General features: G+C 33.0%; 3 protein-coding genes across 3 annotated transcripts in view; 2 read left to right on the plus strand and 1 right to left on the minus strand.

Moving 5' to 3' along the window:
• LOC148951785 (UDP-N-acetylglucosamine/UDP-N-acetylgalactosamine transporter nstp-4-like) overlaps positions 1-10,765 on the minus strand; it is a 152,483-nt gene extending 141,718 nt beyond the window's left edge. Inside the window, exon 1 of the mRNA XM_089089066.1 lies at positions 10,725-10,765. The gene's annotated coding sequence lies outside the window, so the exon portion shown is untranslated. The remainder of the gene's footprint in view (positions 1-10,724) is intronic.
• Positions 10,766-65,769: 55,004 nt separating this feature from the next.
• Positions 65,770-99,379, plus strand: LOC148951786 (lactosylceramide 4-alpha-galactosyltransferase-like). Its single transcript, XM_089088716.1, has 2 exons — positions 65,770-65,812; positions 98,322-99,379. The coding sequence occupies exons 1-2, from the start codon at positions 65,804-65,806 to the stop codon at positions 99,333-99,335; spliced, it is 1,023 nt and encodes a 340-aa protein (XP_088944842.1). The 5' UTR covers positions 65,770-65,803; the 3' UTR covers positions 99,336-99,379.
• A 21,190-nt stretch (positions 99,380-120,569) lies between these two features.
• LOC148951787 (uncharacterized) lies at positions 120,570-121,779 on the plus strand. The gene has a single exon (XM_089089325.1). It carries the CDS (start codon positions 120,857-120,859, stop codon positions 121,718-121,720), a length of 864 nt encoding a protein of 287 aa, XP_088945451.1. The 5' UTR covers positions 120,570-120,856; the 3' UTR covers positions 121,721-121,779.
• Positions 121,780-140,286: the final 18,507 nt, after the last annotated feature.

Below are 140,286 nucleotides of genomic sequence, written 5' to 3' on the forward strand. Positions count from 1 at the left end.
TTTTTTTAGTAAAGTGCAAAATAGTACAAGGGCCTAAACACCAACAACAACAAAAAAATAATACATTATACCCACATCGATCTTTACTATAAAAATGTCACGCCTTCCAATCACTTTCAACTAATAAAAAGGGCACTAGGCCTTTCGATTTCCAATCGAATGAGCCCTTTTTGATCTTTTGCAACAACACTTCCTATAAACACCTTATATGCCCCCAGGGCATAAATTAAAACCCTTACCCTAAGGGCTGTGAGGGTGGGTTTCATCTTCTAAGACCTAATTTTCAGAGCTTTCAACTACGTTAAACAAAATGGCTATCTCAAAATTTTGGTTGGATGTGTCTGGGAAAATGGTGGGTGTGAGAGGGGCGTTATTCTTTCTCCAATCACGTTCAACTATTAAAAAGGCACTAGCCCTTTCAATTTCCATTCAAATCAGCCCTTTTGAAGTTTCTACGACAACGCTTTAAATAAAACCTTATATGCCCCCAGGGGATAACCTACAACCCTCGCCCTGAGGGCTGGGGGAGGGGGTTATCATCCTCAAAGACCTAATTTCCAGAACTTTCTGCTACGTTGAACCAAATGGCTATCTGAAAATTTTAAGTGGATGTGTTAGGGGGAATGGTGGGCATGAGAGGGGAGTTATTTACCCTCCAACCACTTTCAACTATCAAAAAGGGCACTAGCCCTCTCAATTTCCAATTGAATGAGCCCCTTTTGAAGTTTTTACGACAGTAAGTTCTATCATTAAAAACCTTATTTGGGTTTAACCGTGTTTGGGGAAATGGTGGGCGTGAGAGGGGGGCTAATTACTCTCCACTCACTTTCGACTATTAAAAAGGGCAATTTCAATTTCCAATCAACTGAGCCCTTTTTGAAATTTCTACAACAACTTTATATATTAACCTTATATGCCCCCAGGGCGTAACTTAAAACCCTTGCACTGAGGGCTCTGATGGTATTATCATCCTAAAAGACAGAATTTCAAGAAGTTTAGACTACGTTGAACAAAATGGATATCTTGAAATTTAAATTGGATATAATTGGGGAAATGGTGGGCTTGAGAGGGGGGTTAGTTGCCCTTCAATAACTTTCGACTATTAAAAGGGCACTAGTCCTATTAATCTTCCATTGAATGAGCCCGTTTTGATGTTTTTACAACATCGCTTTCTATAAGAACCTTACATGCTCCCAGGGCATAACTTACAACCCTTGCCCAGAGGGTTTTGAGGGGGATGGGTTGTCATCCTTAAAGACCTAATTTCCAAGACTTTCAACTACGTTGAATAGAATGGCTATAATTAAAGATAAAATTTCCTGAACTTTCAACTGCGTTGAACAAAATGGCTATCTAAAAATTTTGTTTGGATATGTTTGGGGAAATTGTGGGCGTGGAAGGGGTGTTAGTTCCCTTCCAATCCCTTTCGACTATTAAAAAGAGCACTAGCCACTCCAATTTCCAATCGAATGAGCCCTCTTCGAAGTTTCTACGAGAACTTCTTCGACACCAAGTGCCCTGCTCTAAAGGAATAAAATAATAAATGACACATTGTTCCAACATTGTTCTTATATGTCCTCAGGGCATAACTTAAAACCCTTGCCCCGAAGACTGTGGGGGGAGTGTCCTGCTCAAAGGTATAATTTCCTGAACTTTAACTGAGTGGAACAAAATGGCTATCTCAAAATTTTGATCGGATGTTTTTGGGGAAATGGTGGGCGTGTAAGACGTGCTAGTTGCCTTCCAATTACTTTCGACTATTAAAAAGGGCCATTTCAATTTCTAATCGAAAGAGCCCTTTTTGAAGATTCTACGACAACACCTTCTAAAAAAACCTTATATGCCCCACGGCATAACTTAAAACCCTTGCCCTGAGGGTTGTGGGGGATTGTCATCCTCAAAAACATATTTCCTATCTTGAAATCAACTACGCAGAACAAAATTGCTATCTTAAAATTTTAATTGGATGTGTTTGGGGGAATGATGGACGTGGGGGGGGGGGCTAGTTTCCCTCCAATCACTTTCGACTATTAAAAAGGGCACAAGCCACTCCAATTTCCAACTGAATGAGCCTTTTTAGAAGTTTCTACGACAACTTTTTCGATACGAAGTACCCTGCTCTAAAGGAAAAAAAATAATAAATGATACATTGTGCCAACATCGTTCTTATATGCCCTCCGGGCATAACTTAAAACCCTTGCCCTGAGGGTTGTGGGGGAGTGTTTTCCTCAAAAACATATTTTCTACCCGGAAATCAACTATGCTGAACAAAATGGCTATCTCAAAATTTTGATTGGATGTGTTTGGGGGAATGATGGGCTTGGGGGGGGGGGGGAGGTGCCCTCCAATCCCTTTCGACTATTAAAAGGGGCACTAGCCACTCCAATTTCCAATCAAATCAACCCTCTTCGAAGTTTATACGATAACTCTTTCGGTACGAAGTGCCCGGGTATGGAGGAAAAAAAAAATATAATTCAATGTGGCAACATCGTTCTTTGCTTAGGCTGCCTATGATACTGTTTACGAAAAAATATCAAGTGTATTGTCAGTGTAATGAATCTCAAGAGGACTAAAATTGGACAAGGATCGATGAGGACTTTGAGTATAAATCATCATGATTTATCAAAATCTTGAATAAAAGCACCAGTATTCTTCAATTTACAATATCCTGAAATTAAAATTTGAATACTTCTTATCAAACATTCAGCCAATATTGCCTTTATTGGACCACGACTATGATAGAGTATTTTATTTTATATCAGTTCAACCTTTTTTACAGGTGGATTAACAAATTCACTTCCGCGATCTGTTTGAATTTTTCTATATGAATCTTGTTCAAGAATACTTTCAGGAGCAGCTTCATCGCCTCTTTTTGACTACAATAGAACTGCATGTGCTTAGCGACTAAAAATACTTATTGTAAGGTCACTTTTACGGTCTATTACAACGTCTTTAAACCACATCTTGAGTCAAAAGATCTGCTAGTTATGTAGTTTTAAGAAAAAACAGGCTTTAGTTTTTAGATAGTCACGGCCTCTGGTCCTATGATTTGATGAAGAGTATAACTAGGTTCCTTCTGTAAATAGGTTCCTTCTTTTGCAAGCTTCATTTCAACTTGGGCGACATGAGCAAATGTAGTGGGAGAACTTAAACTTCCCACTTCTCCAATATTTTCATAAACCCGTTTCGAAACTTGACCCATTTTGAACATAATGGTGGTGTGAAGTGCCCGCTACCCTTTTGCGTAGTAAACGAGGTGGAAAGGTTTGCTCGTTTAATGCTCTTATAAGGCCCACTTGGCGTGCTATCCAATGATATATATCGTGATATTTCTTCAAATTACCTTAATTCTATTAAAACATGTTTATTCCCATTAAGACTTTTGGGAAAATCTGACGACTTCAAAAATATATATTAATGACTATCAAAGGTTTCAAGTCTTTATGATTTGCAATCAAATCTGAATACAAATCAATTAAATTGTAGGGTCTGTCCTTAATTGTTACTTCATTTTTTTCGTCAATTAGTTCATTTTTGACGAGATAAGTCAAAGTATTTTAGTTTGCTCGAGAAAAGACGGGGGTAACATGTCTACAACACTTGTTAATAAATCTTCTTCTCTATTTGGGCTTTTCAAAGTTTCAAAGCTTTCAGTACTTTCAGAAGGTAGATTATGAGATATACTTTGAGTGGTTTTTACGTTAACTGGCAATTGTTTCATTGTTAACAAATTTATCAAGATTATCTTCACAGTGCTCTTTTGGCGAAAGAGCATGTTCAATTGGCTTCAATTTATATGGTCTAGCCATTTCTAGAGAGGAGTGTTTTCAAGTCCGGCGATTATCGGTACTAAAAATAAAAAGAAACTACCACCTGCTTGAACAAGTGGTTTTCTTTTGCTATTTCCTTTCTTTTTGCAAGCTAGGGCATGTACAAGTGAACGATGTTGTTTTGTCTGTTGTCTAACACCTTCTGACAGTTGAACATTGTTTTCAGTTAAATTTATACAAAGTTCACATAGGAGATTATTAAATTCGATGACAATACCATGTTTTAGCATAGCTTTCCTAAGCTGTGGTTTTGAATTAGCTAGAGCGGAAAATAAATGTCTGTTTTCATGTAGATTCTTCAGCGGCATGATGGCAACTTCTGACCTGTATTACTATTCACGGGTAGATATACTGTAATTTTATTATCAAAATTATCACTGACTACACATAACTCTTCGGGCGTGTTCTGATTCAGATCCAATAAAAAGTATCCATAGGGTTTATTAGTATCTTGAATGTACGCCGAGAGTAAAAATTTTGGTTCACCCGGGCAGATTTGTTTGTTTAAAGTTATAAGAGAACTTGAACCGTGAACAAGCCAATAGATAATATAATAAGTACAATTCGAAGCAAGTGTTCTCATACATTTTTTCTGATGAAAAAGATTATAGAGTCAAAAGTGTTCTCATACATTTTTTCCGATAAAAAAGATTATAGAGTCAAAAGTGTCTTTTTAAGAGTCAAAAGTGACCGGAGGGAAACTAGCCCCCACGCCCTTTTTTCCAAAATGGATCCGATAAAATTTTGAGATAGCCATTTTGTTAAAAATAGTCAAATGATCTCATAACAAAAACTACGGTGTCAAAACAACCCCCAAGGGCCTGGGGGAAGGTCTTGCAAGTATTTTCCTGGGGTCATAGAAGGTTATTATGGAAGGAATACTCGTATAAACTTCAGCGAGAGCTCATTTGATTGGAAACTGAAAGTTCTAGTTCACTTTTTAAGAGTCAAAAGATATCAGAGGGTATCTAGCCCCCCCCCCCCGCCCTGTTTTCCCAAATGTATTCGATAAAAGTTTTGAGATAGCTATTTTGTTAAAAATAGTTTAAAGATCATATAACAAAACTCAGGTGTCGAAACAACCCCCCAGAGCACGGGGGCAGGCGTTTTAAGTTATGCCCTGGGAGCAAATATGGTTTTTATGGAAGGAATGCACGTTTAAACTTCAAAGAGGGCTCATTTGATTGGAAATTGAAATTTATAGTTCAATTTTTGAGAGTCAAAAGATATCGGAGGGTAGCCAGCCCCCAGTCCCCTCCACGCCCTTTTTCCTCAAATCTATCCGATATGAGCTTTGAGATAGCCATTTTTTAAAAATAGTTTAAAGACCATATAACGAAAGCTCCGGGGTTGACATAGCCCCCCAAGGCCTGAAGGCAGGCGTTTTAAGTTATGCCCTGGGGGAAAATATGGTTCTTATGCAAGGGATGCTCGTTAAATCTTCAAAGAGGGTTCATTTGATTGGAAATTGAAAGTTCTATTTCAGTTTTTGAGAATCAAAAGAGATCAGAGGGCAACTCCCCCCCCCCCTTCCCTTTTTCCCCAAATGCATCCGATAAAAATTTTGAGATATCCATTTTGTTAAAAACTGTTCAAAAGTCAGACAACAAAAATCAGGTGTCGACTCAACTCCCAGGACCCGGGGACAGGTGTTGCAATTTATGCCCTGGGGCAAATATGGTTCTTATGAAAGGGATGCTCGTATAAACTTCAGAAAGGGCACATTTGATTGGAAATTGAAAGTTCGATTTCACTTTTTAAGAGTCAAAAGAGATCTGAGTGCAACTAGGCCCCACCACACCTTCTTTTTCCAAACCCATTTCATGCAAATTTTGAGGTTGACACTTTGTTAAAAATAATTCAAAGGTCAGATAAGAAAAAGTACGGTGTCGGTACAACCCCCAACCGGGGGAAGGCATTCTAAGTCATGACCTGAAAGCATTTATGGTTCTTATGAAAGGGACGCTCGTATAAAATTCATATAGGGCTCATAGGATTGGAGATTGAATTTTCTAGTTCACTTTTTAAGAGTCAATACATTGAAGGGCCACAAGCACCCCCACCCCAACGCCCTTTTTCCCCAAACCCATCCACTATAAATTATGAGATAGCCATTTTTTAAAAATTGTTCAAAAATTAGATAGCAAAAACTCAAGTTTTGATAAAAAAAACCCCAGGGCCGGGAGGTAGGTGTTGTAAGTGTTGTCCTGGGGGCTTATATGGTTCTTATGAAAGGGATGATTGTATAAAATTCAAAGAGGGCTAATTTTATTGGAAGTTGAAAGTTCTAGTTCACTTTTTAAGAGGCAAAATATATCCATTGGCAACTAGCCCCCCCCCCCCCCCTACATACACCCTTTTTCCCCCAAACACATCCGATAAAAATTTTGAGATAGCCATTTCGTTAAAAATAGTTCAAAGGTCAGATAAGAACAAGTTTAATGTCGATGCAACCCTCCAGGGCCCAGAGGAAGGCGTTGTAAGTACTGCTTCTAGAGCATATATGTTTCTTATGGAAGGAATGCTCGTATAAACTTGGGATAGCGCTCATTTTATTGGAAATTGAAAGTTCTCGTTCACTTTTTAAGAATCAAAAGAGGTTGGAGGACAACTAGCCCCCCCTCACCTCCCGGCCTCATTTTCCTCAAACCCATCCGATAAGAATTTTGAGGGAACCATTTTTTTCAAAATGGTTCAAAGACCATATAACGAAAACTCCGGGGTCGACACAATCCTTCAGGGCCCGGGGCAGGGATTGTAAGTTATGCCCGGCGGGCATATATATATGTGATGGAAGGAATGCTTGTATAAACTTCAGAGAATGCTTATTTGATTGAAAATTGCATGTATTTCAGTTTTTAAGAGACAAAAGAGATCAGAGAGCAACTATCCCCCACGCCTCTTTTCCCCCAATTAAATCCGATAAAATTTTCACATAGCAATTTTGTTAAAAATAGTTCAAAGGGCAGATAACAAAAACTGTCGTGTCAGCCCAACCCCCCATGACACTGAAACAGGCGCTGCAAATTATTCCCTGGTGCAAATTATGATGACCGCCTTAAAATTTTTATCGGATGGGTTTGGGGAAGAAAAGGCGTGGACGGGGGAGGGGCTAGTTGCCCTCTGATCTTTTTTACTCTGAGAAAGTGAACTAGAACTTTGAATTTTTAATCAAATGAGCCCTCTCTAAAGTATGTGGTTCTTATGGAAGGGATATTCGAATAAACTTCAGAGAGGGCTCATTTGAATGGAAGTTGAAAGTTCTAGTTCAATTTTTAAGAGTCAAAAGACATCGGACGCAAACAGCCCCATCCCACCCCCTTTTTTCGCAGACCCATCTGATACAAATTTTGAGATAGCCATTTTTTAAATATTTAAAAGGTCAAATAACAAAAACTCGTGTGTCGACACAACCCCCCAGGGTCTTGGGGCATGCATTTTAAGTTATTTCATGGGCCGTATATGGTTCTTATGAAAGGGATGCTCGTATAAACTTCAGAGAGGGCTCAATTGATTAGAAATTAAAAGTTCTAGTTCACGTATTCAGAGTCAAAAGAGATGGGAGGGCAACTAGCCCCTCCTTCTTCCATGCCTTTTCTTCCCCAGACCCATCCGATAAAACTTTGAGGTGGCCATTTTGTTAAAAATAGTTTCAAAACTCAGATTTCAAAACTACAGGTTGATTAGACCCCCCAGGGCCCGGGGACATGGGTTGTAAGTTATGCTCCGGGTACATATCTTGTTCTTAAAGAAGGGATGCTCGTATAAACTTCAGATAGGGCTCATTTGATTGAAAATGGAAAGTTCTAGTTCACATTTAAGGAGTGAAAAGATATTGAAGGGCAATTAGCCCCCACCCACGCTCTTTTTTCCCAAACCTATTTGATAAAAAGTTTTAGATAACCATCTTGTTAGAAATACTTCAAACATCAGATAATAAAACCCCCTAGGTGGACACAAACCCATGTTTTACTTTGATATTGTTACTTTGATACTAGTTTTGATACTTCGATGAACATTTGGTTTTGAAAAAAAAAATTTGATTTTTAAATATAGTATTTTTAATAACTTGAAACTTTTTTTAGTCAAAATTGAACTAAACATAATTAAATAAAATTCCAAAAAAGAAGTTTTTCAAAGAAAAGTAAATGCCATTTTAAACTTAAGATTTGAGATACAAATACCAGTTAAAACTAAAACTTAAAACAACCAAAAATTACTATTCAAGAATAAATGAAACCCAAAACAAACAGAAATTAAATGAGCAGTTATAGCAGTAACAATAACAAATACGCTGAACAAAACGGCTATCTCCAAATTTTGATTGTATGTGTTTGGGGGAATGATGGACGTGGGGGGGGCTAGTTGCCCTTCAATCACTTTCGACTGTTAAAAAGGGCACTAGCCCATTGAATTCACGATCGAATGAGCCCCTTTTGAAATTTCTATAAAACCTTATATGCCCCCAGGGCATAACTTAAAACCCTTGCCCTGTGGGTTTTGGGGAAGTGTCCTCCTCAAAAACATATTTTCTATCTGGAAATCAAATACGCTGAACAAAATAGCTATCTCAAAATTTTGATTGGATGTGTTTGGGGGATTGACGTGGGGGGGGGTGGCTAGTTGCGTTCCAATCACTTTCGACTGTTAAAAAGGGTACTAGCCCTTTGAATTTCCAATCAAATGAGCCTTTTTTGATGTTTCTACGACAACGCCTTCTATAAAAACCTTATATACCCTCGGGCATAGCTTAAAACCCTTGCCCTGAGGGTTTTGGGGAAGTTTAATCATCCATGGTCACCAATTTGTTCACACTAGTGAACAAATTGTGAATATTGTACGCAATAGTGAACAATACATGTGGGTATGAAAAGGGCATATAAACAATATCAGAGGCAGCGCTTCTCTATCATAACTACAATATCATTAATATTTTAAAGGAGCTAATTTGATTGGAACTTAAAAGTTCTAGTGGCCTCTTTATGAGTCAAAAGTTATTGGAGGGCAACTAGCCTTCCAGTTTCTGTCCCTGAAAAAAGACTATTTCAATATAAAACGAACAGAAATTAATTTAAAAAATGTTTTCCACAAATAAGTTTTTCAAGGAAAATTAAAGAGCTCTATTAAACCATAAATTGGCAAAACAGAATCAAATTATTTATCAAGAGTGACACTACCACAAATCAACATCAATAAGTAAATGAAACCCCGAACAGAAATTACAATGAATAATAGAGTCAAACTCAAAACGAGCAGAAATTAACAGGATTAAGGTTCATAATCCCTATGTCTTTTCAAGGCCAGAACATAATTTGCAGTTTACTTAAAAAAAAATATTTTCTCCTTTGTAGCCTTAATAAATAAAAAACTATTAAGATTTTAAGGAATAAATATAAGCTTAGGCCTATGCGTATTAAACTGACAATGCGCATTCATTTGTATTTTTCGCAGTACAAATTATATTCTGGCCTCGAGAAGGCATAGGGGTTGTGAGCCCTAATCATGTTAATTTCTGCTCGTTTTTAGTTTGACTCTGTTATTTACTGTAATTTCTGTTGGTTTCGGGTTTCATTTCTTTATTGATGCTGATTTATCGTAGTTTTACGCTGTGTGGATTATTTGATTCCATTTTGCTCATTTTTAGTTTAATGGAGGTATTTACTTTTCCTTGAAAAACTAGTTTTGCGGAAAAGTTTTTTTTTTAATTAATTCAATTCAACCTCGAAGGCATATTTGTTGAACCTTTTGACTATTTTCACCAAAGTAGCTATCTCTGTTTTAATTAGATGTTTTTGGGGTTCTTTGGGACGGGTAGTAAAAGAGGCATTGAAAGGACAGCTGTCGCATTTCCTTCTCAGATTCAAAACTTAAAACTTAAAACTCCCCTCCCATATAAGCTCCCTCCAGGTTTGAAGTTGACTCTTTTTGCCATTAATGTTCTTTCCTAAAGAATTTATATATGTAGCATTTTGATGACCTAGATGCTAACAACATGGTGTCATTTTATGTCAAGATTCCAGATTTTTATTTCACACAAAATAAACTAAACACAAATAATTGAATAAAGCCAACGGGGAGTTTAGCTAAAAAAAAAAAAAAAATAAGGCTATCTATTATTACCTTGATTGCAAATCCACCCAAAATAAAGATGAAAAACATAAGAGGAAAAAGATAAACAAAAAATGTCATAACACAGAGCAGGAGAGGGACAAAGGAGGGAACGTCAGAATGACAAATTCTAAATACAATACAAAAAAAAAGTAAAATCACCCCGTTATCAATGGTTAATAATATATTCTACTACTTTAGTCTTTAAAGTGATCGGTTATTGGGATTTTTAAATTGTTTGCAGGTTTCTTGAGAGAAAAAAAAACTGCTTAAGTGAATGAAATTATATGGAAGGTTTAAAAAGCGGGTGTAACGTTACGTCGCAAATAAAGACAAAAACCTAACTTACCTGGGCAGTATTATTAATAAAGATTGAAGATTGGGTCAAAATGATAAACTAGAGGAGTTGAAAACACTGACTTTAAATAGACGGGGAAAAGGAATAGATGGGGGAAGGACCAACAAACATGTGTTTGTTTCATGTTGGTTTGTGCTGCAGTAAGTTGTTTGTAGTAGCAGTAGTAATAAATTAGATTCAAATTACCGTTTTTGGGGGATTTTATTAAGGAACTGAGAGTCTAAAATTAAAAAAATATCGGTAGGAAAATTCTACTTCACAAAAAGCTTGCCAAAACTGACTAATTAGGTATACAAGCTGAGGTCTAGTTACTTTGACTATATACAATTACTTGAAGGCCAAAATTGATTGTAAATATTTGTAAATTCAAAATTAAACGTTAAAATAATGTAAATTATAAGTTATTTTACTTTAATTGAATAATTTACCTTTTTGCTTTAATTCTTTTAGTATTCCTAGTTGGATTATTTGCCAATTTAATACTGAAGCTAAATTCTACATGAAGAGGTCCTCTTAAAGTGGTCATGACGGACTTGTTTATACTGCGCATGTCTTCTATTACCCGTTCTGTCTTAATAAACTAAATTAAAAAAAAAAACTTTTCAACTGAAAATAAGGAGCAACATTAAAATTTATAGCGAACAGAAATAATTACGTACATTATGGGGGTCACTCCCCCGTCAATACCTCACTCTTTGCCCTAAAGTTCGAGTTAGTCCTAATTTTATTTAAATGACTTTTTTTATTTTTTTAAAGAATAAATAGCTCTTTTAAAAATACTAAGAAAACTTTAGTGAAAAGAGTAAGAGATTGACAATGGGACAACCACCATCATATATCTTTGCTCTTTACTTTTAGTTGAACAAACTTGTTTTTTTTTAAGTAACCATATTTCCCAGATTTCCAGCAATATAGCTTTCCAGATTTCCCAGCAATATTTAAAAAAATGATCAGAAATTAAACGAAATAACAAGTATTACCACTGAAAGTAAGGAACAACATTAAAACTTAAAATGAACAGATATTAAGACGTATATGAGGGAGGTCATCCCTCATCAATATCTTGCTCTTTACACTAAAGTTTTTTCTAGTACTTTTAAAAGTGCTTTTTATTCTTATTAAACGGCCTTTGCTATTCCTGAGTCATTCATAAAGAATTGGGAAAAAATTCGAACTTTAGAGTAAAGAGTGAGGTACTGACGAGGGGGCAACCCCCCTCATGTACATAATAATTTGTGTTTGTTTTCAGTTTAAATATTGCTCCTTACTTTTAGTTGAAACAAATTGTTTTTCTATTTAATCATAGGCAGCACAATAGCGCTGTCTAAGTAAAGAGCGATGTGGGCATAATAAATTATTTATTTTATTGTTTTTTTTTGTTTGGTTTGTTTTGGACCAGGACACTTCGTATCGAAGGAGTTGTTACAGAAACTTCGAAAATGATTTATTAGATTCGAAATTGAAACGGCTAGTACTCTTTTAAATAGTCAAAAGTGACTAGAGGGCAACTAATCCCCCTCCTACACCCACCATTTCCCCAAACACATCCAATCAAAATTTTGAAATAGACATTTTGTTTAGCGTAGTTAAATGATCTGGAAATTAAGTTAATTGAGGATGACACCCCCTCCAGAGCCCTCAGGGCAAGGGATGTAAGTTAAGCCCTGGGGGCCTATATGGTTTTTATATAAAAGGTGGTCGTATAAACTTGGATTAGCAATCCGAAGCTCCATTACCCTTTTTAAGATTGAAAGTGATCGGAGGTTGGATATCCCCCCCCCCCCACACACACACCTCGCATTTTCCTGAAAAGCATCTGATACAAATTTTGAGATGGCCATTTGTTGTTTTAGAAACTTCAAAAATAGCTCATTTGATTGGAAATTGAAAGGGCCCTTTTGAATAGACAAAAGTGATTGGACGGCAACTGCCCATGCCCATCAATTCCTAAATAATATCTAATCAAAATTTTGAGATAGTCATTTTGTTCAGCTTAGTTGAAAGATATGGAAGTTATGTCTTTGAGGATGAACTCCCCCCCTCACAGCCTTCATTGCAAGGGTGATAAGTTATGCCCCTAGGGCATATAAGGTTTTTATCGAAAGGGTGGTCGTATAAATTGCGAAGGGGGCTGACTAGATTGGAAATCAGGTGTTCTAGTTCCTTTTTTAAGAGTCAAAGAGATTGGGGGCATTTCCCTCTCCCTCCTACGTCCTATTTTCTACAAATACATCCAATCAAAGTATTGTGATGGACAGAATTCCCCAGAGTCCGGGGGTAAGGGTTGTAAGTTATGCCCAAGGGGCATATAAGGTTTCTATGGAAGGGGTGGTCGTTTGAACCTTAAAAGAGGCTCAATGTATAGTTCAAGTTCCATTTTAACAGTCAGACATGATGGAGAGCAGCTAGCCCTCCTCCTTGACATCCTCTTTTTCCAAAACACACTCAATTGGAACTGTGAGGTCGCTATTTTGTTGTCAATTGTCTAAAAACCAAATAACAATGTCTTTAGTTTGGAGAAAATCCTCCAGGGCCCATAGGCAAGGGTTGTAAGTTATGCCAAGGGCATGTAAGGTTTTTATGGACCTGGAGGTTAAATAAACTTTGGATCAAATGGAGCTCATTTGATTGGAAGTCGAAAGTTTTAGTGCCATTTCTCAGAGTCAAAAGTGAATGGAGGGAAATCAGCCCCTCCAAGCCTATTATTCCCCCAAACATAGCCGATTGAAATTTTAAGAGAGCTATTTTGTTCAACATTGTTGAAAGGTCCAGTAATTTTGTCTTTTGGGATTTCAACCACCCCAAGTCCACAGGACAAGGGCTGTAAGTTAGGCAATTCGTTCAATAAATAAAAGTTCAAATAGGGATAAAATCCTTTTGAAACAGTTCGTGGTAACGAACTGTAAGTAAGGAGCGACCCGGCTCAATGGTAACCGAAACTCTAAAAAAAGGAATTTTGATACCAATAGATACATCAAAAGAATCATATTTTAATGCTGATTTCAAATATATAAGTTTCATCAAGTTTAGTCTTACTAATCAAAAGTTATGCGCCTGAGAAAATTTGGCTGATTTTCGAAAAAAGGGGGAAAGACCCCCTGAAAGCTATATAACCTTAATGAAAATCACACCATCATATTCAGCGTATAAGATAATCCCACTGTAGAGGTTTCAAGCACCTATCTAAAAAAATGTGGAATTTTGCATTTTTTACCAGAAGAAAGATCACGGATGCGTGTTTATTTGCTTTTTTTCCCCAGGGGTGATCGTATCAACACAATGGCACTAGAATATCGTGGGAGGGTTCATTGAAACGGAAATAAAAGTTCTAGTGCCCTTTTAAAGTGACCAAAAGTCACCCGATCAAAATTTTGAGATAGCCATTTTGTTCAACATGGTCGAAAATATGATAACTATGTCTTTTAGGTCGACTTAATCCGCCGAAGCCCCCGGGGGGAGGGCTGAAAGTTATGAACTTTACCCAACGTTAACATATAGTATTGGTTATTGGGAAGCATACAGACGTTTTCAGGGGGAATATTTTCTGGTAGGTGGAGGGGGGATGGGTTGGGGGCTATATGGGATGATCTATCCATGAAGGAAATTTTCATTGGGGAAAGGGACAGTGCTATGAAGGGGGCACCGGATTTCCCATCATTATTAAAGGAAAAGATCAGAAATTAAATAAAAAAAAGTTTTTCAACTGAAATAAAGGAGGAACATCAAAACTTAAAACCAACAGAAAGTATTAATTATATGATTGGGTTCACTCCCTAGTCAATACCTCACTCTTTAAGCCAAAGATTTTGTAGAACTTTGCTAAGAGCTATTTATTCTAATTAACGGCCTTTGTGATTAAGCGGTCATTTTTAAAGAATCGGAACAAAACTCGAACTTTAGCTTAAAGAGCAAGGCATTGACTAGGGGGCAAACCCCCTAATATACATATTAAAAATCTATGAATATAGAAGTTCGTTACGTAAGTTAAATCGTAAGTTACGTATATTTATTACTAATTGAAACGTTCGTAAATAAATCAAGCAAGTTTCGAGAAAGCCATTTAACCAAATAAAAGTAAAATTAATATGCAAATTTTGTTTTAATTATTCATGTACTGTGAGCCAATATCAAAACCTGCATTAATTCAAAAGTTCAAAAATTAAATAAAAAACAAGTTTTTTTAACTGAAAGTAAGGAGCGACTTTAAAACTTAAAACAAACAGAAATTATTCCGTATATGAAAGGGGGTGTCCCCTCCTCAACGCCTCGCTCTTTACGCTAAAGTTTGACTTTCTCACAAGTCTATTTTTTTAAACAATAAAAAATTTTAGCGTAAAGAGCGAGGCGTTGAGGAGGGGACAGCAGTAGGGACCCAGGTATTACCGCGACGGGGAGCGTGTGCTGCCATTTATAATCAAGTCCAACGGTACAAGACCACACCTCTTTCTAGACCTGTTTGATGGTTATATTGTTTGCTGATTATATTGTTTTATGTTGTTTTTGTTCTGTTTGATGGTTATTTGATGTTGTTTCATGGTTCTGTTTGTTGATGGTTGGTTTCATGGTTATTCATGGTTGATGGTTTGATGTTTTTTTATGATTTTTGTTATGATTTGTTGATGGTTGGTTTGATGTTGTTTCATGGTTCTGTTTGTTGATGGTTGGTTTGATGTTGTTTCATAATTCTGTTTGTTGATGGTTGGTTTGATGGTTATGAGTGTTGGTCAACTTGTTTGATGTTTCTAAGACCAATAGATACAGACAGAAGTGACTAGATTTCTGGAAAATTGATTTGCATAATCTGACGGGGAATTCTAATGTAACATGAGGGGAATTAAGAAACAATATAACTTTTCTGGTCTTTAGGTTGAGGGATAAATTCTTATATTCTTTCGAAGCCTTAATAGTGTAACTAGGAACACCATAGATATTTTCAGAAATTCAAACGAGATCAAGACAGATTGAATATATTTTACGCGAGAAATGGTTTCCTGGGAATTTGAAATGTGACAGCGCAGGGATGCCGAAACAAAGGAACATTCTGAAATTACTTTTAGGGGATTATTTAGGCGAAAACAAATTAATCAACACTTTAGGGATTTTTTTTGGTGAAACAGTCTGAGACATTTTAGAGGATGATTTGGGGTGAAACTCTGTGGTCTTTATAATAAACAAGTTCTATTTGTACAGTGTTGTAAGGTCCCCACCCCCTCCCCCAACTTTTTTGCCCCCCCCCCTATTTTTTAATACTTTTTTATACGCTAGGTTCACTTAGAGTGGCGCAGCCCCCCCCCCCAAAAACATTTTGGGCCCCTCCACACATTTTTAATGCTTTTTTTGCACGATTGAGCCACAGAAGGGCCCCATCCCCCCTAACTTTTTCAATCCCTCCCCACATATTTTATTACTTGTTTTTGCGCGCTTGAGACACAGAAGGGCCATCCAAGGCCCCCCCCAACTTTTTGACCCCCCCCCCAAACACATTGTTTAATAGTTTTTTTGCGCGCTTGAGACACAGAAGGCCCCCCCCCTCCACCCAAATTTTTGACCCCCCCCCCTCCATTTTTTTGTGCGCTTGAGACACAGAAGGGTCTCCCCTCCCCCTTTCCAACTTTATGGGCCCCCTCCTCCAGTTAGTGTGGTGTCGTGGTTAACCTTGTCATTGTTACAGTTTCTTGATGTTTTAACGTTCGTTTTGGATTTTTTTTTTTCGTTGAAATGTAAGAGTTGGAATATTTCAGTAGTCCTTTGTCGGGGTTTACCGTGTCACTGTTACATTCTCTTGATGTTTCAAAGTTCATTTTGGATTATTTTTCGTTGAAATGCAAGAGTTGGAATATTTCAGTAGTGTTTGTCGTGCTTTACTTTGTCCATTCTACATTCTGAAGATTTTTCAAAGTTCATTTTGGATTTTTTCGTTGAAATGTAAGAGATGGATTATTTCCGTAGTTTTTAGTCGTGGTTTACTATGTCACTGTTGCATTTTCTTGATGTTTCAAAGTTCATTTTGGATTTTTTTTTTTCGTTGAAATGTAAGATTTGGATTATTTCAGTATTGTTTTGTCATGGTTTACCATGTCACTGTTACATTATGAAGATGTTTCAAAGTTCATTTTTGATATTTTTTTTTCATTGAATAGTAAGAGTTGGAATATTTCAGTAGTGTTTTGTCGTGGTTTACCTTGTCACTGTTACATTCTGAAGATGTTTCAAAGTTCATTTTGGATTTTCTTCGTTGAAATGTAAGAGTTGAAATATTTCAGTAGTGTTTTCTCGTGGTTTACCTGGTTACTATTACATTCTCTCAATGTTTCAATGTTCATTTTGGATTTCATTCGTTGATATGTAAGATTTGAAATATTTCAACAGTATTTCGTTGTGATTTTCCTCGACACTGTTACATTCTCTTGATGTTTCAAATTTCATTTTGGACTTATTTTCGTTGAAATGTTAGATTTGAAATATTTCAGTAGTGTTTTGTCGTGGTTTACATTGTCACTGTTACATTCTCTTGATGTTTCAATGTTCATTTTAGATTTTTTTTTTCGTTGAACTATAAGAGTTGGAATATTTCAGTAGTGTTTTGTCGTAGTTTACCTTGTAAATGTTACATTCTCTTGGTGTTTAAAATTTCATTTTGGATTTTTTTTCGTTGAAATGTAAGAGTTGGATTATTTCAGTATTGTTTTGCCGTGGTTTACCTTGTCAATGTTAAATTCTGAAGATGTTTCAAAGTTCATTTTGGATTTTTTAGTTGAAATTTAAGAGTTGGAATATTTCAGTAGTGCGTTGTCGTGGTTTACCATATCGATATTACATTCTGAAGATGTTTCAAATTTCATTTTGGATTTTTTTTTTCGTTGAAATGTAAGAGTTGGAATATTTAAGTAGTGTTTTGTCGTGCTTTAACTGGTCACTGTTACATTCTGAAAATGCTTCAGAATTCATTTTGGATTTTTTTTTCGTTGAAATGTAAGAGTTGGAATATTTCAATAGTGTTTTGTCGTGGTTTACCTTGTCTTATTTGCATTCTGAAGATGTTTCAAAGTTCATTTTGGATTTTTTTTTTCATTGAAATGTAAGAGTTGGAATATTTCAGTAGTGTTTTATCGTGGTTTACCTTGTCACTGTTACATTCTGAAGATGGTTCAAATTTCATTTTGGATTTTTTCGTTGAAATGCTAAGAATAGGAATATTGCAGTAGTGTTTTGTCGTGGTTTACCTTGTCACTGTAACATTCTGAAGATGCTTCAAAGTTCATTTTGGATTTTTTCCGTTGAAATTTAAGAGTTGGAATATTTTAGTATTGTTTTGTCGTGGTTTACCTTGTCACTGTTACACTCTCTTGAAGTTTCAAAGTTCAGTTTTATTTGTTGAAATGTAAGAGTTGTAATATTTCAGTAGTGTTTTGTAGTGGTTTACCTTGTCACAGATACATTCTCTTGATGTTTTAAAGTTCATATTTAATTTTTTTTTTCTTTGAAATTTAATAGTTGGATTATTTAATTAGTGTTTTGTCTTGGTTTACCTTGTCACTGTTACATTCTCTTGATGATTCAAAGTACATTTTGGATTTGTTTCGTTGAAATTTAAGAGTTGGAATATTTCAGTAGTGTTTTGTCGTGGTTTACCTTGTCACTGTTACATTCTCTTGATGTTTCTAAGTTTATTTTGGATTTTTTTTTTCGTTGAAATGTAAGAATTGGGAAATTTCAGCAGTATTCTGTCGTGCTTTACCATGTCGCTATTACATTCTGAAGATGTTTCAAAGTTCATTTTGGACTTTTTTTATTTGAAATGTAAGAGTTGGAATATTTCAGTAGTGTTTTGTCGTGGTTCACCTTGTCATTGTTACAGTCTCTTTATGTTTCAAAGTTCATTTTGTATTTTATTTCGTTGAAATATAAGAGTTGGAATATTTCAGTAGTGTTTTGTCGTGGTTTGTCTTGTCACTGTTCCATTCCCTTAAGGTTTCTGAGGTCAGTTTGTATATTTTTGTTTGTTTAACTAGAAGAGTTGGATTATTTCTGTAGTGTGTTCTCGTGCTTTACCATATCAATATTATATTATGTAAATAAGTCGTTATTCGTTTTGGATTTTTTTTCGTTGAAATGTAAGAATTGGGATATTTAAGTAGTGTTTCCCCGTGAATTACCTTGTCACTCTTACATTCTGAAGATGTTTCAATGTTCATTTTGATTGGTTTTGTTGAAATTTAAGAGCTGAAATATTTCAATAGTGTTTCGTCATGGTTTAACTTATCTCTGTTGCATTCATAAGATGTTTCGAAGTTCATTTTGACTGTTTTTCATTGAAATTTAAGAGCTGGAATATTTCAATAGTGTTCTGTCTTGGTTTACCTTATCACTGTTACATTCTCTTTATATTTCAAAGTTCATTTTGGATTTTTTTTTTAAATGAAATGTAAGAGTTAAAATATTTCAGTAGCCTTTTTGGTGGTTTACCTTGTCACAGCTACATTCTCTTGATGTTTCAATTTTCATTTTTAATTTTTTTTTTCGTTGAAATGTAAGAGTTTGACTATTTCAGTAGTGTTTTGTCGTGGTTTAACTTGTCACTGTTACGTTCTCTTGATATTTCAAATTTCATTTTTGATTTTTTTATTTTAAATATAATAGTTTGACTATTTCAGTAGTGTTTAGTCGTGGTTAACCTTGTCACTGTTACATTCTCTTGATGTTTTACAGTTCATTTGGTTTTTTTTTCGGTGAACTGTATGAGTTTGAACATTTCGGTAGTGTTTTGTTCTGTTTAAACTTTTAGCTTTTACAGTCTCATTATTTTTAAAATTTCACTTAGTATTTTTTTTTCATTGAAATGTAAGAGTTGGAATATTTAATTCGTGTGTAGTCATTGTTTAAAATTTAACTGGTAAATTATGTTGTTTTTTAATAGTTCTGGTGGTTTTATGTTCTTCTATATATAATATTTTGAATATTTAATTAGTGTTTTGTCGTGGTATAACGTGTCACTGTTACATTATGATGATATTTAAAAATTCAGTTTAGATTTTTTTTTTCGTTGAAATATAAGAGTTTGAATATTTAATTATTTTTTTTTCGTAGTTTAAATTGTCAATGTTACATTCTCTTTGTGTTTCAAATTTCATTTTGGATTTTTTTTTCGTTGAAATGTAAGAGTTGGATTATTTCAGTATTGTTTTGACGTGGTTTACCTTGTCAATTTTAAATTCTAAAGATGTTTCAATGTTATTTTTGGATTTTGTCGTTGAACTGTAAGATTTTGAAAATTTTATTAGTGTTTTGTCTTTTTTTATCTTGTCACTGTTAAATTCTGAAGATGTTTCAAAGTTCATTTTGGATTTTTTTGTTGAAATGTAAGAGTTGGAATATTTCAGTAGTGTTTTGTCGTAGTTTACCTTTTCACTGTTACATTCTCTTGGTGTTTCAAATTTCATTTTGGATTTTTTTTTCGTTGAAATGTAAGAGTTGGATTATTTCAGTATTGTTTTGTCGGGTTTTACCTTGTAACTGTTACATTCTGAAGATGTTTCAAAGTTCATTTTGGATTTTTTTTTTCGTTGAAATGTAAGAGTTGGAATATTTCAATAATGTTTCGTCGTGGTTTAACTTGTCACTATTACATTATGAAAATTCTTAAAAGTTCATTTTGGATTTTTTTTTCGTTGAAATGTAAGATTTGAAATATTTCAATAGTGTTTTGTCATGGTTTACCTTGTCTCTTTTGCATTTTGAAGATGTTTCAAAGTTCATTTTGTATTTTTTTTTCTTTGAAATGTAAGAGTTGGATTATTTCAGTATTTTTTTGTCGTGGTTTACCTTGTCACTGTTACATTCTGATGATGTTTAAAAGTTCATTTTGGATTTTTTTTTTCGTTGAAATGTAAGAGTTGGATTATTTCATTAGTGTTTCGCCGTGGTTTACCTTGTAACTATTACATTCTGAAGATGTTTCAAAGTTCATTTTGGATTTTTTTGGTGAAATGTAAGAATTGTAATATTTAACTAGTGTTTCGTCGTGGTTTACCTTGTCACTGTTACAATCTGAAGATGTTTCAAAGTTCATTTTGGACTTTTTTCGTTGAAATCTAAGAGTTTGAATATTTCTGTAGTGTGTTGTCTTGGTTTATCTTGTCAATGTTACATTGTGAAGATTCTTCAAAGTTGATTTTGGATTTTTTTCATTGAAATGTAAGAGTTGTAATATTTTAGTAGTGTTTTGTCGTGGTTTACCTTGTCACTGTTACACTCTCTTGATGTTTCAAAGTTCAGTTTTATTTGTTGAAATGCAAGAGTTGTAATATTTCAGTAGTGTTTTGTCGTGGTTTACCTTGACACAGCTACATTCTCTTGATGTTTTAAAGTTCATTTTTTATCTTTTTTTCGTTGACATTTAAGAGTTGGAATATTTCAGTAGTGTTTTGTCGTGGATTACATTGTCACTGTTACATTTTCTTGATGTTTCAAAGTACATTTTGGATATTTTTCGTTGAAATATAAGAGTTGGATTATTTCAATATTGTTTTTTCATGGTTTAAATTGTCACTGTTACATTCTCTTGATGTTTCAAAGTTCATTTTGGATTTTTTTTTTCGTTGAAATGTAAGAATTGGGAAATTTCAGCAGTTTTCTGTCGTGGTTTACCTTGTCACTATTACATTCTGAAGATGTTTCAAAGTTCATTTTGGACTTTTTTTCGGTGAAATGTAAGAGTTGGATTATTTAAGTAGTGTTTTGTCTTGGTTTACCTTGTCACTGTTACATTCTCTTGATGCTTCAAAGTTAATTTTGTATTTATTTATTTTAAATATAAGAGTTTGAATATTTAAGTAATGTTTAGTCTTGGTTTAACTTGTAACTGTTACATTATCTTGAGTTTTAATATTTCATTTTTTATTTTTTTTTTTCGTTTAAATGTAATAATTGTATTATTTCATTATTGTTTTGTCGTGGTTTACCTTGTCACTGTTATATTCTGATTATTTTTTCAAATTCATTTTTGATTTTTTTTTTTTCGTTGAAATGTAAGAGTTGGAATATTTCAGTAGTGTTTCGTCGTGGTTTACCTTGTCACGGTTACATTCTGAAGATGTTCCAAAGTTCATTTTGGAATTTTTTTGTTGAAATGTAAGAGTTGGAATATTACAGTAGTGTTGTGTCTTGGTTTACCTTGTCACTGTTACAATCTGAAGATGCTTCAATGTTCCGTTTGTTTTTTTACGCTGAAATGTAAGAGTTGGAATATTTCAATAGTGTTTTGTTGTGGTTTACCTAGTCTCTGTTACATTCTATATATGTTTCGAATTTCATTTTGGATGTTTTTCATTGAAATGTAAGAGTTGGAATATTTCAGTAGTGTTCTGTCATGGTTTAACTTGTCACTTTTACATTCTCTTGATATTTCAAAGTTCATTTTGGATTTTTTTTTTTCATTGAAATGTAGGAGTTGGAATATTTCAGTAGTGTTTTGTCGTGGTTTACCTTCTCACTGTTATATTCTAAGATGTTTCAAAGTTCATTTTGTATTTTTTTCATTGAAAATTAAAAGTTGGAATATTTCAGTAGTGTTCTGTCGTGGTTTACCTTTTCACTGTTTATTCTCTTTATGTTTCAAAGTTAACTTTGGTTTTTTTTTTAATTTAAATTTATTATTTTGAATATTTAAGTATTGTTTTGTCGTGGTTTACCTTGACACAGCTACATTCTCTTGATGTTTTAAAGCTCATTTTTTATTTTTTTTTTCTTTGAAATGTAAGAGTTGGATTATTTCATTAGTGTTTTGTCTTGGTTTACCTTGTCACTGTTACATTCTCTTGATGTTTCAAAGTACATTTCGGATTTTTTTCGTTGAAATATAATAGTTTGAATATTTCAGTAGTGTTTTGGCTTGGTTTACCTTGTCACTGTTACATTATCTTGATTTTTCAAAGTTCAGTTTGGATTTTTTTTTTTCGTTGAAATGTAAGAATTGGAATATTTAATTAGTGTTCTTTAGTGGTTTACCTTATCACTATTACATTATGAAGATGTTTCAAAGTTCATTTTGGACTTTTTTTTGGGTGAAATTTAAGAGTTGGATTATTTCAGTAGTGTTTTGTCGTGGTTTACGTTATCACTGTTACGTTCTCTTGATATTTCAAAGTTCATTTTGGATTTTTTTCGTTGAAATATAAGAGTTGGAATATTTCAGTAGTGTTTTGTCGTGGTTTACCTTGTCACAGATACATTCTCTGTATGTTTCAAAGTTCATTTTGGATTTTTTTATTCGTTGAACTGTAAGAGTTTGAATATTTCAGTAGTGTTTTGTCGTGGTTTACCTCGTCACTGTTACATTCTCTTGATTTTTCAAAGTTAACTTTTTATTTTTTTTTCTTTGAATTTTAAGAGTTTGAATATTTCAGTAGTGTTTTGTCGTGGTTTAACTTGTCACTGTTACATTATGATGATGTTTCAAAGGTCTTTTTTTATTTTTTTATTTTAAATATAAGAGTTGGAATATTTCAGTAGTGTTTTGTCGTGGTTTACATTGTCACTGTTACATTCTCTTTATGTTTCAAAATTAATTTTATATTTTTTTTTTTTCGTTGAACTGTAAGAGTTGGAATATTTCAGTATTGTTTTTTAGTAGTTTACCTTGTAACTGTTACATTTTCTTGATGTTTCAAATTTCATTTTGGATTTTTTTTTTCGTTGAAATGTAAGAGTTGGATTATTTAAGTATTATTTTGCCGTGGTTTACCTTGTCACTTTTAAATTCTAAATATGTTTCAATGTTCCTCTTTTATTTTGTCTTTGAAATGTAAGATTTTGAAAATTTCATTCGTTTTTTGTCTTTGTTTATCTTGTAACTGTTAAATTATGTAGTTGCTTAAGAGTTAATTTTTTATTTTTTATTTTAACTATATGAGTTGGTATATTTCATTTGTGTTTTTTATTTGTTTACCTTGTAACTGTTAAATTCTATTTGTTTCTAAATTTTAATTTTTTATTTTTTTTTTCGTTGAAATTTAAGTGTTTTAATATTTAATTATTATTTTTCGGTGGTTTAACTTGTAAATGTTATATTATAAATATTTTTAAATGTTCTGCTTTTATTTTTTTTTTCGTTGGAATGTAAAAGTTGGAATATTTCAATAATGTTTCATCGTGCTTTACCTGGTCACTATTACATTATGAAAATGCTTCAAAGTTCATTTTGGTTTTTTTTTTCGTTGAAATGTAAGAGTTGGAATATATCAGTAGTGTTTTGTCGTGGTTTACCTTGTCACTATTACATTCTGAAGATGTTTCAAAGTTCATTTTGGATTTTTTTTGGTGAAATGAAGAATTGGAATATTTAAGTAGTGTTTCGTCGTGGTTTACCTTGTCACTGTTACAATCTGAAGATGTTTCAAAGTTCATTTTGGACTTTTTTCGTTGAAATCTAAGAGTTGGAATATTTCTGTAGTGTTTTGTCTTGGTTTATCTTGTCAATGTTACATTCTGAAGATGCTTCAAAGTTCATTTTGGATTTTTTTCATTGAAATGTAAGAGTTGGAATATTTTAGTAGTGTTTTGTCGTGGTTTAACTTGTCACTGTTACATTCTCTCGAAGTTTCAAAGTTCAGTTTTTTGTTGTCAAATGCAAGAGTTGGAATATTTCAGTAGTGTTTTGTCGTGGTTTACCTTGACACAGCTACATTCTCTTGATGTTTTAAAGTTCATTTTTTATTTTTTTTTTTTATTTGAAATGTAAGATTTGGATTATTTCATTAGTGTTTTGTCTTGATTTACCTTGTCACTGTTACATATTATTGATGTTTCAAAGTACATTTTTTATTTTTTTCGGTGAAATGTAAGAGTTGTAATATTTCAGTAATGTTTTGTCGTGGTTTACCTTGTCACTGTTACATTCTCGTGATGTTCAATGTTCTTTTTGTATTTTTTTTTTCGTTGAAATGTAATAATTGGGAAATTTCAGCAGTATTCTGTCGTGGTTTACCTTGTCACTATTAAATTCTGAATATGTTTCAAAGTTCATTTTTGACTTTTTTTTCGGTGAAATGTAAGAGTTGGATTATTTCAGTAGTGTTTTATCTTGGTTTACCTTGTCACTGTTACATTCTCTTGATGTTTCAAAGTTCATTTTGTATTTTTTTCGTTGAAATATAAGAATTGGAATATTTCAGTAATGTTTTGTCGTGGTTTACCTTGTCACTGTTACATTCTCTTGATGTTTCAAAGTTCATTTTGGATTTGTTTTTTTCGTTGAAATTTAATAATTCGATTATTTCAGTATTGTTTTTTGTTGGTTTACCTTGTCACTGTTACATTCTGATTATGTTTCCAAATTCATTTTGGATTTTTTTTTTCGGTGAAATGTAAGAGTTGCAATATTTCAGTAGTGTTTTGTCGTGGTTTACCTTGTCACTGTTACATTCTAAAGATGTTTTAAAGTTCATTATGGATTTTTTTCGTTGAAATGTTAGAGTTTGAATATTTCAGTAGTGTTTCGTAGTGGTTTACCTTGTCGCTGTTACATTCTGAAAATTTTTCAAAGTTGATTTTGGATTATTTTCGTTGAAATGTAAGAGTTGGAATATTTCAGTAGTGTTTTGTCTTGGTTTACCTTGTCACTGTTACAATCTGAAGATGCTTCAAAGTTCATTTTGTTTTTTTCCGCTGAAATGTAAGAGTTGGAATATTTCAATAGTGGTTTGTCGTGGTTTACCTTGTCTCTGTTACATTCTTAAGATGTTTCAAAGTTCATTTTGGATGTTTTTCATTGAAATGTAAGAGTTGGAATATTTCAGTAGTGTTTTGTCATGTTTTACCTTGTCACTGTTACATTCTCTTGATATTTCAAAGATCATTTTGGATTTTTTTTTTTTCATTGAAATGTAGGAGTTGGAATATTTCAGTAGTGCTTTGTCGTGGTTTACCTTTTCTCTGTTATATTCTAAGATGTTTTAAAGTTCATTTTTATTTTTTTTTTCTTTGAAATGTAAGAGTTGGATTATTTCATTGGTGTTTTGTCTTGATTTACCTTGTCACTGTTACATTTTCTTCATGTTTCAAAGTACATTTTGGATTTGTTTCGTTGAAATATAAGAGTTGGAATATTTCAGTAGTGTTTTGTCTTGGTTTAACTTGTCACTGTTACATTCTCTTGATGTTTCAAAGTTCATTTTGTATTTTTTTTTTCATTTAAATATAAGAGTTGGAATATTTAAGTAATGTTTGGTCGTGGTTTACCTTGTCACTGTTGCATTCTCTTGATGTTTCAAAGTTCATTTTGGATTTGTTTTGTTCGTTGAAATGTAAGAATTAGATTATTTCAGTATTGTTTTGTCGTGGTTTATCTTGAAACTGTTACATTCTGATTATGTTTTAAAATTCATTTTGGATTGTTTTTCGTTGAAATGTAAGCGTTGGACTATTTCAGTAGTGTATTCTGGTGGTTTACCTTGTCAGTGTTACATTCTGAAGATGTTTAAAAGTTCATTCCGGAATTTGTTTTCGTTGAAATGTAAGATTTGGAATATTTCAGTAGTGTTTTATCGTGGTTTACCTGGTCACTGTTACATTCTATTGATGTTTCAAAGTATATTTTGGACTTTTTTTTCGTTGAAATGTAAGAGTTGGACTATTTCAGTAGAGTTTTGTCTTGGTTTACCTTGTCATTGTTACATTATCTTGATGTTTCAAAGTTCATTTTGGATTTTTTCGTTGAAATTTAAGAGTTGGATTACATTCTGAAGATGTTTCAAAGTTTACTTTGGATTTTTTTCGTTGAAATGTAAGAGTTGTAATATTTCAGTAGTGTTTCGTCGAGGCGTTGAGGAGGGGAAAGCAGTAGGGACCCAGGTATTACCGCGACGGGGAGCGTGTGCTGCCATTTATAATCGAGTCCAACGGTACAAGACCACACCTCTTTCTAGACCTGTTTGATGGTTATATTGTTTGCTGATTATATTTTTTTATGTTGTTTTTGTTCTGTTTGATGGTTATTTGATGTTGTTTCATGGTTCTGTTTGTTGATGGTTGGTTTCATGGTTATTCATGGTTGATGGTTTGATGTTTTTTTATGATTTTTGTTATGATTTGTTGATGGTTGGTTTTATGTTGTTTCATGTTTCTGTTTGTTGATGGTTGGTTTGATGTTGTTTCATAATTCTGTTTGTTGATGGTTGGTTTGATGGTTATGAGTGTTGGTCAACTTGTTTGATGTTTCTAAGCCTATTGAATACAGACAGAAGTGACTAGATTTCTGGAAAATTGATTTGCATAATCTGACGGGGAATTCTAATGTAACATGAGGGGAATTAAGAAACAATATAACTTTTCTGGTCTTTAGGTTGAGGGATAAATTCTAATATTCTTTCGAAGCCTTAATAGTGTAACTAGGAACACCATAGATATTTTCAGAAATTCAAACGAGATCAAGACAGATTGAATATATTTTACGCAAAAAATGGTTTCCTGGGAATTTGAAATGTCACAGCGCGGGGATGCCGAAACAAAGGAACATTCTGAAATTACTTTTAGGGGATTATTTAGGCGAAAACAAATTAATCAACACTTTAGGGATTTTTTTGGTGAAACAGTTTGAGACATTTTAGAGGATGATTTGGGGTGAAACTCTGTGGTCGTTATAATAAACAAGTTCTATTTGTACAGTGTTGTAAGGTCCCCACCCCCTCCCCCAACTTTTTTGCCCCCCCCCTATTTTTTAATACTTTTTTATACGCTAGGTTCACTTAGAGCGGCGCAGCCCCCCCCCCAAACTTTTTGGGCCCCTCCACACATTTTTAATACTTTTTTTGCACGATTGAGACACAGAAGGGCCCCCTCCCCCCTAACTTTTTGAATCCCTCCCCACATATTTTATTACTTGTTTTTGCGCACTTGAGACACTGAAGGGCCATCCAAGGCCCCCCCAACTTTTTGACCCATCCCCCCCCACACACATTTTTTAATAATTTTTTTGCGCGCTTGAGACACAGAAGGCCCCCCCTCCACCCAAATTTTTGACCCCCCCCCCTCCATTTTTTTGTGCGCTTGAGACACAGAAGGGTCTCCCCTCCCCCAACTTTATGGGCCCCCTCCTCCAGTTAGGGTGGTGTCGTGGTTTACCTTGTCACTGTTACAGTCTCTTGATGTTTTAAAGTTCATTTTGGATTTTTTTTTCGTTGAAATGTAAGAGTTGGAATATTTCAGTAGTCCTGTGTCGTGGTTTACCGTGTCACTGTTACATTCTCTTAATGTTTCAAAGTTCATTTTGGATTTTTTCATTGAAATGTAAGAGTTGGAATATTTCAGTAGTGTCTGTCGTGGTTTACCTTGTCACTGTTACATTCTGAAGATGTTTCAAAGTTCATTTTTGATTTTTTCGTTGAAATGTAAGAGTTGGAATATTTCAGTAGTGTTTTGTCGTGGTTTACCTTGTCAGTGTTACATTCTCTTGATGTTTCAAAGTTCATTATTGATTTTTTTTCGTTGAATTTTAAGAGTTGTATTATTTCAGTCGTGTTTTGTCATGGTTTACCATGTCACTGTTACATTATGAAGATGTTTCAAAGTTCATTATGGATATTTTTTTTTCGTTGAATCGTAAGAGTTGGAATATTTCAATAGTGTTTTGTCGTGGTTTACCTTGTCACTGTTACATTCTGAAGATGTTTCAAAGTTCATTTTGGATTTTCTTCTTTGAAATGTAAGAGTTTAAATATTTCAGTAGTGTTTTCTCGTGGTTTACCTGGTTACTATTACATTCTCTCAATGTTTCAATGTTCATTTTGGATTTCATTTGTTGATATGTAAGAGTTGGAATATTTAAGTAGTGTTTTTTCATGGTTTACCTTGTCAATGTTACATTCTCTTTATGTTTCAAAGTTCATTTTGGACTTTTTTTCGTTGAAATGTAAGAGTTGGAATATTTCAGTAGTGTTTTGTCGTGGTTTACATTTTCACTGTTACATTCTCTTGATGTTTCAATGTTCATTTTAGATTTTTTTTTTCGTTGAACTATAAGAGTTGGAATATTTCAGTAGTGTTTTTTAATTGTTTACATTGTAAATGTTAAATTCTATTGATGTTTAAAATTTCATTTTGGATTTTTTTCGTTGAAATTTAAGAGTTGGATTATTTCAGTATTGTTTTGCCGTGGTTTACCCTGTCAATGTTAAATTCTGAAGATGTTTCAAAGTTCATTTTGGATTTTTTAGTTGAACTTTAAGAGTTGGAAAATTTCAGTAGTGCTTTGTCGTGGTTTACCATGTCGCTATTACATTCTGAAGATGTTTCAAAGTTCATTTTGGATTTTTTTTTCGTTGAAATGTAAGAGTTGGAATATTTCAGTAGTGTTTTGTCGTGCTTTAACTGGTCACTGTTACATTCTGAAAATGCTACAGAGTTCATTTTGGATTTTTTTTTTCGATGAAATGTAAGAGTTGGAATATTTCAATAGTGTTTTTTCGTGGTTTACCTTGTCTTATTTGCATTCTGAAGATGTTTCAAAGTTCATTTTGGATTTTTTTTTCATTGAAATGAAAGAGTTGGAATATTTTAGTAGTGTTTTGTCGTGGTTTACCTTGTCACTGTTACACTCTCTTGATGTTTCAAAGTTCAGTTTTTTTTGTTGAAATGCAAGAGTTGTAATATTTCAGTAGTGTTTTGTCTTGGTTTCTCTTGTCACTGTTATATTCTGAAGATGATTCAAAGTTCATTTTTGATTTTTTTCATTGAAATATAAGAGTTGTAATATTTTATTAGTGTTTTGTCGTTGTTTACATTGTCACTGTTACACTCTATTGATTTTTAAAATTTCATTTTTTTTTGTTGAAATGCAAGATTTGAAATATTTCAGTAGTGTTTTGTCGTGGTTTAACTTGACACAGCTACATTCTCTTGATGTTTTAAATTTAATATTTAATTTTTTTTTTCTTTGAAATGTAAGAGTTGGATTATTTCATTAGTGTTTTGTCTTGGTTTACCTTGTCACTGTTACATTCTCTTGATGATTCAAAGTACATTTTGGATTTTTTTATTTGAAATTTAAGAGTTGGAATATTTCGTTAGTGTTTTGTCGTGGTTTACCTTGTCACTGTTACATTCTCTTGATGTTTCAAAGTTCATTTTGGATTTTTTTTTTCGTTGAAATGTAAGAATTGGGAAATTTCAGCATTATTATGTCGTGGTTTACCGTGTCACTATTACATTCTGAAGATGTTTCAAAGTTAATTTTTGAATTTTTTTTGGGTGAAATTTAAGAGTTGGATTATTTCAGTAGTGTTTTGTCTTGGTTTACCTTGTCACTGTTACATTCTCTTGATGTTTCAAAGTTCATTTTGTATTTTTTTTTTTCATTGAAATATAAGAGTTGGAATATTTAAGTAATGTTTGGTCGTGGTTTACCTTGTCACTGTTGCATTCTCTTGATGTTTCAAAGTTCATTTTGGATTTGTTTTGTTCGTTGAAATGTAAGAGTTAGATTATTTCAGTAGTGTTTTGTCTTGGTTTATCTTGTCTCTGTTACATTCTGAAGATATTTCAAAGTTCATTTTAGAATTGTTTCGTTGAAATGTAAGAGTTGGAATATTTTAGTAGTGTTTTCTCGTGGTTTACCCTGTCATTGTTACATTCTGAAGATGCTTCAAAGTTCATTTTGTTTTTTTCCGTTGAAATGTAAGAGTTGGAATATTTCAATAGTGTTTTGTCGTGGTTTACCTTGTCTCTGTTACATTCTTAATATGTTTCGAAGTTCATTTTGGATGTTTTTCATTGAAATGTAATAGTTGGAATATTTCAGTAGTGTTCTGTCATGGTTTAACTTGTCACTGTTACATTCTCTTTATATTTCAAAGTTCATTTTGTTTTTTTCTCGATGAAATTTAGGAGTTGGAATATTTCAGTAGTCTTTTGTCGTGGTTTACCTTGTCACAGCTACATTCTCTTGATGTTTCAGAGTTCATTTTTAATTTTTTTTTTTTTTCGTTGAAATGTAAGAGTTGGAATATTTCAGCAGTGTTTTGTCGTGGTTTACCTTGTCTTATTTGCATTCTGAAGATGTTTCAAAGTTCATTTTGGATTTTTTTTTCATTGAAATGTAAGATTTGGAATATTTCAGTTGTGTTTTGTCGTGGTTTAACTGGTCACTGTTACATTCTGAAGATGCTTCAAAGTTCATTTTGGATTTTTTTCGTTTAACTGTAAGAGTTAGAATATTTCAGTAATGTTTCGTCGTGGTTTACCTAGTCACTGTTACATTCTGAAGATGATTCAAAGTTCATTTTGGATTTTTTTTTTCGTTGAAGTGTAAGAGTTGGAATATTTCAATAGTGTTTCGTCGTGGTTTACCTTGTCTCTTTTGCATTCTCAAGATGTTTCAAAGTTCATTTTGGATTTTTTTTTTCGTTGAAAAGTAAGATTTGGAATATTTCAATAGTATTTAGTCGTGGTTAACCTTGTCACTGTTACATTCTTAAAATGTATCAAAGCTCAATTTGGATTTTTTTCGTTGAACTGTAAGAGTTGGAATATTTCAGTAGTGTTTTTTTCGTGGTTTACCTTATCACTGTTACGGTCGCGTGATAGATCGAAGTTGATTATGGATTTTTTCGTTGAAATGTAAGAGTTGGATTATTTCAGTAGTGTTTTGTCATGGTTTACCATGTCACTGTTACATTCTGAAGATGTTTCAAAGTTCATTTTTTTTTTCATCAAATGTAAGAGTTGGAATATTTCAGTAGTGTTTTGTCGCGGTTTACCTTGTCGATGTTACATTCTGAAGATGTTTCAAAGTTTATTTTGGATTTTTTTTTTCATTGAAATGTAAGAGTTGAAATATTTCAGTTGTGTTTTGTCGTGGTTTACCTTGTCAGTGTTAAAATTCTGAAAATGTTTCACAGTTCATTTTGGATTTCATTCGTTGAAATGTAAGAGTTGGAATATTTCAGTAGTGTTTTGTCATGGTTTACCTTGTCACTGTTACATTCTCTTGATGTTTCAAAGTTCATTTGGGATTTTTTTTCGTTGAAATACAAGAGTTTGAATATTTCAATAATGTTTTGTCGTGGTTTACCTTGTCACTGTTACATTCTCTTGATGTTTCAAAGTTCCTTTTTGATTTTTTTTTTCGTTGAAATGTAAGAGTTCAATTATTCCAGTATTGTTTTGTCGTGGTTTACCTTGTCACTTTTACATTCAGATGATGTTTCAACATTCATTTTGGATTTTTTTTTCGGTGAAATGAAAGAGTTGGAATATTTCAGTAGTGTTTTGTCGTGGTTCACCTTGTCAGTGTTACATTATGAAGATGTTTCAAAGTTCATTTTGGATTTCTTTGTTGAAATGTAAGAGTTGAAACATTTCAGTAGTGTTTCGTCGTGGTTTACCTTGTCAGTGTTACATTCTGAAGATGTTTCAAAGTTCATTTTGGACTTTTTTCGTTGAAATGTAAGAGTTGGAATATTTCAGTAGTGTTTTGTCTTAGTTTACCATGTCACTGTTACATTCTGAAGATGTTTCAAAGTTCATTTTGGATTTTTTTTTCATTAAATGTAAGAGTTGGAATATTTCAGTAGTGTTTTGTCGTGGTTTACCTTGTCACTGTTACATTCTGAAGATGTTTCAAAGTTCATTTTGGATTTTTTTCATTGAAATGTAAGAGTTGAAATATTTCAGTTGTGTTTTGTCGTGGTTTACTTTGTTACTGTTAAATTCTGAAAATGTTTCACAGTTCGTTTTGGATTTCATTCGTTGAAATGTAAGAGTTGGAATTTTTCAGTAGTGTTTTGTCTTGGTTTACCTTGTCACTGTTACATTCTCTTGATGTTTCAAAGTTCATTTTGGATTTTTTTCGTTGAAATACAAGAGTTGGAATATTTCAGTAATGTTTTGTCGTGGCTTACATTGTCATTGTTAAATTCTCTTGATGTTTCAAAGTTCATTTTGTATTTTTTTTCGTTGAAATGTAAGAGTTCGATTATTTCAGTATTGTTTTGTCGTGGTTTACCTTGTCACTGTTACATTCTGATGATGTTTCAAAATTCATTTTGGATTTTTTTTTCGGTGAAATGAAAGAGTTGGAATATTTCAGTAGTGTTTTGTCGTGGTTTACCTTGTCAGTGTTACATTATGAAGATGTTTCAAAGTTCATTTTGGATTTCTTTGTTGAAATGTAAGAGTTGAAATATTTCAGTAGTGTTTCGTCGTGGTTTACCTTGTCAGTGTTACATTCTGAAGATGTTTCAAAGTTCATTTTGGACTTTTTTTGTTGAAATGTAAGAGTTGGAATATTTCAGTAGTGTTTTGTCGTGGTTTACCTTGTCACTGTAACATTCTGAAGATGCTTCAAAGCTCATTTTGGATTTTTTTCGTTGAAATGTAAGAGTTGGAATATTTCAATAGTGTTTTGTCGTGGTTTACCTTGTCTCTGTTACAATCTCTTGATGTTTCGATGTTCATTTTGGATTTTTTTTTTCTTTGAAATGTAAGAGTTTTATTATTTCAGTATTTTTTTGTCGTGGTTTACCTTGTCACTTTTACATTCTGATGATGTTTCGTTGAAATGTAGGAGTTGGAATATATCAATAGTGTTTTGTCGTGGTTTACCTTGTCACTATTACATTCTGAAGATGTTTCAAAGTTCATTTTGGAATTTTTTTCGTTGAAATGTAAGAATTTGAATATTTCAGTAGTGTTTCGTCGTGGTTTACCTTGTCACTGTTACAATGTGAAGATGTTTCAAAGTTCATTTTGGACTTTTTTCGTTGAAATCTAAGAGTTGGAATATTTCTGCAGTGTTTTGTCTTGGTTTATCTTGTCAATGTTACATTCTCTTGATGTTTCAAAGTTCATTTTGGATTTGTTTTTTTTGTTGAAATGTAATAATTCGATTATTTCAGTATTGTTTTGTCGTGGTTTACCTTGTCACTGTTATATTCTGATTATTTTTTAAAATTAATTTTGGATTTTTTTTCGGTGAAATGTAAGAGTTGGAATATTTCAGTAGTGTTTTGTCGTGGTTTACCTTGTCACTATTACATTCTGAAGATGTTTCAAAGTTCAGTTTGGATTTTTTTCGTTGAAATGTAAGAGTTGGAATGAAATGTAAGAGTAAGAGTTGGAATATTTCAATAGTGTTTTGTCGTGGTTTACCTTGTCTTATTTTCATTCTGAAGATGTTTCAAAGTTCATTTTGGATTTTTTTTTCATTGAAATTAAAGAGTTGGAATATTTAAGTAGGGTTTTGTCGTGGTTTACCTTGTCACTGTTACACTCTCTTGATGTTTCAAAGTTCAGTTTTTTTTTCGTTGAAAAGTAAAAGTTGGAATATTTCAGTAGTGTTTTGTCGTGGTTTACCTTAACACAGCTACATTCTCTTGATCTTTTGAAGTTCATTTTAAATTTTTTTCTTTGAAATGTAAGAGTTGGATTATTTCATTAGTGTTTTGTTTTGCTTTACCTTGTCACTGTTACATTCTCTTGATGTTTCAAAGTTCATTTTGGATTTCTTTCATTGAAATATAAGAGTAGGAATATTTCAGTAGTGTCTTGTCGTGGTTTACCTTGTCACTGTTACATTCTCTTGATGTTTCAAAGTTCATAATGGATTTTTTCTTTTCGTTGAAATGTAAGAATTGGAAAATTTCAGTAGTGTTGTGTCGTGGTTTACCTTGTCAATATTACGTTCTGAAGATGTTTCAAAGTTCATTTCGGACTTTTTTTTTCGGTGAAATGTAAGAGTTGGATTATTTCGGTAGTGTTTTGTCTTGGTTTACCTTGTCACTCTTACATTCTCTTGATGTTTAAAAGTTCATTTTGGATTTTTTTTTCGTTGAAATATAAGAGTTGAAATATTTCACTAGTGTTTTGTCGTGGTTTACATTGTCACTGTTAAATTTTCTTGATGTTTCAAAGTTCATTTTGTATTTGTTTTTTTCGTTGAAATGTAATAGTTCGATTATTTCAGTATTGTTTTGTCGTGGTTTACCATGTCACTTTTACATTCTGATGATGTTTCAAAATTTATTTTGGATTTTTTTTTCGGTGAAATGTAAGTGTTGGAATATTTCAGTAGTGTGCCGTGGGTGTGTACTTTATAGCTCTTACATTTTAAAAATGTGTTAAAGTTGACTTTGGATTTTTTTCGTTGAAACGTGAGAGTTAGACTGTTTCTATAATGTTTCGTCATGATTTACCATGTTATAGTTACATTCTGATGATTCTTCAAAGTTCATTTTGTTTTTTTTTGTTGAAATGTAAGAGTTGCAATATTTCAATAGTCTTTTGTCATGGTTTACCTTGTCTCTGTTACATTCTTAAGATGTTTCAAAGTTCATTTTGAATGTTTTTCATTGAAATGTAAGAGCTGGAATATTTCAGTAGTGTTCTGTCATGGTTTAACTTGTCACTGTTACATTCTCTTGATATTTCAAAGTTCATTTTGGATTTTTTTTTCATTGAAATGTAAGAGTTTGAATATTTCAATAGTGTTTTGTCGTGGTTTACCTTCTCACTGTTACACTCTCTTGATGTTTCAAAGTTCAGTTTGTTTTTTTCTCGTTGAAATGTAAGAGTTAGAATATTTCAGTAGAGTTTTTGGTGGTTTACCTTGTCACAGCTACATTATCTTGATGTTTCAAATTTCATTTTTAATTTTTTTTTTTCGTTGAAATGTAAGAGTTTGACTATTTCAGTAGAGGTTTGTCGTGGTTTACGGTATCACTGTTACGTTATATTGATATTTGAAATTTCAGGTTTGATTTTTTTATGTTAAATACAATATTTTTAATATTTAAGTATTGTCTTATAGTTATGTAAATTGTCAAAGATATATTCTATTGATGTTTAAAAGTTCATTATGGATTTTTTTATTCGTTTAACTTTAAAAGTTTGATCATTTCAGTAGTGTTTTGTCGTGGTTAACATCGAGATTGATACATTTTCTTGGTGTTTCAAATTTCACTTTTGATTTTTTTTTCATTGAAATGTAATAGTTTGAATATTTCAGTAGTGTTTCGTCGTGGTTTACCTTGTCACTGGTACATTCTGAAGATGTTTCAAAGTTCTTTTTTGTTTTTTTTCGTTGAAATATAAGAGTTGGAATATTTCAGTAGTGTTTTGTCGTGGTTTACATTGTCACTGTTACATTCTTTTGATGTTTCAAAATTCATTTTAGATTTTTTTTTTCGTTGAAATGTAAGAGTTGGAATATTTCAGTAGTGTTTTGTCGTAGTTTACCTTTAAACTGTTACATTCTCTTGGTGTTTCAAATTTCATTTTGGATTTTTTTTTTCGTTGAAATGTAAAAGTTGGAATATTTCAATAATGTTTCATCGTGGTTTACCTTGTAACTATTACATTCTGAAGATGTTTCAAAGTTCATTTTGGATTTTTTTTTTCGTTGAAATGTAAAAGTTGGAATATTTCAATAATGTTTCATCGTGCTTTACCTTGTCACTATTACATTCTGAAGATGTTTCAAATTTCATTTTGGATTTTTTTTTTCGTTGAAATTTAAATGTTTGAATATTTAAATAGTTTTTCATCGTGATTTACCTGGTCACTATTACATTATGAAAATGCTTAAATGTTCATTTTGGATTTTTTTTTCGTTGAAATGTAAGATTTGAAGTATTTCAATATTTTTTTGTCATGGTTTACCTTGTCTCTTTTGCATTTTGAAGATGTTTCAAAGTTCATTTTGTATTTTTTTTTCTTTGAAATGTAATAGTTGGATTATTTCAGTATTTTTTTGTAGTGGTTTACCTTGTCACCGTTACATTCTGATGATGTTTAAAAGTTCATTTTGGATTTTTTTTTTCGTTGAAATGTAAGAGTTGGAATATATCAGTAGTGTTTCGTCGTGGTTTACCTTGTCACTATTACATTCTGAAGATGTTTCAAAGTTCATTTTGTATTTTTTTTGGTGAAATGAAGAATTGGAATATTTAACTAGTGTTTCGTCGTGGTTTACCTTGTCACTGTTACAATCTGAAGATGTTTCAAAGTTCATTTTGGACTTTTTTCGTTGAAATCTAAGAATTTGAATATTTCAGTAGTGTTTTGTCTTGGTTTATCTTGTCACTGTTATAGTCTGAAGATGCTTCAAAGTTCATTTTGGATTTTTTTCATTGAAATGTAAGAGTTGGAATATTTTAGTAGTGTTTTGTCGTGGTTTACCTTGTCACTGTTACACTCTCTTGATGTTTCAAAGTTCAGTTTTATTTGTTGAAATGAAAGAGTTGTAATATTTCAGTAGTGTTTTGTCGTGGTTTACCTTGACACAGATACATTCTCTTGATTTTTTAAAGTTAATATTTTATTTTTTTTTTCTTTGAAATTTAAGATTTGGATTATTTAAGTAGTGTTTTGTCGTTGATTACATTGTAACTGTTACAATCTCTTGATGATTAAAATTTAATTTCGTATTTTTTTAGTTGAAATTTAATATTTTTATTATTTCAATATTGTTTTTTAATGTTTTACATTGTAAAAGTTACATTGTCTTGATGTTTCTAAGTTCATTTTTGATTTTTTTTTTCGTTGAAATGTGAGAATTGGGAAATTTCAGCAGTATTATGTCGTGGTTTACCTTGTCACTATTACATTATGAAGATTTTTAAAAGTTCATTTTTGACTTTTTTTTCGGTTAAATTTAAGAGTTGGATTATTTCAGTAGTGTTTTGTCATGGTTTACATTGTCACTGTTACATTCTCTTGATTTTTCAAAGTTCATTTTGAACTTTTTTCGTTGAAATATAAGAGTTGAAATATTTCAGTAGTCTTTTGTTGTGGTTTACCTTGTCACTGTTACATTCTCTTGACGTTTCAAAGTTAATTTTGGATTTTTTTTTTTTATTGAAATGTAAGAGTTGAAATATTCCAGTAGTGTCTCTTCGTGGTCTATCTTGTCACTTTTATATTCAGATGATTTTTCAACTTTCATTTTTGATTTTTTTTTTCGGTGAAATGTAATAGTTGTAATATATCAGTATTTGGGCGTAGGGGTTCACTTGATCACTGTTAAATTCTGAAAATTTGTCAAAGTTGATTTTGTATTTTTTTCGTTGAAATTTAAGTATTTAATTATTTCAGTAGTGTTTCGTCGTGGTTAAAATTGTATCTGTTACATTCTTAAGATTTTCCAAAGGTAATTTTGGACTTGTTTTCGTTGAAATGTAATAGTTGGAATATTTCAGTAGTGTTTTGTCTTGGTTTACCTTGTCACTGTAACATTCTGAAGATGCTTCAAAGTTCATTTTGTTTTTTTCCGCTGAAATGTAAGAGTTGGAATATTTCAATAGTGTTTTGTCGTGGTTTACCTTGTCTCTGTTACATTCTTAAGATGTTTCAAAGTTCATTTTGGATGTTTTTCATTGAAATGTAAGAGTTGGAATATTTCAGTAGTGTCAGTAGTGTTCTGTCATGGTCTAACTTGTCACTGTTACATTCTCTTGATATTTCAAAGATCATTTTGAATTTTTTTTTTCATTGAAATGTAAGAGTTGTAATATTTCAGTAGTGTTTTGTCGTGGTTTACCTTCTCACTGTTATATTCTAAGATGTTTTAAAGTTCATTTTGGATGTTTTTCATTTGAAAAGTAAAAGTTGGAATATTTCAGTAGTGTTATGTCGTGGTTTACCTTGTCACTGTTTATTCTCTTGATGTTTCAAAGTTCACTTTGGATTTTTTTTTCATTGAAATGTAAGAGGTGGAATATTTCAGTAGTGTTTTGTCGTGGTTTACCTTGACACAGCTACATTCTCTTGATGTTTTAAAGCTCATTTTTTATTTTTTTTTTTTCTTTGAAATTTAAGAGTTGGAATATTTCAGTGGTGTTTTGTCGTGGTTTACCTTGTCACTGTTACATTCTCTTGATGTTTCAAATTAAATTTTGGATTTTTTTCTTTTAAATATAAGAGTTAGAATATTTCAGTAGTGTTTTGTCGTGGTTTACCTTGTCACTGTTACATTATCTTGATGTTTCAAAGTTCATTTTGGATTTTTTTTTCGTTGAAATGTAAGAGTTGGAAAATTTCAGTAGTGTTCTGTCGTGGTTTACCTTGTCACTATTACATTCTGAAGATGTTTCAAAGTTCATTTTGGACTTTTTTTTGGGTGAAATTTAAGAGTTTGATTATTTAAGTAGTGTTTTTTCTTGGTTTACGTAATCACTGTTACGTTCTCTTGATATTTCAAAGTTCTTTTTGGATTTTTTTAGTTGAAATATAAGAGTTGGAATATTTCAGTAGTGTTTTATCGTGGTTTACCTTGTCACTGATACATTCTCTTGATGTTTCAAAGTTCATTTTGGATTTTTTTTTTATTTTATATGTAAGAGTTGGAACATTTCAGTAGTGTTTTGTCGTGGTTAACCTTGTCACTGTTACATTCTCTTGGTGTTTCAAAGTTCACTTTTGATTTTTTTTTAATTGAAGTGTAAGAGTTTGAATATTTCAGTAGTGTTTTGTCGTGGTTTACCTTGTCACTGTTACATTCTGAAGATGTTTCAAAATTCTTTTTGGATTTTGTTCGTTGAAATATAAGAGTTGGAATATTTCAGTAGTGTTTTGTCGTGGTTTACATTGTCACTGTTACATTATTTTGATGTTTAAAAATTCATTTTAGATTTTTTTTTTCGTTGAACTATAAGAGTTGGAATATTTCAGTAGTGTTTTGTCGTAGTTTACCTTGTCACTGTTACATTTTCTTGATGTTTCAAAGTTCATTTTGGATTTTTTTTTCGTTGAAATGTAAGAGTTGGATTATTTCAGTATTGTTTTGCCGTGGTTTACCTTGTCACTGTTACATTCTAAAGATGTTTCAAAGTTGTTCTTGGATTTTGTCGTTGAACTGTAAGAGTTGGAAAATTTCAGTAGTGTTTTGTCTTGGTTTATCTTGTCACTGTTACATTCTGAAGATGCTTCAGAGTTCATTTTGGATTTTTTTGTTGAAATGTAAGAGTTGGAATATTTCAGTAGTGTTTTGTCGTAGTTTACCTTTTCACTCTTACATTCTCTTGGTGTCTCAAATTTCATTTTGGATTTTTTTTTTTTCGTTGAAATGTAAGATTTGTAATATTTAATTATTGTTTTGCGGGGGTTTACCTTTTAACTATTATATTATGAAGATGTTTAAAAGTTAATTTTGTATTTTTTTTTTCGTTGAAAGTAAAAGTTGGAATATTTAAATAATGTTTAGTCGTTCTTTACCTGGTCACTTTTACATTATGAAAATTCTTCAAAGTTAATTTTGGATTTTTTTTTTTCGTTGAAATGTAAGAGTTGGATTATTTCAGAATTGTTTTGCAGTGGTTTACCTTGTCAATATTACATTATGAAGATGTTTAAAAGTTAATTTTTTATTTTTTTTGTTAAATGAAGAATTGGAATATTTAAGTAGTGTTTCGTCGTGGTTTACCTTGTCACTGTTACAATCTGAAGATGTTTCAAAGTTCATTTTGGACTTTTTTCGTTGAAATCTAAGAATTGGAATATTTCAGTAGTGTTTTGTCTTGGTTTATCTTGTCACTGTTATATTCTGAAGATGCTTCAAAGTTCATTTTGGATTTTTTTTTCATTGAAATAAAAGAGTTGGAATATTTCAGTAGGGTTTTGTCGTGGTTTACCTTGTCACTGTTACACTCTCTTGATGTTTCAAAGTTCAGTTTTTTTTGTTGAAAAGCAAGAGTTTGAATATTTCAGTAGTGTTTTGTCTTGGTTTACCTTGTCACAGGTACATTCTCTTGATGTTTTAATATTCATATTTTATTTTTTTTTCTTTGAAATGTAAGAGTTGGATTATTTCATTAGTGTTTTGTCTTGATTTACATTGTCACTGTTACATTCTCTTGATGTTTCAAAGTACATTTTGGATATTTTTCGTTGAAATATAAGAGTTGTATTATTTCGATATTGTTTTGTCGTGGTTTACCTTGTCACTGTTACATTCTCTGGATGTTTCAAAGTTCATTTTGGATTTTTTTTTTCGTTGAAATGTAAGAATTGGGAAATTTCAGCAGTATTCTGTCGTGGTTTACCTTGTCACTATTACATTCTGAAGATTTTTAAAAGTTCATTTTTGACTTTTTTTTCGGTGAAATGTAAGAGTTGGATTATTTCAGTAGTGTTTAGTCGTGGTTTACCTTGTCTCTGTTATATTATATTTATTTTTACAATTTCATTTTTTACTTATGTATTTGAGATTTAATAATTTAAATATTTAATTAATGTTTTGTCTTGGTATAAATTGTAACTTTTACATTATCTTTATTTTTAAAATTTCTTTTTGTATTTGTTTTTTTCGTTGAAATGTAAGAGTTCTATTATTTCAGTATTGTTTTGTCGTGGTTTACCTTGTCACTGTTATATTCAGATGATTTTTTAAAATTCATTTTGGATTTTTTTTTTTCGGTGAAATGTAAGAGTTGGAATATTTCAGTAGTGTTTCGTCGTGGTTTACCTTGTCACTATTACATTATGAAGATGTTTCAAAGTTAACTTTGGATTTTTTTTCGTTGAAATGTAAGAGTTTGAATATTTAAGTAGTGTTTAGTCGTGGTTTACCTTGTAACGGTTACATTCTGAAGATGTTTCAAATTTCATTTTGGAGTTTTTTTGTTGAAATGTAAGAGTTGGAATATTACAGTATTGTTTTGTCTTGGTTTACCTTGTCACTGTTACAATCTGAAGATGTTTCAAAGTTAATGTTTGATTTTTTCCGCTGAAATGTTAGAGTTGGAATATTTCAGTAGTGTTTTGTTGTGGTTTACCTAGTCTCTGTTACATTCTTAAGATGTTTCAATTTTCATTTTGGATGTTTTTCATTAAAATGTAAGAGTTGGAATATTTCAGTAGTGTTCTGTCATGTTTTAACTTGTCACTGTTACATTCTCTTGATATTTCAAAGATCATTTTTGATTTTTTTTTTCATTGAAATGTATGAGTTGGAATATTTCATTAGTGTTTTGTCGTGGTTTACCTTCTCACTGTTATATTATAAGATGTTTCAAATTTAATTTTTTATTTTTTTAATTTAAAATTAAAAGTTTTAATATTTCAATAGTGTTTTGTCGTGTTTTACATTGTCACTGTTATATTCTATCGATTTTTAAAAGTTCATTTTGGATTTTTTTTTACTTTAAATGCAAGATGGGAAAAATTTAAGTAGGGTTTGTCGTGGTCTACCTTGACACTGCTACATTCTCTTGATTTGTTAAAGCAGATTTTGGATTTTTTTTCGTTGAAATGTAAGAGTTAGAATATTTCAGTAGTGTTTTGTCATGGTTTACCTTGTCACTGTTACATTCTCTTGATGTTTCAAAGTTCATTTTGGATTTTTTTTTTTCGTTGAAATGTAAGAATTGGAAAATTTCAGTAGTGTTCTGTCGTGGTTTAACTTGTCACTATTACATTCTGAAGATGTTTCAAAGTTCATTTTGGAATTTTTTTTGGGTGAAATGTAAGAGTTGGATTATTTCAGTAGTGTTTTGTCGTGGTTTACCTTGTCACTGTTACATTCTCTTGATCTTTCAAAATTAATTTTGGATTTTTTTCGTTGAAATATAAGAGTTGGAATATTTCAGTAGTGTTTTATCGTGGTTTACCTTGTCACTGTTACATTCTCTTGATGTTTTAAAGTTCATTTTGGATTTTTTTATTCGTTGAACTGTAAGAGTTGGAATATTTCAGTAGTGTTTTGTCGTGGTTTACCTCGTCACCGTTACATTCTAATGGTGTTTCAAATTTCACTTTGGATTTCTTTTTTAGTCGAAATGTAGTACTTTGAATATTTCAGTAGTGTTTTGTAATGATTTGAATTGTCACTGTTACATTCTGAAGATGTTTCAAAATTCTTTTTGGATTTTGTTCGTTGAAATATAAGAGTTGGAATATTTCAGTAGTGTTTTGTCGTGGTTTACATTGTCACTGTTACATTCTTTTGATGTTTCAAAATTCATTTTAGATTTTTTTTTTCGTTGAAATGTAAGAGTTGGAAAATTTAATTAGTTTTTTTTATTATTTTAACTTTACACTTTTACATTTTCTTGGTGTTTCAAATTTAATTTTGGTTTTATTTTTTAGTTTAAATGTAAGAGTTGGATTATTTCAGTATTATTTTGCCGTGGTTTACCTTGTCACTGTTACATTCTAAAGATGTTTCAAAGTTCTTATTGGATTTTGTCGTTGAACTGTAAGAGTTGGAAAATTTCAGTAGTGTTTTGTCTTGGTTTATCTTGTCACTGTTACATTCTGAAGATGCTTCAAAGTTCATTTTGGATTTTTTTGTTGAAATGTAAGAGTTGGAATATTTCAGTAGTGTTTTGTCGTAGTTTACCTTTTCACTCTTACATTCTCTTTTTGTCTCAAATTTAATTTTGTATTTTTTTTTTCGTTGAAATTTAAGAGTTTGATTATTTCAGTATTGTTTTGCCGGGGTTTAACTTGTCACTATTATATTCTGAAGATGTTTAAAAGTTCATTTTGGATTTTTTTTTTCGTTGAAATGTAAAAGTTGGAATATTTCAATTATGTTTCATCGTGATTTACCTTGTCAATTTTACATTATTAAAATGCTTAAAAGTTAATTTTTGATTTTTTTTTTTCGTTGAAATGTAGGTGTTTGAATATTTAAGAAGTGTTTTGTAGTGGTTTAACTTTTAAATATTAAAATATGAAGATGATTAAAATTTAATTTTTTATTTTTTGGTGAAATGTAAGAATTAGAATATTTCATTAGTGTTTCGTCGTGGTTTAACTTGTCACTGTTACAATGTGAAGATGTTTCAAAGTTCATTTTGGAATTTTTTCGTTGAAATCTAAGAATTGGAATATTTCAGTAGTGTTTTGTCTTGGTTTATCTTGTCACTGTTATATTCTGAAGATGCTTCAAAGTTCATTTTTGATTTTTTTCATTGAAATGTAAGAGTTGGAATATTTTAGTAGTGTTTTGTCGTGGTTTACCTTGTCACTGTTACAATCTCTTGATGTTTCAAAGTTCAGTTTTTTTGTTGAAATGCAAGAGTTGTAATATTTCAGTAGTGTTTTGTCGTGGTTTACCTTGACACAGCTACATTCTCTTGATTTTTTAAAATTCATTTTTTATTTTTTTTTCTTTGAAATGTAAGAGTTGGATTATTTAATTAGTGTTTTGTCTTGATTTACCTTGTCACTGTTACATTATCTTGATGTTTCAAAGTACATTTTGGATTTGTTTCGTTGAAATATAAGAGTTGTAATATTTCAGTAGTGTTTTGTCGTGTTTTACCTTGTCACTGTTACATTCTCTTGATGTTTCAAAGTTCATTTTGTATTTTTTTTTTTCGTTGAAATGTAAGAATTGGGAAATTTCAGCAGTATTATGTCGTGGTTTAACTTGTCACTATTACATTATGAAGATGTTTCAAAGTTCATTTTGGACTTTTTTTTCGGTGAAATGTAAGAGTTGGATTATTTCAGTAGTGTTTTTTCTTGGTTTACCTTGTCACTGTTACATTCTCTTGATGTTTCAAAGTTCATTTTGTATTTATTTCGTTGAGATATAAGATTTGGAATATTTCAGTAGTGTTTTGTCGTGGTTTACCTTGTCACTGTTACATTCTCTTGATGTTTCAAAGTTCATTTTTGATTTTTTTTTTTTGTTGAAATGTAATAATTCTATTATTTCAGTATTGTTTTTTCGTGGTTTACCTTGTCACTGTTATATTCAGATGATTTTTTAAAATTCATTTTGGATTTTTTTTTTTCGGTGAAATGTAAAAGTTGGATTTTTTCTGTAGTTTTTCCTCGTGGATCAACAGGTCACGAGTACATTATGAAGATGCTCCAAAGTTTACTTTGGATTTTTTTTCGTTGAACTGTAAGAGTTAGAATATTTCAGTAGTGTTTTGTTGTGGTTCACCTAATCAGGGTTACATTCTGAAGATGCTCCAAAGTTCATTTTGGATTTTTTTCGTTGAAATTTAATAGTTGGAATATTTCAGTATTGTTTTGTCTTGGTTTACCTTGTCACTGTTACAATCTGAAGATTCTTCAAAGTTCATTTTGTTTTTTTCCGCTGAAATGTAAGAGTTGGAATATTTAAATAGTGGTTTGTCGTGGTTTACCTTGTCTCTGTTACATTCTTAAGATGTTTCAAAGTTCATTTTGGATGTTTTCATTGAAATGTAAGAGTTGGAATATTTCTGTAGTGTTCTTTCATGGTTTACCTTGTCACTGTTACATTCTCTTGATATTTCAAAGATCATTTTGGATTTTTTTTTTCATTGAAATGTAGGAGTTGGAATATTTCAGTAGTGTTTTGTCGTGGTTTACCTTCTCACTGTTATATTCTAAGATGTTTCAAAGTTCATTTTGGATGTTTTTCATTGAAAAGTAATAGTTGGAATATTTCAGTAGTGTTATGTCGTGGTTTACCTTGTCACTGTTTATTCTCTTGATGTTTCAAAGTTCAATTTGGATTTTTTTTTCATTGAAATGTAAGAGTTTGAATATTTCAGTAGTGTTTTGTCGTGGTTTACCTTGACACAGCTACATTCTCTTTATGTTTTAAAGTTCATTTTTTATTTTTTTTTTATTTGAAATGTAAGAGTTGGATTATTTAATTAGTGTTTTGTCTTGATTTACCTTGTCACTGTTACATTTTCTTCATGTTTCAAATTTAATTTCTTATTTGTTTCGTTTAAATATAATAGTTATAATATTTAAGTTGTTTCTTTTAGTGGTTTAAATTGTCAATGTTACATTCTCTGGATGTTTCTAAGTTCAGTATCTATTTTTTTTTCGTTGAGATTTAAGAATTTTGAAATTTAAGAATTATTCTTTCGTGGTTTACCTTGTCAATATTACATTCTGAAGATGTTTCAAAGTTCATTTTGGACTTTTTTTTGGGTGAAATGTAAGAGTTGGAATATTTCAGTAGTGTTTTGTCGTGGTTTACCTTGTCACTGTTACATTCTCTTGATGTATCAAAGTTAATTTTGTATTTTTTTTCATTGAAATATAATAGTTGGAATATTTAATTAATGTTTGGTCGTGGTTTACCTTGTCACTGTTGCATTCTCTTGATGTTACAAAGTTCATTTTGGATTTGTTTTGTTCGATGAAATGTAAGAATTAGATTATTTCAGTATTGTTTTGTCGTGGTTTGTCTTGTCACTGTTACATTCTGATGATGTTTCAAAGTTCATTTTAGATTTTTATTTCGGTGAATTGAAAGAGTTGGACTATTTCAGTAGTGTTTTGTCGTGGTTTACCTTGTCACTGTTACATTCTGAAGATGTTTCAAAGTTCATTTTGGACTTTTTTCGTTGAAATGTAAGAGTTGGAATATTTCAGTAGTGTTTTGTCTTGGTTTACCTTGTCACTGTTACATTCTCATGATGTTTCATAGTTCATTTTGTTTTTTTCCGCTGAAATGTAAGAGTTGGAATATTTCAATAGTGTTTTGTCGTGGTTTACCTTGTCTCTGTTACATTCTTAAGATGTTTCAAAGTTCATTTTGGATGTTTTTCATTGAAATGTAAGAGTTGGAATATTTCAGTAGTGTTCTGTCATGGTTTAACTTGTCACTGTTACATTCTCTTGATATTTCAAAGTTCATTTTGGATTTTTTTTTTAATTTAAATGTAGGAGTTGGAATATTTCAGTAGTGTTTTGTCGTGGTTTACCTTGTCACAGCTACATTCTCTTGATGTTTCAGAGTTCATTTTTAATTTTTTTTTTCGTTGAAATGTAAGAATTGGAAAATTTAAGCAGTATTCTGTCGTGGTTTACCTTGTCACTATTACATTCTGAAGATGTTTCAAAGTTCATTTTGGACTTTTTTTTTCGGTGAAATGTAAGAGTTGGATTATTTCAGTAGTGTTTTATCTTGGTTTACCTGGTCACTGTTACATTCTCTTGATGTTTCAAAGTTCATATTGGATTTTTTTCGTTGAAATATAAGAGTTGGAATATTTCAGTAGTGTTTTGTCGTGGTTTACCTTGTCATTGTTACATTTTCTTGATGTTTAAAAGTTCATTTTGGATTTTTTCATTGAAATTTAAGAGTTGGATTACATTCTGAAGATGTTTCAAAGTTTATTTTGGATTTTTTTCGTTGAAATGTAAGAGTTGTAATATTTCAGTAGTGTTTCGTCGTGGTTTACCTTGTCACTGTTACATTTTGAAGATGTTTCAAGGTTCATTTTGGAGTTTTTTCGTTGAAAGGTAAGAGTTGGAATATTTCAGTAGTGTTTTGTCGTGGTTTACATTGTCACTGTTACATTCTCTTGATGTTTCAAAGTTCATTTTGGATTTTTTTTTATTAGTTGAACTGTAAGAGTTTGAGTATTTCAGTAGTGTTTTGTCCTGTTTTACCTTGTCACTGTTACATTCTCTTAAGGTTTCAAAGTTGATTTTGTATTGTTTTTTCATTTAATGCAGGAGTTATGATATTTCATTTGTGTCTTGTCGTAATTTACCTCATCACTGTTATATTCTCATGATGCTTCGAAATTAATTTTTGATTTTTTTTTCTTCGTTGAACTGTAAGAGTTTGAGTATTTCAGTAGTGTTTTTCCTGTTTTACCTTGTCACTCTTACATTCTCTTGATGTTTTAAAGTTCATTTTTTTTTTCGTTGAAATATAATAGTTTGAATATTTCAGTAGTGTTTTGTCGTGATTTACCTTGTCACCGTTACATTATGAAGATGTTTCAAAGTTCATTTTGGATTTTTTTCGTTGAAATGTAAGAGTTGAAAAATTTCAGTAGTGTTTTCTCGTGGTTTACCTGGTTACTATTACATTCTCTCGATGTTTCAAAGTTCATTTTGGATTTCATTTACTGAAATGTAAGAATTGGAATATTTCAGTAGTGTTTTGTCGTGGTTTACATTGTCACTCTTACATTCTTTTGATGTTTCAAAGTTCGTTTTAGATTTTTTTTTTTCGTTGAACTAAAAGAGTTGGAATATTTCAGTAGTGTTTTTTCGTAGTTTATCTTATCACTGTTACATTCTCTTGAAGTTTCGAATTTCATTTTGGATTTTTTTTCGTTAATGTAAGAGATGGATGATTTCAGTATTGTTTTGCCGTGGGTTACCTTGTCACTGTGACTTTTTTTCGTTGAAATGTAAGAGTTGGAATGTTTCAGTAGTGTTTTGTCCTGGTTTACCTTGCCACTGTTACAATCTCTTGATGTTTAAAAGTTCATTTTGGATTTTTTCGTTGTAAAATAAGAGTTGGAATATTTCAATAGTGTTTTGTCATGGTTCACCATATCAATGCTACATTCTAAATATGTTTAAATGTTCATTTTGAATTTTTTTCGATGAAATTCAAGATTTTGAATATTTCAGTAATGTTTTGTTGTGGTCTATCTTCTCACTATTTTATTCTCTTGATGTTTCAAAGTTCATTTCAGATTTTTTTTATTCGTTGAAATGTAAGAGTTTGAGTTGGAATTTTTCAGTAATGTTTTGTCATGGTTTACCTTGTCACTGTTACATTCTCTTGATATTTCAAAGTTCATTTAGGACTTTTTTTCGTTGAAATGTAAGAGTTGGAATGTTTTAGTAGTGTTTTGTCTTGGTTTACCTTGTCACTGTTACATTCTCTTGATGTTTAAAAGTTCATTTTGGATTTCTTTCATTGAAAAGTAAGAGTTGGAATATTTCAGTAGTGTTTTGTCGTGGTTTACCTTGTCACTATTACATTCTGAAGATGTTTCAAAGTTCATTTTGGATTTTTTTTTCGTTGAAATGTAAGAGTTGGAATATTTCAGTAGTGTTTTGTCGTGGTTTACATTGTCACTGTTACATTATCTTGATGTTTCAAAGTTAATTTTTGATTTTTTTTATTCGTTGAAATGTAAGAGTTTGAGTATTTCAGTAATGTTTTTCCTGGTTTACCTTGTCACTGTTACATTCTCTTGATGTTTCAAAGTTCATTTTGGATTTTTTTTTCATTGAAGTGTAAGAGTTGGAATATTTCAGTAGTGTTTTGTCGTGGTTTACCTTGTCACTATTACATTCTGAAGATGTTTCGAAGTTCATTTTGGATTTTATTCGTTGAAATGTAAGAGTTGAAATATTTCAGTAGTTTTTTCTCGTGGTTTACCTGGTTACTATTACATTCTCTCAATGTTTCAAAGTTCATTTTGGATTTAATTTGTTGAAATGTAAGAGTTGGAATATTTCAGTAGTGTTTTGTCGTGGTTTACATTGTCACTGTTACATTCTCTTGATGTTTCAATGTTCATTTTAGATTTTTTTTTTCCGTTGAACTATAAGAGTTGGAATATTTCAGTAGTGTTTTGTCGTAGTTTACCTTGTCACTGTTACATTCTCTTGATGTTTCAAATTTCATTTTGGATTTTTTTTTTCGTTGAAATGTAAGAGTTGGATTATTTCAGTATTGTTTTGCCGTGGTTTACCTTGTCACTGTTACATTCTGAAGATGTTTCAAAGTTTATTTTTGATTTTTTCGTTGAACTGTAAGAGTTGGAAAATTTCAGTAGTGTTTTGTCGTGGCTTACCTTGTCACTATTACATTCTGAAGATGTTTCAAAGTTCATTTTGGATTTTTTTTTTTTTCGTTAAAATGTAAGAGTTGTAATATTTCAGTAATGTTTCGTCGTGCTTTACCTGGTCACTGTTACATTCTGAAGATGCTTCGAAGTTCATTTTGGATTTTTTTTTTCGTTGAAATGTAAGATTTGGAATAATTCAATAGTGTTTTGTCGTGGTTTACCTTCTCTTTTGCATTCTGAAGATGTTTCAAAGTTTATTTTGGATTTTTTTTTCATTGAAATGTAAGAGTTGGAATATTTTAGTAGTGTTTTGTCGTGGTTTAACTGGTCACTGTTACATTCTGAAGATGCTTCAAAGTTCATTTTGGACTTTTTTCGTTGAAATGTAAGAGTTTGAATATTTATAATGGGTTTTGTCTTGGTTTACCTTGTCACTCTAACATTCTGAAGATGCTTCAAAGTTCATTTTGGATTTTTTTCGTTGAAATGTAAGAGTTGGAATATTTCAATAGTGTTTTGTCGTGGTTTACCTTGTCTCTGTTACAATCTCTTGATGTTTCGAAGTTCATTTTGGATTTTTTTTTCGTTGAAATGTAAGAGTTGTAAAATATCAGCAGTGTTTTGTCGAGGTTTACCTTGTCAATATTACATTGTGAAGATGTTTCAAAGTTCATTTTGGATTTTTTTTTTCGTTGAAATGTAAGAATTGGAATATTTCAGTAGTGTTTTGTCTTGGTTTATCTTGTCACTGTTACATTCTGAAGATGCTTCAAAGTTCATTTTGGATTTTTTCCGTTGAAATGTAAGAGTTGAAATATTTCAATAGTGTTTTGTCGTGGTTTACCTTGTCACTGTTATATTCTTTTGATGTTTCAAAGTTCATTTTTTCTAAATTGAAATGTAAGACTTGGAATATTTTAGTAGTGTTTTATCGTGGTTTAACTTGTCACTGTTACATTCTCTTGATTTTTCAAAGTTCAGTTTGTTTTTTTTTCGTTGAAATGTAAGAGTTGGAATATTTCAGTAGTGTTTTGTCGTGGTTTACCTTGTATCTGTTACATTCTTAAGATGTTTCAAAGTTCATTTTGAATTTTTTTTTATTGAAAATTAAGAGTTGGAATATTTCAGTAGTGTTCTGTCATGGTTTACCTTGTCACTGTTACATTCTCTTAATGTTTCAAAGTTCATGTTGGATTTTTTTTTCGTTAAACTGTAAGAGTTAGAATATTTCAGTAGTGTTTTGTCGAGGTTTACCTTGTCACTGTTACAAATTATAAGATGCTTCAAAGTTCATTGTGGAGTTTTTTCGTTCAAATGTAAGAGTTGGAATATTTCAATAGTGTTTTGTCGTGGTTTACCTTGTCTGTGTTACATTCTGAAGATGTTTCAAAGTTCCTTTTGGATTTTTTTTCATTGAAATATAAGAGCTGGAATATTTAAGTAGTGTTCTCTCATAGTTTACCTTGTCACTGTTACATTCTCTTGATGTTTCAAAGTTCATTTTTGATTTTTTTCATTGAAATGTAAGAGTTTGATTATTTCACTAGTGTTTTTTCACTAGTGATTATTTCACTAGTTATTTCACTAGAAATGAATTATTTCAGTATTGTTTTGTCGTGGTTTACCTTGTCACTGTTAGATTCTGAAGATTTTTCAAAGTTCATTTTAGATTTTTTTCGGTGAAATGTAAGAGTTGGAATATTTTAGTAGTGGTTTGTCGTGGTTTACCTTGTAACTATTAGATTCTGAAGATGTTTCAAAGTTCATTTTGGATTTTTTTTCATTGAAACGTAAGAGTTGGAATGTTTCAGTAGTGTTTCGTCGTGGTTTACCTTGTCACTGTTACATTCTGAAGATGTTTCAAAGTTCATTTTGGACTTTTTTCGTTGAAATGTAAGAGTTGGAATATTTCAGTAGTTTTTTGTCGTGGTTTACCTTGTCACTGTTACATTCTGAAGATGCTTCAAAGTTAATTTTTGATTTTTTTCGTTGAAATTTAAGAGCTGGAATATTTCAGTAGTGTTTTGTCGTGGTTTACCTTGTCTCTGGTACATTCTTAAGGTGTTTCAAAGTTCATTTTGGATGTTTTTTATTGAAATGTAAGAGTTGGAATATTTCAGTAGTGTTTTGTCGTGGTTTACCTTGTCGCTGTTACATTCTCTTGATGTCTCAAATTTCATTTTGGACTTTTTTTCATTGAAATGTTAGAGTTGGAATATTTCAGTAGTGTTTTGTCGTGATTTACCTTGTCACTGTTACATTCTCTTGATGTTTCAAAGTTTTTTTCGTTGAAATGTAAGAGTTGGAATATTTCAGTAGTGATTTGTCGTGGTTTACCTTGTCTCTGTTACATTTTTAAGATGTTCCAAAGTTCATTTTGGATTTTTTTTTTCATTGAAATTAAAGAGTTAGAATATTTCAGCAGTGTTCTGTCATGGTTTACCTTGTCACTGTTAAATTCTCTTGATGTTTCAAAGTTCATTTTGGATTTTTTTCGTTGAACTGTAAGAGTTAGAATATTTCAGTAGTGTTCGTCGTGGTTTACCTTGTCACTGTTATTGTTTGTGTTTTATTGTCTGTATTGTTTTATTACTGTATTGTCACTGTGTTGTGTCGTGGTTTACCATGTCACTGTTACATTCTGAAGATGTTTCAAAGTTCCTTTTGGATTTTTTCGTTGAAATGTAAGAGTTGGAATATTTCAGTAGTGTTTTGTCTCTTACATTTCCATTACAGTCTCTTGTATTACTCTTACATTTCAACAAAAAAATAATCAAAAATGAACTTTGAAACATCAAGAGAATGTAACAGTGACAAGTTAAACCACGACAAAAAACTACTGAAATATTCTAACTCTTACATGTCATCGAAAAAAAAGTCCAAAATGAAGTTTGAAACATTAAGAGAATGTAACAGTGACAAGGTAAACCACGACAAAACACTACTGAAATATTCCAACTCTTAAATTTCAATGAAAAAAATTCAAACTGAACTTTGAAACATCTTCAGAATGTAACAGTGACACGGTAAACCACGAAAAAACACTTACTGAAATATTCCAACTCTTACATTTCAACGAAAAAAATCCAAAACGAACTTTGAAACATCAATAGAATGTAACAGTGACAAGGTAAACCACGACGAAACCCTACTGAAATATTCCAACTCTTGCATTTCAACGAAAAAATCCAAAATAAACTCTGAAACATCTTCAGAACGTAACAGTGACAAGGTAAACCAAGACAAAACACTACTGAAATATTCCAACTCTTACATTTCAACTAAAAAAGTCCAAAATGAACTTTGAAACATCTTCAGAATGTAACAGTGACAAGGTAAACCACGACGAAATACTACTGAAATATTCCAACTCTTACATTTCAACAAAAATAAATCCAAAATGAACTTTGAAACATCTTCAGAATGTAATAGTGACAAGGTAACCCACGACAAAACACTACTGAAATATTCCAACTCTTACTTTTCAACGAAAAAATCCAAAATGAACTTTTAAACATCAAGAGAATGTAACAGTGACAAGGTAAACCACGACAAAACACTACTAAAACATTCCAACTCTTACATTTCAACGAAAAAAAGTCCTAAATGAACTTTGAATTATCAAGAGAATGTAACAGTGACAAGGTAAACCATGACAAAACATTACTTAAAAATTCCAACTCTTACATTTCAACGAATGAAATCCAAAATGAACTTTGAAACATCTTCAGAATGTAACAGTGACAAGGTAAACCACGACAGAACACTACTGAAATTTTCTAATTCTTACCTTTCAACAAAAAAAAAATCCAAAATTAACTTTGAAACATCAAGAGAATGTAACAGGGACTAGGTAAACCACGACAAAACACTACTGAAATATTCCAACTCCTATATTTCAACGAAAAAAATTCAAAATGAACTTCGAAACATCAAGAGAATGTAACAGTGACAAGGTAACCCACGACAAAACACTACTGAAATAGTCAAACTCTTACATTTCAACGAAAAAAAAAAAATTAAAAATGAACTTTTAAACATCAAGAGAATGTAGCTGTGACAAGGTAAACCACCACAAAACGCTACTGAAATATTCTAACTTTTACTTTTCAACAAAAAAAAAACTGAACTTTTAAACATCAAGAGAGTGTAACAGTGATAAGGTAAACCACGACAAAACCCTATTGAAATATTCTAACTCTTACATTTCAGTGAAAAAAAAATCCAAAGTGAACTTTGAAATATCAAGAGAATGTAACAGTGACAAGGTAAACCATGACAGAACACTACTGAAATATTCCAACTCTTACATTTCAATGAAAACATCCAAAATGAACTTTGAAACATCTTAAGAATGTAACAGAGACAAGGTAAACCACAACAAAACACTACTGAAATATTCCTACTCTTAAATTTCAACGGAACAAAACAAAATGAACTTTGAAGCATCTTCAGATTGTAACAGTGACAAGGTAAACCAAGACAAAACACTACTGTAATATTCCAACTCTTACATTTCAACGAAAAAATTCAAAGTTAACTCTGAAACATCTTCAGAATGTAATAGTGACAAGGTAAACCACGACAAAACACTACTGAAATATTCCAACTCTTACAATTCCCCGAAAAAAAAAATCCAAAATGAATTTTGAAACATAATGAAACATAACGAAATGAATTTGAAACATAAAAACATAACGAAAAAAAAAATCCAAAATGTAAGAGTTGTTTGCTTGAGACACAGAAGGGCCTCCCCTCCCCCCAACTTATGGGACTCCTCCCCCCAACTTTATGGGTCACTGTTACATTCCTTGTCACTGTTACATTCTCTTGATGTTTCAAAGTTCATTTTGGATTTTTTCATTGAAATGTAAGAGTTGGAATATTTCAGTAGTGTTTGTCGTGGTTTAGCTTGTCACTGTTACATTCTGAAGATGTTTCAAAGTTCATTTTGGATTTTTTCGTTGAACTGTAAGAGTTGGAATATTTCAGGTGTTTAGTCGTGGTTTACTTTGTCACTGTTGCATTCTCTTGATGTTTCAAAGTTCATTTGATTTTTTTTTTGGTTGAAATGTCAGAGTTGGATTATTTCAGTAGTGTTTTGTCATGGTTTACTATGTCGCTGTTACATTCTGAAGGATTTTTTTTGTTGAAATGTAAGAGTTGGAATATTTCAAGTAGTGTTTTGTCGTGGTTTACCTTGTCACTGTTACATTCTCTTGATGTTTCAATATTCATTTTTGATTTTTTTTTTGTTGAAATGTAAGAGTTGGATTATTTCAGTAGTGTTTTGTCGTGGTTTACCATGTCACTGTTACATTCTGAAGATGTTTCAAAGTTCATTTTAGATTTTTTTCGTTGAACTGTAAGAGTTAGAATATTTCAGTAGTGTTTTGTCGTGATTTACCTTGTCACCGTTACATTCTCTTGATGTTTTAATGTTCATTTTGGACTTTTTTTCATTGAAATGTAAGAGTTGGAATATTTCAGTAGTGTTTTGTCGTCGTTTACCTTGTCACTGTTACATACTCTTGATGTTTCAAAGTTCTTTTTTGATTTTTTTTTTCGTTTAAATGTAAGAGTTGGATTATTTCAGTATTGAGTTGTCGTGGTTTACCATATCAATGTTACATTCTATAGATAATTCAAAGTTCGTTTTGGATTTTTTTTTTCGGCGAAATGTAACAGTTTGAATATTTCAGTAGTGTTTTGTAGTGGTTTACCTTGTCAATGTTACATTCTGAAAATGCTTCAAAGTTCATTTCGGATGTTTTTTGTTGAAATGTAAGAGTTGGAATATATCAGTAGTGGTTTGTCGTGGTTTACCTTGTCTCTGTTACATTCTTAAGATGTTTCAAAGTTCATTTTGGATTTTTTTCATTGAAATGTAAGAGTTGGAATATTTCCGTAGTGTTCTGTCATGGTTTAACTTGTCACTGTTACATTCTCTTTATATTTCAAAGTTCATTTTGGATTTTTAAATTGAAATGTAAGACTTGGAATATTTTAGTAGTGTTTTATCGTGGTTTAACTTGTCACTGTTACATTCTCTTGATGTTTCAAAGTTCAGTTTGTTTTTTTTTTTAGTTGAAATGTAAGAGTTGGAATATTTCAGTAGTGTTTTGTCGTGGTTTACCTTGTATCTGTTACATTCTTAAGATGTTTCAAAGTTCATTTTGAAATTTTTCGTTGAACTGTAAGAGTTGGAATATTTCAGTAGTGTTTAGTCGTGGTTTACTTTGTCACTGTTGCATTCTCTTGATGTTTCAAAGTTCATTTGAATTTTTTTTTTTTTGGTTGAAATGTCAGAGTTGGATTTTTTCAGTAGTGTTTTGTCATGGTTTACTATGTCGCTGTTACATTCTGAAGATGTTTCAAAGTTCATTTTGGATTTTTTCGTTGAAATGTAAGAGTTGGAATATTTCAAGTAGTGTTTTGTCGTGGTTTACCTTGTCACTGTTACATTCTCTTGATGTTTCAATGTTCATTTTGGATTTTTTTTTTCGTTGAAATGTAAGAGATGGATTATTTCAGTAGTGTTTTGTTGTGAATAACTTGTCACTGTTACATTCTGAAGATGTTTCAAAGTTCATTTTAGATTTTTTCGTTGAACTGTAAGAGTTAGAATATTTCAGTAGTGTTATGTCGTGATTTATCTTGTCACTGTTACATTCTCTTGATGTTTTAATGTTCATTTTGGACTTTTTTTCCATTGAAATGTAAGAGTTGGAATATTTCAGTAGTGTTTTGTCGTCGTTTACCTTGTCACTGTTACATACTCTTGATGTTTCAAAGTTCTTTTTTGATTTTTTTTTTCGTTGAAATGTAAGAGTTGGATTATTTCAGTATTGTTTTGTCGTGGTTTACCTTGTTACTGTTACATTCTGAAGATGTTTCAAAGTTTATTTTGGATTTTTTTTTCTTCGGTGAAATGTAAGAGTTGGAATATTTCAGTAGTGTTTTGTAGTGGTTTACCTTGTCAATGTTACATTCTGAAAATGATTCAAAGTTCATTTAGGATGTTTTTTGTTGAAATGTAAGAGTTGGAATATTTCGATAATGTTTTGTCGTGGTTTACCTTGTCTCTGTTACATTCTTAAGATGTTTTAAAGTTCATTTCGGATATTTTTTATTCAAATGTAAGAATTGGAATATTTCCGTAGTGTTCTGTCATGGTTTAACTTGTCACTGTTACATTCTCTTTATATTTCAAAGATCATTTTGGATTTTTTAAATTGAAATGTAAGACTTGGAATATTTTAGTAGTGTTTTATCGTGGTTTAACTTGTCACTGTTACATTCTCTTGATGTTTCAAAGTTCAGTTTGTTTTTTTTTTCGTTGTAATGTAAGAGTTGGAATATTTCAGTAGTGTTTTGTCGTGGTTTACCTTGTATCTGTTACATTCTTAAGATGTTTCAAAGTTCATTTTGAACTTTGAAAAAAGTTAGGGGGCCTTTGGTGGCCCTTCTGTGTCTCAAGTGCGCAAATAAAAGTATTAAAAAAATGTGGGGAGGGACTCAAAAGTTAGCGGGGAGGGGGCCCTACTGTGTCTCAATTGCCCAAAAAAGTATTAAAAAATTTTGGAAGGGGACCAAAAAGTTTGGGGGGGCCTGCGCCACTCTAAGTGAACCATGCTTACAAAAAAAAGTATTAAAAAAATGGGGGAGAGGGCAAAAAAGATGGGGGGGGGGGGTTGGGGTAGTAGACCTCACAACACTGTTCAAAAGGAACTTGTGTATTATAATGACTACAGAGTTTCACCCCAAATTATCCTCTAAAATGTCTTAAACTGTTTCACCCAAAAAAATCCCTAAAATTTTGATTAATTTGTTTTTTCCCAAATAATCCCCTAAAAGTAATTTCAGAATGTTCCTTTGTTTCGGCATCCCTGCGCTGTCACATTTGAAATTCCCAGGAAACCATTTCCCGCGTAAAATATATTCAATCTGTCTTGATCTCGTTTGAATTTCTGAAAATATCTATCAAACCAACCATTAACAAACAGAACCATGTAACAACATCAAACCAACCATCAATAAACAGAACCATGAAACAACATCATACCAACCATCAACAAACAGAACCATGAAAAAAACGTCAAATCATCAACTGCGATAACCATCAAACCAACCATCAACAAACAGAACCATGAAACAACATCAAATAACCATTAAAAAGAAAAGAAACAACATCAAACAATATAACCATCAAACCATATAACCATTAAACAGGTGTAGAAAGAGGTGTGGTCTTGTACCGTTAGACTCGATTATAGATGGCAACACACACTCCCCGTCGCGGTAATACCTGGCTCCTTACTGACAGCCCTTTCATATACGGAATAATTTCTGTTAGTTTTAAGTTTTAACGTCGTTTCTTACTTTCAGTTAAAAAAACTTTTTTTTTTTTTTTTTTAATAATAGATAGTAACGATGGCAACAGTGATAGAAATTCACATAAATACCAGTTATTTTGGTCACATATGCAGTGACCGTCATCAGTAGTAAAACTAAACTAAAACAATTTTAAACAATAGTTTATATACACAATCTACATAAACTACATATTGTTTAATTCTCTAATTCTTTTCAAAGCAAAGGCGGAAGCTAGCCTCTTTGACCTTCTTTGATTCAGTTCATTAGCATTCAATGATATTATACTTGGACAGAGGTCAGCTACATTTTGCGAATTGAATTTTACTCTGTCAGATTTTAGTCAATTATCGTAGATATAATTTAGCTCAAATTCACCTGTGTCACGATTCAAAGCAACATTCTTGAATAATATTTTCTTTATTTCAAGAGTTTCACGAAAAATTTGCTTTAAACCCCGATCCCTAGAAATCAAAGAGACAATATCGAACAAAATAAATAAGTCTGGAAAATTTAAAATATAATATGAAACGGTTGAAGAAAAATCATCAGACTTAGAATCTTGCTTTAAAGCCGAAGAAATAGAATCTTTATGCTGTAACAATCGTGCCACATATGAGCTTCCACAAGTACATGGAACCTGATAGATCCCACTTTGTTGTCCCACTGAAGTTAGATCCTTCCCAAAATTTAGAAAACTACCCAAAGTATTTTTACTCTTTAAAGCTATTTTTAGACCATCACTTTGTAAAATTCTTTTTAAGTTTTTCACTTAGCCCGAGTACATATGGTAAGGAACAAAAAACATTCTTCTCCCGAGTTGTTTCCAAGACTTCCTTAGAAATCTCTAGAAACCTTTTTATTCTTTTGGAAAAAGTCTGGTTAATTAACCACTCTGGATACATACTGCTTATTAGTATTTTTCTTAGAAAAAACTAAATACTAAAGATCCGGTCAGTTAAAGAAATGATCAAGCCAATTCTTACTTGGCGAGCGTGACCGGAACTATAAGACAGAAATCTGTTGCTATTTGTTGGTTTGCTGTGAATTTTGAAATCCCGACTATTTTCATTTTTAAAAAGATGAACATCAAGAAAAGTAAGTTTCCCATTCTCTTCTAATTCAACAGAAAACTTTAAATCCCCCCCCAAACAATTAAGATGTTACAAAAATCCTTTTAATTCCTCCTCCCCATAATCCCATACTGAAATTATATCATCCATATACCGGCCCCAAAAAATATGTTTAAAAAATATGAATCTAACGCAATTGTTTCAGTATTTTCCACAAAAATATTAGCTAATAAAGGAGATAAAGGGGCCTCCATAGGTAGACCATTTATTTGTTCGAAAAACTCCCCTCTGAATTAAAAAATATAAGAGAACTTATTATCTACATCAACTCGTTCAATGTGTACGTATAGTCTATGTTATTGAGAAGGGTATGCATGTTTGAACTTTACTTTTCAGTAAGACGAAGGGTATTTTGGCTAGCCTTTCAGAGGATGGTAAGAGGAGTGTGGAACTAGATCAAAACACGTTATATGCATTCGGATTGTCAAAAGGGTGCAACATAGGAATACCTGAGTATATTAATTGGGAAAACTCAGGAAATGATAAGGGAGATGATGAAAAAGGCAATATTTGCATGCTACCAGTACTACTTTAACTACCATCGCTACTACTACCACACTACTCCATTTACAGTATTATGGAAAAATTTGGAATAAATCAAAAGACGCTATATCTATGCATATTACCCAAATAGCGTACCTCAAAAATTGATTTGATTATAAAGTTGGAACTTAAAAAGAATCCTTAAAGGGGAAGATATTCGCATGAAAAGGCAATATGTGCACACTACTGCTTATGCTACTGTTGCTGCTATATTTACAACTACTGCAACTACTACTTCTATCGCAACTCCTTATTGGGCTAAGAGCATTGAGGTTAAAATTTCAAGAAGTATATGAACATACAGGTTATTAAAAGGACATATCAGCAATGTCATAGCAATCGTTAATTGTATTAAATTGAAACTTCCAGGACTTGATGAGAGGGATATCCAAAAAGTAATAGGTTAATACTACTGCTGCTAGTAGTGCTACCACTTTTCAATACTATTACTAGTAGTATCAATGCTACTACTGTTACAACTATCCCTAAGGGTATCAAGATGAAATTTTCAAGATATTTTGAGGGGAAGATGAACTGAATCAGAACACGCCCTCTGTAGAACACCACTACTGCTATTAAAACTAAGAATATAATGGCGAAAATTTTGGTATATTTACGTATGAAGGTAGGACACTAGACCGTGTAGATGAATTTCAGTACTTAGGTTGTTGACTATCGTCAGATGGGAAATGTAGTCCAGGAAGGGAACGATTTGACCGGGAACAAATTGCAAGAGAAAAGACTCTTTGACAACCCGACTCAAAAAATATGCTGATTCCAAATATGCAAAGTTGGCTCATCTATCTGCTTTACAAATATGCTGTTTTTAGGTTGAGGTTCATTTTAAGGAGGTGAATTTTGTGTTTCATATATAGGCGTACAACAACAAAATGGATGTCTAGAATAGCGTAATAGGTCACGGTGATTATAAAAATCACTTTTATTTAAACTTCAAATTAAAACTTAGGTTTTTTTAGGTTGAGGTTGATTTTCAGGAGGTGAATTCGTTTTTACATATAAATGCGTAGAGCAACAAAATTAATGTCTAGAATAGGATACTAGATCACGGTGATTATGAAAATCCCTTTTATTTGAACATAAATTAAAACTTTCATTTAAATATTCCATTAGTGTTAAACCACGCTTAATCTGAAATAAACTGGTATTAAAATGTAAAATGACAATTATCACCCAGTTCGATGTTTTAACTAACGATTAAAACATTCTCGACCTTTTCAGTTATATAATATACACATGTGATAAAAAATCGAAATATCAATATTCATAGATCTTCGTTGTCTTCCAGATCATCAACTCCAAGAAACTCAATTGTAACATAGTTAGCACAATTTGTTGCCTTGCAAGGTCCACTGGCCCAGGTGCATTTCATGCCATTTCTTTTGCAAGTACATCGCATATTTGAGCAGTCGGTTTTGTAGTTACATTGAAAAACTGCTAGGGGAGAGTTTGGGGCAGCTTGGAGTTCACCAAAAATAGGGCAATATAGTCCATTCTGAATTACCCAACCGAACTGGGTAGGGTCGAGATTACATCCCACGGTACCATGATCTAACTTGCAAATAAGCTCGAAATGAGTGGAAGCTGAAAGCCTCACTGGTGGTAGGGAGACCTTTTGATTCAAAATAAGAAGCAGAGGCTGTAACTTTCTTGATGAATTTGAGATGACGAATGAGGTTGAGATTGAGCCTGGACACTTATATAAAAAGAATCATTGTTTTCTCCTCAGTTTCTGAAATTTCGTGCTTGATGGATAGTGGGTCCATAACAACTATAGGGGACTCGTAAACCTCATTGATTTTCATCATAAACTGTAGCCCCGATGATTTGCCAATGCTATAGATACGAGAAGTTGAACCGCACCCAAGGAAGGCATGGACATACAGGATTCTGCTACATACACGAGATCCAAGTTTGAGTTCCGTTGCATTTATATCCCAATTTCTATTCTTTGAGATTCCAGCTTGAGGCTCAGAGTAAAAGTAGATCGCTTAATTGTCTGTCTGTGCATGATAACACAGGAGTATAAGCAGATCTGTGTCGTCTCCAACCAGGTCATAAAAGAAGCAGATTGAACTGCAGTTAGAACAATGAGAAGTGTCACCTTCTGCCTGGTATACCTGAAACAAAGCTTTGGTCAGGTACTCACTGGTCATGGCTATGATGCTTGCTTATTCTTGAAGTTGCTTATGAACACTTCTTTCTTTGTAAAACAGACCATATTCCTGTTAGAACTGATATGCGGATACGATCATGACCCTTTCCGTCTCAAATGGGTGATGTCTTTGATTGGAGGTGCTTGGTTGTATCCATCGAAAACCACCTACGTCTTTTACAACCCGTATGTCCGTGCAACGCAGTCAACATACTTCGGGTAGATACTATCATAAGCCGAGTTATTTTCCCAAGTGATTCGCTGAAGCAGTGTCCCACCATCGAAAACTATGTGCCTGTCACTGAGGTCTTTGACGAAGTCTTCAGTTTTTGGCTGTTGTTCTGCAACTAGACGCCACATTGTATCGAGGAGGGCAGGCTTTTTGGCTAATCGTAGAAGCCAGTTTTCTTCAAAAACTGACAGAGGTGGTGAGCACAATTCATACTCAAGTATGACTCCAAATTATCGTCGCTTTTTTAAGTAATTGTCACCAGCCGCTGAAACATCAATGCTGTATCAACGGAAACTGACTGTCCATTAATAACTGGTGCAGCTATATTAGCAAGGGTTACGGCCACCGACATTTTTTTGAATGTGTACGTTTTGACGTTTTCCCTTGTCATGCTATCTATGATCTCTTGTCTGACGGATCTAGCTGTGTCGACGTTGACTTTTTCATCAGCCGTAACTCCAGAAATAATGTTTTGCAAGCTCGGGTTTTCTGCGAAAGGGGTATTATTAGGAAGAAAGCAAACAAGCTTGCTAGTATCATGGTTGTCGCGTTCAATCTTCAACTCTGAATCTTCTTTGTGCTCTTCGCTTCTCTTGTATTGGACTTGATTTTGCATCGACGAATTAATTGCACTACAAGTTGGTGCTGAGAGTAACCAAGTCAGCCTCTGCAACTCAAATACGCCGCTTCTCCTTGTAAAACCACCGTTAGTTTTAGACCAAAGTAACCAAGTCAGCCTCTGCAACCCAAATACGCCGCTTCTCCTTGTAAGACCACCGTTAGTTTTCAACAAGCGCATGAAGACCTGCTCAATGACCAAATCTGACGACAAACCGCCCAAGAATTTTCGGATCTGCGGATTACATATCTTCTCTTTTTAAAAATTGTCGAACGCGTCGGGATTGGTAGTTTCGAGCTACCAATAAATAAATAATTTGTATGTTTATCAGGGTCATAATAAACATAGTTTTTAGTTTTACGTTAAAATAAAGATGATTTTCACAATCACCATGATCTAGTACCCAATTCTAGACATAATTTTTTTCGTTGTATACCTCTTTATACAAAAATAAGTGGACGGCAGTTCTCATACTACATTTTACGACCGGTTTCTTTCAGAATAAGCGTGGTTTAACACTAATAAAATTTTTAAATAAAAGTTTTAATTTTAAAACTTTATATGTAAAAACGAATTCACGTCCTCAAAATCAACCTCAACCTCAAAAAACCTAATTTTTAATTTTAATTTCATATAAAGGTGATTTTCATAACATCTGTGATCTAATACCCTGTTCTACGCATAAATGTTGTTGTAGTATGCCTTTACCTGGCAGCAGGAATTTCACCTTCTTAAAATCAACCTCAAATTAAATAAACCTAAGTTTTAATTTTACGCTAAATTAAAACTGACTTTCCTAATCACCGTGACCTATTACACTATTCTAGACGACATTTTTTTGTTGTAGGCCTAGATAGGAAACACAAAACTCAACCCCTCAAAAACAACCTCAATCTAAAAAAAACATATTTGTGAGACAGATAGATGAGCCAACTTTGCATATTTGGAATCAGTACATTTTTTTGAGTTGGGTAGTCAAAGAATATTTTCTCTTGCAATTTGTTCCCGGTCAGGCCCTTTTTTTCAAACTTCCTGGACTAATGGAAAAACATCTTAAGATGGTAGAAATTAAGTCAAATTAAGTAAAAGTAGGATTAAGGAAATTAGGGATGTTGCATTGCTAAAGTATATTTCTAAGGCTAGGGTTAGATCGGCTTTGCATTACGGGGTGGAGCTTTGGGGGTTTGACAAAGGGGTAAATTTAAAAAGAATGCAGTTGAGGTTTTTTAAGCGTATGTTAGGCCTTTATAATAAGTTTAGTGGGTTAGTGCTGAGAGGAAATATAGGAATAAAGTGTATGAGACAGAGTAGGTTAATTTGTATGGTTAAATCTTGGGAAAGGGTGTCATCGATAGAAGATAATAGGCTAGTTAAACAAGTATTTTTAATGATGCTTCAAGATAGGAGGAAGGATTTGTGACCAAATCAGGTGAAGAATATATTAAACCATGCAGGGCTAGGTAATTGCTAGAATGAGGGAAATGGGATAGGAGGGATGACAGGGACTGTATCTAGGTTAGTTGCTACTAGGCTAGAGTCTCGGGAAGTTCAGGTTTGGCAAGCTGAGAAGGCCACCTCGCAGTCCTTTGGGCTATATGCGGAGGTAAAGGAGAACTGGGGCGAAAAAAGTTACGTAAAAATGGGATTGGCTCTGGAAGATTTGAAATGTCTAATGTAAGTAAGGGGGAATTTTATGCTTCTTGGAGAAGGTAGGAAATATTTAGGGAGGGATAGATCGAGGGATGGTCCTTGCAGTTGCCCTATGTGTGGAGTCTTTGCATCATTTTTTAGGGGAATGTAGGAAGTTGCGCTTGGAAACACTTGTTAGGGAGGATGGGGGGAGAGATTGGATTTTGAAAATTTTCAGAAGTAGTTATTACTTAAATATAAATAATATTGGAAAGTTCATCCGGGTAGGTATGAGATATCGCGATGATTTTCTTAAATAACCGGTCTTAGTGTCTTTTCAGTCTATGTTTTGTTGCTCTATTTTTTCACTTGTTGTGTGTATGTCTCCATGGCTCCATTGGGCTTTTCGTGTGAATAAATCTATTTATTTATCTCTCTCTCTCTCTCTATCTATGTATAGAAACTGCATGGAAATAATTCGAAACACACTATGCCCACACTGGTTGTCAACGGGAAGCTTCAGACATGCTTAAAGAATGGTTGACGGTATGTATTAAGCTGAAACTTTCAGCTTGTGTTGAAGGGGATGTTGAAGAAACTAAAAGTGCTATGCCCATCCTGCAACTAATGCTGCAACAATAATTGCTACTGCGCAAGCTAAGGGTATTAAGGTGAAGCTTTTAAGGAATATTTAAGTGGATGTTGAACTAAGTCAAAACAAACTGTGAGCAAATGGACTTTCAAAAAAGTGACAAAGCAATATCTGAAGAACAACTTATACCATTAATTTAGACCTTTAAGGGTAAATTGTGAGGGATTTTGAACTAACCAGAAGGCACTATGTGTTTACTTTTAATACTATCATTGCAGTTACCGTAACTAATGACGATAACTCCAGTCTAACGAAACAACTGTACGCATGCAGGTTTTGAAATTGGCATTTAAGCAATATCACAGGCAGCACCACTCAATAATAGCTAGATATATTACTGAGACTTTTAAAGGAGGTAATTTGATTCAAAATTCAAAGTTCGGGTGTTCGAGTAAAAAGCGATTGGGGGGCAAGCAGCCCTTTCTCAAGCCCACTCAGTTTCCAAACCTATCCAGTAAAAATTTTGTGATAGTCATTTTGTTCAGCATAGTAGAAAGGTCCAGCAACTATGTCCTTAGAGATATTAGGCATTTCAAACCCCCAAAATTATGCAATTGGCCCATTGTGCTTTAAAAATAAACGTTGCTTTAAAATTAATCAAAAGGCATCATATTTGTGGCTGCCTCAGCAATATATCAAGAACGACTTGGGGTATTAATTTGAAACTTTTGGGGATGCTACTATTACTACTTCTGCTCTTGCAATTTAAATAAATGAAAAAAGCGTAAGTGTATCCAGGTTGTCAGATAGAATCTCATGGGAATGATATTAAGTTTTATTTTTAAGGTCAACTTAAGAAGCTATAAAATTAAACTAAATGATACTGTTTGTGTCAGGAGTAAAAACTGTTGAAAAAGTTTCTCCAACATACAAGTAGCAACCCATCCTATGGATTTTTATAGACAGAAAGAAACTGAAAAGATATAAAACATTATTTTTTCCATGAAAAAGACTATTTTGATAAAAAGCGAACAGAAATGAATTCAAAAAGCTTTTTCCACAAAATGAGTTTTCCAAAGTAATGTAAAGAGCTTCATTAAGCCAAGAATGAGCAGAAATAAAGTCAAATAATCTTCCAAGCCTGAAAGTACCACAAATCAGAATCAATAAATAAATGAAACTCAAAACAAACAGAAATTACAATAAATAGCAGATTCAAACTCAAAACGAGCAAAAATTAACACGAGCACGGCTAATAACCCCCATGCCTTCTGAAGACAAGAACACAATTTGCTCTTTACTAAAAACAAAATGCGTTTTAAATGTTTTCACTTTTCTTACTTTCATAAAAAAAAAATTATCAAATTTTTAAGGAATAAATATCAGTATATGTCATGAGATATATATATTGAGAAGGCACGGGGGTTATTAGCCTTACTCACGGTAAATTTTTGCTGATTTGTGGTAATTGTTTGACTTGATTTCTGCTCATTCTTGGCTTAATGGAGCTCTTTGCTTTTCTTTGAAAAACCTGTCTAGGGGAAAATAAATTTTTAATTATTTATGAAGAAAAACATACGGGACGGGTTATAGAGGACATGCGCAGTATAAACAAGTCTGTTATGACCACTTTAAGATGACCTGTCAATGGCAAATTTAGCTTCAGTATTAGATTGGCAAATAATCCAACTAGGAATAAGTAAAAGAATTAAATGAAAAAGGTACATTGTTTAAATAAAGTAAAATAACTTATAAGTTATATTATTCTAACGTATTCATTTCTTTTCTTTTTAGTTTAAATTTTGTTTTACAAATATTTACAATCAATTTTGGCCTTCAAGTAATTGCATCTTGTCATCGTAACTAGACATTAGTCTGTAGGCCTGTACCTAATTAGTGAGTAATGACTAGCTTTTTATGGAGTAAAATTTTTCTAGATATTTTTTTTTTTCAATTTTAGATTTTTACTTTCTCAATAAAACTTCCCAAAAAGGGTAATTTGAACCTAAGCTACTTATGTTGTTACTACAAACAACTTACTGCAGCACGAACCTACCTGAGACCACCACATATGTGCACACTTCTCCTTTACCCCATCTATTTAAAATAAATTTTTTTTATCTGCTCTAATTTACCATTATGACCTAATCTTCAATCTTTTCTAATAATCTTCAATTCCCAATTCTTTCAAATCTTCTCGAAATTTCAATTCTTTATTCGAAACCTAACATCATATCTTTCTCCTAATATGTTGTTAGTTGAAGGATTTTAGCATTCCTGACACCCTTTTTTTATCCTGCCAATCTAATGTCATGCACTTAAGTGGCATTTTTGCAAGGAACATTCAAACAATTTAAAAATCTCAATAGCCGATCACTTTTAAAGACAAAATTAGTAGAAGCTATTATTAAACTTTGATGACAGGGTGATTTTACTTTATAATTTTTTTAGTATTATATTTGGAATTTTTTAACATTTTTTTTTAGCTGAGGTAGCCTTCTTTGTCCCCCTCCTGCTCTTTGTTATGACGGTTTTGTTTATATTTTTACTTTTATTTTTATACTTTTTTGGGTGGATTTGAAATTAAGGTAATAACAGATAGCCTTCTTTTCAAGCTCAGCTCCCCGTTGGTTTTATTCAATTATTTGTGTTTGTTTATTTTGTGTGAAATAAAAAGTTGGAATCTTGAAATCAAATGATATTGTGGTGTTAGCATCAAAGTCATCAAAATACTACATATACAATTCTTCGGCAAAGGACATTAATGGCTAAAAGGGTCAACTTCAAACCTGGGGGGAACATATATAGGAGGGGAGGTCAATTAAATATTGAATTTGAATTTGAGAGGAAAAGGCTAAAGCAACCCCTTCAATGCCTTTCCTACTGCCCGTCCCCATGAACCCCAAAAACATCCATTTAAAATGGAGGAATTTCCATTTTTTACCTTCAATTCTTGCTTTAATACTGTTTTTGCACTTTAAGCTGTTATATATTATGATTTACTCATGATTTGGAGCAAGATCGACCAAAAAGCGCTTTTTGCTGCTATGTTATCAAAATGATTTATGTACCATCTCTGGGAATAATTGGGAATAATTTAGGTCATTAAAGCGAAGCTTTTAAAGATTTCAAATTTCTTTTGAAATAAGTCTTTTGTTTTTTTTTTATTTTGCTACTGATAATCATGGCTTTTAAACAGTTTGATCTTGCTCTTGCGAAGTTCAAAGATTATCCCCACTGGCCAGTAAGAATAATCAAAGCTGGTAAAGATACACGAGGCAAGCCAGTTTACACGGCATTTTGCTATGGATCGCATGATGAATTTCGCCTTGTGGATGCAAATCTCCAAGTATATGATCCTACCACTGTTAATTTGTCTGCTCCTGCTTCAAAACAAGCTTTTGAAGAGCTTGCTACTACGCCTGATATTTACTTGAGACTGTCAAAAACATACCTTGCGCTGAGAGGTAATGATAAAAGCAAATGGCCCAGCATTAGCAGTATTAGCCCGATACAACGGCAACTTTAACGGCAGCAGTATTAACCCAAGCTAAACTGGATAAAAACAGTCTAACTCAAAAAGTTTTGGAAAAACTGGCTAGCTCAAACTCTCTTAAGGAATCGACTGAGCTTATTGCTAGTCAAATTTATGATGCTCTCACAAATGAATTTAACCCCAAGTTTCAGCGAATCGAAAAGTCGCTAAAGGGACTTAGTAATGAACATGAAAATTTAGAGGACAGACTAAACAGGCTTGAGAAAAAGTTGGATAGTTATGACCAAGAATCACTACTAGAAGGAACTCGCAGAAATTACGTTTTGGGATTATTTGGGCGAAACCGTTTTCGGCATTTTAGGGAATTATTTGGGCAAAACAGTTAGAGACATTTTAGAAGATGATTGAGAAGATTATATGGAGTGAAGCTCTGTGGTCGTTATAATACACAAGTTCTATTTGAACAGTGTTGTGAGGTCCCCTACCCCAACAACCCCCCCCCCACCCCAAAAGACCTTGACCCCCCCTACACCAAACCCGAAGGAGCCCCCGCCCCCCAAAGGGCCCCCCAAGCCCCCAAAGGCCCCCCGGAACCCCAAAGAGGCCCGGCCCCCAAAGGCCCCCAAAGGGCCCCCCGATCCCCAAAGAGTCTCCTCCCCTTCCTCCCCTCCCCTTCATCCCACTTCCCCTCTCTCCCCTCCTCCTCCCCTTATCCCCCTCCCCTCCCTCTCCCCCTCCCCCTCCCCCTCCCCCCCCCCCCATTTTTAAAAATAATTTTTTGAATTTTTCAACATGGTATTTTTTTCAACTTTTTTTACGTATCTTAAAATGACATGAAATATGCTTACGGCTCTATCAATCGTACTCTGTGCTTGTTTATAGACACGACGCGGCTTTCCCACTGGTACTGTATGGCAGGTTATCGATACAACCTATTTTATTGCATGCATTAAATCAGTATTTTTTACGCAGTGGAAGGATAAACACACAATTCATATCTGTAAAAAAGTGAAGATGAATTATTCGACGAAAGTATGTGCACATGATAAAATCATTGTCGTGTTGAATGCTGACAAGGAGAAATACCTGAACTATGAAACGAGTGCAAGTGGTAACACTATTGGAAATGTATAAATGTGTTGTCATGACAGCGAGAAGTTAGATTTCTTTGGAGTATCCAAGAATTTCAATCGTGTAAACGGTGGATATGCGAGAGTAACATTACCAGAGAAATTAGTACTCAAAGAGAATGCAAACATAAAAATAATTGTCGATGATCGGGGACAACTCCTTGCTACTGTTGCTGGTAACACATTACCTGTTGATATATCCTATCATCATCTTTCCGGTATTAGCATTTTAAAGCGGACAAGAAGAAGACAAGCATACTCCTGCACTAACGTCATTAATCATATCATGTCAATGTGCCAAAACTGCTATCTATGTAAAAATAATGTGACAATAGACAGTGAAATCGCAGGCAGAATAAAAAGGACATTAGCAGACAATATCATCAATGAATATAAATATGAATTGACGGAAAGTAAAGAGCAAGTGTACTAATAATGTATAATAATGTATTTAACGTATTTCTATGTCAATATTCTACATGTCGTTATTTCATTAAAAATAACTTATGCATTATTTTGTTAAGTGTTCATTATTTTTAGGGTATGCTAGAACGTCAAATGTTCAGAATATCTATTAAAAAGGTCAGAGATGTAAGAAAAGAAATTTTTAGAGATAAAGATACTACTAGCAGTCTCATAGAGGATATATTATAAAATGAAATACTTTAACAGAGCTTTTACCCATGTCTGAGAGAGACAAGCAGAATTTTTTCTCAAAATCTCCAAAGACAAGCAAACACTCATCCTGACACACTGCAGAGGTTGGGTTAGGTTAGTTTTAGTTAAGAGTTTTACCTTAGAGTCTTAGCTTAGAGTTTTAGTTAGAGTTGAAGTTTAGTTTAGTTATAGTTAAGACTTTATAGTGATTAGCTTAGAGTCTTAGCTTAGAGTTTTGTTAGAGTTCTAGTTTAGTTTAGTTATAGTTAAGAGTTTAGAGTTTTTAGCTTAGAGTCGTAGCTTAAAGTTTTAGTTAGAGTTGAAGTTTACTTTAGTTTTAGTTAAGAGTTTAGAGTTTTTAGCTTAGAGTCTTAACTTAGAGTTATAGTTAGAGTTGAAGTTTAGTTTAGTTTTAGTTAAGAGTTTAGAGTTTTAGCTTATAGTCTTAGCTTAGAGTTTTAGTTAGAGTTGAAGTTTAGTTTAGTAATAGTTAAGAGTTTAGAGTTTTAGCCTAGAGTCTTAGCTTAGACTTCATACTTTTACTGAACACACACAAATTTCTCTTAGAAATAATAGTTTTCATCAATGATAACACTTTCTCGGTTCGAACTAGCAAGTTTTCTACCAAAGATACCAAATTTTTTGTTAGAAGTAACATTTTTTTTTTTACTGTGATAACAAATTTTCTGTCAAAAGTAGCAAGTTCTGCTTAACACTAACAAACCTTCTCATCAAAGTAACAACATTTTACCTTAAAACTAACTTACTCTGACTGAGCACACACAAATTTCTCTTAGGAAATAATATTTTTCATCAGTTGTAGCACTTTTCTGTTCGAACTAGCAAGTTTTTTACCAAAGATACAAATTTTTTTCTGAGACGTAGCATTTTTTATTGTGATAACAACTTTTCTTTCAGAGGTTCACCAAGACATAAAGAAATTTAAAATTCTGTTCTAAATTTTTCCGTAGTAGATATAAAAAGCTATACCATAGCTGTAAATGTAGGCAAAGGAGATAAAAAGTTCAACTTCAATTTAAAGTTTTATAAACGAAAGAAAGAAAAGTTAAAGTTCGATTCTGAATATTCTCAATGAGAAGAAATGAGCTACTGTTGAGATGTATTTTTCCAAAACAAACTAAAAATTTTCCGTTTCAGTTAAGATCTTTCCCAAAGAGATGACAAAATTTAAATTAATGTTCAAAGTTTTTCATGGAAGATAGACAAGTTCAAGTTCTCTTCTGAATATTACCAAAGAATACAATTCAATTCTAATTTCTCTAGAGGAAATAAAAAGCTTCCACTTCAGTTTTAAGTTCACCATGACATAAAAAATTTAAAGTTCAGTTAGAAATTTTTCCGTAGAAGAGAGGAAAAGTTATACTATGATTGTGATTATTTTCCATGAAGATAAAAAGTGTCACTTTAATTCTAAATTTTCTTAAATTCACTTCCGACTTTTCTCAAAGAGATGAAAAAATTTAAAATACTGTTCCAAATTTTTCATCGAAGATAGAAAAGTTCAAGTTCTCTTCTGAATTTTACCAAAGAACACAATTCAATTCTAATTTCTCCAGAGAAAATAAAAAGCTTCCACTTTAGTTTTAAGTTCACCAAGGCATAAAAAATTTAAAGTCCAGTTCCAAATTTTTCCATAGAAGATAGGAAAAGTTATACTATGATTGTGATTATTTTCCATGAAGATAAAAAGTTTCACTTTAATTCTAAATTTTCTTAAATTCAGTTCCGACTTTTCTCAAAGAGATGAAAAAATTTAAAGTTCTGTTCCAAATATTTTCTCAGAAGAAGAAAAGTTCAACTTCGATTCTGAATTTTCTCATTGAAAATGAAATAAGTTATTGATCAATTCTATTTCCCCAAAATAATATAAAAACTTTCCTCTCAAGTTCAGATTTTTCTCAAAGAGATGAAGAAATTTTAAATACTATTCCAAATTTTACATAGAGGATAGAAAATTTCAAGTTCTCTTCTGAATTTTACCAAAGAACACAATTCAATTCTAATTTCTACAGAGAAAATAAAAAGCTTACACTTCAGTTTTAAGTTCACCAAGACATAAAAAATTTAAAGTTTAGTTCTAAATTTTTCCGTAGAAGATATGATAAGTTATACTATGATTGTGATTATTTTCTATGAAGATAAAAAGTTTCGCTTTAATTCTAAATTTTCTTAAATTCAGTTCCGATTTTTCTCAAAGAGATGAAAAAATTTAAAGTTCTGTTCCAAATTTTTCATAGAAGATAGAAAAAGTTATACATTGATTGTGAATATTCGCCATGAAGATAAAGAGCTCCACTTTAATTCTGAGTTTTTTCGAAGAACTGAAAAATGTTCAAGTTCTCTTCTGAATTTTCTTAAAGAAGAGAAAAAAGTTAGCTCAATTCTGAAATTCACCAATGAAAATGAAAAAAGCTTCCATTTCAATTCATAATTTCTCAAAGTCATGAAAAATTTAAAGTTCAGTTCTAAATTTTTCCGTAGAAGATAGGAATGGTTATACTATGATTGTGATTATTTTCCATGAAGATCAAAGTTTCACTTTATTTCTAATTTTTCTTAAATTCAGTTCCGATTTTTCTCAAAGAGATGAAAAATTTAAAGTTCTGTTCCAAATTTTTCATAGAAGATAGAAAAAGTTATACATTGTTTGTGAATATTCGACATGAAGATAAAGAGCTCCATTTTAATTCTGAGTTCTCTCGAAAAAGTGCAAAATTTTCAACTTCTCTTCTGAATTTTATTAAAGAAGAGATAAAAGCTAGCATAATTCTGAATTTTACCAATGAAAATGAAAAAAGCTTCCACTTCAGTTCTTAATTCCTCAAAGACATAAAAAATTTAAATTTCAGTTCTAAATTTTTCCGTAGAAGATAGGAAAAGTTATACTATGAATGTGATTATTTTCCAGTGAATATAAAAAGTTTCAATTTGATTCTAAATTTTCTTAAATTCAGTTCCGATTTTTCTCAAAGAGATGAAAAAATTTATAGTTCTGTTCCAAATTTTTCATAGAAGATAGAAAAAGTTATACATTGATCGTGAATATTCACTATGAAGATAAAAAGTTCCACTTTAATTCTAAATTTTCTCAATGAAGTGCAAAATTTTCAAGTTCTCTCCTAATTTTTCCAAGAAAACAAATAGGTTCCACATCAGTTCTGTTTTTTTTCTCAAAGAGATGAAAAATTTAAAGTTCTGTTCTAATTTTAAATTAAATTTTAGCTCCTTTGTCTTATGGATTTACCCCTCAAATTTTTAAATTAGAAAATGAGTGACTCGTTCTATTATTAAAGACAATCGTTCAAACTCGTTCATCTAACCTCCAAAACAATAGGTTAGATTAGATTAGGTATAAATAAAAATTAATAAATAAATAGAAACATTTCTACATGTTTAAGTTAGGTTAGGTTAGGCGAGAGACAGGCAAAACGTTAGGTGTATGGATAGGTTAGGTTAGGCCAGATTAAGTTAGGTTAGGTTAGGTTAGATTAAGTTAGGTTAGGTTAAGTTAGGCTAGATTAAGTTAGGTTAGGCTATGTTAGCCTACGTACACGCGCGTACGTAGGATAACCTAGCCTAACTTAACTTAACCTAACCAAATCTAGCCTAACCTAACCGAACCTAACCATACACCTAACTTTTTGCCTGTCTCTCACCTAACCTAACCTAACTTAAACATGTAGAAATGTTTCTATTTGTTTACTAATATTTATTTATACCTAATCTAATCTAACCTATTGTTTTGGAGGTTAGATGAACGAGTTTGAACGATTGTCTTTAATATTAGAACGAGTCACTCATTTTCTAATTTAAAATTTTGAGGGGTAAATCCATAAGACGAAGGAGCTAAAATTTAATTTAAAATTAGAACAGAACTTTAAATTTTTCATCTCTTTGAGAAAAAAAAACAGAACTGACGTGGAACCTATTTATTTTCTTGGAAAAATTAGGGAAAAAAAGAGAACTTGAACATTTTGCACTTCATTGAGAAAATTTGGAATTAAAGTGGAACTTTTTATCTTCATAGTGAATATTCGCGATCAATGTATAACTTTTTCTATCTTCTATGAAAAATTTGGAACAAAACTTTAAATTTTTTCATCTCTTTGAGAAAAATCGGAACTGAATTTAAGAAAATTTAGAATTAAAGTGAAACTTTTTATCTTCATTGGAAAATAATCACAATCATAGTATAACTTTTTCTATTTTCTACGGAAAAATTTAGAACTGAAATTTAAATTTTTTATGTCTTTGAGAAATTAAGAACTGAAGCGGAAACTTTTTTCATTTTCATTGGTAAAATTCAGAATTGAGCTAACTTTTTTACCTTCTTTAAGAAAATTCAGAAGAGAACTTGAACATTTTGCACTTCTTCGAGAAAACTCAGAATTAAAGTGGAGCTCCTTATCTTCATGTCGAATATTCAAAATAAATGTATAACTTTTTCTATCTTCTATAAAAAATTTGGAACAGAACTTTAAATTTTTCATCTCTTTGAGAAAAATCGGAACTGAATTTAAGAAAAATTAGAAATAAAGTGAAACTTTTGATCTTCATGGAAAATAATTACAATCATAGTATAACCATTCCTATCTTCTACGGAAAAATTTAGAACTGAACTTTAAATTTTTTATGACGTTGAGAAATTATGAATTGAAATGGAAGCTTTTTCATTTTCACTGGTGAATTTCAGAATTGAGCTAACTTTTTTCTCTTCTTTAAGAAAATTCAGAAGAGAACTTGAACATTTTGCACTTCTTCGAGAAAACTCAGAATTAAAGTGGAGCTCCTTATCTTCATGTCGAATATTCACAATCAAAGTATAACTTTTTCTAACTTCTATGAAAAATTTGGAACAGTACTTTAAATTTTTAACCTCTTTGTGAAAAAACGGAAGTGAATTTAAGAAAATTTAGAATTAAAGCGAAACTTTTTATCTTCATGGAAAATAATTAAAATCATAGTATAACTTTTCATATCTTCTACGGAAAAATTTAGAACTGAAATTTAAATTTTTTATGTCTTGGTGAAATTAAAACTGAAGTGGAAGCTTTTTATTTTCTCTGGAGAAATTAGAATTGAATTATGTTCTTTGGTAAAATTCAGAAGAGAGCTTGAATATTCACGATCAAAGTATAACTTTTCCTATCTTATATGAAAAATTTGGAACTAAACTTTAAATTTTTTCGTCTCTATGAGAAAAGTGGGAACTGAATTTAAGAAAATTTAGAATTTTAGTGAAACTTTTTATCTTCATTGATAATAATCACAATCATAGTATAACTTTTCCTATCTTCTACGGAAAAATTTAGAAGTGAACTTTAAATTTTTTATGTCTTGGTGAACTTAAAACTGAAGTGGAAGCTTTATATTTTCGCTGGAGAAATTAGAATTGAATTGTGTTCTTTGGTAAAATTCAGAAGAGAACTTGAACTTTTCTGTCTTCTATGAAAAATTTGGAACAGTATTTTAAATTTTGTCATCTCTTTGAGAAAAATCTGAACTGAAGTGGAAAATTTTTATATTATCTTGGGAAAATAGAAATGATCAATAACTTATTTCCTTTTCATTAAGAAAATTCAGAATCGAAGTTGAACTTTTTCTTCTTCCGGGAAACTATTTGGAAAAGAACTTTAAATTTTTTCATCTCTATGAGAAAAGTCGGAACTGAATTTAAGAAAATTTAGAATTAAAGTGAAACTTTTTATCTTCATGGAAAATAATCACAATCATAGTATAACTTTTCCTATCTTCTACGGAAAAATTTAGAACTGAACTTTAAATTTTTTATGTCATGGTGAACTTAAAACTGAAGTGGAAGCTTTTTATTTCCTCTAGAGAAATTAGAATTGAAATGTATTCTTTGGTAAAATTCAGAAGAGAACTTGAACTTTTCTTTATTTTTTGAAAAATTTGGAACAGTATTTTAAAGATTTTCATCTCTTTGAGAAAAATCTTAACTGAAGTGGAAACTTTTTATGTTATTTTTGGGAAAATAGAATTGATCAATAACTTATTTCATTTTCATTGAGAAAATTCAGAATTGAAGTTGAACTTTTCTTCACTTCATTGAGAAAATTTAAAATTGAAGTAGAACTTTTTATCTTCATAGCAAATATTCGCAACTATGTTATAGCTTTTTCTATCTACTACGGAAAAATTTAGAACAGAACTTTAAATTTCTTTATGTCTTGGTGAACTTCTGACAGAAAAGTTGTTATCACAATAAAAAATGTTACTTCTATGATAAAATTTGGTTTTTTTAGTAGAAAACTCGCTAGCTTAAACAGAAAAGGTGTTATCCCTGACAAAAAATATCGTTTCTAATAGAAATTTGTGTGTCTTCCGTAAAATTATGTTAGTTTTGAGGTAAAGGGCCATTACTTTGATGAGAAGGTTTGTTAGTGTTAAGCAGAACTTGCTGCTTTTGACAGAAAAGTTGTTATCACAGTCAAAAAAATGTTACTTCTAAGAAAATATTTGGTATCTTTGGTAGAAAACTTGCTAGCTCGAACCGAGAAAGTGTTATCATTGATGAAAAATATTATTTCTAAGAGAAATTTGTGTGTGTTCAGTAAAAGTATGAAGTCTAAGCTAAGACTCTAGGCTAAAACTCTAAACTCTTAACTATTACTAAACTAAACTTCAACTCTAACTAAAACTCTAAGCTAAGACTCTAAGCTAAAACTCTTAACTAAAACTAAACTAAAATTCAACTCTAACTAAAACACTAAGTTAAGACTCTAAGCTAAAAACTCTAAACTCTTAAGTAAAACTAAACTAAATTTGAACTCTAACAAAAACTCTAAGCTATGACTCTAAGCTAAAACTCTAAACTCTTAACTAAAACTAAACTAAACTTCAACTCTAACTAAAATTTTAAGCTAAGACTCTAAGCTAAAAACTCCAAACTCTTAACTTTAACTAGAATAAACTAGAAATCTAACTAAAACTCTAAGCTAAGACTCTATGCTAAAAAACTCTAAACTCTTAACTAAAACTAAACTAAACTTCAACTTTAACAAATACTCTAAGATAAGACTCTAAGGTAAAACTCTTAACTAAAACTAACCCAACCTCTGCTGTGTGTCAGGATGAGTGTTTGCTTGTCTGTGGAGATTTTGAGAAAAAATTCTGCTCATCTCTCTCAGACATTGGTAAAAGCTCTGTTAAAGTATTTCATTTTCTAATATATCCTCTATGAGCCTGCTAGTAGTATCTTTATCCCTAAAAATTCCTTTTCTTATATCTCTGACTTTTTTAATAGATATTCTGAACGTTTGACGTTCTAGCATACCCTAAAAATAATGAACACTTAACAAAGTAATGCATAAGATATTTTTAATGAAATAAGGAAATATAGAATATTAATATAAAAATATGTTAAATACATTATTATACATTATTAGTACACTTGCGCTTCACTTTCCGTCAATTCATCTTTATATTCATTGATGATATTGTCTGCTAATGTCCTTTTTATTCTGCTTGCGATTTCACTGTCTATTGTCACATTATTTTTACATAGATAGTAGTTTTGGCACATTGACAAGATATGATTAATGACATTAGTGCAGGAGTATGCTTGTCTTCTTCTTGTCCTCTTTAAAATGCTAATACCGGAAAGATGATGATAGGATGTATCAATAGGTAATGTGCTACCAGCATCAGTAGTAAGGAGTTGTCCCCTATCATCGACAATTATTTTTATGTTTGCATTCTCTTTGAGTACTAATTTCTCTGGTAATGTTACTCTCGCATATCCACCGTTTACACGATTGAAATTCTTGGATACTCCAAAGAAATCTAACTTCTCGTTGTCATGACAACGCATGCATACATTTCCAATAGTGTTACCACTTGCACTCGTTTCATAGTTCAGGTATTTCTCCTTGTCAGCATTCAACACGACAATGATTTTATCATGTGCAAATACTTTCGTCGAATAATTCATCTTCACTTTTTTACAGATATGAATTGTGGGTTTATCCTTCCACTGCGTAAAAAATACTGATTTAATGCATGCAATAAACTAGGTTATGTGGATAACCTGCCATAGAGTACCAGTGGGAAAGCCGCGTCGTGTCTATGAACAAGCACAGAGTACGATTGGTAGAGCCGTAAGCATATTTCATGTCATTTTAAGATACGTAAAAAAAAAGTTGAAAAAAATACCATGTTAAAAAATTCAAAAACTTATTTTTAAATAATGGGGGGAGGAGGAAGGGGAGGGGAGGGAGGGGAGGAGACTCTTTGGGGGTCCGGGGTCTTTTGGGGGCCTTTGGGGGCCGGGGGGCCTTTGGTGGTCCGGGGGGCCTTTGGGGGCTCGGAGGTCCTTTGGGGGGGAGGGGGTTCCTTTGGGGTTGGGGTAGGGTGGTCAAGGTCTTTTGGAAAGGGGGGGGTTGTTGGGGTAGGGGACCTCATAACACTGTTCAAATAGAACTTGTGTATTATAACGACCACAGAGTTTCACCCCATATCATCTTCTAAATCATCTTCTAAAATGTCTCTAACTGGTTCGCCCAAATAATTCCCTAAAATGTCTAAAACGGTTTCGCCCAAATAATCCCTAAACGTAATTTCTGCGTGTTCCTTTTGTTTTGACATCCCTGCGCTGTCACATTTGAAATTCCTACGAAACCATTTCCCGCGTTAATCTCTTCATCTCTAAGGTCAAAATATCTCTTCCCCACCGTTAATGCGCATTTGCAAACTTCGCCCGGAGACAATTCTCCTGGACGAACACCAAAATCATTAATAAACTTCGCCCGGAGACAATTCTCCTGGACGAACTCCAACAAATCAATTTCTCAGAAATTCACTTTCCTTTCGATTACGCAATCAATTTCTCGGAACTCTTTTCCCCTAGGGAGGCTATGCCCATATATGGTGTGGGGTTCGGACCTCATGATAGCTTTCTACTTACTAGACAGCCTTGTTTTTCACGGTGTTAGACAGAAAACTGGTATTGACACTCGTTCTGCTGTGTTGCTAACTATTAATCAGAAGATGTCTTTGCCTGAAATTAGTGTAACTGAGGACTTGAACGTGTATAGACTTATACTGAATAATGCTGCTATAACTGATTCAACTCAGGCGGTTCCATCTGCACCAAGGGTTGCTCCGATAATAGTGAAGCTTTCGAGCAAAAGCGTTACTTGTAAAGTGTTCAAGACCAAATCCAAGTTGGGCTCTAGTGGTATTTTTGCTGTTGAGTCTCTGACCAAGAAGAGACGAGATATTCTGAATGCGGCGAAAAACGAATTCGGTCAGCGGAATGCTTGGTCTTATCGGGGTCAAATATTGGCAAAGCCTAGTGACGGGACTCCAATAAAAAAGAACAGGTCTCTTGCTGACTGTATTTAGTTGTTTTTTTTCTGTCTGTTTGTTTGTTGTTTTTTTTTGTTTTTTTTCTGTCTGTTTTTTTTCTTCAGGATGATTGCATCCAAGAGTTACTTTCTCATGGATTATTTCTTTATTTTCCCTTTTCTTGTTTTTTTTCTACTAAAAGAGTCGCGAGGTTTTAGTTCATTTTTTCTTCTGTGTTTTTTTTTTAATCTTTTTTGTATTTTTTTTGTAAAAAATATTTTTTGTTTCTATTTATTTTTGGATGCACTTTTCGGTATTTTTTCTCTTTTTATTACTTCCGATGTGTCGTTTTTCGATGTTAGTATTTTTATTAATTTGTAAATACCTTCCTCAGGTCATTAATTTTCATTTTTTTTACTTTATTTTTGTTTGTTTGTTTTTTGTTTTTTTTTTTTTGTTTCTCCTTCCGTGCTAATGGTTCCTTCCAATAATACCTGCTGTGCTATTAGTTATTTATGTGTTTGTAATCCTTTGACAGGTTTTTTTTGTAGTTAATTATATAAAAAAACAAGTTTTTTTTAACTGAAAGTAAGGAGCGACATTAAAACTTAAAACGAACAGAAATTATTCCGTATATGAAAGGAGCTGTCCCCTCCTCAGCGCCTCGCTCTTTATGCTAAAGTTTTTTATTGTTTAAAATTAAAATAGAGTTGTGAAAAAGTCAAACTTTAGCGTAAAGAGCGAGGCACTGAGGAGGGGACAACCCCTTTCATATACGGAATAATTTCTGTTCGTTTTAAGTTTTAATGTCGCTCCTTACTTTCAATTAAAAAAACTTGCTTTTTTTATTTAATTTCTGAACGTTTTTGAATTAATACAGGTTTTGATTTTGACTCACCGTACGTGAATAATTAAAACAAAATTTGCATATTAATTTTACTATTATTTGGTTAAATGGCTTTCTCAAAACTTGTTGAATTTTAGTTACGAACGTTGTTATTAGTAATAAATATACGTAACTTACGAATTAACTTACGTAACGAACTTCTATATTCATATATTTTTAATACCTATATTAGGGGGTTTGCCCCCTAGTCAATACCTCGCTCTTTATGCTAAAGTTCGAATTTTGTTCGAATTTTTTAAAAATGACCCCTTAATCCCAAAGGCCGTTAATTACAATAAATAGCTCTTGTGAAAGTACTAAAAAATGTTTGGCTTAAAGAGCGACGTATTGACTAGGGGGTGAACCCAATCATATAGCTAATATTTTCTGTTCGTTTTAATTTTTGATGTTGCTCCTTACTTTCAGTTGAAAAACTTGTTTTTTTTATATTTAATTTCTGATTTTTTTTTAAATAATGTTGGGGAGTCCGGGGCCCCCTTCATAGCAATGCCCCTTCCCCCATGAAAACTTCCTTCATGGAAAGATCTTCCCACATAACCCCCGACCCCCCCCCCCACTACCAGAAAAAATTCCCCTGAAAACGACTGTATACTTCCCAATAACAAATGCTATATGTTAATATTGGGTAAAACTCATAACTTTCAGCCCTCCCCCCGGGGACTTCGGGGGATTAATTCATCCTAACAGACATAGTTATCACATTTTCGACCATACTAAACAAAATGGCTATCTCAAAATTTTGATCGGGTGACTTTGGGAAAAAAGTGAGCGTGGGAGGGGGCCTAGTTGCCCTCAATTTTGTTAGGTCACTTAAAAGGGCACTAGAACACTTAATTTCCGTTCCAATGAGCCCTCCTACGATATCCTAGGACCACTGGGTCAATACGATTACCCCTGGGAAAAAGAAAAAAAACAAAAAAAATAAACAAGCACCCGTGATCTTTCTTATGGCAAAAAACGGAAAATCCACATTTTTTTAGATAGGAGCTTTAAGCCTCTACAGTAGGGTTCTCTGATATGCTGAATATGATGGTGTGATTTTCATTAAAGGTTCTATAACTTTTAGGGGGTCTTTTCCCTTTTTTTCGAAAATGAGGCAAATTTTCTCAGGCGCGTAACTTTTGATGGGTAGAACTAAACTTGATGAAACTTATACATTTGAAATCGGCATAAAAATTTGATTCTTTTGATGTATCTATTGGTATCGAAATTCCATTTTTTAGAGTTTCGGGTACTATTGAACCGGGTCGCTCCTTACTTACAGTTCGTTACCACGAAGTGTTTGATAATGGAAAAGTTCGGACTTTGTAAAAGGGTCAAAATATCTTCGGTAAAATATGCCACACTAACCAGAGCCCAATGCTTCCTTAAGCATATTAAATAAAAAATTAACTGAAAGTAATGAGCGACATTAAAACTTAAAACGAACATGAATTATTCCGTATATGAAAGGGGCTCTCCCCTCCTCGACGCATCACTCTTTACGCAAAATTTTGACTCTTTGTCACAGCTCTACTTTTTAAAACAATTAAAACTTTAGCGTAAAGAGCGAGGCGTTGAGAAGGGGACAGCCCCTTTCATATGCGGAATAATTTCTGTTCGTTTTAAGTTTTAATGTCGCTCCTTACTTTCAGTTAAAAAAACTTATCTTTTTTTAATTTAACTTAACTATATGTTTTACCACTAATGCGGGTTCGAATTTGACTCACCGTACATGAAAATTAAAACAAAATTTGTGTATTAGTTTTGACAGATTTATTCCGCATATGAAGGAGGGCCCCCTCCTCAATACCTTTCTCTTTGCGTTAAAACTGTAAGAACTTTTAAAAAACCTTCCTATTATAATTAAACGGTCCCCGTGTTTCAGTAGACGATCTTAACAAATTGGGACAAACAATCAAACTTTAGCGTAAAGAGCAGGGTATTGAGGAGGGGGCAACACCGTTTTTCAAATGATGCCAGTAAATCTGGTTCACCCTCTATGAAATATACCCTTTCCCCTCACGGAAAACTCCTCCGTGGAAGTTTCATCCAACGTAAAGTGCACCCCCCGTCAAATTCCGTCCAGACACTTCCGTTCTCACTGAGAATCCCCCCTCCCTATAAAATTGCTTGCGGACTATTCAGCTAGAAAAATTCTCCTTGGTATTCTTTCATTTGAATAAGGCTTTAACCTCTAATCAGTTTCTCAATCATCCCAGAAATGCCCCCTTCCGTGGAAATTATTTCCCGGAAATCAAAACACGCGGAAAGAAGCCCTGGATAATTTCCCCGGAACATATCCTCGTGAAAAATTTGGAAAGAGAATGTAAGACAATTAAAAAGAATTTCGTATAGTAATTCTGTCAAATCCCCCCGTGTAACATTTCCCCTGGAATCACCCCTCCTTCAGAAATTTTCCTCCCCAAAGAAGATTCTCCGTATAGAAATCCACCCCAAGTACAACCTTCCTCCCCCCCCCCAAAAAAAATGTCTGTATACTTCCCAATAACAAATCCTATACGTAAACAATGGGCTAACTTTATAACTTACAGGCTTCTCCCCACGGACTGTGGGGTTAATTCTACTCCAGATTATACTTGATGAAACTTATATATTTGAAATCATTAAAATCTGATTCTTTTGATGTATCTATTGGTATCAAAATTCCGTTTTTTAGACTTTCGGTTACCATTGAACCGGGTCGCTCCTTACTTACAGTTCGTTATCACGAACTGTTTGATTTAAGTAAAGATTTCCTTTTGGTTCCCCTGATGACTTGAATGGACTCCAAGTAAAAATAGCTTCTGTGAATATTTTAAGCCATGATAGTCACCTTTGCGAGCTTGAAAAAAATCCTTTTGATGTAATTAGTATAGCAAATAGTTCTGTGGGTCAGGCTAATCAAAATCCGATTAATATAAACCTTATTTGTAATAGTAAATATGTTTCGGATTTGGGGGGGGAGGAGGTTACAAAAGGAATTTATTCTCTGACAGCACTTCAGCTTAATAATCAGGGTCTCTCCTCGTCAATCGATAATTTGAGACAAATTGTTTCGGATGGACAGCCTGATGTTGTCGGTTTATGTGAGACGTTTTTGGACTCTGGCAATGAAACGCTATTAGATATCAATGGTTATAAAATGGAACGTATAAACCGCTGCAAGGTGGCTAAGGAGGTCTTGCCATGTATATATCTTGCAATTTGCATTATTACTTGCGTGATGACTTATCAAGGAATTTTGAAGATATTTTCGAGTCAAAATTTATAGAAACTAGATCTAATGGTATTGATCTAATCATAGGCAATATTTATCGTTCTCCTAGTTGTGCTAGTCCGTTGTTTCTTCGGAATCTTGAGGAAATACTTGACATAATACTGAAACGTCCGTGTCAGTTCATCATAATGGGTGACTTTAATATATATTTGATGGATTCATACTCTTCGGCTTCAGTTAATTTTCTTTCAACCATGCTTGCCGCAGGAACTCCACCATCTACATCCAGCCCCACACGAATAACTAATGTTACAACTTCTTTGATTGACAATATCTTCTCTACGCTTAGTTTGAAGAAAAACTCAATTTTAGTTAGTGATGTCTCCGATCATTTTCCAATATACTCTCGATTCAGCTTTAAACAAGGGAAGAGTAACCGGGCTCATTTGTTTGATTCGTATTCTGTTAGGTTTGGTGAGAAAGAGTTATCTCTTCTTGGGTCCAAATTAGCGGAAAATTCGTGGAGCTTGCTTGATAATGATAAGGATTTTTCTTGTTTCTTTGAGTCCTTTTATGGAACCATAAAAGAGGCTATTCTTAGCATTTGTAAAGTACCACCTTCTAATCATAGGTCTAAAAGGATTGTTCCTCTAAACCCATGGATGACATCCGGACTTCTCAAAAGCTGGAGAAGGAAGAATAATCTCTAAAGAGCTTATAAATGTACTACACTTTCAGCAGGTGCTATTCGTCTTTGTCAATTCAAGATCTACCAGAATATATATAATTCGTTGTGTAGGAAAGCCAAAACCCGGTTCTCAATCTAGCTCTCTACCTATGAGTCTGGTCATTGGTGATGGAGCTGTGGAGTGTGAGCTTAATGTCCAAGAGGCATTCACCTCATTCTTTGCTAATATTGGTAAGAATATTACTTCTACAGTTACTTTGTCTCGGCCTGAGCCGGACTTTAGATCTTAACTCGGATCATCTTGTTAAGTCTATGTTTCTAGAGCCAGGAACAGTAAGTAAAATTACTAAAATTGTTAATGGCTTGAAAAACTCGTCCTCATCTGGGCCAGATTCTATCCCTACTAAGGTAGTTAAATCTATTGTTCCTCCAATAGTATTGCCTCTAACAAAACTTGTTAATCTTTCACTTGAATGTGGCGTTTTTCCGGATGCTCTCAAGCGTGCTCGGACTATTGTTTTGTATAAAGGTGGACCAAGAAATGATCCGGCAAATTATCGACTGATTTCAACTTTATCAGTATTTAATAAAATATTTGAAAAGGCTATGCTTTCTCGTCTCCTTACTTTCTTAAAATCCAAAAATTTTCTTCATGATTTTCAATTTGGTTTCTGAATGAAGCACTCCACTGAACATGCCTGTATGACCCTTTTGAATTTTATTCATTCTGCGTTTGATTCGGGATTGATTCTGGCTGCTGTATTCCTGGATGTTTGTAAGGCTTTCGATTCCTTAACCCATGAAATTCTTCTATCAAAGATGTCTCATTTTGGAATAAGTGGAAATGTATTTTTTTGGTTTCATTCTTATTTGAAGGGTTTGTTAATTTCTGTCGATCCACTTTTCTGGTCACCCTTACAAGTGAATGTTTGTATCCCCCAGGGATCAGTTTTAGGGCCTGTGCTATGTTTGATTTATGTAAATTATCCTTATTAGATTACAAATAAGCAGAAATTTATTAATTGCTGTAGACATTGTTACCTAAGCCTTCCCTTGCCCGTAGTGGCAACTATAGTTCGCCTTCTTCTGATGTCCTTGTTTGTTTTGCTGATGACAGCACACTAGGTACTTTGGGAAACTGCGAATCCAAACTTCCATTGAATTTGGAAAATTTGTTTGAGAGGGTGATTTTGTGGCTTGGTGCTAATTATCTTACCCTAAATTTTTCTAAGTCCAGTTTTTTGATTTTTTCGCGTGTTTCTCATGTTTATCCCCAGTTAACTGAAATTCGCCAGCCAAGTGGAATAATTCATAGATCTAAAGACCGATATGTTCGTTTTTTGGACATTCTTGTTGATGAAAACTTATTTTTCAAACGTTACAATGAATTGATTAAAATGAAAATATGCAGGAGTCTCGGTATTCTAAGGAAACTTAGATTCACTTCTCCTGAATTAATTTCGAAAATCCTTTTTTACTGCTTGACCTAATCTTGCCGTTCTTATTATCCAATAGTGTAGATGTAAACCTATCTTTTATAGTTAAAACCACTTTCTAAGTTGCGCAATAAATCTACAAATATTACACAGGAGTCTAATCCTTTATTAGTTATCGCATTACTTAATCTTGAGTCACTATACATTATTTCGTGTGCAAGCTTTACTTTTGCTCAGCTTCATGGTGACCTCCCCCGGCCCCCAAGGGTTCCGCTATCTTTTACCTCTGACCAAAATAATTATAATCTTTTTAATATAACAAATCATGTTCAAGTTCCATTTACTCCTTGCAGAAGGTCATATTTTAATCCTCTAATGGCATGTCATATTGTTTGGAATAAGTTGCCTGAATCAGCCACTCATTTGGTTTGTTTACAAAAAAAATTGTTAAAAATTCTTTGGCTTCGTAGAAGTTATTTTATTTGTTTTTATTTTATTTTATTTATTTTTTTAGTCTATTTATCTAATTAATTAATTTAGTTTATTTATTCTATTTTTGCTATAGTTTTCATTTTATCTATATTTTCTTTTCTTCTCCGTCGTATGTGAGTAAGTGATCATTTTAAATTTTCTATTGTTTTTCATCTCTGAGTAAGTAACTCATATGTCTTCCCCCTTTGTATAGGCCAATAAGCCTTTGGGGGAATAGTAACATGTAATATTGTATATGCATCTAATGAAGCCTTACCTTATCTTATCTAAAATTTCAAAATATTTCAATTACATCAAATTTTGTTGATTTTTTTTAATATCAATTTGAAATTCTTCAATTATATTGAAAATTTCAGGGTTGATAGGGGTACAGTTGGACGCTGATTTGTGGCTTCTAAAAATGAAAGAGGTAAATCAAAAGAAACTAAATAAACTCAGGTTATGATGTTACAATATTTTAAGTACCTTTGAAACAAAAATTAACTCCTAAAATAATCTAACTGAACCTCTAAGAGGTTGTTTGACGTGAGAGGGGGTAACCCATGTGGGGAACCACTACAAACTTATCTCAGGCAATAGATCGTGGTATAATGATTTCTTATGCGAAATATTCTTGTTAATTTCCATAATTGAAAGATACTTATTACTAATTAAATGTAATTAAATTCACTAATTAAAATAAGACTCTTCACCCACTAAGGGCACTGGAGATTTGAGCTCCCCTTAAATAAAAAAAAATTAATTTCAACGAAATTTTATCGCAGATGCTTCAAAATAAGGTACTGAAAGTCAAGTTTGGTTAATGCTAATGAAATAAAATAAAATAGGATGAATATATAATAGTTTAGAAACAAATTTGGGCTATATATTTGCACGCTAGGAGGGGGGCTGGGGGATAAAGCGTAGCATATATTAAATACGCAACCCAACCTAACCTAGGTACCTTCGCCCCCCTACACCCCCCAACAAAACAGTTAAATATCGTAAACGCAATGAAAATTACTCTTTGCATTCCATTTCAAGATACCGCTATTGAGAAATAGCCATTCTGGCGGTTTTCGTCTCTCATTAGTATATAAAAGCGACCATATAACGCACCAGTACCCAAAATAGTAACCATAATACTATTATCTCTAGTCAAAAAACTTCAAAAAATAACATCCGTCCCAAACATACCTGCCAGAACTGTTCTTCTTTTTTTTTAAATTCAATTAAAGAGTAAATTCTACCCAAACATGAATTCAAATAATCCTTTGTATGAGAGAAGAACCTCGGATATTTCCGGATATAATTTTATAATGCAACAAGTAAACTTAATTTGAAATTAAATTTATTTTGTTGATCCGTTGCTTTAAAAAACCAACTGTTAAAAGTAAATATAAGTAAATAAGCGCTTTTACTTCTAAATCACTGTGATTGCTAACTGTACTTGCAAGTTTCTCTGGCATTAACTTATTTGCTATCATACCTCTGAAAGCGTTCTAATTATCTTTTTCGATGCTCTGAGCCACTACAAATAGCTGTCATTCTGGTAGTCACTAAGTCACGAATAGCCAGCCAATAGTACAAGGATACTCTTGTTTACTCGGTTGGTATTTGGAAGCTATAGGGCTAATTACAAAGTGTCCGTAACTAGGGGAATTTTATTATACTTATGTATATGGAACAACTTATTTGTATAGGAGCGACGCGGATCAATAGTAACCAAAACTCTAAAAAACGGAATTTTCATATTAATATATACATCAAAAGAATTAAATTACTATACTGATTCCAAATATATAAGAATCATTAAGTTTAGTATTACCCATCAAAAGTTAAAAGCTTAAGAATATTTGCCTGACTTTTGAACTAGATGGAACATCCCCTAGAAATTCAAGAAATATTGATGAAAATCACAACATTAAATTCAACCTATCCGATAACTCTACTGCAGAAGTTTAAAGCTCCTATATTCAAAAATGTGGAATTTTGATGTATTGTCCAGAAGACAGATCACAGATGCGTGTTTATTCGTTTTTTGTTGTTGTTGTTTTTTTTCCCAGGGGGTGATTATATTAGAATAATGGTCCTAAAAAATCTGGAAAGGGCACTTTTGATGAAAATTATAAGTTCTAGTGCCTTTTTTAAATGACAAAAAAGATTGGAGGGCATTTGGCCCCCTCCAGCGCCCATTTATTTCCCAAAGTTATTTGATTAAAATTTTAAACAGTCATTTTGTTCGGTATAGTTAAAAGATCAAATAACTACGTTTTTATGAGTAATATCACCCCTCAATATCCGTGGGGAGAGGCCTGTAAGTTACGAAATCTGTCCATTGTTTACATATATTATTTTTTAATTGGGAAGTATACAGACATTTTTCAGACGGGGGGGGGAGAGTATGTTCTTGGAATGGATTTCTATTGGGGAAATCTTCCTTTGGGAGGAAAGTTTCAGAGGGAAGATTTTCAGGGGAAAATTTTACACTGGGGGGATTTGACAGAAATTCTATGCGAACTTCTTTTTAATTGTCTTGCATTCTCTTTGCCAACTCAATTTAACATGTGGAGATATTCCGGAAGAAATATCTGGGGGCTATTTTCCACGGGTTTTAATTTCCAGAAAGAAAATTCTAATGAAGTGGAGTGATCGAGAACCGATTAGAGATTAAACTCTTTTTCAAATGAAAGTATGCTAAGGATAATTTGACAGACTGAATCGTCCACAAGAAATTTTACAGGGAGGGAGATTTTCAGTGTGGATTGAACTATCTGGAGGGAAATTGACTGGGAGGGGGTATACTTTACGTTAGAGAAAATTTTCACGGGGGAGGTTCCACTGAGGGGGTGGGTATATTTCATGTAGGGTGAGTCAAATTTACCTGCATTTTTTGAAAAACGAACAGAGATTAAATAAAAAAAACAAGTTTTTTCACTGAAAGTAAAGAGCAATATGAAAACTCAAAACGAACAAAAATTATTCCGTATATGAAACGCTGCCCCCTCCTCAATACCTTGTTCTTTGCGCTAAAGCTGTTAGCACTTTTAAAAAGTTTGCTATACAGCCCCTGCAAGGTAACTGAAAATAAGGAGCGACATTAAAACTTAAAAATAGCAGAAATTACTCCGTATATGAAAGGGGCTGTCCTCTCCTCAGCGCCTCGCTCTTTGCGCTAAAGTTTGAGTTTTTATCACAACTCTTCTTTTTAAAACAATAAAAACTTTGAGCGAGGCGTTGAGGAGGGGACAGCCCATTTCATATACGGAATAGTTTCTGTTCGTTATAAGTTTTATTGTTGCTCCTTACTTTCGGGTAAAAAAAAACTTTTTTTAATCTAACTTCTGAAGGTTTTTCAATTAATGCAGGTTTCAAATTTGGTTCACCATACATGAACAATTAAAACAAAATTTACATATTAATTCTGCTTTTTTTAAAATACTATTGCTATTACTACTACTACTAACAGCTGACCGCAGCAGTAAACCACCTGAGGCCAACACAGCTACGCCCGATCCTCCTCCATCCAAATCCATTCAAAGCATACCTTTTAACACCCTCCCAGGAAGTTCGAATTGCCTTTAAATCCTTCTTTATAACGTCCTCACACCCCAGAACGAAGAAGATCTACTTTCCGTTTTGACCGAGACAGATGGCCGAAAAGGACAATCTTCGGCAATCTGTCATCCTTCAGCCACACAACATGCCCTAGCTATCTCAATCTTTCTTTCATTGTAACCCTAGAAAGCAGGATTGAACCGCATTTATCGTACAGCTTACTGTTTGAAATACGGTTAGTCAGCCGGGTACCCAGAACAGTCCGTAGGCAATTTCTCTGGGAAACAGCTAGCAAATATGCATTCACTTTTCGGAGCACCCATGCTTCAGAGTAATATTTATCCACTGTCATCACTGTATCCACTGTCATCACTAAAATTCTACTCTTGGTTTGCAGACTTATCTTCCTAATAACTGTGAAAAAATACCCTGAGCCTTGGCTATTCCACTTTTAAAATCTTCACTGTTCCCACCGCCTTTACTTATAATCCTATCAAGGTAAGTGAAGCTGCCCACCTGATCAATCTTTTGTTACTCAGCGTCACCTTTTCATCCTAGCTTATTCCTAGTCTTAGTGACTTAGTCTCCTTACCGTTAATTTTCAAACATATTCTAGAACCCTCAACTCACAAGGCCTCTAAAAGTCGAATTATTTTACTCACACTTACATCTAGGACGCTTAAATCATCAGCATAATCTAAGTCCAGGAGAACTTTTTCTCCCCATTTAATTTCGTGGTCTCCCATTGCCTTTCCTGTACTCCTTAAGACAAAATCTTTTAAAATGATCCATATAAATAGGGATAGAACACAGCCCTGCTTAGCACCTGATTTAACCCGTTACGGCCCACTCTCCTAATTATAGGACAACTGGTTTTAATTCTTTATCGACTAATTTACAATGAGAATATTCGTCTTTGAATGGTAACGGCTTTGCTGTTAACCAAGCTACCTAGGTTAATTTTTCCACGTCAATTGATCAATCATTATTAGATCAGTGAGGTCATTAAGGTCATAACTAGTGCAATTGCGCAACGGCAGTTTTCAAAATTCGGTAGGAAGTAGTTAGCGGTCCTCCAGACAGTCGTGACTTTGACAGCCGTTGCATAACTTTGTATTGAACCGTATTCCAGGATAACAACAGACCTGACAAGTGACTTCAAAGTTTTATGGCGTTTTATGTTGGTGTTATATTTACAGGACAATGGGCTCTAAGGGTTGCTTTTAGTACGTGAAATTTCAAGGGTAGCGTTTTAATGCTAATTTAACTTAAGACCTTTTCATATGTTTTAGTGAATTTCCTTGGTTGATTTTTTGTTGTGGCAACTTGTAGAAAACTTTATCCTACGCTTTTCTGGTTTTGATCATAATTCTCTCTGCAATTTTCTTCCGGGTGTTCACTTATACTTTAAGTATAGTTCTGATATCCATGTGATAGTTTCTGATAGTTTCTTTTAGTTAATGTGAATTGCTTACTTTTTCTTATCCATTTTTATTCCTTTTTTCCCTTTTTCGATCGGTTACAATTAAAATAACAACAATAAGATGGATTCTTTATCATCCTTCAGCTTCAGCCAATCAGTCACCATGAAAAAAAATGTCTTTAAACTTTGGCAAAGTAGTGGCTAGTGGCTCAGGTGCTTGAGTAAGCCCGAGAAGCAATAGAAGGATAAACATAAGTAGAGATTTTGGATTTCTTCTAGACAATAAATTCTTTGACCTCATTTCTTTTGGAACGGTTAGATATATAACATTTAAGGGAAACTTCGACTTCACTGCATCAGCTGATGAAATTTGTGCGTTTGTGGGAATACTGATTTTTTCGGGCTATAACAGACTGTATTCCCAAAGAGCATATTGGTCAGTCATGGAAGATCTTGAATGTGACCTCGTCAAAAATGCAATGTTCAGAAATTTATTTATGAGGATAAAAGAGAATATGAATTTCCTAGACAACGAAGAAGTTCAAAAATTCAGAGATCCGTGGGATATCAAGGTGGAGTCTATCTTTGGCATAATCAACCCAAACTTTTAGTAGTTATAAATTTCTTTCTGCATCTGTCCTTCCACGAAACTGTGGTGAAATATTACGGGAAATATTCCCAGAATCAGTTTATTCGAGGGAAGCCCATCTGATTCGGATTTAAACTATGGGCTCTAGGCACTTCGGACGGCTACGGCTATTGCCTTCGGTTTCATCTTTACTCGGCGAAAGTGCCTAGTGCTCCATCTCATACAGCTAAGGAAAACTTAGGGTCTCCGGTTCAAATCAAATCAAATTAATTTATTTAACATAAAAAACACAAACAAATTTACAGCAACCATCTACGAAAACCCGAAGGTCTGTTTACGATGGCTGCAAATCCATTATTATAAAGCTCTACAACTACTACATAAAAATAAAAACAACAACAACAAAAAACACATTCACATAACAACTACCTCTTTTGCGGGGAAAAATCAGCATTTGAATTAACTCATCATAAAGAACATCTCCTACTCTAAAAGGATTACTCTCTAGAAATTCACAAGTGAGAAATATCACCCATCATCCTTACAACATCCACGAAAAAAAAAATTGCAACAACAGAGGGAAGAACAAAAAATGAGATACTTCTACCTTAACAAATTCAATAAGTATCAGCTAGGCTATAGAGCCGTAGCGGTGTGCTTTGGCTGAGTATCCAACTTTCAAGTCATTCAAATGCTGCTGGTGACGGTCACAGTATGTGTGACCGAAATATTGGGTATTTTTGTGAATTTCTATACACTGTCTATTAAAAAGGATTTTATCCCTATTTTGAACTTTTATTTTATCATCATTCAAATTATTACCCAAAAGGTAACGCTTCAATCTACTCTTGAGCTGGCTTACATCACCAACTTGTCTAATACCATCCGAGAAGGAATTCCCAACCCCCCTGTCCCGCAAAACAAGGCAGAAATGCAGCACGGTGAGTATTCTGGAGCTCAGATACAAGGTCATTCGCATTTCTAGTCTCATAACAGTGATAAGATGAATTTGCTTTAAAAATTTTCCAAAATACCCACGGTGAACACTTATTCAAACACTGATAAATAAAAATTGCTAACTGGTAATCCCGTAACTGATAAATGTTTAAAATTTTCAAACTTATAAAGTAATTCAACGTGCTATTTTCAAACTGAATATAATTACCTAAAATACGAACTATTTTATTCTGTAAAATTTAGACTTTTCTAAAAATTGAAATAAAACTACTAGTCCATATCATGCAGCCATACGATAAAAAGGCCTAACAATAAAATGATATAGTAAAAGTAAAACATTTGACGGTAGTTGATTTTTCAGTCTTCTTATCTCATTCAACCCTCTTGAAATCTTAACTACCGCAAGATCACATGTGATGTCCAACTTAAATTAAAATCAAGACTAAAGCCCAAGTAATTAACACCATTTAAATGCTTTAAAAATTCACCATTAAAAACAATTTTATTATCTAAGACACGTGAAACTCCATTTCTACAAAATGTCATGAAATTTGTTTTTGAAATATTCACTGCCAAATAACTAGAATTTGTAAAACTTATCAATTCAGCGAGGGCCTTATTTGTCTTCTCAATTAACTGGCTCAGACAATTAGCTGTAATCGTAAACACTTTGTCATCAGCAAAAGACGTTATCAATGCAGCTGATATATAAAAACGCAAGGTATCAACGTAAATTAGATAAAGAAGTGGGCCAAGCACGGAACCATGAGGCACACCAGAATTAACGATAAAAGTTTTTGAAATAGAATTTTGAATACATAGTCAAATAATACGCAGATTAAGATATGATTCAAACCATTTCAGAATAACAACTTGGATCCCTACACGGCTTAGCCTACGCAATAAAATTTTATGAACCACCATGTCAAAAGCCTTTCTAAAGTCTATGAATACTGTAAGTACCAGTGCACTTTTTTCGAGAGCACTATTATTGAAATCTTTTAGGTGCTGGACTGCATATATTGCAGAGTGGCTTTTCCTGAATCCAAACTGGGTATCACTAAGAAAACCGTAAGTAGTAAGATGTTTATAAAATCGTCGATGCATCACTTTTTCATACAGCTTAGCAAATAGGGGTAATATTGAAATCGGCCTCCAATTAGACGGATCTGTCTTTCATCCCCCTTTGTGAAGCGGAATAACCTTCGCCTCTTTCATCCGAGTAAGAAATTCACCTTTCTTCAAAGAAAGGTTAACCAAATAAACAATACAAGGCAACAAATATACCATAACATGCTTGAAGGTTTTCAGATTAATTCCATCAATCCCTGAAGAACTTGATTTTACCAATCCTATTATCTGTTTTAATTCTTCAACGTTCATTTCACCTGCAGACATTTCCAGTCCAACTCCCCTTTCATCACTAAACATCTCATTAACTTCATTATTTTCATCGTATGGATCCTCACTTATTGATTCACCAATCTTAGAAAAATATTCACCAAACAAATTAGCCACCTCATCATTTCCATCAACAAATTTACCATCAAAGATCAGACTAGCTGGAATCTCGGTCTCTTTATTCTTGTTTACGACTTCATTTATAAAATCCCAAGTCGCTTTCGTAGTGCCTTTTTTTTCCTTAAATTTCTTTCCATAATATTCGCGATGCATGCCCGTCTTAGCCGATTTACTTGATTACGGATTTGTTTAAATTCAGTTAGATCTTGACTATGGTTACTATTTAAGAAACTCAAATACAATGTATTTCTCTTTTTAATTAAGTCTAGTAGCCCCATAGCTACCCAAGGTTTCCGGTGATCCTTTTTCTTCACCTCTATGGTCTTTACTGGGCAAGTTCTCTCAAATATTGGCTGCAATACGTCCATGAACTTATCGAATGCCAGAGAATTACTTTCAGATTCTTCATAAACTGGTTTCCATGAAACGATACTTAGCTCCTCTCTAAACTTCTTTAGGTTCTCTTTTTTTAGTTGCCTTCTTTTAACCTTTGTCCTGTTCTGCTTTATTGCATATTGATATGAAGTCACTGCTAATATAGGAAACTGATCAGAAGCCTCACTTACTATAACGTCAGCATAACAGCTATGTAATACCCGGGATCGCACGAAAATATTGTCAATAAGTGTAGCTGACTGTCCCACAACACGAGTCGGAATCCCAACTAATGGATAAAAATCTTAACTGGCGAAAAGGATTAAAAAAATCTAAATTATCATTATAAGAACTCAGAAGATCAAAATTAAAATCCCCCATGCAAATGCACTCCAGAATACTCAAATCTACTGCATCCATTCAACTACTAAAACCATTTTCAAACTCCACCAAACTGTCCTCGGCGGCTTATAAACCTCAGTAATCAATATATTCTTTCCACCAACTTCCAGCTCAAGAGTAAGAGATTTCACCTTACCTTTTATCCAAACTGATAGTTCTTCCCTTATTTTAGCAACAAAATGGTCCTTAACAAAAAATGCCAAACCTCCATGTCCCATTCTTTGTCTATTCCTTACAATAAGCCTGTATCCTAGAAAATTATATATCGACAGAACATGCTCAGAAGTTAAAAAAGTTTCACAAAGGCCAATTACATCAAATTTACTATCCACATTATCAATTAACTGGAGAATTTCATAATACGCTGAAGTTACATGGCAATTTTGATGACACAGGCAAAACGACCTTGCATTCACCTCTAATCCTGAAGAGGTCATATCCACATAACAACTATTTCTTTGCGGGGAAAAATCAGCATTTATACTTCCCAGAAGTAAATCATCATAAAGAACATCTCCTACTCTAAAGGATTAATCTCTAGAAATCTCAAGTTAGAAATATCACCCATAACCCTTATAACAACCACTAAAAAATAGAAAAAATTGAGCAACAACAGAGGTAAAAAAAAGAAAAAGAAACAAAAGACACTTCTAACTAAATCAACTATGACAAATTCAATAAGCATCAGCTAGGCTATAGAGCTGACGCGGTGTGCTTTGGCTGGGTAATTTCGCAAAAATGCGACCTTTGTCTGTCCAAGCATTTTTCATACCGAAGTTGTCCCGTGCACTATTTAATACTGAAAATGACTTCCGTGAAATGACTGGAAGTCGTGAAATGACTTCCAGAGATTGTTGAAGATGGCAACAGCTATGAAATATGCTTTGACAATTTCTACAATGTCATAGGTTTGTGTGTGATCTGAAAGGAGCTGAATTTCAAGCAACTGGGACAGTTAGAGAAAACTGGTTAGCAAGATGCACTCTCTTTTTCAACAAGAATTTTATGAAGCAGAAACCAGGAATGTATGATTATCGGTTTGAGGCAACCAACAATATATTGGGCGTAAAATAGCAGGGTAACAACAGTGCCTTTGTTGGATCCAACCATCTCAGCCTAGATCAACTAAGACCGGTTGAATGAAAAGTGAAGGGACAGATGGGAAAGACGACAGTACAGCGGCAAGATCCGCTCAGGTAATATAACCAATACATTGGTTGAGTTAATTTACATGACTGGCTTGTCAGCAAGTATGCTGTGTCTATTAGAGGAATATAAATGGCATTGGGCTCTGTTCGTGCACCAGTTAGAACTGGCTGACGTCAATACTTGCGCATTTTTCAATATGGTACTTTACACAGAAAAGGAAATGACTCTTGTAGATTTCAAACGGAAGGACACACGATCCCTTCTTAAAACAAATTACGAAAGAGTGCAACCAAGGCCTTCAGTGTTAGAAGGAAGGCAAGTTTCGGAACCACTAGTCAGGACAAAATATTATAGTACAGGACATTTGCTAGTGAAGCGTGAAAAGCAGTGACGATGCCAAGGTGAAAACTGCAAGAAAAGATTACTGAGCCACTCTGAGAAATGTAACGTCATTTTTCAGAATGATTTATATTCGTAATCAGCAGCTAGAAGCTGATTAGGATAATGATTCTGGTATTTGAACACTGCAATCTATTCGATAAGAAGGAGGCAACCGGATTTCTCCTGAAGAGAAATGAGGTATATGTTTGCAGAAAAAAATCATGTGAAAGATTTTGTAGTTTGAGTACTGAGCCTTTTAATAATTCTTGCTTAAGTTTTTAATTAGCACCTCTATTGCGGTTGGTGGGGATTCAATTTGACCTATCATCCTTAGAAATAACTTAAAGGTTCAGTAATAATGGCATGATTTTTACATAGAGCCAACGCAACTTAATATTCTGCCAACGAACCTAATGCTTTTTTGATCTGTTGGTGGTTTTAGTTGATCTATTATTATGAATTTATTTGGATTGGGTGAAATAGCTCCTTAATTTACCAAGTGACCAAGGAAGCCTAATTCTGGAACCACTACATGCAGTTTTGGGGATTTTAAATTTAAATTTGCATCCTTTTAATTAAATTTTCTAGCTTCCTTTTTAGCCAATCTAAATGGTTTTGTACGATATAGTGAATAAAATGACATTATCTAAGAAGCTTAAGGTGTCTTTTTTTGTTCTTTTACCGGTGGAAGAGTGTTTTTGGGTTTCATCAGCTCTTAGGACTAAATCCATTTTCATGTAATACTGACACTTTCCCTTTAGTTTGCGCGTTTTCTCCCCAATAAGATGAAGATACTCCCAATAAAATGACTCAATAATGGTGTGCCCTTCATATTCTCAATTTCATATGTAGTAGGACTGGTATCTCGTTTTTTACGAATCCGAAATTTTTCGCTGGACTAACTAAATGACCTTTTTCAAATGTTGTTTTAATTCAATGCATGCAAACAAAAGACACAAACGGAAATCATGGCATATATTCGGGTACTTTGTACTTACGCATAAAATGTAATGTTTCTCGTGTATCATGCAGACCAACATCGTTTGGGATGATTTTTCCAAGGCTTCAATCAGACAAATCATTACAAGACTGATTTTACCACTCAAGCTTAAACATAAACAAAAAGATATTAAATTGCCTACAATACTTACAAAGCTAGACCATTTTAGAAAACACACCACTATGACAACCTGTCATAGAGACAGTGTCTTTGAATTGAGTTTATCAGAAGGTGAATGTATCAGCTTAATTCCAAGCTGAATTCCACTCCTAAAATATTGATGATATGCTTTGTAGTCGGTCTGTATGAATTATTTGTCATTCAATAGATTTGAGAATGTCTTTTCATAGAGTTCGAACTACACCTAAATATTCCCTAAGAGTTTCAGGTTAATACTTTTAGCCCGCTCCTATGTATTTTAGACCCGCCTTTTGACAAAGTAACATTCCTCAACACTCCCTGGAAATTTTAAGTTAAAATACTAAGCCGTTCCTGAGATATCGCACACACATTTTAAATGACAAAGATGCACAAGCGTTTTTTTGCTTTAGTCCAATATTCCATTTGGGGATATCACCATATTGATAGCCTGAATGTGGAGAGTGTATTTTAATTTGGTTCAATATGCCGGCCGCTATGCCTAAAAGTACAAACTTGATGATATTACCTCTTTCTGAGACATTTTAGATTCGTCTATTTGATAGCATGGATTATAGTATTGAATGAGCATTTAATTTGCAACCCCCTTAACATGCCTTATATTAAATAATAGCCTTATCCCTTTCATAGATATTACAGTTACTCTCATCAAGTAACTTGTATTTGTATATTGTGTTTCGGTTAGTTGTAATACCCCCTCAACACACCCTGAAAGATTCAAGTTTGAATCTTTTGATAACATGAATGCACGTAGCGTCTTTTATTTAGTTATACACCTCCTTCATTATTCTGGGAATTTTCATCTTCAAACCCCTATTCTTGCTAGAGACCAAGGGATCAAACATATACTTTCTCAGCAACAAAACTGATATTTAAACTATTAAAAACTTCTTGTCCCACTGTGGGTGATCGTTTCATCCTCGATGACATAGTTATCAAAAAATTTGAAAATTTTGAAAAACATTACAACAAAAGACTATTGGATGTCCTTAGTGGGTTTGAGAGTGGAGAGGGTGGTCAGGTAAAAAAGGATTGGGTGGGTGGCTATTTTCCAATTGCTTTTAACTCGGAGAAAAAGGCACTGAAAGTTTTAACTTTCTATTTATTTTTCACATATGCGCAGTTCCTTTTATGACTGTTATGTTGTGTTAATAATAGTGCATTACTCGTAGTTTTCGTAATAAATTCATACGTTTTAAGGTTTCATATCCTCTGTTTAAATAACAATATCTCTATCACAATAGCATAGTAAAAACAAAGTTAAAGTCAATGTAAGAAGAACACAAACTTAAATTTTGCTATTTTATTCCTTATTCGTGTTTTCTCTATTTTCTTTTTTATCTCCAATGCGTTTATTAAGATTGTGGCTTATATTCAAGTTAGCTTCTTTTTTTATTTTCAGTTGATAGGTACGAGCATTTGCTATTGCCTAGCAATAGCTTTCATCTGTGGAATCTTTATTCTCAAAATGGGGTCAATAAGGGAGCAAAACAGCTTCAAAGGCTTTGAAAGTATGCTGCGAAGCGATGGTGAAAAAGAAATGTTCTACCAAATGATAGATTACCACAACTTCAATTCTACGTTTTTTATTGAAAGCAGTGGTGCGCCATATCTAAATTACAGATATGCTTGCAGTGTAGAGGCAGCTTGTCGTCTGCAGCATCCTTCGCATGTCTTACTATATATGACAGGTATGGAGCAAGAAGAAATATATCGGCATAATCAGTGGATGAAAAACTTTAAAAACTTAAAAGTGATTAAAATGTGCCCAGAAGAACTCTTTAGACACACCCAACTGGAAAGACTTTATCAAAATGTTACAAGTCATATCAAAGACGAAAGCTGGCTACCAGCACATTTAACGGATATCATGAGACTATTTCTACTAAAGCATTATGGTGGTCTTTATCTAGATGCAGATACAGTGCTTTTGAAAAATACATTAAGTATTGGCTCTTTTTTACAAGATAACTTAGTAAACACTATTATGAAATTTAAAAAGGGTCATTTCGTAATTGAAAAAGTGTATGATGCACTACTTCAAAAAAGCTATAATAAAGAATTATGGGGAGGACTAGGCTCTGCCATTATTCGGGATGTCGTCACCAAATATTGCAAGCTTTCAAAAGCAAAAGATAATTTTGAAGACGCTGGAAGACACTGCAATATCACTTTTTTAAACAGAGAAGCATTTCAGCCAGTCCTATGGTCTGACTGGAAAAGAGGATTATTTACACAGCGTTTCGAAAAACTCGAAGATTTCAGACCAGACGTTATGAAAACTGCGTATGGGATCCACTTTAACAACAAATTAACGTCAAAAATTCCCATCGTAAGAAAGGGGGGTCAAATACATGAGCTCATAGCGGAAAAGTTTTGTCCCTTAGTTTACTCAGAGCTGCCAGTTTTTTATTAGTCTAACAACATGTTATTTTCATTAAATATAAGTAAACCTTGAGACTTTTATTGGATTTTCTTATGTTGTTTGTAAGGAAACACCTTCACGAAGCAAAACACATACCCTGTAAACAGACGGTAACAAGCATATTTGGGAAACCCAACACTTTACTGCAAATTTTACCCTTTAAACTAAATATTTACTCTGTGGTAAAACATAAATGGTAAAACCAAAATTGTTATGTCATTACCACTGGTATGGCATCAGTCTGCTAAATTTAGTTCTTAGGACGATGATGAAATTAAATTAGGAAACATAATAGACAATTGACACAAAAAGAGTACCAGTGAGATCAATACTCGACAGCGGAGAAAATAGGAGACACACATTTACCGATATACTACCTCAATCCCCTTCCATTCAAGAGCCAAAATGTGAAGCTATAAGAATTTAAAAAAAGTTTTTTTTTAATAATCCATGGTCATTATCAAATAGTTCGTGGTAACTACTTCTAAGGAGTGGTCCGGCTCAATAGTAACCGAAACTTTAAAAAATAGAATTTTGATACCAATAGATACATCAAAAGAATTGGAGTTTTATGCTGATTTGAAATATATAAGTTTTCTGAAGTTTAGTTTTACCCATGAAAAGTTACAAGCCTGAAAAATTTTGCCTTGTTTTCGAAAAAAGGCAGAGACACCCCGAAAAAGTCACCGAAATCTTAATAAAAAACGCACCATCTCATTCAGCGTATCAAAGAACTCTAGTTTAGGGGTTTCAAGCTCATATCTGCAAAAATGTGGAATTTTGTTTTTTGTTTTTTTTTTGCCGGAAGAAAGATCACGGATGCGCGTTTGTTTGTTTTTTTCTTTTTCCCAGGAGTGATCGTATCAACCAAGGGGTCCTAGAATTTTGGGAGAGGGCTCATTAGAACGGAAATTAAAACTTCTAATGCCCTTTTTAAGTGACCAAAAAATTAAAGGGCAACTAGTCCTCCTCCCATGCTCATTTTTTTCTTAAAGTCACCAGATAAAAATTTTGAGATAGCCATTTGCTCAGCATAGTCGAAAAATCTAATAATTATGTCTTTGAGGACGAATTAATCCCCCGAAATCCCCTGGGGAAGGGCTGAAAGTTATGAACTTTGCCCATTGCTTACATACAGTATTGGTTATTGGGAAGAATTCAGACATTTTCAGGGGTGATTTTTTCGGATGGGGGGTCGGAGTGAGAGGGTTGCGTGGGAAGATCGTTTCTTGGAGGAATTTTTCATAGAGGAGGAAAATATTCATAAAGGGCACGCTATATTTGCCAGTATTATTTAAAAAACAATCGTAAATTAAATAATTTTTTTTCAACTGAAAGTAGGGAGCAACATTAGAACTTCAAACAAACTGAAGTTATTACGTATATGAGGGCGGTTCTTCCACTCCTCAATACCTCAATAAACTTTCATCAAGTTTAATCCTACCCATCAAAAGTTACGCGCCAGAGAAAATTTGGCTGATTTTCGAAAAAAGGGGGAAAGACCCCCTAAAAGTAAAACAACCTTGATGAAAATGACACCAACATATTCAGCCTACTGTAGAGGTTTAAAGCTCCTATCTACAAAAATGTGGAATTTTGCATTTCTTGCCAGAAGAAAGATCACGGGTGCGTGTTTATTTTTTTTTTTTTTTCCCCAGGGGTAATCGTATCGACCCAGTGGTCCTAGAATATCGTGGGAGGGCTTATTGGAATGGAAATTAAAAGTTCTAGTGCCCTTTTTAAGTGACCAAAAAAATGGAGGGCAACAAGGCCCCCTCCCACGCTCATTGTTTTCCCAAAGTCACCTGATCAAAATTTTGAGATATCCATTGTTCAGCATTTTCGAAAATATTATAAGTATATCTTTTAGGATGACTTAATCCCCCGAAGTTCCCGGTAGGAGGGCTGAAAGTTATGAACTTCACCCAATGTTAACATATAGTATTGGTTATTGGGAAGAATTCAGACATTTTCAGGGGTGATTTTTTTCTGATGGGGGGTCGGAATGAGAGGGTTGCGTGGGAAGATCGTTCCTTGGAGGAATTTTTCATAGAGGAGGAACATTTTCATAAAGGACACGCTATATTTGCCAGTATTATTTAAAAAACAATCGTAAATTAAATAATTTTTTTTCAACTGAAAGTAGGGAGCAACATTAGAACTTCAAACGAACTGAAATTATTACGTATATGAGGGCGGTTCTTCCACTCCTCAATACCTCGCTCTTGACGCTAAAGTATCTTTAGTAATTTCGAAAGAGCTATTTATTCTAATTAAAGGCCTTTTTGGCTCCGAGGTCATTCTTAAAGAATTGGAACAAAATTCAAATTTTCAAACAGTTCGTGGTAACGAACTGTAAGTAAGGAGCGACCCGGCTCAATGATAACTAAAACTATAAAAAGCTGCAATATGATACCAATAGATACATAAAAATCATATTCTACTGGTGATTTCAAATATATAATTTTCATCGAATTTAATCCTACCCATCAAAAGTAACATGCCAGAGAACATTTGGCTTATTTTCGAAAAAGGGGGAAAAACACCCTAAACATTATAGAACCTTAATGAAAAGCACACCATTATATTCAGCGTATCGGAAAACCCTACTATAGAGGTTTCAAGCTCCTATCTACAAAAATGTGGAATTTTGCATTTTTTCCCAGAAGAAAGATCACGGATGCGTGTTTATTTGTTTTTTTGTTTGTTTTTTTTTCTTTTTCCCAGGGGTGATCGTATCGACCCAGTGGTCCTAGAATATCGTGGGGGGGGGCTCATTGGAACGGAAATTAAAAGTTCTTGTGCCCTTTTTTAGTGACCAAAAAAATGGAGGGCAACTAGGCACCCTCCCACGCTCATTTTTTTCCCCAAAGTCACCCGATCAAAATTTTGAGATAGCCGTTTTGTTCAGCAAATATTATAACTGTGTCTTTTAGGATGACTTAATCCCTCAAAGCCCCCAGGGGGAGGGCTGAAATTTATGAACTTTACCCAATGTTAAAATATAGTATTGGTTATTGGGACCCGGCTCAATGGTAACCGAAACTCTAGAGTACGGTATTTTGATACAAATAGATACATCAAAAGAATCGGATTTTCATGCTGATTTCAAATATATAAGTTTCATCAAGTTTAATCCTACCTATCAAAAGTTACGCGCCTGAGAAAATTTGGCTGATTTTCGAAAAAAGGGAGAAAGATCCCCTAAAAGATATAGAACCTTAATGAAAATCACACCATCATATTCCACGTATCCGTATCAGAGAACCCTACTGTAGAGGTTTCAAGCTCCTATCTACAAACATGTGGAATTTTGCATTTCTTGCCAGAAGAAAGATCACGGGTGGGTGTTTATTTTTATTTTTTTTTCCCAGGGGTAATCGTACCGACCCAGTGGTCCTAGAATATCGTGGGAGGGCTCATTGGAATGTAAGTTAAAAGTTCTAGTGCCCTTTTTAAGTGACACAAAAAATGGAGGGCAACTAAGCCCCCTCCCACGCTCATTGTTTTCCCAAAGTCACCTGATCAAAATTTTGAGATATCCATTTTGTTCAGCATGTTCGAAAATATTGTAAGTATATCTTTTAGGATGACTTAATCCCCCGAAGTTCCCGGGAGGAGGGCTGAAAGTTATGAACTTTATCCAATGTTAACATATAGTATTGGTTATTGGGAAGTATACAGTACAGACGTTTTCAGGGGAGATTTTTCCTGGTAGTGAGGGGGGGGGTGGGCAGGGACGTACGCAGGGGGGGGGCCTCCGGGCCCGGGCCCTCCGAAATCTCATGATTTTTCTCATTTTCCCATAATTTTCTGATTTTTCTCACAGAATAATGGGTTTGAAGGATTTGGCCCCCCCCCGAAAAAAATTGCCACCCCCCGAAACCAATTCCTGCGTACGTGCCTGGGGTCGGGGGTTATGCAGGAGGATCTTTCCATGAAGGAAGTTTTCCAGGGGGAAGGGACATTGCTATGAAGGGGATGCCAGACTTCCCAGCATTATTTAAAAAAAAGATCAGAAATTAAATATAAAAAAAGCAAGTTTTTCAACTGCAACAGCAGCAACATCAAAACTTTAAACGAACACAAAATATTACATATATGATTGGGTTCACCCCCTAGTCAATACCTCACACTTTAAGCCAGAGATTTTTTAGTACTTCATAATAGCTATTTATTCTAATTAACAGCCTTTGTGATTAAGCGGTCATTTTTTAAAGAACTGGAACAAAATTTGAACTTTAGCTTAAAGAGCAAGGTATTGACTAGGGGGCGAACCCCCTAATATACGTATTAAAAATATATTAATATAGAAGTTCGTTACGTAAGTAAATTCGTAAGTTACGCATATTTATTACTAATAAAAACGTTCGTAAATAAAATGAAACAAGTTTCGAGAAAGCCATTTAACCAGATAAAAGTAAATTAATATGAAAATTTTGTTTTAATTATTCATGTACGGTGAGCCAAAATCAAAACCTGCATTTATTCAAAAACGTTCAAAAATTAAATAAAAAAAAACAAGTTTTTTTAACTGAAAGTAAGGAGCGACATTAAAACTTAAAACGAACAGAAATTATTCCGTATATGAAAGGGGCTGTCCCCTCCTCAACACCGTGCTCTTTACGATAAAGTTTGAATTTCTCACAACTCTATTTTTTAAACAATAAAAAACTTTAGCGTAAAGAGTGAGGCGTTGAGAAGGGGGCATCCCCTTTCATATACGGAATAATTTCTGTTCGTTTTAAGTTTTAATGTCGCTCCTTACTTTCAGTTAAAAAAACTTGTTTTTTTTTATTTAATAGCGTAAAGAGCAAGGTATTGACAAGGGGAAAAAAACTTTCATATACGTAATAACATTATAAGAATATAGACGTTGTTACGTAAATTTAAATCGTAAGTTACGTATATTTATCAGTAATAAAACATTCGTAAATAAAATTAAAAGTTGTAGTGCCTTTTTTAAGTAACCAGAAAATTCGAGGGCAAAAAGGCCCCCTCCCCACCCTTTTTCTCAAAATCGTCCGATAAAAAGTTTGAGTAAGCCATTAACCAAAAAAAAAATCAAATTGATATGCAAATTTTGTTTTAATTATTCATATACGGTGATGCAAAATCAAAACCTGCATTGATTCAAAAACGTTCAGAACTGAATAAAAAAAGTTGTTTTAACTGTAAGTGAGGAGCGACATTAAAACTTAAAACGAACAGAAATTATTCCGTATATGAAAGGGGTTGTCCCTTCCTCAACGCCCCGCTCTTTACGCTAGAATTTTTTAATGTTGTAAAAAGAAGAGTTGTGAGAAAGAGTCAAACTTTAGCGTAAAGAGCGAGGTGCTAAGGAGAGGACAGCCCCTCTCATATACGGAATAACTTCTGTTCGTTTTAAGTTTTACTGTCGCTCTTTACTTTCAGTTAAAAAAAAACTCTTTTTTTTATTTAATAACAAAGAAAAAGTGTGCAAAATTTTCCAAGAGGAACCGCAGTTGTCCATGGAGTCAAACTAAAATGCTTGTTTGATCTGAAAAATGATTAAATTGTTAGAGTTTCAAAAGAGGGGTATTACTCCCTTTGCTCCTAATATACAGAAATATCAAATACTCCTTAAGGAGTATTTGAGTCCCAAAATTAAAGGAAACCTACGATAGTTAAGAACACGGACTCAGGGACAGAATATCTAGTTTTAGTGGGAACAAAAATGAAATTAAAGTAATAAAACGGATCAACTATACCTAAGAGTCTAATAAAGTTAATACAGTTGAAGTATACTAGTTCTGAAATCTAAAGAAATAGAACATCACGATCAAATAAGGACAATGGGGGAAGACTTGTGGGATAAGATATTGACGCATGAGCAAAGAATTGTGGCTGGGGAATAAAGCATGCATGTCCCAGGTAAGAGATAAAGAGTGCCTTGAGCAAATGTTTCTTCTAAGTTTACTTTTACCCGGTACTTTAGGACAGATCCTATTGCTTTGATTGTAAGTGTTACTTATTGATAGTAGGAGGGACCCAATTGATCCGAGACGAGATTTGCACATGCGCACTGAATACATAATTTATGCATGTTTCTGTTCTGTTTGTTGATGGTTATTTGATGTTTTTCATGGCTAAGTTCTTTTTGATGGTTATTTGATGTTTTTTTCATGGTTATATTGTTGTTTGATGGTTATTTGATGTTGTTTCTGTTTTGTATGTTGATGGTGATATGGTTATTTCATGGTTTCTGTTCTGTTTGTTGATGATTATATGATGTTTTTTTTTCATGTTTGTTGATGGTTGATAATTTGATGTTTTTTTTATGTTCTGTTCTGTTTGATGTTTATTTGATGTTGTTTCTGTTCTATTTTTGATGGTTATATTGTTGTTTCTGTTCTGGTTATTGGATGGTTGTTTGATGATTGTGAGTGTTGTTCAATTTATTTGTTGTTTCCTTGGATGTAGACATAAGTTCAAAAACAACTTGGATGTGGACATAAGTTCAACAACAACTTGGATGTAGACATAGGTTCAACAACAATTGCTGGATGTTTCTTGGTTGTAGACATAAGTTCAACAACAATTGCTGGATAATCGATTCTAACGGGACAGGATCAAGTGTCTCTTTCTAGGCCAATCAGGGGATGTTTCTAAGTGTATTGATCCACTAACGGGACAAGACCACGTGTCTCTTTCTAGGTCAATGGACTTACATAAGGTTTCTCTTACATGTCCTTGGTAAAAAGCCTGGAAGAGATTTAATGTCCTTGGTAAAAAGTCGGGAAATCATGAGGAGATTACGAAACAATATGGCTTCTCTACTTTCGTGTCAGAGATCAATTAATATTCTATTTTTAAATATGGCTTCTCTGGTCTTTAGTGTCAGAGATAAATTAATATTCTTTCGAAACCTTAATAGTGTAACTAGGAACACCTTAATTTTTTTTCAGAAATTCAAACGAAATCAAGACAGATTGAATATGTTTAACGCGGGAAATGGTTTCCTGGGAACTTTAAATGTGACATTGCAAAAGGATGCCAAAACAAAAGGAACATTCTGAAATTACTTATAGGGGATTATTTGGGCAAAAACAAATTAATCAATATTTTAGGGATTTTTTGGATGAAACAGTTTGAGACATTTTAGAGGATGATTTGGGGTGAAACTCTGTGGTCGTTATAATACACAAGTTCCATTTGAACAGTGTTGTAAGGACCCCTACCCCGACCCCAAGGGCCGCCTCTCCACAAAACTTTTTGCCCCCCCCCCCATTTTTTTACTTTTTTTGCGAGCTTGAGACACAGAAGGGCCCCCTCCCCCCGGTCCCCCAAAGCCCCCCCCAAACTTTTTAGCCCCCTTTTTTAATACTTTTTTTGCGTGCTTGAGACACAGGAGAACCCGCTCCCTTCAACTTTATGCCCCCCAAAAGTTTTTTTTTAACTTTTTTTATTTTTTTAACATGGTATTTTTTTCAACTTTTTTTATTTTTTTAACATGATATATTTTTCAACTTTTTTTCTACATGTCTTTGAATGACATGAAACATACTTAAAATATAAGAAATTCACATTTAATATTGGCACAATTTTTTAGAAGTAATAGTTTTTTTCTTAGCAGTAACAAATTTCTTCTAATAGCACCAAGTTTTCCATCAAAGATAACAAATTTTTTCATTATGATAACAAGTTTTCTGTCAGAGATACCAAGATTTCCTTAACACTAACAAAATTTTCTCTTCGAAGTATCAACATTAACCCTTAATACTAACAAACTTTTACTTAACACACCCAAATTTCTCTTCGATGCATCAACATTTTCCCTTAATACTAACAAACTTCCACTTAAAACTATAAAATTATTCTTAGAAGCACAATTTTTTACGTTCATGATAAAAAAATTTCGGTCAAAAGTAGCAAGTTTTCCTTAACACTAATAAATTTTATCTTCGAAGTAACAGCTTTTTTCTTAATATTAACAAAATTTCATTTAGTACTGTGAAATTGCTCTTAGAAGTAATGATTTTTCGCCAGCGATAACAAATTTTCTGCTAGAACTAGCAAGTTTTCTGCCAAAGATACCAGATTTCTCTTAGAAGTAACAATTTTTTCGTTTATGATAACAATTTTTCTGTCACAAGTAGGAATTTTTCCTTAACACTAAAAAATTTCCTCCTTGAAGTAACAACTTTTTCCTTAATACTAACAAACTTTTACTTAACACTATAAAATTTCTCTTAGAAGTAACAATTCTTCCTCAGTGATAACAAGTGTTCTGTAAGAAGTAGCAAGTTCCATGTCAAGGATACTAAATTTTTCATAGAAATAACAATTTCTTCGTTTATGATAACAAGTTTTCTGTTAGAAGTAGCAATTTTTCCTTAACACTAAAAAATTTTCTCCTCGAAGTAACAACTTTTACCTTAATACTAACAAAATTTTACTTAATACTATCAAATTGCTCTTAGAAGTAATAATTTTTCGTCAGTGATAACAAGTTTTCTGTAAGAAGTAGCAAGTTTTCTGCCAAAGATACCAGATTTTTCTTAGAAGTAACAATTTTTTCGTTTATGATAACAAGTTTTCTGTCAGATGTAGCAAGTTTTCCTTAGCACTAGCAAATTTTCTCTTCGAAGTCACAAATTTTTCCTCAATACTTACAAACTTCTACTTAAAACCAACAAAGTTTTCATAGAAGTGTAATTTTTCCGTTCATGATAAAAAGTTTTTCTGTCAAAAGTAGCAAGTTTTCCTTAACACTAACAAATGTTCTCATCAAAGTAATAATTTTTTCCTTAACACTGACAGAGTTTTAGTTACAACTATTAAATTTCTCTTAGAAGTAACAATTTTTTATCAGTGATAAAACAATTTCTGTTAGAACAAACAAGTCTTCTGTCAAAGATACCAAATTTTTCTTAGAAGTAACAATTTTTTCGTTTATGATAGCAAGTTTTCTGTCAGAAGTAACAATTTTTTCTTTCACACTAACAAATTTTCTCTTCGAATTAACATTTCTCTTAGAAGTAACAATTTTTCGTCAGTGAAAACAAGTTTTCTGTAAGATGTAGCAATTTTTCTGCCAAAGATACCAGATGTTTCTTAGAAGTAACAATTTTTGTCGTTTATGATAACAAGTTTTCTGTCAGAAGTAACAAATTTTCCTTAACACTAAAAAATTTTTCCTCGAAGTAACAACTTTTACCTTAATACTAACAACTTTTACCTAATACTATCAAATTTCTCTTAGAAGTAACAATTATTGGCCAGTGATAACACGTTTTCTGTGAGAAGTAGCAAGTTTTCTATCAAAGATTACAGATTTTTTTTAGAAGTAACATTTTTTTGGTTTATGGAAAAAAGTTTTATGTCAGAAGTAGCAAGTTTTCCTTAAAATGAACAAATTTTCTCTTCGAAGTAACAACCTTTTCCTTAATACTAACAAACCTTTATTTAAAACTATCAAATTTTTCGTAGAAGTATAATTTTTTTCCGTAACAGATTATCTGTTAGAACTAACAAGTTTTATGTCAAAGATACCAAATTTTCCAAAGAAGTAACAATTTTTTCGTTTATGATAGCAACTTTTCTGTCAGAAGTAGCAAGTTTTCCTTTCACACTAACAAATATTATCTTCGAAGTAACAACTTTGTCCTCAACACTAACAAACTTTTAACTAATACTATCAAATTTTTCTTAGAAGTAACCATTTTTACGTCAGTGATAACAAGTTTTTTGTAAGAAGTAGCAAGCTTTCTGCCAAAGATATCAGATTTTTCTTAGAAGTAACATTTTTTTCGTTTATGATAACAAGTTTTCCGTCAGAAGTAGCAAGTATTTCTTAACACAAACAAATTTTCTCTTCGAAGTAACGACATTTTCCTCAATACTAACAAACTTCTACTTAAAAAAACTTCTACTACGAACTTCTACTTTACAAAAATCAAATTTTTCTTAGAAGTAACAATTTTTCATCAGTAATAACAAATTTTCTGTTAGAACTAAGTGGCGCACCACTCTAAGTGAACCTAATTTAACCCAAATTTTTGCATATCTCTTTCACTATGACTGTGTGTGTGAGCAGGTGTCAAGTAAAAGTGTGTTAGTTCTAAGGTAAAATGTTGTTACTTTGATGAGAAAATTTTTTAGTGTTAAGGAAAACTTGCTGGTTCTGCCAGAAAACTTGTTATCATAACGAAAACATTGTTACTCCTAAGAAAAAAATTTTGGTATCTTTGACAGAAAACTTGCTACTTCAAGCAGAAAACGTGTTATCACTGACGAAAAGTGTTATTTCTAAGAGAAATTTGAGTGTGTTAAGTAAAAGTATGCTAGTATTAAGGAAAAAAGTTGATGCATCGAAGAGAAAATCTGTTAGTGTTAAGTAAAAGTTTGGTAGTAGTAATGGAAAATATTGATGTTTCGAAAAGAAAGTTTGTTAGTGTTAAGAAAATATAAGCTACTTCTGGCAGAAAACTTGTCGATTTCGACACGTATCACGGCCCATACGGATCATCTCGTCTTGACCTATTCCTTACAGATCACCCTGACTCCCTTAAGGTAGACGCTCATGCTTTCACCAGTAACCACGTTGCCGTCGTTGCACGTGAAAACCTACGTATTCCGCCTCCAGTAAAGCATGAACGAACAATCTGGCTATACAAAAGAGGTGATTGGGACGGTTTGAGAAACACTCTTTTTTCTCAGCAGTGGAGAAACTTCCTCCTGGAAGACCAAGAGAAAGCTGCAGATAAGTACCAGCAGGCCATAGTTGACTCTGTCGAAAAGCATATCCCTTCAAAGCGGATCCAGGTTTCCAGTAAGGACAAACCTTGGTTCAACGCCCAGTGTAAGAAGACAATCCGAGCAAAGCAAAAGGTACACAAGCGATGGCTACTTTCGAAGAGTGAAGACGATAGAATTGCATTCATAAATGCGTGCAAAGATGCAGTTCGAGCAATTCGGTAGTCCCGGGTTCAGTATAAGGAGAAATTCACCACCCAACTTCAACTTGCTTCGGCAAAGTGTTGGTGGAAAATTTTCAAGGAGGCTTTACCGTCTTACAAGGGGACCGCAATTCCTTCTCTCCAGAGTAACGGGACAGTGGTACAAGATCCACAGGCAAAGGCTGAAGCTCTTGCTAAGTCTTTTGCCGAATTCTCGAATCTAGACAATGACGGTAGAGAAGAGCCAAAATTCTCCGACCGAACCGACACTGTCCTGGAACGCGTGGATTTTTCTGCTCCCAGGATCCTTCGCATTCTGCAACACCTGGATGTGACCAAAGCCACGGGTCCTGAAGACATACCAAATGTTGTCCTCAAATCCTGCAGTGCCGAACTAGCTGGACCCTTGTCATTGCTTTTCCGGCTGTGCTTTTGCTCCGGAACCTTCCCACGAACATGGAAGTCCGCCCATGTTATACCTACTCTAAAGCCAAAAGGCCATCCAACGAGCGTGGGCTCCTATAGGCCTATTAGCCTTCTGTCCTGTGTTGGCAAAGTCTACGAGAGCGTCTCCAATAAAACACTTCTTCAGTACCTTTAATAAAATTACCTTCATGGCGATCGCCAATATGGATTCCGCCGGAAACGCTCAACATTAGACTGCCTAGTGGCCCAGTATCAGGAGTGGATAGAACTACTGGCAATGGGATACGACATCGGGCTATTATCCTTTGACATTGCAAAAGCTTTTGACAGAGTATGGCACCGTGGCCTGATAAAGAAACTCTATGTGTATGGTGTTCGTGGATGTCTGTTAAAAGTGATTGAGAGCTTTCTTTCCGATCGTTCACTGCAGGCTGTTCTTGACGGGTTTATTTCCCGCGAATATCCAGTGAAAGCAGGGGTACCCCAGGTCTGTGTCTTGGGACCTATGCTCTTCCTTATTTACATAAACGACATGGGAGACAACCTTGCAAACCCTCTGCATCCCTTTGCCGACGATACCACGACACACTCAGTCGTCCCTAAACACGAAGACCCAACACAAGCCTCCCTTTACCTACAGATGGATCTTTTGAAAATTGAAAAGTGGTCTGATGCATGGATGATCAACTTCAATGCATCGAAAACAAAAGAGCTTCTAATTACTTGATCAAAGGTGCCACGTGAACACCCCTGTTTCATCTTCAACAATGAAGCTATAAAGAGAGTCGACGAGCTTCGTCTACTGGGGATTCATTTCTCCACCGATCTCTCTTGGAACAACCACCTTGATCGGGTGAGAACCTCCTGCGCAAGAAAGCTGGGAGTTACTCTTCGCTACAAAAACCTTCTTCCATCAAGCTCGATCGTCCCACTCTACAAGTCTTACATCAGACCTATAGCTGAATATGGATGTCCGCTATTTGCTGTTGCTCCGAAAACGCTGTTGGCACCACTTCAGAAGATCCAGAATAGGGCAAATAGGGTGGGCTGCGCCTCTACACAAGAATTGCTCCAGCCTCTTAATGAAAGGTTTGATGTAGCGTCGATGGCTGTTTTCTACAAGTACATGAATTCGCCTCCCTCAGACGAGCTCTCTCGAATTGTGCTCCCTTTGTCCAGCCGACAAGGCAGACACGAAGGCACACAGCTCGGTCAAATTATCTAAAGGAGGATACGCCGAAAACCGAGTACTTGAGGAACAGCTTCATCCGGCGTTGTACTTCTATCTGGAACGATCTTCCTGGGGATATTATCCCTGCAAATCCCTCTGTTGACACCTTCAAAATAAGGTTCAATGGACATTTAAAACATCGAGGCCATTGAAAGAGGTAAATGAATAGCGGCATATCAGATACTTTGAAGTACCTGGCGTCGTGAATCTTGGAATAAAAAAAAATGTGTCTCTTTGACAGAACACTTGCTACTTCTATCAGAAAACTTGTTATAACTGACGGAAAATTGTTACTTCGATGTAAACTTTGTTAGTGTTGAGGAAAACTTGCTACTTCCGACAGAAAACTTGTTATTATAGACGAAAAAGTTGTTACTTCTAAGAAAAATATGGTATCTTTGAAAGGAAACTTGCTGCTTCTAACAGAAAATTTGTCATCACTGACGAAATAATTGTTACTTCTAAGAGAAATTTTTTATCTTTGACGTAAAACTTGGGGGTATTAGAAAAAATTCTTTACAAATAAGAAAAACCTATTACTTCTAAGAGAAATTTGATAGTGTTAAGTAAAAGCCTATTAGTATTAATGAAAAAGGGTTACTTCGAAGAGAAAATTTGTTAGTGTGAAGGAAAACTTGCTACTTCTGACAGAAAACTTGTTATCACAAATGAAAAAATGTTACTTATAAGAAAAATTTCTCATCTTTGACAGAAAACTTGTTATCACTGACAAAAAAATGGTTACTTCTAAGAGAAATCTGATAGGATTAAGTAAAAATCTGTTAGTATTGAGGAAAAAGTTGTTACTTCGAAAAGAAAATTTGTTAGTGTGAAAGGCAAACATGCTACTTCTGACAGAAAACTTGCTAACCTAAACGAAAGAAATTTTATTTCTAAGCAAATTTTAGTATCTTTGACCGAAAACTTGTTAGTTCTAGCAGAAAATTTGTTATCACTGACAAAAAATTGTTACTTCCAAGAGAAATTTGATAGTTGTAGCTAAAACTCTGTTAGTGTTGAGAAAAAATTGTTACTTGGATGAAAAAATTTTGTTAGTGTTCAGGAAAACAGGCTACTTTCGACAGAAAACTTTTTATCATGAACAGAAAAAAATTATATTTCTACGAAAAATTTGATTGTTTTAAGTAGAAGTTGGTTAGTATTGAGGAAAAAGTTGTTACTTCGAAAACACAATTTGCTATAGTGAAGGATAACTTGATACGTCATCCAGAAAACATGTTATCATAAACGTAAAAATTGGTACTTCTAAGAAAAATTTGGAATCTTTGGCAGAAAACTTGTTACTTCTTAAAGAAAACTTGTTATCAGTGACGAAAAATTGTTACTTCTAAGAGAAATTTGATAGTTGTAACTAAAACTGTGTTATTGTTAAGGAAAAAGTTGTTAATGTGATGAGAAAATTTGTTAGTGTTAAGGGAAACTTGGTACTTCTGACAGAAAACTTTTTATCATTAACGGAAAAAATTATACTCCTAAGAAAAATTTGATAGTTTTAAGTAGAACTTTGTTAGTATTGAGGAAAAAGTTGTTACTTCGAAGAGAAAATTTGTTAGTGTTAAGGAAAACTTGCTACATCTGACAGAAAACTTGTTATCATAAACGAAAAAATTGTTACTTCCAAGAAAAATCTGGTATCTCTTAAAGAAAACTTTCTAATTCTAACAGAAAATTTGTTATCACTGACGAAAAAATTGTTACTTCTAAGCAAAATTTGGTATCTTTGACCGAAAACTTGTTAGTTCTAACAGAAAATTTGTTATCACTGACAAAAAATTGTTACTTCTAAGAGAAATTTGATAGCTGTAACTAAAACTCTGTTAGTGTTGAGGAAAAAATTGTTACTTGGATGAAAAAATTTTGTTAGTGTTAAAGAAAACTTGCCACTCTTGACAGAAAACTTTTTATCATGAACGGAAAAAAATTACACTTCAACGAAAAATTTGATAGTTTTAAGTAGAAATTTGTTAGTATTGAGGAAAGAGTTGTTACTTCTAAGAGAAAATTTATTAGTGGCTACTTCTGACAGAAAACTTGTTATCATTGACGTAAAATTGTTACTTCTAAGAGAAATTTGATAGTGTTAAGTAAAAATTTATTAGTATTAAGGTAAAAGTTGTTACTTCGAGGAGAAATTATGTTAGTGTTAAGGGAAAATTGCTACTTCTGAAAGAAAACTTGTTATCATAAACGAAGATATTGTTATTTCTAAGAAAAATGTTTTTTTTTACAGAAAACTTGCTACATCTTACAGAAAACTTGTTATCACTGATGAAAAAATGGTTACTTCTAAGAAAAAATTGATAGTATTAAGTTAAATTTTGTTAGTGTTGAGGGAAAATTTATTACTTCGAAGAGAAAATTTGTTAGTGTGAAGGAAAACTTGCTACTTCTGACAGAAAACATGCTATGATAAACGAAAAAATTGTTACTTCTAAGAAAAATATAATTTCTTCGTCATAAAACTTGTTAGTTCTAACAGAAAACTTCTTATCACTGACGCAAGATTGTTATTTCTAAGAGAAATTTGATAGTTGTAACTAAAACTCCGTCAGTGTTAGGGAAAAATTATTACTTTGATGAGAAAATTTTTTAGTGTTAAGAAAAACATGCTACTTTTAACAGAAAACTTTTTATCATGAACGGAAAAAAATTATACTTCTAAGCAAAATTTGATAGTTTTATGTAGAAGTTTGTTAGTATTGATGAAAAATTTGTTACTTCGAAGAGAGAATTTGTTAGTGTTAAGAAAAACATGCTAGTCCTAACAGGAAACATGATATCATAAACGAAATAAATTGTTACTTGTAAGAAAAATCTGGTATCTTTGACAGAAATCTTGCTACATTTTACAGAAAACTTGTTATCACTGACGAAAAATTGTTCCTTCTAATATAAATTTGATAGTTTTAAGTAAAAGTTTGTTAGTGTTAAGGTTAAATTTGCTAATTCGAGGAAAACATTTTTGAGTGTTGAGTAAAACTTGCTATTTCCGAAAAAAAACTTGTTATCATAAACGAAAAAATTGTTACGTCGAAGAAAATCTGGTATCTTTGGCAGAAAACTTGCTATATCTTACAGAGAACTTCTTATCACTGACAAAAAATTGTTACTTCTAAGAGAAACTTGAAAAAAGTTAAGTTAAAAGTTTGTTAGTATTGAGGAAAAAGTTTTTACTTTGAAGAGAAAATTTGTTAGTTTGAAAGGAAAACTTGCTACTTCTGACAGAAAACTTGCTATCATAAACGAAAAAATTGTTGCTTCTAAGAAAAATTTGGTATGTTTGACATAAGACTTGTTAGTTCTAACAGAAAATTTTTTATTACTGACGAAAAATTGTTACTTCTAAGAGAAATTTGATAGTTGTAACTAAAACTCTGTTAATGTCAAGGAAAAAATTATTACCTTGATAAGAAAATTTGCTAATGTTAAGAAAAACTTGCTCTTTTTGACAGAAAACTTTTTATCATGAACGGAAAAAAATTATACTTCTACGAAAAATTTGATAGTTTTAAGTAGAAGTTTGTTAGTATTGAGGAAAAAGTTGTTAGTTCGAAGAGAAAATTTATTATTGATAAGGAAAATATTACTTCAGACAGAAAACTTGTTATCATGTACGAAAAAATTGTTACTTCTAAGAAAACTCTGGTATATTTGGCAGAAAACTTGCTACATCTTACAGAAAAGTTGTTATCACTGAAGAAAAATTGTTACTTCTAATAGAAATTTGATAGTGTTAAATAAAAGTTTGTTAATATTAAGGTAAAATTTGTTAATTCGAGAAGAAAATTTTTTAGTGTTAAGGAAAATTTACTACTTATAACAGAAAACTTGTTATCATAAACGATGAAATTATTATTTTTAAGAAAAATTTGGTATCCATGACATGGAACTTGCTACTTCATACCGAAAACTTGTTATCACTGACGAAAAAATTTTTACTTCTAAGAGATATTTGATAGTTTTAATTAGAAGTTTGTTAATATTGAGGAAAAAGTTGTTACTTCGAAGAGAAAATTTGTTATAGTGATGGAAAACTTGATACTTCGGACAGAAAACATGTTATCATAAACGTAAAAGCTGGTACTTCTAAGAAAAATTTGGAATCTTTGGCAGAAAACTTGCTACTTCTTACAGAAAACTAACTAAAACTGTGTTAGTGTTAAGGAAAAATTGTTAATGTGATGAGAAAATTTGTTAGGCTTAAGGGAAACTTGCTGGTTTTGACAGAAAACTTTTTATCATGAACGGAAAAACAAATACTTCAAAGAAAAAATTGGTAGTTTTCATTAGAACTCAGCTAGTAAAGAGGAAAAAGTTGTTAGTTCGAAGAAAAAATTTATTATTGATAAGGAAAACTTGCTACTTCACACAGAAAACTTGTAATCATAAACGAAAATTGTTACTTCTAAGAAAAATCAGGTATCTTTGGCAGAAAACTTACTACTTCTTACAGGAAACTTGTTATCACTGACGAAAATTGTTACTTCGATGTGAAACTTTGTTAGTGTTGAGGAAAACCTGCTACTTCCGACAAAAAACTGGTTATCATAGACGAAAAAGCTGTTACTTCTAAGAAAAATATGGTATCTTTGAAAAAAACTTGCTACTTCTAACAGAAAATTTGTTATCACTGACGAAAAAATTGTTACTTCTAAGAAAATGTGGTATCTTTGACAGAAAACTTGTTAGTTCTAACAGAAAATTTGTTATCACTGACGATAACTTGCTAATTCTAAGAGAAATTTGATAGCTGTAACTAAAACTCTGTTAGTGTTAATTAAAACATTGTTACTTTGATGAGAAAATTTGTTAGTGTTAAGGAAAACTTGCCCCTTTTGACAGAAATTTTTTATCATGAACGGAAAAAATTATACTTCTACGAAAAATTTGATAGTTTTAAGTAGAAGTTTGTTATCATTGAGGAAAAAGTTGTTACTTCGAAGAGAAAATTTGTTAGTGTTAAGAAAAACTTGCTACTTCTGACAGAAAACTTGTTATCACTGACGCAAAATTGTTACTTCTAAGATAAATTGGATAGTGTTGAGTAAAAGTTTGTTAGTATTAAGGTAAAAGTTGTTACTTCGAGGAGAAAATTTGTTAGTGTTAAGGAAAAATTGCTACTTTTAACAGAAAACTTGTTATCATAAACGAAAAAATTTTTATTTCTAAGAAAAATTTTGCATCTTTGGCAGAAAACTTGCTACTTCTTACAGAAAACTTGTTATCACTGACGAAAAATTGTTACTTCTAAGAGAAATTTGATAGTGTTAAGTAAAAGTATGTTAGCATTACGGTAAAAGTTGTTACTTCGAGGAGAAAATTTTTTAGTGTTAAGGAAAAATTGCTACTTCATAATGGACAAATTTCCTAATTTTTGGGGTCTGACATGCCAAACCTCCCTAGCAACATAGTTACTGGACCGTTCATCTATGCTGAATAAAAGGGCTACCTAAAAATTTTTATAGGGCGTTTTCGGAAAATTAATGGGTTTAGGAAGAGGTCTGCTTGTCTTCCAATCACGCTGTACTTCCTATGATATTGCTTATATGCCTATTTGAATACCTATAGTTTTTTCGTTGAATTGAAACTCTCAATTTTGACAATTTACTTGCTCATAGTTTGTTTTGTTTTAGTTCAACATCCACCTAAATATTCTCTGAAAGCATCACATTAAAATCCTTAGCTTGCATAGTAGCAATAGTTATAGTAGCAGTAGTAGCATCAGTAGCAGAAAGCACATGACACCTTTGATTTTCTTCCAAATGCCCCTTAACACACGCGGAAAGTGTGCCCTTAAAACCATATGTCGGCCTTGAAAAATTACTGATACTTCTTCTTGACAACTTGTGTGGGCAAAGTATATTTTGATTTGCTTCATTACTGTTTCAAAATTTTGCCTTAATAGCATTAGCTTCAGTAGCAGTAGCAACAGTACCAGTAGTAATAGGAGTAGCCGTAGTAGTAGCAACAGTAGAATTAGTATCAATAGCCTTAGCTTTTGTAGCAGTAGTAGTAGCAGTTGAAGTAGTTATAAAAGTACCAGGGGCAGTAGCAGTAGTAATATGAGTAGGAGCAGCAGCATTAGGATACAAATAACGTCTTCTGGTTAGTTCAACATCCTCTACATCAAGCCCCAAAAGGGCACATCAGCAATATTTTTGCAACGACTTGAGACATGAAAACGAAATTTAAAGGGTATCTTGAGTAGTAAGTTCAACTGACCAAATGGTAATACGTAGATGCTACTGCTATTATGAATACTGCTGATACTATTGGTCTGCTATATGCGCACCTTACTACTAAAACTATTACCACTGCTACTTTACTACTACTACTTCTGCTACTACTGCTACTCAAACTACCGCTTTCATAAAAACTACTTGCAAGGCTAAGACTATTAAGACAAAAATTTTAAGAAATATATGAATACACAATTTATTAAAAGGGCATATCGGCAATGACCTGCAACGGCTAATGTATTAAATTGATAATTCTAGGGCTTGATAAGGATGACAGTTTACTTGACCAAAAGGCAATATGTTAATGCTATTGCTGCTGCTAGTACTATTGCTGTTAATACTAGTAATAGTACTATTACTACTACTGTGACTATTATTACAACTATACCTAAGGGTATGAAGGTGAAACTTTCAGCGAATATCGAGGGGAGAAGGTGACCTGAGTTACGAAACGCCGTTTGTAAGTGGGTTTTCAAAAGAATGTATCAGCGAAATCCTTGGGACGGTTAGGTGTGTGGAGTTAGAACTTACAGGGCTGTATGTAGAGGATGTTGAACTAACCAGAAGACGTTATTTGTATCCTAATGCTGCTGTTCCTACTCATATTACTACTGCTACTGCCCCTGGTACTTTTATAACTACTTCAACTGCTACTACTACTGCTACAAAAGCTAAGGCTACTGATACTAATTCTACTGTTGCTACTACTACGGATACTCCTATTACTACTGGTACTGTTGCTACTGCTACTGAAGTTAATGCTATTATAGCGAAAAACTTGGGAAATTTTGAAACAGTAATGAAGCAAATCGAAATACACTTTGCCCACACAAGTTGTCAAGAAGAAGTATCAGCAATGTTTCAGGGCCGACATACAGTATTAAGGTCACACTTTCCGCGTGTGTTAAGGGGCATGTGGAAGAAAATCAAAGGTGCTATGTGCTCTCTGCTACTGATGCTACTACTGCTACTATAACTATTGCTACTATGCAAGCTAAGGATTTTAATGTGATGCTTTCAAAGAATATTTAGGTGGATGTTGAACCAAATCAAAACAAACTATGAGCAAGTAAATTGTCAAAATGGTGACACATCGTTATCTCAAAAAGGGCTTACATTATTCATTTGGACCTTTCATGGTAAACTGTGCTGGAATTTGAACAAACCATAAGGCACTGTGTATATATTATTAATACTACCACTACGGCTGCTGTAACGAAAGCTGCTATGGTTATTACGGTGAAACTTTCAGAGAAAATGTAGGGAGAGTTTCAATTCAACAAAAAAAACTATAGGTATTCAAATAGGTATACAAGCAATATCATAGGCAGTACAGCGTTATCATAGATAGCAATATCATAGAAACTTTAAAAGGAGCTCATTTGATTGGAAATTAAAAGTTGTAGTGCCTTTTTAAGAGTCAAAAGTGATGGGAAGACAAGCAGACCTCTTCCTAAACCCATTAATTTTCCGAAAACGTCCTATCAAAGTTTTTAGGTAGCCCTTTTATTCAGCATAGATGAACGGTCCAGTAACTATGTTGCTAGGGAGGTTTGGCATGTCAACCCCCAAAAATTAGGAAATTTGTCCATTATGCTTTAAAACTGATTAATGCTTTAAAAAAAATCAAAAGGCACTTTGTGTAAGCTGGTTGCTTACACAAAGTGCTTGATCTTATCAAAGTGAGATCTTATCAATATCTCAAGAACGACTGGGGCTTATAAGTTGAAACTTTTCCCATTAATAACTTAGGGTATTATGTTGATACTGACTGTGAATGTATAAGATGATATTTAAAAATCAAAATGCAATATGTGCATGGAGGTTGTAAAAAGGGCCAATCAGAAATATCCCAATAGAAGATTAGGCTATTAATTTGAAACTTTTAGGGGATGATAAGAGGGGTGATAAACTAACCAAAAGACACTATACAGGTACTAATGCCACTGCAACTACTACTACTGCTAATTCTAGTAGTACTACCGATGCAGCGACTTCGACTAATTTTGACTGCAACAACATGAAAATAGAACAGTGATTACTTGTGACTGCAATTACGACGTCAACGGTCATTAGGATGATTTTGTTTTATTCTTTTTTCTTATGTTATGAAAACACAAAGCTCAAAATAAAATATTTTTTAATAAAGCTAGAAGGAATATAAAAGTTAAAACCGAGTAATTGTTTTCCTGTCATGGAGAATTAAATCTGAAATCCCAACCGTCAAACCTTGTCCTAAACTTAGCGTATTCGGACTTCAAGATTTTTATCCTCTTGGAAAAAAAGAGGAGAATTACCTGAAGAGCATAAATTCCTTAAGCGGGCTATAAGCCTATAAGCCTATAAGCCATAGCCTTAAGCGGGCTATGTACTGATACCGATTTTGATTCCGTTTTTATAAGTTGTATTAAAAGTGGATATTAGGAACAATGAGAGTGAAAAGCACGTGAAAATGAGATACATTTAAGAAAAATACACTAAATAGACGGGTCTCAGTCTTATAACCGTAATTGAAAAGGTCTATAAACTTTAAACGAGTACTGTGAACTTTGGCGAAGTCACAGTACAAATCTTAAAATCACAAATTCTTGCCAATTCAGTTTTTATGAAAATGTTCGCAAATTCAATGAGTTTCTATGAGTACAATCGCAAATTCTTGCCAATTCAGTTACAATGAAAATGTTCTGGAGAACTTTCTCATACTCGAAATTATTTAATTTTATACTAATACTGTTGTGTTGTAGTGTTTTCTACATCTTTATAATTGAGGCTAATAGAAATTTAGTTGATTTTGGTGATAACAATAGTAACTTTGGAAGGAAAGATTATACCAAATCTTGCAATAATAAAGGAGTTTACAATAATGGTAAACTTTGTCTAGATGATGAGAATGTTTTATTTGGTTATAATTTTGTTTGGAGCCTAAAATTTGCGCAAGGACTTGAAAATATTATCAAGAACAGTTCAGTTTTAGACCTAAGCGCCGGCTTAGGAAATTATGGACGATATTTCTTACGAAAAAAAGAAACGATTTTTCCAAGAAAATTTAGAGATAAGGAAGAAGAGGTGTTTTTCAGGAAAGTACCACATGTCATCAATACACCACAAATTGTTTCACATTATGAAGGTTACGATGGGACCTTAAATATTGAAAAGGTGACTTCAGGCTTCATCAAACACATTGTTCTTGCAACACCCCAGGACTTGAAACGTAAATTTGATTGGGTGATCAGTGTAGAGTCTGGTGAACATATTCCATTAGAGTTTGAATCTGTTTTCACTGACAATTTGATACGACATGCCTGCAAGGGAATTGTCATAACAAGTTCGATAATGAAGGCACTATTGAATAAACAAAATAGATCTGATATAAGAGAGCAAATGGAAGAAAAAGGTTGGAAGACTTGTGAATCACTTGAAAAATATCTTCGTAATGTAGCCGATTTGTGGTATTTGAAAAATACATTAATGGTTTTTGTCCCAAAAGATCCGTCATGGTACATGTGCCCAGATAATAAGTCAGTTATTTGTGTTTAGTGTGATTTTATCATAACTTTGCTATTGCGTAAAGTTCAACTATAATAAAAGCTGTCTTTTCTCAATTTTTTTATTTTGTTTGCGTTGCATTTCATGTCAGTTTCTTTTGGTTTCTGAAATTACAGTTGAGTGGCTTCGTTGCAAGTCATGTTCTGTTCATCCTAGGTGAATCATTTTATGAGGAAGGAATCTTTTGACCAAAACAGGTCCTGGTAAGAAATTCGAAGTTCCAACATCAACGATTTTGTAAAAAAAATTTCCAACTTCGACAGAAAAGAATGCACCCAAGGGCACCTTTTTTTGTTTTAGCTTATGAAATTTGTGCGCTACTGGGAAAAATAAGACCTTGGAACAATAATAATAAAAATAAGAAAAGAAATATAAATTAGTTTTAGACCACTTCAGGTTTTCTTATCCCCCCCCCCCCCAAAAAAAAAAAAAAAGACTTACAAATATATTGAAAGACTGAGCCTTTCAGATAAGCCCTTGGAACAGTAATAATAAAAATACGAAAAGAAAAAAAAATTAGTTTTAGACCTCTTCGGATTTTCTTATCCCCCCCCCCCCAAAAAAAGAAGACTCTTACAAAAATATTGAAAGACTGAGCCTTTCGGCAATTTTTGTGAGATAGGTTGTGAGACCCGTCTATTCAGTCTATATTTTCTTTAGTTTAAATGATTTTGATTTGTTTTTCACTCTCACTGATCCTAATAATTGCTTCTGAAACGAGTTATAATAGAGGGAATCAAAGTCAATATCAGTGCTTATCCCGCTTCAGGTGAAAGTTTTACAAAATGAGAGTCAAAGCCTCATATAAAGTCTCATAAAACATATGAGACTAAGCCTCATATGTTTTGGGATCTTGTATGAGGGAGGAGAACAAAATCTCATTCCTAATTCTTAGAGATTTATTTTGTTCTCTGTGTTATAGGCTGGGTAAAAAATCAGCCTATAACACAGAGAACAAAATAAATCTCTAAGAATTAGGAATGAGATTTTGTTCTTCTCCCTCATACAAGATCCCAAAACATATGAGGCTTAGTGAGTTAAATTCGTTCCATAAGTCTTACTAACTGTTTTCTTACAAGGGTGGCAATGTAACTACATCATATTCACGCCATCGAACTCTACTTTCATTTAATCCAATATCTGTTTTACGCAACCCCCCCCCCATTAACTTAAACAGCATTTAAATCAATCTCCATTCCGATCAACTAAATTCAACCCAATCCCATTCAAAACAACAATGTTCCTTTTCAAACAGTTCGTGGTAACGAACTGTAAGTAAGGAGCGACCCAGCTCAATGGTAACCGAAACTCTAGAAAACGGGTTTTTGATACCAATAGATATATCAAAAGAATCAGATTTCAATGCTGATTTCAAATATATAACTTTCATCAAGTTTCGTGCTACCCATCAGAAGTTACACGCCTGAGAAAATTTGGCTGATTTTCAAAAAAAGGGGGAAAGACCCCCTAAAAGATATAGAACCTTAATGAAACTCACACCATCATATTCAGCGTATCAGAGAACCCTACTGTAGAGGTTTTAAGCTCCTATCTACAAAAATGTGGAATTTTGCATTTTTTGCCAGAAGAAAGATCACGGATGCGTGTTTATTTGTTTGTTTGTGTGTTTTGTTTTTTTTTCCCCCAGGGGTGATCGTATCGACCCAGTGGTCCTAGAATATCGTGGGAGGGCTCATTGGAACGGAAATTAAAAGTTCTAGTGCCCTTTTTAGGTGACCAAAAAAAATGGAGGGCAACTAGGCCCCCTCCCACGCTTATTTGTTTACCAAAGTCACCCGATCAAAATTTTGAGATAGCCATTTTGTTCAGCATGGTCGAAAATATGATAAATATGTCTTTTGGGATGACTTAATCCCCCGAAGTACCCAGAGGGAGGGCTAAAAGATATGAACTTTACCCAATGTTAACATATAGTATTGGTTATTCGGAAGTATACAGAAGTTTTCAGGAGGTTTTTTTTATGGTATTGGGAGGAAGGGTGGGTCGGGGGTTATGTTGGAGGAACTGTTCGTGAAGGAAGTTTTCATGGGGGAAGGGAAATTGCCATGAAGGGGGCGCCGGACTTGCCAGCATTATTTATTGGTTATTGGGAAGTATACAACCATTTTCAGGAAGGATTTTTTCTGGAGGGGGGGGCTAGAGGAGAGGATTACTCTGGAGAATATCTCCGTGGAGGATGTTTCTTTGGGGTAAGGGACATTTCTATGACGGGGGTGCCGGATTTCCAAGCATTATTTAAAAAACGATCAGAAATTAAATAAAAAAAAAAAACAAGTTTTTTCAACTGAAATGTAAGAAGGAATGTCAGAACTTAAAACGAACAGAAATTGTAACATATGTGAGGGGGATCTTCCCCAAGTCAATACCTCGCTCTTTACGCTAAAGTTTTTTTAGTGCTTTCAAAAGAGCTATCTATTCTAATTAAGCGGCCTTTGTGATTCAGGGGTTTGTGAATTAAATTTTTTTTAATTTTTAACGTAAAGAGCTTGGTATTGACTAAGGGCAGAACCCCCTCATATACGTAATAACATATACGTAATAAAAAAAACAATAAAAAAACAAGCGATACGGCTCAATAGTAATCGAAACTTTTAAAAACGGAATTTTGATGTCAAGAAATGTATCAAAAGAATGTGTTTATAATGCTGATTCTAAATATATAAATTTTATTAAGTTTAGTATTACTCATCAAAGGCAACAAGCCTGAGGAAATTTACTCGATTTTTTAAAGAGGGGGAAACATCCCCTACAAGTGAAAGAATTTTAATGAAAATCACAACGTCAGATTCAGCGTATCAGAAAACCCTATTACATAGGTTTCAAGCTCATATCTGCAAAAATCTGCAACTTTGAATTTTTGCCAGAAGAAAAATATACGAATATAGAAGTTAGTTACGTAAGTTAATTTGTAAAGACATTCATTTAGCAAAAGAAAAGTAAAATTTTTATGCAAATAAAAGCTGCATTAACTAAAAAACGATCAGAAATTAAATAAAAAAAACAAGTTTTTTAAACTGAAAGTAAGGAGCGACATTAAAACTTAAAACGAACAGAAATTATTCCGTATATGAAGGGGCTGTCCCCTCCTCAACGCCTCGCTCTTTACGCTAAAGTTTTTTTATTGTTTAGAAAAATAGAGTTGTGAGAAAGTCAAACTTTAGCGTAAAGAGCGAGGCGTTGAGGAGGGGACAGCCCCCTTCATATACGGAATAATTTCTGTTCGTTTTAAGTTTTAATGTCACTCCTTACTTTCAGTTTAAAAAACTTGTTTTTTTTATTTAATAACACCATGAGTCCACAACAGTCATTCAACACAACAATATTCAATTCCGCCCCATGTAACTCAACCTCGTTTAAATAATACTGTGCAGTCAAACCACATGGGTTAAATTACACAAGAGTGAACTAAATGTGAGCTGGGTTGAATAAGGGTGGACATGCACCAAGCTTCAGCTGAATCGAGTTGATTAATATTAGATTGAGTTGAATTATAGTTAATGTGCATGGGGTTTAGACACAATGAAACCTTTCGGACACTGCTGTAATAGAGTAGCTGGGCGAAGACTTCATAAAATTATAAAATTTATGCTCTTCAGGCAATGTTTCTTCATTTTTCCAAGAGGAAAATAAATTGAAGTCCAAACATCTTAAGTTTAGGAGAATGAAAGATCTTATGCCGAACTGGTCAGCCATGACAAAAAACTAACAAAGAGATAAAAAAAAACTCTAAAAAAAAAAACGACAAACGAGACTGCCAGTAGAACGTTTGTCGGTTTTTCATTGAGAGTTTTTTTTTTATATTTTTGTCAGATTTTTTAAGTTTAGGAGTGGGTTTGACTGTTGAAAAATTGTCCGACAGTCAAATTGGACAACAGTCTTTAATTCTTCACGGAAAAATAATAATCTCTCGGTTTTCACTTTGTGTTCGCTCTTGCTTTACTGAAAACTTTTTGTATTTTGAGCAGTGTGTTTTCATAGCATCAATCAAATAAACACGTCAATCAAACATCAATCAAACAAATAAACACGCATCCATCATCTTTCCTCTGGCAAAAAACACATAATTCCACACTTTTGAAGATAGGAGATTGAAACCTCTACATTAGGATTTTCTGATACGTTGAATCTGATGGTGTGATTTTCATTTAGTTTCTATGACTTTTAGGGGATGTTTCCCCCTTTTTTCGAACATAAGGAATTTTTTCTCAGGCGAGTAACTTTTGATTAGTAAGCCTAAACCTGATGAAACGTAATTATGTAAAATAAGCATAAGATTATGATTCTTTTGATGTATCTATTGGTATCAAAATTGTGTTTTTTAGAGATTCGGTTACTATTGAGCCGGTTCGCTCCTTACTTAGAGTTTGTTTCTACGAACTGTTTGATACCAGACAAATACATTAAAGTAACTAGTGCTATGTACGAGAATAAAACTGCTGCGAATGAGGTAGGGAATCAGGTTAGCAGCTGGTTTTGTATTAGATCAGGAGTTAAGCACGGTTGTGTTCTATCTCTCTTAATGTAGATCATTTTGTGGACTTTTTCTTAAGGAGCACAAGAGAGGCAATGGGAGACCACGGAATCAAATGGGGAAGAAAAACTCTCCTGGAATTATATTGTGCTGATGATTTTAGCATCCTAGATGGAAGTGTGAGTAAAATAAATGAACTTTTAGAGGTTTTGCAAGTTCAGGGTACTAGAATAGGTTTGAAAATTAATGTTAAGAAGACTAAGTCACTAAGGCTAGGAAAAAGTGAAGATTAAAAGTTGGCGTTGGGTAACGAAAAGATTGATCTGGTGGGCAGCTGCACCTACCTTGGTAGTATTATTAGTAATCCGGTGGGAGCAGTGAAGATGCTAAAACTAAAATAGCCAAGGCTGTGGGTGTCTTTTCACAGTTAAAAAAAAGTTTGGAAGAATAGGAATATAAGTCTACAAACCAAGATTAGAAAATGGGAAGCTATAGTGATGACAGTGGTCAAATATGACTTTGAAGCATGGGCACTCCGAAAAGCGGATGAAGATTTGCTATAAGTTTTCCAGATAAAATGGTCTATGGATTGTTCTGGGTACCCGGCTGACTTACCATATATCAAACAATAGGCTGAACGAAAAATGTGGTTCAAACCCGCTTTCTAGGGCTATAATGAAAGAAAGGTGGAGATGGCTAGGGCATGTTCTGCGGATGAAGGATGACAGATTGCCAAAGATTATCCTTTTTGGCCAGCCATTTAGGACTAAATGGAAAGCAGGTCATCCTCTTCTGGGGTGGGAGGATGTCATAAAGAATGATTCAAAGGAAATGGGTACTTCCTGGGAGGGTGTAAAGAGGGAGGGTTTGAAAAGATTTGAATAGAGGAGATGCGTGCGTAGCTGTGTCTGCCTCAGGTGGCTTGGTGCTGCGGTGAGTTGTTAGTAGTAGTAGTAATAGTTTCAAGTCATATTAAGGGTTTGTTGAAGAGGGATTAGAAAAATGTTAATGTTAAACTACCCAACCAACCAAAAGACATTTTTGAATGCTACTATTGCCTAACTACTCTTGTTACTATTGCTACCACTACATATTACTACTATTACTGAAACTGCTACTGCTAAGGGTATTAAGATAGAATTTTCAAGGATTTTTTTTGAGGTGATCATCTAAATTAGTTCACGTGTATGCAGGTTTTCCAAAGGGGTTATCAACAATATCTCAGCAGTAGCTTCGGGTATTTGGTTGAAACTTTTAAGGCGTATTGAGAAGGATGATGAACTAACTGAAAACCTACTATGTAAATGCAAACTGTCAAAAAGTGTATCAAAAATATCATATGAATAGCTCAGGAAATTAAGTTGAACTGTTGAACCAAAATGAATTGTGTGAATGAAGGTTTTCATAAGCCATATTGTAACACTTATGGCGATAGATATTTTTGAGGCCAACGAGCATTCAAAGATTGGGGTTTCAGTTTTACAATACGATACAGAGTATAAAGAGGGGGAACTTAAAGATAAAAGGGGGTTTTATATTCAGTAAGAGCTCTGTGCAATGAATCGGTGAAACACTGGGTATGGCTTCTCTAAGAACATAAAAATAAGAACAACAACAGGGAATTCTCTTCGTAACACAGTAGAAATTTTTTGAATGAATATTTCAGCCCTTTGTCCAAGAGCCTTCCTCAGCAAAGCATAAATATATAAAAGAAGAATGACTTACAACATATGACCAATAAAAAATAAAGTTTTTTTTGTAACAGTCTCAGCATCCTTACTTCGGCTAATACAACCAGTAATTCTAAATGAAGTGAGATGAAACAAGGTACTTCATCGAAATGAAAGAGGAATAATTAAATACATGTTCTTACTGCTAATCGTGCTTTTTTGGCAGCTAACCTCAAAGGTCTATTTGTCACTGGTTCTATTTTAATGTCTACTGTTTTTTTTTTGTTTTTTTTTTAAGATCTTTTTTAATTAAATTTGAGTATAGAACATTAAGTGAATATTCTCCCAAGTCTGTATTTAAGGAAATATTATTATTAATCTCAAGTGCGATTTCAATTGCTTTTCGAACTACCTGCTTTATTGCTAAGAAGGGCGGATTCTTCAAAAGTATTCTGTGGCTAGGATTTTTAAATGTATGGCTGCTCAAACCGGAAATAAACGAAACAGTTGCAGTATTAGAATTTAGATCTTTTGTGATATCATCTTTATGCTGTTGTATGCGTTTCTCTAAATTCTGGTAGGTTCTACCTACATAGTATTTGCCACAGTCACATGGCATTTGATAGACCCCTCGATTGACGATTCATCCAATCGTTGTATTCGTCATCTGTGATTAATTTTATTGTCATGTAATATATCAGCAATCATGTTGGTATTTTCATCTTCTGCTTCAACGATTGGAGCGCCCAACTTTTCAATATAGTCACGAAATCCAGCTTGTTCTAAGGAACGTTCTTGAACCATATTTCTTTGTATTTATCTACTTTTCATTATACTCGTTAATAACTTATTTAACTATATAGGATCTAAAATAAAGAACGAAAGTTTTTATTGAATAGCTTCGAGGATTCTTTTTCGTAAAAACCACCCATAATGAGTTCACCAGTTATATACGAGAGTTCATACGTTATAGGGGTTGTATGTTTAACTTCAGCAATTTGAAATATCTCTGTTGTATGGTTTGGAAGAAAGCCTTTATCAAAAACACTCTTTTTCAAATTAATTCTAACCAAATCACCAACATTGAATTTATTTATATATGGTTGAATTTCGACATCAGGAAATAAATTAGTGTATATATTGTTTTCATTTCCTTTTTTACTCGCTTCGGTTGGTTTCATTTTGATGGATTTATGATAAGAGTTGTTAAAATTGTCAACGACCGAGGGTAATACATCTATCTAAAGTTTTGTGTTGTTATGAGCAAAATATTACCATAATTTGTTCTTGATTGTTCTATTAAACCTTTCAAAAATTTGAGCTTTAAATTCGCTTTCATATGAAAACCAATGAACTTCAAGACTCTTAAAAACACTTGAACGTTTATCATAACAAATTCTTTATATTTATCTGTTTGTAATTTCTTAGGTTTTGAATTTTTAAATAAATCCGTAAAAGCATTAATAATTTACTTACCCGATTTATCTTTTAAAGGAATACACCAAGCATATTTACTAAAACAATCGATGACTGTAAGAATATAATAGAAATTATTATTTTTAATTTTTATACTGCTGCATATCAACCAAATCTGCCTGCCACTCATCGTCGGAACTATGACTGTAAAAAGTGAGATCAGCTTTAACCTCTTTATAAAAATTCTCAGTTAAAATATCATTAGTAAAACTATCTTTATCCATGTAGCATAAATTAATGCTTTAATTAATTTTGGTTTCATGAATTCATAATGAAATTCATACATCAGAATTTTAGATAACTCTAATACAGCGAATCCGATATAAATAGGCTTATTTACATTATTCCTTATTTAGCCATTCTAGCTACTGAAAATGTGTCGCTAAACTTGATTTCCGATCTAAAGTTATGTTTTTTAATTTTTTTTCTTTTTTCATCACTACTACTACTACTACTGCTAAAAACTCACCGCAGCACCAAACCGCCTGGGGCCAACACACCTACGAACGCTCCTCCTCCATCTCAATCTATTCAAAGCCTCCCTTTTTACACCCGCCCACAAAGTTCCCATTTCCTTTAAATCTTTCTTTATGTCGTCCTCCCACCCCAGCCGAGGAAGACCTGCTTTCCGTTTAGACATAGACGGTTGGCCAAAAAGAACAATGTTCGGCAATCTGTCATCTTTCATTCGCACAACGTACCCTAGCCACCTCAACCTTTCTTTCATTATAGCCCTAGAGAGCGGTATTGAACCACATTTTTCGTATAGTCTGTTGTTTGAAATACGACCAGTCAGCTGGGTACCCAGAAAAATCCTTGAGCAATTTCTCTGGAAAACATCCAGCGGATCTTCATCCGCTTTTCAGAGCGCCCATGCTTCAGAGCCATATTTGATACTTGTCATCACAGCAGCTTCTAATATTCTAATCTTGGTTTGCAGACTTATCTTCCTATTCTTTCAAAGCTTTTTTAACTGTGAAAAAACACCCTGAGCCTTGGCTATTCTACTTTTGACATCTTCACTGCTCCCACCATCTTTACTAATAATACTACCAAGGTAAGTGAAACTGCCCATCTGATCAATCTTTTCATTACCCAAATTCACCTTTTCATCTTCACTTATTCCTAGCCTTAGTGACTAAGTCTTCTTAATATTAATTTTCAAACCTATTCTAGCACCCTCAACTTGCAAAACCTCTAAAACTTCATTAATTTTGCTCACACTTTCATCTAGGATGCTTAAATCATCAGCATAATCTAAGTCCAGGAGTCATTTTTCTCCCCATTTGATTCCGTGGTCTCCCATTGCCTTTCCTGTTCTCTTTAACACAAAGTCCATCAAAATAATCCATATAAAGGGTGAAAGAACACAACCCTGCTTAACTCCTTTTTTAATACAAAACCAGCTGCTAACCTCATTTCCTAACTTAACCGCAGCAGTGTTATTCTCATACATAGCACTAATCACTTTAATGTATTTGTCTGGTATACCATACATGGATAAACCCTTTACTAAAGCTCTCCTATCAACAGAATTGAATGCTTGCTCATAATCTATAAAACTGAGGACCAAAGGTGTGTGAAAACTCAGGCGCTTCTCAATTATTAACCTAGGAGTGACTGATTATTACAATAATTGCTCATCTCCTGATATTTTCCATGGTTTTCGCAAAACAAGCATTATTCATGAGCTTAAAAAAATCTTCCTCGAAATCATTCATTCCCTTATGACGCAAATTAGTATTATGACTGATATATTCTTTCAAATAGAATGACTTAGTAAATGGTAGTATTCTATGAACTTTTTTTCAATATTGTCATGTTTTAACTAAAATTTAAAATTCCTATAATGCACAACAAAATTTATTTTGTTATTTAAAGTATTACTTAATTTCTTTTGAAAATATTCAGGAGCTAGTGGGTAAATCTTTATGTAAATTGTGTAACTCTCTTGGATGTTCTAAATGAACTTCGTAGATGGCTCCCACATCATTCTTATTCATTTTTGATCGAAAGTAATCTTCCAATTGTTGGTAATAGTCTGAGTAATAGTTTTTTTTAACTGGTTGGGTATATTAATGAATTTAGTGTCTTTTTTAGGTCAATTTTGTAATATTACCCAACCAAACAAATTATTAGTATCTAAACACATTAAATAATTTGAAGGTTTTTTTTTATTAATTTTATTCATAATTTTTTTTTTCAATAAAGGTATACATATCTTCATAAGAAAAGAAAAAGAAGGAATTTCAGCTTTAGAGCGTTTTTTAAAATCTTCTCATCTTAGTCCCGGAGCTGAGAAGAAGTGCAGTGGATCTAGTTTATAATTATTTAAACACCCATTTCTAAAATTTTCAACAACATCTGATAAAATTAAAACATCACTTTGTAGATATAACTTAGTATAATCTAAGAGTGTTTTACATAAGAATAGGTTCCAAATAGCTTTTGCTCTTTTATAATCTTCTTCAGAAATATTTTTCACAGTTAATCTAGAATGAAAATTGTCTATTAAAGGTAATTTTGTATCATTTATTTTTTTTTAGATATCAATATACTCATAGAGGAAAATTCCTTTGTTTATTGTTTCTTTAAATTCTTCAGTATTTTGAACTACATCGGAAGTATACTTAAAATTATTTCTTATACAATTGCAATATACTTTACATTCACATTTAGCTAAGTTTTCAGAAAGCCTATCTAACGACAAAAGCATAAAATGAAGTGATCAGTGAAATCCATTTGGTATTGGTTTTCATTAACGATTATTTCTTTATAAAACGATATAAAACTCTCCGTTAAATCAAAAATATCATGATCAGGAACTAATTCTCTAACAAATAAATGAGAGTCACATTTTGAGAGGTTATGCATTAAACTAGGGGTATGTTTAGGAACTTTAAATTTTTTATTACATTCAGCATGTTCAAATCCACGTATATTGCCAGTCATATGGTCGTAATCTAAATGGAAATTATTAACTACTATTTCTTTTTCACAAATATGACAACTTTTATTAGTTGTATTACTCTATTTTTCTTTTGCTTGTTCTTGTTTAAAACCATTATCTCTCTGTCTATATTCATACTAATTGGCTATTTCTGTACAAACTTCTGTTATGGTAGTTACAAAATGTCTGATAGCATCTTCATCAAAGTATTCGTAATATTTATTTTGCATTGTGTCAAAAGAACAAGATACTTGGAAACCATAAGCAAATGGTCTTTGCTCTGCTACTTTAATTTACTTTTTACCTTTCTTTTGATTAAATACTTCATTATAGATTCAAAATAGGCTATTATAAAATAGGGTACTTTCATTTGTTTAGCTGTATTTTTAAATTCAATTTTAGATCCTAGTTTTTGCAAAATGATGTCGGGATTTTTACAGTTTTCTTTCTTATTATGTATTTCAAATGTTTCTTGTTAATTGAAGTGTCTTCCAAAGAATGAATTTCTATTTTTTCTTCTAAAATCTGCGATGATAACAATGTACTTAAATCTCTAATTATATCATAATAATTATCAAAATAGAGTAAATCTATCACATACGTAGCAGTTTTTCCATTGATCGCAGTTTTAGAAACATGAACTCTAACCACTCTTTTTCTTTTTTCAAATAAACAAATTTTAATATTATTTTTATTTTCAAATTTATCAATATCTTGAATATCCATAGGATAACTAGTAATTCGTAGACAACAGTAGCGTAGAAAACAAACTTTTTAGATAATTCAAACTTTTCAGGGATTGAAGATTTACATAGAAAATTAATAGAAAATGATTTTACTTTTTCAAAAACTAAAATTAAAGAAGTGTTGCAGAATCAAAATAGTTTTTCTTTACACCATTCAGATTATCATACATTTAAAAGAAGACCATACATTTAAAAGAAGACATTTAAAAGAAGTTTTAGAGGTTTTGCAAGTTGAGGGTGCTAGAATAGGTTTGAAAATTAATATTAAGAAGAGTCAGTCACTAAGGCTAGGAATAAGTGAAGATAAAAAGGTGAATTTGGGTAATGAAAAGATTGATCAGATGGGCAGCTTCACTTACCTTGGTAGTATTATTAGTAAAGATGTTGGGAGCAGTGAAGATGTCAAAAGTAGAATAGCCAAGGCTCGGGGTGTTTTTTCACAGTTAAAAAAGCTTTGGAAGAATAGAAAGATAAGTCTGCAAACCAAGATTAGAATATTAGAAGCTGCAGTGATGACAAGTGTCAAATATGGCTCTGAAGCATGGGCGCTCTGAAAAGCGGATGAAGATCCGCTGGATGTTTTCCAGAGAAATTGCTCAAGGATTTTTCTGGGTACCCAGCTGACTGGCCGTATTTCAAACAACAGACTATACGAAAAATGTGGCTCAATACCGCTCTCTAGGGCTATAATGAAAGAAAGGTTGAGGTGGCTAGGGTACGTTGTGCGAATGAAAGATGACAAATTTCCGAACATTGTTCTTTTTGGCCAACCGTCTAGGTCTAAACGGAAAGCAGGTCTTCCTTGGCTGGGGTGGGAGGACGACATAAAGAAAGATTTAAAGGAAATGGGAACTTTGTGGGCGGGTGTAAAAAGGGAAGCTTTGAATAGATTGAGATGGAGGAGGAGCGTTCGTAGGTGTGTTGGCCCCAGGCGGTTTGGTGCTGCGGTGATTTTTTAGCAGTAGTAGTAGTAGTGTTGAAAAAAGAAACAAATAATTAAAAAACATAACTTTAGATCGGAAATCAAGTTTAGCGACACATTTTCAGTAGCTAGAATGGCTAAATAAGGAATAATGTAAATAAACCTATTTATATCGGATTCGCTGTATTAGAGTTATCTAAAATTCTGATGTATGAATTTCATTATGAATTCATGAAACCAAAATTAATTAAAGCATTAATTTATGCTACATGGATAAAGATAGTTTTACTAATGGTATTTTAACTGAGAATTTTTATAAAGAGATTAAAGCTGATCACACTTTTTACTTAGCAAAATTTTAACCATGTAAAGGGGTGGAAAAGCACCTATTAAAGTATATAAATTTGGAAAAAATAAAGACTGTTTTAAGAATAAACATCTACTAGCATCTCAATGGCCGTTTCGACTATTGATTTGTGGAAACTCTGGATGTGGTAAAACCAGTTTATTCTTGAACTTGATTTGTGATTACTTATACTTTCAAAAATTTATCTGTATGCCAAAGATCTTGAAGAAAATAAATACAAAGATTTAATGTGTAATATGAATGTCTTTTAAGAAAAAAGTGACATGGATCTTTTGGTTGCGAGTAATGATGAAAGCGATATCATTGATGTAGATAACATAGATCCCAAGAGTCAAAATTTAGTTATTTTTTACGCTTTTGTATCAGAAAAATATCAGAAAAAAGTTAAAGATTTATTCGTGAGAGGTAGAAAACCATCTTCTTCTTATTGCTATACACGCGACATGTTACTCATATGCCATCTAACCAACCAACACCTCATTAATCAAAGGTTTAATTTTAACAGCTGAAAATTCTTTTCAAATGAGTACTTAAGAAACCAGAGCACTAATAAACAAATCAAACACAATTGCGTAAAGGTTTTTGATGCATGTTTGGCTTTCTTCCGAGACATCTTTTATTGAGCGAAAGTTATGTGGGAAAAAATCCAAATTTTATTTTATACAATCTTCCCTTTGTTTGGGATTGTTTTTCTAGACTCCTTTTAGTTTATAATTTTTTCTTTGATTGCTGATATTTTATTTTCTCTTATCTGTATCGCAACATTCTTAAAAAAAGTTTGCTGGCTACTCCACTTGAACCTGGTTCCGGGTCAACCTGAAGGTTCTGGGTCAGCGACTTAACCAGTTGGGCTACAGAGACTTGTATAGAGTTATAAACTAATAGGATGTTAATATATATATAAATTATTTTCGATTTGGAAATTAGTTGAATAAAATCATCAACTAATAGATGGAGAAACTTTTAAGCGAAATGAAAATGGAAAATAAATTCAATCGAACTATTAAGAAAGAAAATTTAGACACTGGAATGGAATACTTGATTAAAGGGATGAGATGTGTAAAAACTAAATATGGAAATGAACTTGTATTCATTATTAATTTTAAAGGTGAAATGGTTGACCATTTGCACCTAAACGTTCTGATTCTAAATCAGCTGATCTTGAAAAGAAATTTCAAAATTAGATAAAGGTATGATTTTCAAAGTAATTTAAAACAAAATAAAGATTATATAAATTTTTACATGTATTAATAATGAGCCATCCACTAAACATTAAATCATTATAAATTATTACATTCTATTATAAGTACAGGCAACATATTCAAAATATTTAAAATATATACCAATTTCTTATGTCACAAGCCCTAATTTGATGGTAAAAGTTATGATGGGAAATGATTGAAAATGCAGGTTTTTCATTTTAAAATAATGTAAATTAGGTTGAAGGGGGAGGGGGTAAAATGATGGGGTGATCTAGGTGAGGCAAAAACCTGTGTGGATATTGTGAAAAAGTACAAAAATGAGACCGAATTTGATTTCCTAGGACCTGTTTTCATTTTGAATGTAGGTTTGGAAAATGTTCAAAATGTGTAATATTTGATATCAAAACGATTTGAAATAGACTAAAAATGATGGAAATTAAATGAGTGATGTAGATGGTCCAGAACCCGTGCCTTATATACTACTGGGGGTCCCTTTATTCTCAGTCTTCAGTTCAGCAGTTTGTTTTTCTAATCTTTTTACATGTTTTTATTTATCTTTTTTGCACAAAGCAGAATTGTTGTTTTAAAAAGTGTTTAATATTATAATATTTTTTACCATCATCGCCGCCACCCAGTCTGGGTCCTCGGCCTTCGGCCGCCACAATGGCAACTGCTTCCTCCCGAGGGATCCTGTCACGAACGGCCCTCCGGGTGGGACCCTTTTCTATGTTCCTTTTAAATATCTTGTGTATCATAAGTGATTATTTTATGAAAATAATTATTATGTAAATTTATAATGTGTTTATTATCATTAAAGAAACCATATATTTTATCTTTTGAGTATTTATTCAACAGATTGAGGTTAGGTTCAGTTAGTTATATTTTGGCAACGAGATGAGTAATATATATATCAATTTAAAACTCGATTCAGGTCATTTCTTTGTGGACTTTCAATGACGGGAAAAACAACACTTTTAACAATAATAAATGAAAATTGTGATAAAATGTTTTTAGTAAATCCTAAAAATATCTCTTATTGTTATAGTGTGTTGCAAAAGTCTTATGATAAAATAAAGAGTTGTGCCAGACATAAATTTCATATGGGGATTTGACATGTTTAATATTATTGGACCAAACTCGTGGCTGATTATTGATGATATAGCTAAATCCATTGAAGAACGGTCTCAGGAGATTTTACAATTATTCACGGTCCGCTCTCATTGAGAAAAAATTTCCGTAACTATTCTTCTCAATAATCTCTTTCATCAGAGTAAATATATGAGAACAATTGCTTTGAATTCTACGTACAATATCATCTACAGGGTTGTTCGCGATTCAAGATCTCTTATAACTTTAAACAATCAAATATATCCTGGTGCACCGATATTTTTATTCTCGGCATACAATCTGGCTACTAATAAACCCTATGGTTACATTGTATTGGATCTCAATCAAAACAAGCCCGAAGAGTTACTTGTGATCACGGATATTTCTGATGGTGAAATTTCTCTATATCTACCCGTGAATAGTAAAAAAGGCCATTAGTCGCCATCATGACACTGAAGAAACTAATTGAAAACAGAAATATATTTTCCGTCCTAGGTAATCCAAAGCCGCGGCTTAGGAAGGCTATACTCAAACATGCCATTGACAATAAACTCGTGAATCTACTATCTGATCTTTGTTTAAAGTTAACTGAAGGCAATAATCAACTCTCAGAAGTATTTAGTCAACAGAAAAAGCAACATCATTCACTGGTAAATGACCTAGCTTGCAAATAGAAAGGAAAAAAATCTAAGAGAAAACGGCTTGTTCAAGCAGGTAGTACTTTTTTTCATTTTTACTGCCAATAATTGCAGGATTTGTGAACACTACTCTCTAAAAAAAATGGCTAAATCTTAAATAGAACTTGCTCTTTCACCAAAAGAGCACTTTGAGGATAATCTTGATAAATGTATTAACAACGAGACAGTTGCCGATGATGGAAAATTAGTTTTGCTTCAAAATGCCCTTTGACGTGTCGATAAGCATAAACCCTACCGTGAAAGACCGCTCAAAGTAAATGTCATTAATCAACCTCCCAGATCTGAGAATTAACCCCAGCACTACTACCACCAAAACACAAAAAAGATTAATCAAAAGTATTCTTAAATGTTGTAGACCAATATCATGAGAAAAGTAAAAGACTCTTGACTTATCTCACTGAAAATGAACATGTACAAATTGATGAAAAAAGAATGAAGTTCTAATCCACGGAAAGAGTTACAATTTAATTGATTTGGTATCAGATTTATTTTTAAATCGCAAAACACTTGAATCATTTGACAGTCATTTAAATAAATTTTTAAAGTCGTCAAACTTTGCAGAATGTCTTATTGGGAATAAACATATTTTAAAACGATTAAGAGAATATGGAGAAATATCAGAAGTTGTTTTTTGAATCTTTTTCGAAAAGCACACCAAGTGGGGTTGATTATTTAAAAGGTATCAAATGAAAGCGTCTTAAAAACAGTGCATCACCTATTAGTTTTCAAAAGGGGTAGCGGGCGCTTCATACGCGTTTACGTTCAAAATGACTGAAGTTTTGAAACGTCTTTATGAAAAATGCTGGTGGAGAGGGAAGTTTAGGTTCCCCCACCACACTTGCTCGAGAAGTTGGCGAGAGTGTATTTAGAGTATGAACTCAGTTACACTCTTCATCGAAATAATTCGCTGAAGTTTGCGGTAGTCAGTATCGAAAAACTAAAGATTTTTTTCCCATTGCACATACTACAAGCAGATCTTTTGACTCTAGACGAGATTCAAAGACGTCACAATAGTACATTTTATTTGCAATCAGTGTCTTTAGTCACTATTCATATGCCGTTCCATTGCGTTCAAAGAGAGGCGATGAAGTTATTAAAGCTCTTGAATCTATCTTTGAACAAGATTCTTCTAGAAAAACTCAAACGGATCGGAGAAGTGAATTTGTTAATTCACATGTAAAAAACGTTTTATTGAAATATAATATAATACTCATAGAATATGAGTATTAATACGATACTCTATCATATTCATAGTCCAATAAAGGCGGCATTGGTGAAACGATTAATAAGAACAATTCGACTTTTAATCTCGAGGTATTGTACACTGAAAATACTGCTGCTGTTATTCAAAATTTAGATAAAATCATGTTGATTTATAATCAATGCTTTGATTTATAATCAATGCATCCTTGTCCAATCATAGTCCTCTTGAAGTTCATCACAGTAGCAATACACTTGACATTTTCTTTAACAATATTCCAATGAAAGGATTGTGAAGAAAAAATTTAATGTTGGCGATACTGTTCGAATCAATCGAACAAGTAATGTTTTTGAAAAGGGAAATTACTTGTGTCCACTGAGCTTTTTAACGTGTCAAAAGCCTTAGATATTAAACCTGTAATGTATCATATGACGTCATATGACGGAGCTTTCATATGAAAGATGACGAGATTCTTGATGGTTTTTATGATCATGAATTGATAAAAGTTAGGAATAATTGAATATCTCAAATTAAAAAGATATTTAAGGGTCGAAATCACAAGGGTAACAGAGAGTTATTTGTTTGCTGGCTACGATAAAATTCAGATTTTGATTCTTGGATTGCCGCCAAAGACGTTCCCAATGTCTAATTGTTTTTATGTGACATTCATGTCCAATGTTTTTGGCCCCCTCAATGATGATTTGAATAAAATAAGTAATTTTTGAACAGAACTCTCCCCACCATTAAATTTAAGGGGAAGTATGTAAGAGAGTAAAACCCACGGAATATTGCCATATGACTTTGGCAATTACCAAGTTAATAGAACCCATCAAAATCCAAGAAAAATACTTATAACATCGTAAAGAAGACTGGGAGAAACTGATAAGGGTTTTTATTGAAATCAAATGAATAAATAAATCAACCACCAGAAACAAACTTGTTTATACTATACACCCTTCAAAAAAAATCTGATATATACATTGCTATCAACAACGTAAAACAATAAATAAATAAAAAATAAAAGAGAGAAAAAAAGCACGGCGCAACCTCCTCCAACTTAGTGCAACTCCTAAAATAAAAAAAGCAATCCACAACTAATTATCACCGTTCTCTCACAACCACCCTCACACAGCCACAATAAAAAATAACCAAAATACAAATGAGAGACCACTCAAGAGAAAGTCGCTAAGAAATATTATACTCACCAAAAACACAGAGATTTTAATCTACTCCTAAAACCAGCAATATTTTCTTCAACTAATAATTCATTTGGTAAACTATTATAAAACCCTGGTCCAACGTGACGGATAGGGAAGAATGATCTTCGAGTTGAAGCCTGAGGTCGTCTTATCTGGGATGCTGTTCTGGTTGAGTATTCATGGACATTACATCCAGCCACGAACAATTGACGGAAACATTGTGGCAATAATCCACGCTCGGCAGAACCACGTAAAGGCAGAATATGTCGTTCAGCATATCTCCTTCTTACTGATGTGCCTTTTTCATCACAACTAAGCATTCTAATAGCAGAGTTTTGCATCGCACGAAGCGGAAGTATACGTGTCGGAAAAGTACTCAACCAAACGAAAATGCAGTAGAAAAGGTACGGGTGAACAGTAGAAACATACAAAGACCTTATTACATAACAGGGAAAAAAACCTTCAGCTTTCTCATAGTCCCGACATTCCTTACAATCTTACTACTTAACAACTCTATATGGGCTTTA

This window comes from Artemia sp. Qi Xiang Cuo, chromosome 5, assembly GCF_049724085.1.
Source record: "Artemia sp. Qi Xiang Cuo chromosome 5, ASM4972408v1, whole genome shotgun sequence".
In the NCBI taxonomy this organism is placed as follows: Eukaryota; Metazoa; Arthropoda; class Branchiopoda; order Anostraca; family Artemiidae; genus Artemia; species Artemia sp. Qi Xiang Cuo.

What these genes read in the sequence shown, in the direction of transcription:
- LOC148951787 (XM_089089325.1), top strand. Translation starts at nt 120,857, where the DNA reads ATGAAAATGTTCTGGAGAACTTTCTCATACTCGAAATTATTTAATTTT.